Source organism: Haliotis rubra, unplaced genomic scaffold (genome assembly GCF_003918875.1).
Source record: "Haliotis rubra isolate DU_JTF1 unplaced genomic scaffold, ASM391887v1 Scf1037, whole genome shotgun sequence".
In the NCBI taxonomy this organism is placed as follows: domain Eukaryota; kingdom Metazoa; phylum Mollusca; class Gastropoda; order Lepetellida; family Haliotidae; genus Haliotis; species Haliotis rubra.
Window position 1 is genome coordinate 339 of NW_025764934.1, and position 144,179 is coordinate 144,517.

The 144,179-nt window shown below is 40.8% G+C and overlaps 2 protein-coding genes and 2 long non-coding RNA genes across 4 annotated transcripts; 2 read left to right on the plus strand and 2 right to left on the minus strand.

The window, feature by feature from the left end:
• Nucleotides 1-776: 776 nt before the first annotated feature.
• LOC124273795 (centriolin-like) lies at nt 777-74,533 on the minus strand (the record flags this gene model as incomplete). The annotated part of the gene is given in 36 exon segments (XM_046709107.1): nt 777-833; nt 835-958; nt 1,905-2,071; nt 2,532-2,600; nt 3,890-3,955; nt 7,858-7,976; nt 17,558-18,484; nt 19,547-19,700; nt 20,528-20,821; nt 21,971-22,167; nt 23,887-24,000; nt 26,711-26,858; nt 27,705-27,815; nt 29,398-29,523; nt 29,525-29,560; nt 29,562-29,582; nt 29,789-29,878; nt 29,880-29,890; nt 30,249-30,342; nt 32,136-32,264; nt 33,706-33,840; nt 35,206-35,340; nt 38,221-38,376; nt 40,615-40,835; nt 42,838-42,991; nt 44,209-44,269; nt 44,306-44,388; nt 44,750-44,916; nt 48,203-48,437; nt 49,144-49,272; nt 49,949-50,088; nt 50,091-50,150; nt 51,407-51,593; nt 52,191-52,463; nt 71,382-71,506; nt 74,275-74,533. Coding segments are annotated over 36 exon segments (5,553 nt in total), but the record flags the coding sequence as incomplete, so codon positions are not given.
• Nucleotides 74,534-79,212: 4,679 nt separating this feature from the next.
• LOC124273744 (haloacid dehalogenase-like hydrolase domain-containing protein 3) lies at nt 79,213-82,052 on the plus strand. Its single transcript, XM_046709049.1, has 2 exons — nt 79,213-79,374; nt 80,128-82,052. Exons 1-2 carry the CDS (start codon nt 79,341-79,343, stop codon nt 80,898-80,900), a joined length of 807 nt encoding a protein of 268 aa, XP_046565005.1. The 5' UTR covers nt 79,213-79,340; the 3' UTR covers nt 80,901-82,052.
• LOC124273755 lies at nt 81,866-88,685 on the minus strand. The gene is made up of 4 exons (XR_006897734.1): nt 88,664-88,685; nt 88,250-88,603; nt 83,803-83,807; nt 81,866-81,882 (listed from the first exon to the last, which is right to left on the minus strand). It is a non-coding gene; the product is annotated as an uncharacterized LOC124273755 (long non-coding RNA).
• Nucleotides 88,686-125,123: 36,438 nt separating this feature from the next.
• Nucleotides 125,124-126,649, plus strand: LOC124273814. Its single transcript, XR_006897747.1, has 3 exons — nt 125,124-125,205; nt 125,239-125,243; nt 126,637-126,649. It is a non-coding gene; the product is annotated as an uncharacterized LOC124273814 (long non-coding RNA).
• Nucleotides 126,650-144,179: the final 17,530 nt, after the last annotated feature.

A 144,179-nucleotide genomic window follows, 5' to 3' on the forward strand; every position in this document is an offset into this window, starting at 1 on the left:
TATTTCATAAAAAATCACTCATCCTATACTGACAGTACAACACTTGTCCTATACTAACAGTACAACTTGATAGCAATCGATGTCTTTTTCATTACGAAAGCGATTTATATAACTATATTCGGGTACGCATTTGTTTTAAACTTTTTGCGTATCTAACATTTTAAATGCGTAATTGGTACGCAGCAATTATTTTTCAGCGCGTAATTGGAAATTTTATATGCATATTTTACCCGGATACGCAGCTTATCTGGGCCTCTGTGGGAATAATTTGATATTATATTTATCACATTTTCAAAATCGTTGCCAATTCTGGGTGCCGTTGTACAAAACAACCTTAGTGCTAAGGTGATCATAACTCCCATGCCTTAACACAGACTTACGACAGTCTTAGCACTAAGGTTGTTTTGTAGAACGGCACCCTGGACACCAATCAGTTAATGATCTATAATACCTCTGTTAAAGAGAGCCACACATATACTGGCTCAAGCAATGAAGGGTCTTCATTCAATTTTAGGTCTCTTCAAATATTCTTTGATGATAGTCTTGGAATATATAAATAAAACAAAAGAGTTGAGATCCACAAAATGATCAACGATCTATGTCTGTTGTATCGCCATAAATTAATGTAGATAAAACGAAGGACAAAGAATTTTTCTTTTAGACAGTGTCTAACCAATAAACCTACCTTGAGCTAAACTGAAGTAGAGAGCGATATTTACTCCAACCATTTTAACTTTGTACAGCCATGACACAGGTAGAGAGTTATCTGCCCCTACCTGTTCGCGGGCATCCTTGAGGTCAGTGTTACACTCCTTCAACAGCTTGTCTGCCTCCCCGTAACTGCCCGGTCCTCTTGGCGAGAGTCTTCTCCAGACACGCGATCTCATCCTGCAGGAATGTCTGACGGCTGCGACACGCCGACTCATCCAAGCTGTCGTCTTCTTCGTACTTCCTCTGTCTAAGGGGCAAATAGTTCAAGTTACTTATTTGTGCAGGCTTTAACAACACTGGCAGAACCTAAATGATACATAGTCAGAAAGTGATCAGACCCGAGGTATATGATATCATACTGCTTCACAATAGGCAATAGAACTGTAGCCTTTGAAATAACTCTTGGAGATAACGTGAAATAACGGAGTCTGAAGCTGTGACACCGGTGGTTGAGATGATGATCAATCCATAAGTTGGTCAATCCATTGTCAAATATTAGTTATAATGAGTGAGTGTGGTTTTACACCACTTTTAGCAGTATTGCAGCAATATGACAGTAGGACACCAGAAATGGGCTTCACACATTGTACCCAGGTGAGGTGAGGTGAAATTGGGTTTAACGTCGTGCTGGAGAATATTTCGCTCATATGACGACGTGCATGCGTATGTATGTGTATGTGCTGCTGCTTGTACTAGCCCAGACTGAAGCTGGTTTTATAGTGCTAGCCCACTGAGATACCATGCCGCATTGAAGCATGAATACCCCACTCAGACACATTATACTGACTCCGAGCCGACCAGTCCTTGTTGTACCCATTAATGCCGAGCGCCAGACAGGGACCAACAAGTACCATATTTTAATGTCTTTTGGTATGACGCGGTCGGGGATCGAACCCGCGACCTTCCGCTCTCCGGGCGGACACTCTAACCACAACACCACGGAGGTGGTCTCATTGTACCCAGGCCTTCAGGGTGATGACTGAACAGTCTAACCCTAGGCTATACCATATTATTTATAATGTGTTCAAAATTAGAAAGAAAAGGTATTGTGACTGTTAACCTTCTCTTACAGAAAGCTTGGGTTGTATACTCCCCAAGGAGTTGAGAATGACTTTCAATCCTGTACATTATATGTTAGTAAGACAAGTCAGTCCCATCCTTCATCTCCCACACTAAAAACTAGAATCACTCACTTGTTCTTGATGGTGCTCCTCATGTTCCTCATGCGGAGGAACTCCAGCTCCTCCTTGGCTGACGACCTCTTCTCCCGGATGCTCTTCTCATTATACTTCAGTTTCTTGAGGTTCTTCTTCTGCCTCTCAATGGCAAGGTCAAGGCCTTCCAGCTCATCTCGACGATCCTGCAGAATGACATTTCTGAATTATTTGGGTGAAGTTGAATTAAATGAATGCTGTAGATACACAATCTGACCCAACTAAGTTGCCTAATCTGACTCAATTTCTCTACCCCAGGTCCCTTGGATATCATGGATTGAAGGTGTGCACGTGTTGACAAGGAAACACACGGGAACAAATCAGGGCGAGCAAGACATCAGGGCCTAGATTTTCGAAGCTGTCTTAGAGCTAAGATAGTCGTAAGTGCCATACATTAACACTAACTTACAACTATCTTAGCGCTAAGAGAGCTTCGAAAATCTAGGCCCTGGAAATTTGGAGGACTGGTTGTTTCGCTCTTGTAAAACCTGATTTCACATCATTTGTGGACATTACCATAATGCATGACATTTATTTATGTGGGCATGAATTCACATTAAAAATGCTCTCCTCCTTTCCACCCGAAAGACCACCTCTCCCTCTCACCTCCAGCTCGGTCTTGAGTCTGTGGATGAGCCTCTTCTCTTCATCCATAATTATCTCCTCATGAATGTCCTGTAACCATAGCAACACTCATTCTGAGCAGGTTCATCAGCAACCACTTGATTTACTTATATGTGAACTACGACAGACTTGCATTATTACCCTTTGACGCCATTAACTACTGACTATATGACAAGTAAACAAAATGGCGTCTGACCCTCGACTGGATTATTTTAATCAGTGAAACATATTCTGACAAGGTTAACACTGCTATAAAAATTCTTAATTATGTTTAAGTTGAGTGTGCAAACGATTCAATGTATATAATAGTTTAAATAAAGAAGTGAAAGTCGGTAAAATAAATCTGTACGTAGTGAACTCAAAAACACCTAATCGAACGGTTTTCGAACTCCAGACTCTGCATGCGTCATATTATGACGTCATACGATTGTTAGAGATACAGCTTCTCGGCGGAGAGTTTTGCGGGTTACCGTGGCAGCAGGTAATATTTTTTCCAGTTGTCACCCTCCTGGGAGGGGTGACACGGAATCTTGTTAAAGCGTCATTGACCAATGAAATTAAAGTATTTCACAAGTAAGATAACAAGCAGTGTCTGAAACCCAATACCATTTGAAATCCTTGTAATATAAAACCCATCTTCAGTACATTTACTGTTTGGAACATCCTCAGAAAATTAAAGGACATTACATTTTTACAGCTCTTCTTAATCTGAACTATTTCTTTGCACTTCCTGGATTAGCAAGGGTTCAATGTGACCTATGCTGTTGCACTCTCCTACCCAGAGCTCCATGCGGCAATCCAGCATAGTATCTCTGCCACAGGCCAGAAAAATGACGATTCATCGCATCTTACACAGTCCATTTAATATAATCTACATATTTCTTAACTCTTTTATTTTTGATGAGTCTACACATCTAACTAAACATCTTTGATAGAATGGTTAGTTTCACCGAGAAAATATCCTAAAACATGTAACACTATTTCAATTTGCGTAGCGATCCTTCGTTTACATATAGGTTGTACGTCTCCACGTGCTGTCCTGTCATAAAACTTACTGTCGCAGTTGTGGAAGAATATATATGTAACAATGTAAAACATTATGAAGAGCGCGCCGAAAAGCTTGCCTAAGACCAGCCTCTTCTTATTGTGAATATGCGCGCTTGTTTACAAACAAGAGAAAACTCCGGTCACGTGATATGCAAATTAGCCTGTGGCAGTGATGTTATGCTGAGTCATCACTGTGCCGCGGAGTGTGATGCCGTTGCTGGTGTCACACCAAGAACTTCATCACAAGAAGTTATCCATGTAATCTGTAGTAATGATGTGTCAATATCACAAACCTCTTGATGTGAAATCTTGATTTGAACTTTTCTCAGTTTCTCCTGCAGTTCAGCAATGTAGTCCTCCTGTAGAACACAACACAAGATTAAACTTCAATGCTAAAACAGCCATGAACCAGGAAAATGTGAACTTTCCAAATAATAAGTTGGAAGGAGTAAGAATATACTTTGAAACGTCGTGACCCGTCACAATAAAGAAGATGACATCCATAAAATTCTTGCCTGTATGTGCATCACTTCTAAATGCCCTTCAAAGAACCTAAGACTAATCAAATTAATAATCCAATCCTAAATATTTAACATTTATATTTAAATATTTGTGTTTACTTAACACATGCACAAATGTACATCCATAGTTAAGCTAGCTTATGTAGACAGCTTGGGTAGTTCTGGAGCTTTGAGGGTGATGGTTATTGTTACTGGGTCGGTGACTGGCTTGGCCTGTGATTAGGGTCTTATTGTTCTCTGGTTCTGTATGATCTCGTCAATCATGTCGATACCCTGGTCAGAATTGGAGTGGTCAGTTGGCATATTTCACTCTACATCTTCTAAGGGCAGTTCTCTTTACTGTGTCACAAAGGGTAAGTTCATTTGATTTATACTTTAATTTTCAAGAAACTTATGTCACTCATAGCTGAAGCACTTTTGTATTTAGCTAGCACTTATTCTATATCCTGTAATGTATTCTTAATTTAACTCTTTGTTTATTTACTATACTTCAGAAATAATTATTTCTAGGTCATCTGTAATAAGGAATCATTGGAAAGATTTCCCATAAACCTGCGCTTTTTAATCATGCTATGCCTAAGAATAGGCGCTTTTATATTCTAAAAACAAAATTAACCCTAACCGTAAAACCCTCAAAGGAAACCTAATTCAAATAGTATACATTTCAAGAGGGGGTTATGGGCGGAACTCTTACTGGATCATTTAGTTCGTATTTTTAAAGAAATAGAATTGTTTCATAAATTCTAACTAACATGTGTTCTATACAATGCAATCCTTATGGTGCATTAACTTAGCTAAAGAAATTGATAGTGGCTTGGTCCTTGATGTGTCCGCATGGTCGCTTGCATGATGGCCTAAACATAATGGTTGCTGGCAATGCCTTGTTGGGTGTAGTGATGTCATTTTATCTTAGACCATTAGAGTAATGACAACCAGCCCTTAACGTTTACAACTGATATACAAAGGTCATTACAGATATGAAAGCCCAAACCCCTGTTCCAACATAATCTTAATGCCAATGATAAGCCTAATCTAAACAGTAGAGTTATAATCATCATAGCGCTAAGATCGCTCGTTGACAACTGAGCCCCAGAACTGTTAACCTTTAGTCTGGAGAATTAATTTCAGCGTAAGGCGCTGTAAACAGGGTGAGTTCAACATTTGGGGCGTCATTTAATATGGAACAACTTAACCAATAATTTGCACCTTTATACTAAATAGAAAAATGAACATAATTATCCAAAAATATGTGGGGGGATGTCATTATGCAACTCTCCTGTTGAACGGGTTTGATAGCAGCATTCACAAGATAAAAGAAAGTATTTTTAGCACTTTGATTGTACTTCCCATACTTTTACACATTTAGGACAGAAATAGTGTTCAAATCACTTTCTGAAACACATGCCAAGGAACTGATAAACTCTCATGCTTCACAGACTTAGGACAGAAATAGTGCTAACAAAGTAACATGGCTTTGTGAAATGGGGCCCAATAAAATCAATAACAAAACACTCACCCTGACAAAGTCCCACATCCAGTCTATCATATCTCCATTGATTTATTATCACTTGTGTTCTATGAAAGCCAATATCCTTCAATAACGCACATGCAAGTTAGAGTGGCCCCACAGTGGGAGATATTTACAACCCCACTACTGTGGTAGGACACTACAGGCAGGTTCAATCTCAGGGTTAAGAGTGTGCTAATGTCCTTTCTGTGTTGACTGTTGAGGAGACAATTCCACACTGAACAGATAAGAGTTATTAAACACAAACAACAGCCATGTCTGTTGACATACTACGACTGTTGACTTTACATGATTTGGGTTGACAGTTTACTGTGATTATACTGATAGCGATGTTTTAAAGATTTATGAATGGTAATTCTAACAGTGATACAGGTGTTAAATGACAATGTGTCCCAGTAAGATAGAGGTGTTATGACATAGTGTCTCAGTAAGATAGAGGTAGTATGACATGTGTCTCAGTAGGATAATGTATTATGACATGTGTCTCAGTAAGATATAGGTATTATGACATGTGTCTCAGTAAGATACAGGTATTATGGCATGTGTCTCAGTAAGATACAGGTATTATGACATAGTGTCTCAGTAAGATTGAGGTGTTATGACAATGTGTCCCAGTAAGATACAGGTATTATGACAATGTGTCTCAGTAAGATAGAGGTGTTATTGACAATGTGTCTCAGTAAGATATAGGTGTAATGACAATGTGTCTCAGTAAGATAGAGGTGTTATGACATAGTGTCTCAGTAAGATACAGGTGTTTATGTGGTGACGTGTGGTCCTGTGCACAGAGCTCAGGTCACAAATCAGTTGAAGTTAAGCAACGTCGAGCTCGGACAGTCCTTGGATGGGTGACAGTGTTTGGCAGCTTGACTCCTGAGAGTTTCTAGGACTTCAGTCCTTCCCCACAATGAAGCACATGTGATACATGTGGTCCCACCTTAGGCAAGTGAGTTTGTTCCAAATTGCCTCTGTTCACCCAGCAGAAAATGGGTACCCTGGTTGGATAAAGTCATGTGACTATAACCTTCTAGCGCCTAACAGGCAGTTTGGGTTATCCGGGGTAATAAGAATCAGATTCTGATTAAGCGCCACGAGCAATCGATTGGTTTTTGGAAACTGTGAGCTGTAGAAGATGACTTAATATTTTATTATTATGACAGTGTGTCAGTTAGATACAGGTGTTATGACATAGTGTCTCATTGAGATACAGGTGTTATGACATAGTGTCTCAGTAAGATACAGGTGTTATGACATATTGTCTCAGTAAGATACAGGTGTTATGACATTGTGTCTCAGTAAGATACAGGTGTTATGACATAGTGTCTCAGTAAGATACATGTAGTATGACATAGTGTCTCAGTATGATACAGGTGTTATGACATATTGTCTCAGTACGATACAGGTGTTATGACATTGTGTCTCAGTAAGATACATGTAGTATGACATAGTGTCTCAGTATGATACAGGTGTTATGACATTGTGTCTCAGTAAGATACAGGTGTTATGACATAGTGTCTCAGTAAGATACATGTAGTATGACATAGTGTCTCAGTATGATACAGGTGTTATGACATTGTGTCTCAGTAAGATACAGGTGTTATGACATAGTGTCTCAGTAAGATACATGTAGTATGACATAGTGTCTCAGTATGATACAGGTGTTATGACATTGTGTCTCAGTAAGATACAGGTGTTATGACATAGTGTCTCAGTAAGATACATGTAGTATGACATTGTGTCTCAGTACGATACAGGTGTTATGACATAGTGTCTCAGTAAGATACATGTAGTATGACATAGTGTCTCAGTATGATACAGGTGTTATGACATTGTGTCTCAGTAAGATACAGGTGTTATGACATAGTGTCTCAGTAAGATACATGTAGTATGACATAGTGTCTCAGTATGATACAGGTGTTATGACATTGTGTCTCAGTAAGATACATGTAGTATGATATAGTGTCTCAGTAAGATACAGGAATTATGACATTGTGTCTCAATAATTGCAATTAATCATCAAAGCATAACAAATGCCAATTTATGACCTTGTGGTACCTTTGTTGATAACTATCATAGTCAACAATGCCTAAAACAGAACAGACATACAATGACATACAAAACAGAACATATAAAGTCACATACAGAAAGAGAACAGACATACTCACACACACAGAGCTGCCTCGCATACAGAACGGACCAAAACAGCACCTACCAGGTCATGATGCTCTGGGACGTTACAGAACAGATAGCTGTCATCATCCACAGCAACTCCGTCTCCTCCATTCTTCAGAATTCCCCTGGGAGCTACCGGAGACTCCATGGCAACAGATCCTGTTGGATAGCAACACAATATATTCAGTACACCACCAGCACAAAACACAAACTGTCCAACACTATGCTTCCTCACAAAGCCTGAGAAACTCAGGCCATCTTGTATCCACAGACGCTTCTGCTACTCCATGTTGACAGAAGTTTGAATTTATTCACACCTCAAATTCAGTTATCTCCCTTATGGTCATACCAGAATGAGAATCCTTTCTCCCAGCTGGGTCTTGTTAGCCCGCGTTGTTCAGGTCGGACTGATTATAGAATTACAGCAAGACGAGATCATGTGACTTGTCATGCCCGGGCAAGTATAAATGAGGCATTAGAAGTGTGTCAGGTTTTGCCGCCAGTCAGACAACTGTGGTGACCAGAATTAGAGGGGAGGATTTGTTGGGGATAATCTTATGGGAGCCACCGTAAGAAGAGATCACAGCGAGATTAAATTTCGGATAAAAGCATTGCCATGAATGAATTTTTCAACCAATTACAATTTTTAGATTCTTTCGTAATACAGGGATTTAAGTCTTCTAATTTGCTAAACTAATTAATATTGTGGTTTAATTAATTAATTGGTTAATGAGGTATAGTCTTACTTGAACCTAATTAGCAATTGTCAAATAGAACTACTGCAATTCAGTTCAAAGATTAACATCTAATAATAATCGTATAGAGTCGTTAGTGACCTTTAAATATCCATTAATACCGTCTTATCAACATATCTTTAATTAATCACTTCATAACTCTTTATTTCATGTGTAGATATTGACCTGTGACCTTATTCTGAAATGACCAATGTTTAGAACAATTATCACAAAGCATAACATTTAAAAAGCCTGTCTAGGAAATAGACAACCTCACACTGAACATATTCAAAATGATCTTAAAAAAAAAATAATACAATTTGAACAGATTCAATCCCACAATAAATTGTAAACACACATCCATGACATTTTATATCTTTGAATTGGAATCCCATCATGACCTAAATTTGTACTCAAAATTGTAAATAAACAAATCTCAAACACACAATCCCCCTCCCCCTCAAACATTTAAGTTGACACATTCAGTACAATTTGATATTTTAATTGTGAAATTAATCACTTTTTTTATAAGATAACCAAAGTGAAAATACAATGAAACCCATAAAGCCTGAGGGTGAAGCTATACCATTGACTTCTTGATACAAGCACCTGTCTATTAAGCAAAGATCGGTGTTGTTTACACAAACACTGACCCTGCTTGACCTGGTCAGGATCAAACGTCCAGTGTGTCAGAACTCAGGTGCCATGTACAGAACCATACAGCAGATCCACTTATCTTCATAGATATCAGGGTTTTTGTCCTTTCATGGCCTGTGTATCACATACTGTTGTATCTATCTTCATATATATTCTTTCTAGTAGTCTACACAGGGTATTGTCCTGGTCTGTGTACCATATACTAGCGTAAGGACATGGGAAAATGCCATGATATTGAGAGTGATCTAGACTTGTTCTGAGACATGTATTCTGCCAAGTCTGCAGTCCTTCAAAATTTCAAAAGTAGAATGGAAAAATTGCCCATTTATTATCATTATAGTACTAATCTTACGTCATTTTCTTTTTCAATGACAAAAATGACAAATAAACTGGAAAGTTCATATGCTAAATTATATATCATTCATTTGATAAATCTCAAAATACAAATCTCCAAATTTTCAATGACATAATTATATTTTCCCAATCTACCAGCCAATGACATTGGGAAAATCTAGCGGGGGACACCAGAAATGGGCTTCACATATTGTACCCATTAGTGTTGGGAATTCGTTAAAATCTCATAATTGATGATTGGTTCATTAGCACCGATCAATCATCGAAAATAATTGGTTAGGGCCATTTATGAAATTTGTTAATACACAAAAAAATATGGAGAAAAACATGTAGTTCTGTGGGTTTTTTTGGGCAAAATTTCACATCTTTAAAGGATGACTAGTATGTTAGGAACATGAATTTCATAGAGTCTTTAAGATAAATTCAATCATGACTTGGAACGAGCTTGTAGTGCTTATGAAATGTAACAGACAAAACCAACCTAGTGAAAAATACTGTTAATGAAAACAAGTGTTCCAGAATTGTTTGTGTTCGATCATGAGAAAACATGATCGATTGCTTGGTCGTTTAGTCACAACGACCAATCGTCGATTATTTCAATTAATCGGACCACCACTAGTACCCATGTGGGGACTTGAACCTGGGTTTTCGGAGTGATGAGCCAACGCTTTAACCACTAGGCTACCCCACCGCCCCGTTTTGTGTAGAAGTAACACACCTATATCGAAATACAGAGAAGACATCTGTGTTGTGACACGTCTTGTTACTATTTCACATCCTTTTTTAATGTAACCCAGCTCATCTTCTCCGTAGGGTAGAACTCCGTGTATGTGACCATCTAGACACAAACTGTTTCACAAATTTTTCAGCAAGTATATTTGAGCATATTTGACAATGACATCAATGTCGTTTGTGGATATTTCCAAAATAAACATGGAAATTTAAGATGAGAACTGAACAAGGGTTGGAGTATAATGATTTTTATGTGTTTATTTGCCAAATCCACTCCCTACAGAAAGCTTAAAGTGCTACATTATGACCTCAAGCAATAACCAGAGTTCATTTTCAGTCCTTGTTTCATCCCTTAATCTGAGCAAAGACAGGGAAACAACAAGTACCATCAGTACACATATTTGGGTTTTGAGCCACCGAGACTTCTCAACTTCCCCTGGCTGACAGATAACAGGGTTCGAAATACCCCATATATTAATTAGCGTGCCACGGCACGGTAAATATCAAAATGGCACAGATAAAAAATGTTCCCGTGCCCTTATGGCACGTCTAATTTTTTAGAGACATAACACACCTTTGGACTCTTAATAACCAAACAAAACACTTATGCAAATGACAACCAGGCAAAAACATTTATTGACTTTATCGCCAATAAAACTGGTTACATTTGTTGTTTTCTGACAATAAATTTCAAAAGATCATCATCCTTGCTACAGTCATTGATTCTAAAAACATGTGGGCACACTTGATTTCTGAAAGGCACACCTAAAATATTTACCTGGTGCCCTAAGGCACACTTAGAAAAAAAAGTATTTCTATGCCTGGATAAGATTAAAAACTGAAAGATCTTCGATTCAAACCTATGACCAAAGGAGCCTGACACAGCAAGGGGAGGCAACTCTAACCACAGCAGCTCACACAAATGGGCCTACTGTCTTGATTTGGATATAATATGCAGACAGTCAATGACATCAACTAACATGAAGTGATGTACACTAACATGTTTAGCCCAATAGTCCAAAAATGTTAACATGGAAAATTTCTACCACTCCTTAGGAAACCTTAACTAAAAAGCAGTTTGGCAAGGACTAATGCCAAGTTCTAATGCTGACATACTTACTTAAAGTCACATAACGTGTCTACATACAAGTGTTGGCGAAGTATTGTGACTACACAGGCGTAAGGTCCGTAGCACACCTCTCATACAACTGTAATCCCCATTGGCACCCTAGTCTTTCCATACACTGATTCCACGGCCGACCACAACTAGTTACAATGTAATTATGTGACTGGAGTTAACTCCTTCTGACCTACAGGTTCACTCAAGGACTATACACAGGTAACTCAGCTGTAATTGCTCTGCCAAGAAAAGGCCTTTCACTACAGGTTGAAAGGAGATTCTACAGATCCACCTAGCACCCTTGGCAGCACATACACCTTGATCACAGTCCAGTACAGAGCGTCAGGCACAAGGGACATACACCTTGATCACAGACCAGTACAGAGCGTCAGGCACAAGGGACATACTATAGGGACGTCGTCTGTGGCAGCTGGGTTTTTAAAAATAATTTCTTCTACTAGAATAATTCATTTTCTGTAAGTTTGACCCCCCAAAATATTTTCTGGGATGTCCTGAGAAAATGTGTTGTTAAAATGATTTACGTATCATGTTGATGGAGTGAAAGGAGATTACAGAAGTCCTACAAACAGGCACATCCACAATCATTAGTCAAACGTACTTGTTACATAACAGCCACTTTGACCCCTGATCCTTTTGAACTAAATTTCATGAAGCAACTGATTGACAGATGAGATTACTCTTCAGACTAGCCCAGGAATATCTGGGTTACTATGACAACCCATGCTTGGCGTAACACGTAGCTGAGGGAATTGGGTGTGGAGACTCAATAATTAGCAGACTGACGTCCTGTACTTGGAATATTGCTGAGTACAGCTATAAATAACAACAAAATTAAGACCATTTACCATTTGCAGAGATGACAACCCCAAAGTGTTGCAAATAGTAGTTTCAAGGATCAAAATTAGTAGTTTGACCATAAAATTAGTAGTCAACTAAATACTTAAAATCATGATAGATTCTGAGAAAGGGTGAGTGAGTAGTTTTATGCCGCTTTTAGCAATATTCCAGCAATAGCACGGCAGCGGACACCAGAAATGAGCTTTACACATTGTACCCATTAGGGTCTTCAGCATGACGAGCGAACACCTGAACCATTAGGCTACCCCGCCACCCCCTGAGAAAGATATGACATTAATCAAGAGTATGCTTCAATTTCACAACACCAGATTTCCAAATTACTCGTATCAGCATTACATTTCTTCTTCTTGTCTCTTTTTGGCGAAAATTTATTTAATCAACAAAAATATGTTTTTGTCTATATATACGAATTTTAATTAATTTTCTTCAAATTTCGAAGAATTTCTAGTGCAGTCGTATTGGCGTAGTTTGAGACTAAAAATCGTAGAGGTCGCCATCTCTGCATTTGACAGTGTTTGTTAATGTCTTAGATGCCAGGTACAAACAAACTTCCAGTTTCCTTACTGGCCCATAATTTTCCCACAGAAAAATTTAGTATACCCACAGTTTGTCAACAGAAACAGTCAGCATAACCATTGTTTGTCAACAGAAACAGTCAGCATAATCATTGTTTGTCAACAGAAACAGTCAGCATAATCATTGTTTGTCAACAGAAACATTGAGCATAACAATTGTTTGTCAACAGAAACATTGAGCATAACAATTGTTTGTCAACAGAAACATTGAGCATAACAATTGTTTGTCAACAGAAACAGTCAGCATAATCATTGTTTGTCAACAGAAACATTGAGCATAACAATTGTTTGTCAACAGAAACATTGAGCATAACAATTGTTTGTCAACAGAAACAGTCAGCATAATCATTGTTTGTCAACAGAAACATTGAGCATAACAATTGTTTGTCAACAGAAACATTGAGCATAACCAGTGTTTGTCAACAGACACAGTCAGCATAACCATTGTTTGTCAACAGAAACATTGAGCATAACCATTGTTTGTCAACAGAAACATTGAACATAACTACTGTTTGTCAACAGAAACAGTCAGCATAATCATTGTTTGTCAACAGAAACATTGAGCATAACAATTGTTTGTCAACAGAAACATTGAGCATAACAATTGTTTGTCAACAGAAACATTGAGCATAACAATTGTTTGTCAACAGAAACATTGAGCATAACCAGTGTTTGTCAACAGACACAGTCAGCATAACCATTGTTTGTCAACAGAAACATTGAGCATAACAATTGTTTGTCAACAGAAACATTGAGCATAACAATTGTTTGTCAACAGAAACATTGAGCATAACCATTGTTTATCAACAGACACAGTCAGCATAACCATTGTTTGTCAACAGAAACATTGAGCATAACCATTGTTTGTCAACAGAAACATTCTGCATAACCATTGTTTGTCAACAGTAACATTGAGCATTACCATTGTTTGTCAACAGAAACATTGAGGATAACCATTGTTTGTCAACAGAAACATTGAGCATAACCATTGTTTGTCAACAGAAACATTCTGCATAACCATTGTTTGTCAACAGTAACATTGAGCATTACCATTGTTTGTCAACAGAAACATTGAGGATAACCATTGTTTGTCAACAGAAACATTGAACATAACCATTGTTTGTCAACAGAAACATTCTGCATAACCAGTGTTTGTCAACAGTAACATTGAGCATTACCATTGTTTGTCAACAGAAACATTGAGGATAACCATTGTTTGTCAACAGAAACATTGAACATAACCATTGTTTGTCAACAGAAACATTCTGCATAACCAGTGTTTGTCAACAGTAACATTGAGCATTACCATTGTTTGTCAACAGAAACATTGAGGATAACCATTGTTTGTCAACAGAAACATTGAACATAACCATTGTTTGTCAACAGAAACATTCTGCATAACCATTGTTTGTCAACAGAAACATTGAGCATTACCATTGTTTGTCAACAGAAACATTGAGGATAACCATTGTTTGTCAACAGAAACATTGAACATAACCATTGTTTGTCAACAGAAACATTCTGTAGTCATAACCATTGTTTGTCAACAGTAACATTGAGCATAACCATTGTTTGTCAACAGAAACATTGAGCATTACCATTGTTTGTCAACAGAAACATTGAGGATAACCATTGTTTGTCAACAGAAACATTGAGGATAACCATTGTTTGTCAACAGAAACATTGAGCACAACCACGGTTTGTCAACAGAAACATTCTGCATAACCAGTGTGTCAACAGAAACATTGAACATGTGTTGCTCACTGATATAATCAAGTGTTGTGTTACCTTGAAATGAGCACACCTGTAACAAGGCAAATGCTGACCGCCCACAGGTATTGTGAGATGGGATTACTGCTGCCCCTTGATCGAGGCAGGATACGCTTCAACAGTTGCCTCAACAAAGCAGCCACATGACTACAGCTGAGTTAATGGAGCTATTTGGGTCGACTGTTTTGAAAGATATTTATCTTGCGACAGTATCATTACTAGGGAATAGGTATAGTGCTTGTGTAGAAATTTGTTTGTTTTTTGTATTTGAATATAAATTGGCTTCATGAATATTTATAAAGAATTAAATCGCTTTCTGAAAAGTAATAAAAACTGTGAGAGAGTCTTAAACTTTTTAAGTTTTGATATCATAACAGTCGCAATTCAACGTCAAGGGCTGGACATTATGACAACCTGAAGTTAATGTGGATATATGGACAAAGTGACTTCCAAGTCAACACCTAAGTATTGAAAGCAGTAAGTCAAAGTTTGGAAGTTCACGTGGCAGTATATTAACCACTGTGTCAACATTAAAATATGGACATTATGACAAAATCAACAATACCATTGCACCACAGAACTGTGAACTCAGATAATAATAATAATTTATAACCTACCAGGGAGAATAAATTGGGGCTCATATTTTTCATACGATGCCCTAGGGCAAAATATCACTTTGTCATGGTGACGTGACGTCATGAACAATGCTATGACGTCACATTTCTTCTACGACATTGCTTTCTACATGCCGCGATGGCAGATAGCCAGCCTATGTTTGAAAGTAGATCTGGCTTTATATTCCTCATTATTATTTTCTTTTCCTCATTTTGACGATTTCGGTAATAAATAGAGGCTATTATATGAGTGCCCATACTTGTGCCTATACTCGAGTCGTAAACATTGTATGATATGGGCACTCATATAATATCCTCTATTTATTACTTGCCCGTGGAAGATACTGCAGTGTAATATTTTACGGCAATATTACACTAGTGTAATACCGCTAGACGTATGACGTCATAATGGTTTACGGTTATGACGTCACAATGCTTATACCTCTGTCACAATGGTACTAGACCCTGCTTGACTCGCGGAAAGCTGAGAGTCATCACACTGTAGGCAGTTTCTGTCCATATATGTTGGAGGGTAATAAGCAGAATACTAAACTCGCTTCCGTGAAATACCATTTTTATTTAACTCATGAAAGATTTAGCATACTACTGTAAACGTATTATATTTCGCGCAGGTTTTATTTTCGCGCAAAACATTTTAGCGCGAAAATTTATACACCGCGAATAAACCTGTCATTCATTCAGTCTAGCCACGCTCGCCCCTGAGTTGTTACCATAACACATCAAGTTTGAAGACAGAAATCTACGGGAATCTTAAAATGACTCGACTGAAAGTAGCATAAAGAATCATACTTAACTGTAAGCTGTAATGGATTTCCAAAACATAATTAAATAATGAGCCAAATCCATCGCCAGATTAGCTTGAAAACAGCAATGTGTGTTGTGGCCATGGAAATTGGTCACATGACAGATGGTTTGATACAAAACAGACTACCATGAAACCACTCGAAAGAAATAATACAGCAGTATTTTATTTATTCATTAAGATTTTATTTTACCAGTACATCATGGCGAATAGTCACTTTAACACTAATCATCTCATTCACAACAACCCGCTTGTTTGAAATCACAAAGAGCTTCATATACAGCAGAAGTTAATTCGCCAGATCGTCAGAATTCGGAACATAAGACTGATGTGTTTTTCGCTCTCTTCCGTGGAGTAAACGGATTACTGTGTACTAGTATATCGCACAGATAGGGATTTCCTGTGAGTAAGCAATAAACGCCGCCTGACAGGTTAAGCCACTCTGTTTGTTTTCACTGCTATTAGTGGCGGCCAAAGAGACAGCTGGCAGTTCCGGCAATTACTGATTGCGCGAATAATTGACCGCGCGATGTAGTCTAAACTGTCAATTCCGCGAAAATTGCACCACGCGAAAATAAGTACGTTTACAGTATACGAAATCATTAACTCGTTTCATAAAAGTGGTATTGCACGGAAGGCCGTCTAGTATCCTCTCTATTATATGCAAACAAGCCACCATATATATATATATATCAGATCAATCAGAAACAAGAGAACATGGACAAGATTATAAGGCATGAGAGAATTGCAATGTCTAACTATGTTTGTGTTATTTTTGATTACTTATGTCAACATATTTTACCAGAACAATCAGGTTTGTGGCAAGATGCAGTTAGGGAGAGGTGTATGTGAAATTGCAAACTGTATTTATGGGTTTTCATATGAAGGATACAACGTATAATCAATCATAATCTATCCCAAAGTCCCAACTCATGGTTTTTAATCGATTCAACTTTTAACTGTCATTCAAAATGTCCCCAACATGTATTCAAGTTCGGTAAAGATACAGAAAAATATATGTATAAAAAGATGGCACAACAAGAATGTCCTTGTGTCAATTTTGCTACTGAATCTGAATAGATCTCTCAATTGATCTATGTACCTTTCTTTTTAATAAACAATTTTCCTGTAAGAATTGACAACTGTATACCCATATTAAGTGTATGCAAGCTCTATTAAGTTTCCCAAGCATTTGCCATGTTGTATTTGGTAAAACAAGAATCATCAGATGACAAATCCATCCGGTCACCGCACATTTGAAAGAACACATCATCTGACAGTTACTTCCAGCTTGATGAGAGAATTTCTGTCTAATGAGACCATCTGTATACAAGAGGACCTATTGAGCTATAGAAAAAATAACATGGAACTGGGATTCGAAACTTGTACTTCTATGTCAGGTACACACCGATATTAAAGGACAAAATAAAATAGGTTTGACCGCCTTATATTCCAAGGGGATAAATAAAATACTACACTTACGTATCGGGCTTGGAGGTGTTATGAATGATCCATCAAAGTTGACAGTTGTCGAAAGTCTGGAATCCGAAATTGGAGTCCCCGTAGCAATAGGTGTCACTGGCATGGATCCTGGGCGAGGTCCAGGGGAGATAACTCCAACACTATGCATTCCCGGCGGAGGGGGTGGACCAGATGAAGGCATGGGGATTCTTCCATTTGTAGGGTAGTAGATCCTGACTGGTGTTTTCCCACCTGCTGAATAATAGACTCTTCCAGGCTTATACCCCACACTCTGTGCTGGCCCTGTCGGGATGTATACCTGCTGACCCACAGAATAACCCCCTTGGGGGACAGGTGAGCCCCCAGCGGGTAGGGGGTAGAACCCAGGTTGTACTCCTGGCTGTACCCCAGGTTGTAACCCTGGGTAACCAGGCTGGTATCCGGGGTAGTCTCCTTCAGGATAACCTACAGGGTAGGAATATTCAGTATTAACTGGACCAAAGGCAACTCTTGGATCTGTTTGGGATGCTACAGGAAGTCCCTGGGTGTGGCTGGGGTCTAAGGGAGCATATGTACCCTCAACGTGCCCCGGAGTATGTCCTGGGGTGGGGCCAGGCATTGGATGGCCACCACTAACTACATGGCCGTGGACGGGCACTCCGTGTGGTGGCCCGGCAATACCTGGCGAAGTTGGCACTCCCCAGGGCGCCACTCCTCCCTCTCCACCCACAGGCTGCGCTGGTGTCCCTCCAACGTACATGTTGGGGTCAGCTGGGGGGTAGCCTGGGGGTGGGGGAGAGTTGTACTGTGCGTGGTGAGGTTGAGGTCTGTACACAGGCTCAAAGGCTGAAGGTTGCGAAGCTTTCCTACGCATCTGAGGTCGGCTACGCCCAAAAATGCGACTTGTGGCACGCTCACTGCGCTGACTGAGACGATCTGCATCATCAACTGAAACAACAAGGATGCTGAATGTGGATGAAGGTGCTGAAATAAGCAATACCTGGATGATAGATGATGAAGATAGGCTGGGCTTGTGCTTTGTACTGAACAATGTCACCTTGTTCCTATTGTAAAATATTACTAATTAATAATTAACTATGCATTCTATTAGTGACATTTATAGGAAACGCCTTCAATCTGTTTTTGAACGTATAGAGTAAAACATCTGTACAGTTTGCGTAAATCAGCCACACTGTTTTACAGTGTTTACTATTTCTGTATTATATATTTCACGGCAAGTACAAAAACTTTGATACTGATTATCACCTTCAACACACAAAATGTACTCGCAAAACTGTGCATGACAAAATATGTCAACTTTATCTTCAGTGATAATCAAGGTTGCCTTGACTCATGGTGGCAACCTTCTAGCAGCTCAAAACGCACACAACAAATGCCACAAAATTGTAAGCTATAAAAGCATTCCACAAGTATTGACACACACAACCAACACTACAACTTACACAGAGACTTATACAATATTGGAAAACATTTGTTTGATTTGTAAATTTGACACACATTTTAACATGGCGCGATGTCTTTAATAACTGTCAAGTAATTTGTCTTAAATACATGTACATTCAAATACCAACAGCACAAAGTTGCAACAGGTTCCAGTGCAGTTTACAAACACAATTCAGAGTAATATACTGTTTTTTTTCAAATAAATAAATAATAAAGGATGAAATTTTTATCAGCCATGGAGAACAGAATGCTGGATCAAAGGGTTGTCTGAAACTTGTATATTCCGATGAAACCTGCGTTCAACAGTAAGACCTCATTATCAGACAGGCTCCAGGCTCACTTAAGTCTAAAAATTGCTTAAATCTGTCATTTTGATCTTAAGTAAAAAAATTGTCTTAAATCAAGGATCATGTACATTTTTTAGTCTTAAAAGTTAAGACTGAGATCATTTTTTGTCTGAAATCCTAAGACTGCTACCTACCAGTCTTAAGTCAATCAAATAGTAACTAATATGTCATGTGTTGAGATTATCAGAAACAACGTTACCTTCTGCCCCAGGTGGCGCTGACTGTCTGACTGGAGTTGACTCTGTTGGTCGCCCACTGCCAGGTTTGGCACCAGGAGGCGCCTTTGACTCCCGTCTCTGGGTGCCGAGGTGTTCCAGCATGTGAATCCGAGGAGGTGAGCTGAGGTGAGCACCCTGCCATCAAACATACACATTATGACTGACACACTAATAATAACCGCTTCCACACATTCAGTTAAAAATGTATATATGTTGAACTCTTTGAATGCAAGGTTAATGAAATACTGAACTTGTAATCAGGAAAACATAGAAGATCGCAATAGTGCCAAGATTTATAATTATGGTGAATCTGGGTTATTTTTATGCACTATTTTTATATATATACAACTTCTTTATTCTGTATAGGCTAAAGAAGTTGTGTATCCATAACAATAATCCTCATTCTTCATTTACCCAACTTCTAGAATAATAATAATAATAATAGTCCATTAATATTGCGCATTTATCCATGCACGCCGCATGCTCAAAGCGCCGACACATTACCCCTGGTCAACGAGTACAGAACACTCCCTGTGGAGAATACAACCGGTCGCCTGTCAGGTGCTCAAGGTTCAAATTCAGACTACCATCGTATCATACCAGGTACCCAAATTTACTGCTGGGTGGACAGAGGCAAGTTTGAACAAACTCACTTGCCTAAGGTGAGACCACATGTATCACATATGCTTCGTTGTGGGGCAGGACTGAAGTCCTAGATACTCTCAGGAGTCAAGCTGCCAAACACGGTCACCCATCCGAGGACTGTCCGCGACCACGTTGCTTAACTTCAACTGATTGTGACCTGAGCTCTACGCACAGGACTACACACCGCCACAGAATGCCAATCAAAGAACTCTTCTGAGATTGGTTTACATGTGACACTGAATTTGTTGAAAACCTAAAAACTAATGCATGTTATTAGAAGATTCAGGATTCTTTGAATATATGGTTACACAACTCACCAGATTGCCTCCCATGATGGGTACAGACATAGCGCTGGGTGGGGGGACGCTGCCGTTTCCTGAAGCTGCCTGACTGTGTCCTGGGGAGCTGTGGAGAAGGGGCGTGGCCGGTGAGGAGTGCAGCAGGGGGGCGGAGGTCCGTCCCGCGGGTGAGGAGTGGGGTGCTGGGGCCTGGGCTGGACTAGATGCAGGTCGTGTGGGATGCTGGGTGGGGCGGATGGAGGGTGGGGCTGACCCAACCTGAACTGACCCAGGGGGTGCATTCTGCTGCGCAAACATCGTTGGCTGTGGCACCTGGGAAAGAAACAAAATTGCATGGATCTTCACCTTATATGATCTCCACATGACAAGGATCTTCAGATGACATGATCCCCACATCATGAAGATCTTCACATGACAAGGATCTCCACATCATAAAGAGTGAGTGAGTGAGTGAGTATGGTTTTATGCCGCTTTTTAGCAATATTCCAGCAATATCACGGCTGGGGACACCAGAAATGGGCTTCACACATTGTACCCATGTGGGGAATCGAACCCGGGTCCTCGGCGTGACGAGCCAATGCTTTAACCACTAGACTACTCCACTGCCCCACATCATAAAGATCTTCACATGGGTCTCTGTCACATGGATTTCCTCGCTACATGGACCTTGATACTATCTGGACCTTACAATGTACACAAGGTTCAACGTATACTGTGTTTACAAGAGCAAGTAAATATCTCATTATGGTAGTCAGCTATAGAATCCCATGTTAGCGTCAACGAGATGTGCAACCTGCCACCAGAGTGGGACCACATAGACCAATGTAGCACCAACTGACAAGACTTGTGAGTAACCTATTCTGTGTGTGCAACCTGCCACCAGAGTGGGACCACATAGACCAATGTAGCACCAACTGACAAGACTTGTGAGTAACCTATTCTGTGTGTGCAACCTGCCACTCAGAGTGGGACCACACAGGCCAATGTAGCACCAACTGACAAGACTTGAAGTGAGTAACCTATTCTGTGTGTGCAACCTGCCACCAGAGTGGGACCACACTGACCAATGTAGCACCAACTGACAAGACTTGTGAGTAACCTATTCTGTGTGTGCAACCTGCCACCAGAGTGGGACCACATAGACCAATGTAGCACCAACTGACAAGACTTGTGAGTAACCTATTCTGTGTGTGCAACCTGCCACCAGAGAGGGACCACACAGGCCAATGTAGCACCAACTGACAAGACTTGTGAGTAACCTATTCTGTGTGTGCAACCTGCCACCAGAGTGGGACCACATAGACCAATGTAGCACTAACTGACAAGACTTGTGAGTAACCGATTCTGTGTGTGCAACCTGCCACCAGAGTGGGACCACATAGACCAATGTAGCACTAACTGACAAGACTTGTGAGTAACCTATTCTGCCCAAAGTTCCCAGGTGTGTTGTGTGGTACCTACCACAGGTGGTTGTCTGTAGGGGGGTGCAGCACCAACCCCAACGCCGACTCCTGCCTGTGCCGCCGCGGCCACCCCCGCTGCCCCGGCATGGTCAGGAGGCATGGTCTGGACATAGGCTGACTGCATGGCAAGTGTCTCCTTCAAGTTGTTCACCTCTTGTCTGATACGCCACAACTCGTCGTCAAACCCAGGGCCAACTGAAATGGAGATGGCAAAAACACTGGGAGATGTACAACTGTGATGAATGGACGTGGACTGACACCAGGCTGATAAGTTCCATCCCTAATACTCTTGTCTTTATACAATCTAGAACATCAGCTGAGATATAGAGACCTACCTCGCTCGGGTCCCTGCTGGGCCAGGTTCCCCATCTCAGATACGTTCCATCTAGTGGTAAACTACAATCTAGAACACTAGAACATCAGCTGAGATATAGAGACCTACCTCCCTCGGGTCCCTGCTGGGCCAGGTTCCCCATCTCAGATACGTTCCATCTAGTGGTTAACTACAATCTAGAACACTAGAACATCAGCTGAGATATAGAGACCTACCTCTCTCGGGACCCTGCTGGGCCAGGTTCCCCATCTCAGATACGTTCCATCTAGTGGTTTACTACAATCTAGAACATCAGCAGAGGAGAGACCTACCTCCCTCGGGTCCCTGCTGGGCCAGGTTCTCCATCTCAGATACGTTCCATCTAGTGGTTAACTACAATCTAGAACATCAGCTGAGAGAGACCTACCTCCCTCGGGTCCCTGCTGGTTCAGGTTCTCCATCTCAGATAATGCTCCATCTAGTGGTTAACTACAATCTAGGAACATCAGCTGAGGAGAGACCTACCTCCCACGGGTCCCTGCTGGGCCAGGTTCTCCATCTCAGATACGTTCCATCTAGTGGTTAACTACAATCTAGAACACTAGAACATCAGCTGAGATATAGAGACCTACCTCTCTCGGGACCTTGCTGGGCCAGGTTCCCATCTCAGATAATGCTTCATCTAGTGGTTTACTACAATCTAGAACATCAGCAGAGGAGAGAGACCTCCCTCCCTCGGGTCCCTGCTGGGCCAGGTTCTCCATCTCAGATACATGCTCCATCTAGTGGTTAACTACAATCTAGAACATCAGCTGAGGAGAGACCTACTCCCTCGGGTCCCTGCTGGGCCAGGGTTCTCCATATCAGATAATGCTCCATCTAGTGGTTAACTACAATCTAGAACATCAGCTGAGAGAGACCTACCTCCCTCGGGTCCCTGCTGGTTCAGGTTCCCATCTCAGATACGTTCCATCTAGTGGTTAACTACAATCTAAAAACATCAGCAGAGGAGAGACCTACCTCCTCGGGTCCCTGCTGGGCCAGGTTCTCCATCTCAGATAATGCTCCATCTCAAGTGGTTAACTACAATCTAGAACATCAGCAGAGGAGAGACCTACCTCTCCTCGGGTCCCTCAAGGCCAGGTTCTCCATCTCAGATAACGCTCCATCTCAAGTGGTTAACTACAATCTAGAACATCAGCTGAGGAGAGACCTACCTCCTCGGGTCCCTGCTGGGCCAGGTTCTCCATCTCAGATAATGCTCCATCTAGTGGTTAACTACAATCTAGAACATCAGCTGAGGAGAGACCTACCTCCCTCGGGTCCCCTGCTGGGCCAGGTTCTCCATCTCAGATACGTTCCATCTAGTGGTTAACTACAATCTAGAACATCAGCTGAGAGAGACCTACCTCCCTCGGGTCCCTGCTGGTTCAGGTTCTCCATCTCAGATACGTTCCATCTAGTGGTTTACTACAATCTAGAACATCAGCTGAGGAGAGACCTACCTCCCTCGGGTCCCTGCTGGTTCAGGTTCTCCATCTCAGATACGTTCCATCTAGTGGTTAACTACAATCTAGAACATCAGCTGAGGAGAGACCTACCTCCCTCGGGTCCCTGCTGGGCCAGGTAGTCCAGCATCTGGTTCAGGTTCTCCATCTCCTCCTTCTGAGCATCCAGAATGTCATACAGACGGGTCAACTCCTCCTCCTGGGCAGCTGCAGGACAGAGGGTACAGTCAATACAGTAGGTACAGTTAGTACCTTGGGTACAGGGAGTACAGTAGCTTACTAAATACATTAAGTGTAGTCAGTAGTGTTGGGAATTGGTTGAAATCTCACAATTGATGATTGTTTCATTACCAACGAACAATCATCAAAAAAACTTGGTTAGCATCATTTTTCAGATTTTCCTATCCAGGTTGTTATTGCAGATATTTATAACATGATGCAACTTGCTACTTTAAAGGGATGACTAATATATCATGAACATAAACTTCCCGGAGTCTTCAAGAAATATTCAGTCATGGCTTTTCAGTTAGTGAAGTGAGTTTTTTAAGAAGTAAACACGTTTTAATGCCCTGACAACTTCTAACATATGTTCCATTGTCAAGTTTTTCAAGGACTAAAACAGTAGTTCCAAAATCGTTTATTTAAGGATTGACTGTGTATTTCTTTCGTTGCATTGAGTATGAAACTAAAAACCAATGTGCAAACTGTATGAATCAGCGTAGCGATTCTTACAAAAGTTTGCACATTGGTTTTAGTTTCATACCTCAATGCAACGAAAGAAATACACAGTCAATCCTTATAATTAAATTCAACAACAAATACTATAGGCTTTCACCAATATTTTATTTAAACACAATCAAATTCATCGAAACAGATATCTTTGTTACCACCGATTTACGCATTAACATTTTCGATTGTAAGAATTCGGTAATGGCATTGACATGACTAAGGTGACTCATTTACATAAAATGACACGCTACCAAAACCATTAGCCAATCAGCATAGAGCACCCCAAACAGCTGTCAATCAACCAAGCTAACATCGGGGGTTGCGAATCAGAGCGGAACAACACAGCGTGGACGCATGCCGGTAACGGCAAGTTTCAAGTTCAAACATTTGAATTATTACCAGCGAACTGAAAGACACAGTTTGAAAAGTGAGAATTGGAAATGAAGCCTCCGATGACATGAAGTTAGTGGAACTGAGATTGTTAGTGGCAAGCAGTATTTGCATGCAAGCGGAAAGGGGCGAGGATGTGACTGGGATTAGCGTATGCCATGAACTGATGTTCCAACATCGCGTATGCTCTTGTCGAGGCGTTACAATGGCGGAAAGTGTCTCGCTAATTCTTAGTTTTTGAGTAGTCGTTGTGTGGCGACTATAACTACGCACGGAACTTTCATTCCTATGGCCACTCATAAACATTATGTGACGAAGTTCAAAGCCAGCGTCACTCATGGCTTGTATTGCTGTGGCGCGAAGGCAATGAGCAGTCTCATGACTGACTACATTGGGCATTGCGACATATGTCAGACATGAAACGAGTGAACTGGTATTTTTGACTTGGGTTGCTGTAACTTTATAGCAAATCATTTTTCTCGGTTAGATCTACATAATTTAATCTCATTCTGATAATTGTTCCATTTTTAAAAATACAACTTTGTGCTGATGAACTGTGTTTCGTTTTGAGAAAATATACGTAGGATGGAATTTGAAAATAATATTTATATGAATTGTGTATATCTACCTTGGAATAGTTTAACACCCCATTTTGTGTTTCTTTTTGTGGATGTTGATTGTCTGTAGTCGTCCATTCGAAGTAAATCATTATTTGATAAACGCGTTGAAAGCGATGTGTTTGGAATGGCTTATCATCGCACTTGGCATTGCACCGTCATCTCGTGATTTTGCCGATGTTTTTTGTAGATCTGGTTGATGCTGTTATCTCTAACAAACTTTCAATTTCTTCCAGGTCTAAATCATCGGAAAATCAATGTTATCCGCGTGGGCTAAGAGTTGCAACGCGTTTCCGGTAGATTGATCTTCGAAAATCGACTCAAAATTCCCCAGATCAAAACTTCCGTACTTGAATCGGCCATCTTGTTGGAATGTAAAAACAAGACAAGTTGCAGACGACTGTTAAGCTGACTGCGCGTGGTAACCACAGTAACCAGTCAAATAATGTATTATGACAAACACTTTTTATTAAATAAACACTTTATTAACGTTCACGGATAATTTTGAGTTGTTTGTTTATGTTAACCACAATGTATCACTTCAATGTTTATCCAAAGTTCATTAAGGTACCCGAGTGCAAGGGAATTCCCTCGCTGTGTAAAGGTATTCCCCGACATTCCTCAGGTCCGAAAGTAGTCCGGTTCGGTGGTGGCTTATTTTTTTAGATTCATTGGGAAATGAAATCAAAAGAAATGTTCCCAGTTAACCAATCAGATTGCCAGAATTTTAATGAACACAATAAAAATTTAATTATGTTCGATCATGAGAAAATGTGATCGATTGCTTGGTCATTTGGTCACTGCGATCAATCTTCGATTATTTCAATTAATCGTAACACCACTAGTAGTCAGAGCACAGTGAGTCAGCAAGCGTGTGTGTGTGTGTGTGTGTGTGTGTGTGGTGGGTAGATCAGTGGTGCGAATGAATGAGCGGAACACTTGAGACCTTAATTTTCTGACTGATAATTGTAGACTTTGCTGTAGGCTATAAAGTAAGCATCAAGTTGGATACTATGATTTTATTCAGCTTATCAGAAAACATGGTATATTTTCTCACATAAGGTGATATTTTTATACTTTACAGACAAAGGATACTGAACATTCCAGTGGCTGTTCTTCAACCTTGGTTGGAATAATCATAATCAAAATGGAAACATGTTGCGTCCTATTCTTCCACCTACCCATCATCTGGTTGGACATGTCAGCCTCCTGTATGTCGTCCTGCATCTGTCCGTCCCGCGTCTCCAGCAGGCCCTGCAGGTGGTCCGCAGCCTGCTGAGCCAGGTCAAGGTCATCTGCTATCACTTGGATGCGGGCTTCCTGCTTCTCCTACAGCAGTGAGAGGACACTTAATGTCACCTCAGTCTCATTAAAATGTTCAAAATATATGATATATCTCTGCATGAGGTGAGGTGAAATTGGGTTTAACGTTGTACTTGAGAATATTTCGCTCATATGACTCGATCGCATGCGTGTGTATGTGTATGTGTATGTGCAGCTGCTTGTACTAGCCCAGACTTAAGCTGGTTTTATAGTGCTAGGCCCACTGAGATACCATGCCGCAGTGAAGCATGAATACCCCACTCAGACACACATTATACTGACTCGAGGCGATGACCAGTCCTTGTTGTAACATTAAAGCCGAAGCCAGGCAAGGGACCAACAAGTACCATATTTTAACGTCTTTTTGGTATGACGCGATCGGGATCGAACCCCGACCTTCAGCTCTCCTCGGGCGGACGCTTACCACCACTACACCACGGAGATGGGCCTCTGCATGAGGGACCTTTATGTTCAACAAAGATTCAGGGCTGACCTGGAGTCAAACACCCTGAGGAGAGGACCCTTCACTTTGTACTCTCATATATATGCCACTGTCAGAGTAATGTTCATGAGGAATCTGCTACTACTTTACGGTATCCGTCACGTTATGGTAGGATTCAAACCCACAACCAGTACCTCCTTGTTGGGCAGGGAGTCAAAGACATCTGAGTCCATTGTGCCACTGTGCCCAACAACATTAGAAAACAAGTATGAAGCTCCCTAACAACACAGTGTGAATTATACCCGTTCAGGGGACTGATACAAACAGCTACGGATAAGGGAGGCAACTCTGCAGCACCTGTACCGCGACCCTGTCAAGAATGCCTCTCACAATGAGATCCATCTCCTCACCCTGATCAGCTCCGCCTCCTGCCTCTGTTTCTCCAGCTCCTTCTCAAACTCCTCCTCCCTCTGCTGCATCTCCTCTGTCAGCAGCGCGATCTCATTCTCTGCATCCAGCACCTTCGGGGAGGAGGACAGGTGAACATTACAACCGATCAGCCTATGTATTACGTCATCAATACTCATGGAACTATATTCCTGTTTCTTAGCTCCACCATAACAACACTTATGTAGCAACTATATGATGCATCACCTAAACAAAGAAGTTGTTCATCCATAAAGTTGGTCCTTATCTGACTCTTCAACTTCAAAAAAGGCCACTCAAAACCATAAAAAGTCCATACATCAGAGGCAGTCCTATTTTATCTTCTCTCCAACTCATACACTCCAGCCAATATTGTTTAAAACACAACTTCAAAGGATCTGGGTTGAAATATAAAACCGCAAGCTGGAATAAGCTGAGCTGCAGGTTTTGCATTTTTGGACAAAAAAATTGGATTGCTTAATTACTGGACAACGTCACTGCAATACATTAGAATGACTGACTGACTGAGTTTGGTTTTACGCCGCTTTTAGCAACATTCCAGCAACATCACGGCGGGGGACACCAGAAATGGGCTTCAACATTAGAATGAAACAATACACCAGTCGTTGTACAGATCAAATTCAGTGACAGCTTAAGGAAAAGCCTACATGCAGCATGTAGACAAAAGAATTCATGCCGTGTGGTCCTGTGTATAGAGACCAGGTAACAAATCTGTTGAAGTTAAAGAACGCTGGTCGCAGACAGTCCTTGGATGGGTGACCGTGTTTGGCAGCTGGATTATGTGAGTTATGACTTATGTCCAGCCCCACAACAAAGCACATGTGACACAAGTGGTCTCACCTTCGGCGAGTGAGTTTGTTCATGAATTGCCTCTGTTCACTCAGCAGTGAATGGGTCCCTGGTGGGATAATTCATTTGACTGTTAACCATCTAGCGCCCCACTGTCTGCTTGGGTTATCTATGGTAATAATTTGTTAGCGCTTTGAGCATGCACAAGTGCTTGGAAACAGGCACGCCATGAATAGCCATTATTATTATTATGTGAGACTGAATACCTGTAAGTGAGTGAGTTTAGTTTTACGCCGCACTCAGCAATATTCCAGCTATGTGATGGAGGTCTGTAAATAATCGAGTCTGGACCAGACAATCCAGGGATCAACAGCATGAGCATCGATCTACGCAATTGGGAACCGATGACATGTGTCAACTAAGTCAGTCAGCCTGACCACCCAATCCCGTTAGTCACCTCTTACGACAAGCATGGGTTACTGAAGGCCAGTATTCTAACCCGGCCGACCCTTGAACCGACCTTGGTAGATCATGGCCCTGTCAGCCGTGTTTGTTGAATTTCCACTATGTAAGGAAACCTTAAGACTACGATGACGTAACCCTACACCCTGTTACCGCCAGTCATTCTGTACACCTACCCTTCTCTCACTCTCCTCCATCAGTCATGATGTACACCTACCCTTCTCTCACTCTCCTCCATCATTCATGATGTACACCTACCCTTCTCTCACTCTCCTCCATCAGTCATGATGTACACCTACCTTCTCTTTCTTCATGCTGTCACTCTCCTCCATCATTCATGATGTACACACCTACTCCTTTCTCTCATGATGTACACTCTCTCCATCAGTCATGCTGTACACCTACCCTTCTCTCACTCTCCTCCTCCTGGTGCCTCGTGGTTCCTCCGCTCCATAAGAGCTCCATCAGTTCACGCTGGAGTTCATCATACACCTAAGCTTCTCTCTACTCTCCTCCTGAGTTGAGGGACGAGGCTCACTCGGTCGGAGTCGGAGCTTGGTGCATATGTCAACACGGGTCCTTGGACGCTCCTGAAAAAAGAAATAAAATGCTAAATAATAATGCTGTGTTGGGGAGATTGGCAAAAAACCATGACAAATGGTTTTCATCCTTGGGAAGGCTCATGACAAACAATGACAAGCATCAGGAGATTGCACAAAGAAATCTACCCTGTAGACACCCTGTGTGAAAATTCCTGCACCAGTCAGCCCAGAACACCATGTCGAAATTCCCCTACCTGTCGTGCTCTGTTTTCAGCATCCTGCAAAGCCTTGTTCAGCCTTCGAATTTCATCCTCAAGTCTACTGATCTCTGCACTCTCATTCCGACTGTCGGGCCTCTGGAACATGGAACACACAAATCACTAAGCACTTCACCTAGTTCCGTGTTGACGTAGGGATTCCTCAAGACACAAGTTGAGGTAGTTCTACCAGCTGTTTAATATCAAACTAACATGTTCACAAATTCTGAAAACTATTCTGAGTATGAAATCTCTATTAAATTTCAACATCTTGTTTCAATAGATATCTGTCAACTCTGGATGTTACTTTGATAAAAAATAAGATTACACCAATGAACACATATCAGGGCATTACAAAGTTCATTTTCCTCAAGTTGAGATTAATTCAAAGACATGATTTGTTCAGTCTCTCAGTGCCACTGACAGTAGGTGTTTATGTTAGGAAAAGTGTTGGCACCATCTTCTCTGGGTCTGTCTTCTCCCCCTCTCTTGGCAAGGTCGGCTTCTGCCTTCTTCAGGTTTTCCTTGAGAGTCTGCACCTCCACAGATGCCTGGAACATGGACACCATTGTTACACCTGCCACTGACACCCACCACACACACCCGCCACAGACACCTTCTACACACACCTGTAGCATGCTTCTTGCAACGGATTCTGACAACTCCTGACACAGAAGCTTGTTTCAGCACTGCCTACTGGCACCAACTCCTGCTGTAGACACCTGCTACTACTACGACCCATTAACACCTGCTAGACACCTGCTACTAGTACAAACCATTAACACCTGCTACTAGTACAAACCATTAACACCTGGTACAGACACCTGCTACTAGTACAAACCATTAACACCTGCTACAGACACCTGCTACTATGAAGACCCATTAACACCTGCTAGACACCTGCTACTAACGACCATTAAGACCTGTTACTACTACTGACTCCATTAACACCTGCTACAGACACCTGCTACTACTACCACGACCCATTAACACCTGCTACAGACACCTGCTACTAGTACAAACCATTAACACCTGCTACAGACACCTGCTACTACTAAGACTCCATTAACACCTGCTACAGACACCTGCTACTACGAAGACCCATTAACACCTGCTACAGACACCTGCTACTACGAAGACCCATTAACTCCTGCTACAGACACCTGCTACTACGAAGACCCATTAACTCCTACTGCAGACACCTGCTACTACGACCCATTAACACCTGCTACTACTACGACCCATTAACACCTGCTACTACTACCACGACCCATTAACACCTGCTACAGACACCTGCTACTACGAGACCCATTAACACCTGCTACAGACACCTGCTACTACTAAGACCCATTAACACCTGCTACTACTACCATTGACACCATTAACACCTGCTACTACTAAGACCCATTAACACCTGCTACAGACTACTAAGACCCATTAACACCTGCTGCAGACACCTGCTACTACTATGACCCATTAACACCTGCTACTACTATGACCCATTAACACCTGCTACTACCACTTATGACCCATTAACACCTGCTACAGACACCTGCTACTACTACAGACCCATTAACACCTGCTACTACTATGACCCATTAACACCTGCTACAGACACCTGCTACTACTAAGACCCATTAACACCTGCTACTACTATGACCCATTAACACCTGCTACAGACACCTGCTACTACTACAGACTATGACATTAACACCTGCTACTACTAAGACCCATTAACACCTGCCACACACCTGCTGCTACTAAGACCCTGCTGCAGACACCTGCTACTACAGACCCATTAACACCTGCTACTACTACCAGACCCATTAACACCTGCTACAGACACCTGCTACTACTAACAACCCATTAACACCTGCCTGCTACTACTAAGACCCATTAACACCTGCTACAGACACCTGCTACTAAGACCCATTAACACCTGCTGTAGACACCTCTACTACTAAGACCCATTAACACCTGCTACAGACACCTGCTCCTGAATGCTTTTAGTTCATAAGACATTAATACTGATGACCAATAGTCATGACTACAAAGCATATTTACATACACATTTACAGGATCCTATCGAAATACGGCCTCTTCAAGATCAAAACCGATGTGCACTAGAGGTATGCAGCTTGAATTGTCAGGGACACAGTGAATATCAAGTCAAACAGCCACTTCACTTCACATACCAAGAATTGGATTCTTCAATAACTGACTATTGTCCACACATTTGAAATAAAAACATCAGACTGTTCTAAAAGGTAACTGCCACAACAAATCTCAAAGAACTTGTCACTAGATCTGTTATTCAAGTAACAATACACCCAAGCCTGCTGACCTTGTGGTTATGCTTTCTGGCCTCCTCCACCTCTCGGTTGCTCTTGTTCAGTTTGTCCTGGACGTAGTGGTGGAGGTCGTGGAAGGTCTTCCCTAGGACGTCGTCACTGCTCTGTGGGGGGAGGGGACCCTGCCAGGACAGAGGAAATAGGGAAGTCACTGAATGTTTTAAGCCATATCTGCATAGTCCAGTCATTTCAAACCCTCTTCGACCACTAAATACTGTCAAAGACGATTGTACGAGTCTGAATGTGACTGAGTGAGTATTGTTTTACGCCGCTTTGAGCAATATTCCAGCAATATCACAGGGGGGACTCCAGAAATAGGCTTCACACATTGTACCCACATGGGGAATCGAACCCCGGGTCTTCGGTGTGACGAGTGAACGCCTTAACCACTAGGCTACCCCACTGTCCCTGCAGCTGAATGCAACAGTCGGGCCAGCACAGAGGTACTGTAAAGGTTGTACGACAGATAGGATTACTTTCACAATGGACCGCCTCCGCGGTGTAGTGGTTAGAGCGTCTGCCCGGATGGTTTGATCCCCGACCGCGTCATACCAAAAGACGTTAAAATATGGTACTTGTTGGTCCCTGCCTGGCGCTCGGCATTAACGGGTACAACAAGGACTGGTCGGCTCGGAGTCAGTATAATGTGTCTGAGTGGAGTATTCATGCTTCACTGCGGCATGGTATCTCAGTGGGCTAGCACTATAAAACCAGCTTCAGTCTGGGCTAGTACAAGCAGCCGCACATACACATATGAGCGAAATATTCTCAAGCACGACATTAAACCCAATTTCACCTTACCTCACTTTCACAATGAGGGGTGACTATAGATGGCATGTTGCGATTGTGATAGTATTGCTATAGTTAACATTAGTGGTCACTATTGAGGGGGGAAACAACATAACAATAATCTACTGCAGCATGCTATCGTGACAGCGATAGTCTATTGCGACCAACTATTGCAATACTCTTGCAATGTTTTTTTCATTCTTGAATGGTCTCATTTGAAGTCATTTCCCTAATGAATGTATAGTTTATATGAGGTGAGGTGAGGTGAAATTGGGTTTAACGTCGTGCTTGAGAATATTTTGCTCATATGACGACGTGCATGCGTGTGTATGTGTGAATGTGCGGCTGCTTGTACTAGCCCAGACTGAAGCTGGTTTTATACGACAAGGGCCTGCAAATGATCTAGAATCATCCAGACAGATGAACATTGTTGGTGTTCAATGAAATCACAAGATACACAGCAGAATACTCCATTCATTTCATTCTCCTCCGATGATTGGTATCACTTGCTGGAGATCACTATAGAAACAGACATTCATACATATTGGGCACATTATTCATAACTGCTACTGTTTCTGTAGGTTGTCTTCAAACTCTTTTATTTTTTTCCGGAGTAGGTTTGAAATAGCTTGTGAGAAACGTCATGGTGATACAAACATCATTGTTGGTTGGCTGTGTGCACTGCACTGTCAATCTACTGGAATGAAGTAAGTTTGAAAGGGGATTTTATTATTGGGTGTGGTTACACAGCTAGCTAAATAACTACATACAAACCTTGCCAGCTCTGAAGTTGTGAGTGAGGTCCTTTAGCCTCTTCTTGAGGTCACTGGGTCTGAAGGTGTCCTTGGTGTCAGAAGCACTCTGCTTCCTCGTCTCCGATAACTGTTCCCGCAGGGAGGCATTCAGACCCTGGACACACAGACCCATGTAAGTAACACTTATCTAATTGATTTGGAGTTGCATGTAGGGCTGCAACGTTTCGGTTCGATTCATTGAAAATCGTATCTGACACCTTAGTTTTGATTTTGATAACCATTTTCACTATTTCGATTTGATATTTGAATACCTATTTAAATTATTTCCACGCAGCCAGAATGTAATTTTCACTCCAACTTGAGCAGTATAGGCGAAACAGGATTGGTTGACGCCGGGCAACTTATCCAATGAGAATTGTTGTTAGCAGACATCGCCAAGTTGACGATGGATGTTTTAACTTGTATGAAGAATCGAATCGAAAATGATCGAATCAAGGGTCCAATATCGAATCAAATCGAGGTGTGGGTGAATCGTTGCAGCCCTGACTGCATGCACACGAACTTGTACTTGAGTGTCCCATTGTTTTTGCATGAGGTCCCGAGTATAACTTTTGATAGTGGGTTTGAAATTACTGTACAGGATTAGCAGTGGAGATAAGGGCTTGTCAAGAGTTGCCTTAGCTGCAGCATCGGCCTTTGTGTTACCTGCTATGCCGACGTGACCCGGCAACCAGCAGAAGATGATGTCACGTTTTCCAGTATAAAGGTTGTTGTAAAGTTCTAAAATGTCTAGGATGATAGGGTGACTTGAAGTAACATTTTGAAGTGCTTGAAGGCAAGATAATGAGTCTGTTAAAACGATGAAGTTTTTGGAAATGTTCTGGTGTTTAATATAGATCAGAGTTGTGAAGATAGCTTTTGCCTCAGCAGTGAAAATTGAACTGTTGTCAGGAATTCTAGAGGAGACAGACTTGGATCCAATGACTGTAGCACTGGCAACTTGGCCATCGTCCTTGGATCCGTCTGTGAAAATGGATCTATGGGTGTTACACTTGGAAAGTAACTGGTTTTGTTTCTGACTTTTTGAGTTTTGTGAGGGTAAGATTGACCTGTGGTTTCACCATCTGCCACGGTGGGGAAGACAGAAGCCGGTAAGGTGCTATGATATTGAGGTCAATTTTAGCTGCAGATATGTGTGGTTGGATTCTGATTCCAAATGGTGGAAACAGGCTTGGCAGATTAGGAAACAGGTTTTCATAGAGAGAGTTGAAAACACAGTTGTATGCAGGATTGGACTCATTTGAACGTAATTTAGTGATATACTGCAGTGAAAGTTTAATGCGGTGTTGTTAAAGGGAGGGTTGGCCCCCTTCCAACCCCTTCCCATGTGGTCCCCACCCCTTCCCTTGTGGTCCCACAGCCTCGTCCCTGGTGATGGTGATCCCCACCCTCCCTTTGTGGTCCCCTGGCTGATCCCAACCCCCTCCCCTTGTGGTCCCCACCCCCCATCCCTACTTACCTTGGCAGCCTCCAGCTGGGATTCCATCTTCCTCAGCTGCTCCAGGGATCTGCCTCCATCCTTCTGTTGCCGTGCTAGCTGCTCCGCTCTTCCTCTCTCCACCTGCAGCTGCTTCTCCATGTTCTTCCTCTCCATCTGAGGGTAAACCTTAGTACAGTCTTCACTGCCACACCGACTTACATACAAACCTTAGTACAGTCTTACATACAAACCTTAGTACAGTCTTCACTGCCACACCGACTTACATACAAACCTTAGTACAGTCTTACATACAAACCTTAGTACAGTCTTCACTGCCTCACAGTCTTACATACAAACCTTAGTACAGTCTTCACTGCCTCACAGTCTTACATACAAACCTTAGTACAGTCTTCACTGCCTCACAGTCTTACATACAAACCTTAGTACAGTCTTACATACAAACCTTAGTACAGTCTTCACTGCCTCACAGTCTTACATACAAACCTTAGTACAGTCTTCACTGCCACACCGACTTACATACAAACCTTAGTACAGTCTTCACTGCCTCACAGTCTTACATACAAACCTTAGTACAGTCTTACATACAAACCTTAGTACAGTCTTACATACAAACCTTAGTACAGTCTTCACTGCCACACCGACTTACATACAAACCTTAGTACAGTCTTCACTGCCTCACAGTCTTACATACAAACCTTAGTACAGTCTTACATACAAACCTTAGTACAGTCTTCACTGCCTCACAGACTTACATACAAACCTTAGTACAGTCTTCACTGCCTCACAGACTTACATACAAACCTTAGTACAGTCTTCACTGCCTCACAGACTTACATACAAACCTTAGTACAGTCTTACATACAAACCTTAGTACAGTCTTACATACAAACCTTAGTACAGTCTTACATACAAACCTTAGTACAGTCTTCACTGCCACACCGACTTACATACAAACCTTAGTACAGTCTTACATACAAACCTTAGTACAGTCTTCACTGCCACACAGACTTACATACAAACCTTAGTACAGTCTTACATACAAACCTTAGTACAGTCTTCACTGCCTCACAGACTTACATACAAACCTTAGTACAGTCTTCACTGCCTCACCGACTTACATACAAACCTTAGTACAGTCTTCACTGCCTCACAGACTTACATACAAACCTTAGTACAGTCTTCACTGCCTCACAGACTTACATACAAACCTTAGTACAGTCTTCACTGCCTCACAGACTTACATACAAACCTTAGTACAGTCTTCACTGCCTCACCGACTTACATACAAACCTTAGTACAGTCTTACATACAAACCTTAGTACAGTCTTCACTGCCACACCGACTTACATACAAACCTTAGTACAGTCTTCACTGCCTCACAGTCTTACATACAAACCTTAGTACAGTCTTACATACAAACCTTAGTACAGTCTTCACTGCCTCACAGACTTACATACAAACCTTAGTACAGTCTTCACTGCCTCACAGACTACATACAAACCTTAGTACAGTCTTCACTGCCTCACAGACTTACATACAAACCTTAGTACAGTCTTCACTGCCTTCACAGACTTACATACAAACCTTAGTACAGTCTTCACTGCCACACAGACTTACATACAAACCTTAGTACAGTCTTCACTGCCTCACAGACTTACATACAAACCTTAGTACAGTCTTCACTGCCTCACAGACTTACATACAAACCTTAGTACAGTCTTCACTGCCACACAGACTTACATACAAACCTTAGTACAGTCTTCACTGCCTCACAGACTTACATACAAACCTTAGTACAGTCTTCACTGCCTCACAGACTTACATACAAACCTTAGTACAGGTGTCTTCACTGCCTCACAGACTTACATACAAACCTTAGTACAGTCTTCACTGCCTCACAGACTTACATACAAACCTTAGTACAGTCTTCACTGCCTCACAGACTTACATACAAACCTTAGTACAGTCTTCACTGCCTCACAGACTTACATACAAACCTTAGTACAGTCTTCACTGCCTCACAGACTTACATACAAACCTTAGTACAGTCTTCACTGCCTCACAGACTTACATACAAACCTTAGTACAGTCTTCACTGCCTCACAGACTTACATACAAACCTTAGTACAGTCTTACATACAAACCTTAGTACAGTCTTCACTGCCTCACAGACTTACATACAAACCTTAGTACAGTCTTCACTGCCACACAGACTTACATACAAACCTTAGTACAGTCTTCACTGCCTCACAGACTTACATACAAACCTTAGTACAGTCTTACATACAAACCTTAGTACAGTCTTCACTGCCTCACAGACTTACATACAAACCTTAGTACAGTCTTCACTGCCTCACAGACTTACATACAAACCTTAGTACAGTCTTACATACAAACCTTAGTACAGTCTTCACTGCCTCACAGACTTACATACAAACCTTAGTACAGTCTTCACTGCCACACAGACTTACATACAAACCTTAGTACAGTCTTCACTGCCACACAGACTTACATACAAACCTTAGTACAGTCTTCACTGCCTCACAGACTTACATACAAACCTTAGTACAGTCTTCACTGCCTCACAGACTTACATACAAACCTTAGTACAGTCTTCACTGCCACACAGACTTACATACAATCTTAATTACAAAAATATACTGGACAAAAATATGTAAATTTTGAAATTATGAATAATGATCTATTTATTCATTGACACTGATAAAATATCAATCATAAAAATACCAATATCTCAAACTTATTTTGTCCAGTATACAAACCTAATTACAAACATATTGACTTACAAACTTACATTGATACAGAGTTAATACAAACATACAGACTAAAATATTTTCATACAACAGTTTCCATATTTATCTTCCAGTGCCATTAAGATAGATTAGTGCCATGGCTGCTGAAACTCCCTTACATGAACATGTTTACATACAGATCTGCAGATGACTGATTTCTGAAATGAATAGGTTCAACTTTATATGTATCCTCTGATCCAAATACAGTTTTTCATCAAAGTACCTGGGACCGTTTCTCAGTGTCGTTCAGACTTCTGCGTAGGTTGTGCGCCTCCATCTCGGCATGTTCCAGCCGGTCCTGCAGCTCGGGATCCAGCTGCCGGCTGCGGTGCAGCTGGTCGTTCAGGGACTTGTTGAGGTCCTGGGCCTGGTGCTCCTGCTGCAGAGTGAGTGAGTGAGTGAATGAATGAGTTAGCTGAGTTGGCTGAGTGAGTGAATGAGTTGCTGAGTGAGAGGGAATGAATGAGTTGGCTGAGTGAGTGAGTGAGTGAATGAGTGAATGAGTTAGCTGAGTTGGCTGAGTGAGTGAATGAGCTGCTGAGTGAGGGAATGAATGAGTTGGCTGAGTGAGTGAGTGAATGAATGAGTGAATGAGTTGCTGCTGAGTGGGAATGAATGAGTTGGCTGAGTGAGTGAGTGAGTGAATGAGTTGGCTGAGTGAGTGAGTTGCTGAGTGAGTGAGGGAATGAATGAGTTGGCTGAGTGAGTGAGTGAGTGAATGAATGAGTTGGCTGAGTGAGTGAGTGAGTGAGTGAGTAAATGAATGAGTTGGCTGAGTGAGTGAGTGAGAGAGTAAATGAATGAGTTGGCTGAGTTGGCTGAGTGAATGAGTGAGTGAGTGAGTGAGTTAGTGACAAGTCATACCGTATACTGTCCAAGGTAAATGCCAGATGACAACCACGATGCTATACTCCCTACAGTTCTAGCTTCCTGTTACAACACCGTTCTGACCATCGTGTGGCAATGTCCTGGTACGTAATACCAGGACTAACAACAGCATAGTTAGGTTAGCCCCACACTGTACATCTGGTGTCAAACATAGCAGGCTAGCCATGAAGCATACATTCAGCTTATCAGAGGTTATCTGCCCCTTTGTACACCTCTCTTGACAAAGAGGTTGATAAATACCGAAAGGTCAAGGTCAAATGATAACATTATGGTTGGTCTGCAGTAAATGCTATACAATTACATGGCCACGGACTCTGGATTGACATTCAATGATTTGGCATTCAATGAGTGAGGGCGTGGGAGTCATGTTTGATAGTTTGATGTTGGGAACACCTACCCTCAAACAAAGACTGACTGACTGACTGACTGAGTTTGGTTTTACGCCGCTTTTAGCAATATTCCAGCAACATCACGACGGGGGACACCAGAAATGGGCTTCACACATTGTACCCATGTTGGGATTCGACCCCGGGTTTTCGGTGTGACGAGACAACGCTTTAACCACTAGGCTACCCCAACGCCCCTCAAACAAAGAACAATCAACAATGACAATGTTGTTTTAGAGAATAATTTCAAATGGCATAAATGATGAGCAGTTTGTAGTGGTCAGTGCCACAGTGACCAGTATTCCAGCTGTATCACAGCAGAGACCATACATCTTGTTCTGACGTCTTTTGTGGAAAACGTAAATTTGCTAAATTAATCTAATCTACCAAACGTGATAACACTTATTTTCTAAAATGTAAGACTGAGGAACTAAACGTGATAACAATTATTTCTAATGAGGAACTGAAGAAGTAATATGATAACACTTATGGGTAAAAACCAATGTGAAGAACTAACTAAATGTATAACTTTAACTTTGTAACAAAACCCCACTGAATTTAACTAATTTTACATAACCCCTCATATCTAAACTAACCCTACATATCTAAATATCTAACTCTATTAACTGCTTTTAATGTTCTAATTGCTCAAAAGCTTCTAATACTAAGCCACTTTATAATCAGGCAGAATGAATAGGAACCTCTAACTTTCTTTACTAACTAAACCCCACTGATTGTCTAAGCTAATTTATGAATATCTAACAACTGACTGACTTTCTAACCTAACTCTAAATTTACGTCTGGTGTCAGTGATGTTGAAAACCTAATTGAATTAAAATTCAAACATATGAAAACTGGGAGCGTGCCTAGTTCACTTGCAGGCAAATCTCATGCAGTCAGTGTCTATGGAGATTTTACTCTGCGAAGTAGGTGTGTTTCCAGTTTTTTAAATTCCATAAACACTAACTGAACGAGATGCCTTTGAGTGAACTCTCCCAAACATATCTATTATATGGTGTCTATTATAGGGTCTCTGAGTGAGGGAGTGAGTGAGTGAGTGAGTGAGGAACTGAGCAACCTGTCCCTGATTTCCAGAAACAGACTCTGATAACATTATGTCTAAATTGTTATTATCCTCAAACGACGTAGACTAATTTTGTTTGGTAGCTAGGCTATACAATTGTATCTCAAACTCATTTGGCTAGATCAATGAGGCTTTCAGGGATAAAAATCTCACAGTTAACAGTCTAACACGTCTTACGGACATCTGGTTAATTAAATTCTCTACAGTATACATCCACCATGCAGAAGTTCTGCATCTCAAGTTTGTACTTTCAACTGACCCTCTGCCAAGTCTGGCCCTCTTCAGCCTCCCTGTTGATGATCTTGAGTTCCGTATCCAGACGTCGCACCCGCTCCTCCAGACTCTCCTTCTCCTTCACCACCTGCTCGAAGTCCTCCTTCTGACGGGCGCTCTGGTCCTTGACGTTCTGCAGGTAACCCTGGAGACCGTCCACCACGTCGTCCAGCTCCTGACGCAGCTCCTCGTTGGCCTCAATACGCTCTGGAGGAATCATGGAGTAGGTTTGAGTGGACAGGATTTAGTTGAAAGGGAATGATTTCTACTTTGGGGAGACCAACGAGCAATGTAAAAACTAAGATCATATGATCCTTGTGTGCCTAAGGGACATAACTCTGCACATCAAATTGTGGCACCCTGGATGACTAAGGCACCGGTGGAAGCTAGTGAACATGAATTTGTCTTGGAGGAAGGATCACTAGGACGCAGGTTATCAACTTTACAACCGGTGAAACTTGTGACTGACTGACTGACTGAGTTTGGTTTCGCATCGCCGCTTTTAGCAATATTCCAGCAACATCACGGGGGGACACCAGAAATGGGCTTCACACATTGTACCCATGTGGGGATTCGAACCTGGGTCTTCGGCGTGACGAGCCAACGCTTTAACCACTAGGCTTCCCCACCGCCCCTGGTGAAACTTGTGAACACAGGTAAGCCCAACAGTTCAACATGCAGGTAGCATAACATAGCATAGCATATTTTGTTACGAGCATATATCCATGCTAAAGCATGCTCAAAGCGCACAAGATAAAGATGAGATTAATGGTAAAGAGCTACAGTTCAAAGGCTATCTTGAACATGTGTATTTTTAGATTGGATCTAAAAGAATTAAAGTCACAACAGTCTCTGAGGCTCTGCGGGCGACTGTTCCAGGCTATAGATCCTGCATGGACAAAGGACTCTTTCCATACGGGTCTTCGGTAGTGGGTAGACCACAGACCACAGTAATGGATCTGTTGGTAGCACTGGTATGTGTGACACATGCGGGTAAGGGCTGGACCATGGATCATAGTCATCAATCCATTGGTATAATCAGTAGATGTGACAGGCAGGGATTTATGGGACGCGGATTCCTGCGTCCTATCCGCACAAAAATTGACAAACTGACGTAACAAAATTTATTAGCCTGTCCACAGGGACGCAGAAAAAGTCCAAATACTTCTTGTAAAAATTTCGATCAAGTAACAGTAAGTTATCACTGAGTCTGCTACTAGCCGGGTTCTGGTATCATTTGCAATTTAATTACTGTAACAATGTGATGATCATGACACACAATACAATAACAGTAACTGAATTACAACAATATTACTATTACATAGTATTAATAATAATATTTGAGTGTCTGGGACCCCATCTTGTAGTCCTGGGGCTCCTTTCACGAAGCAACCTTTACTAGGTTAACCTTAACACTCATTCTTTAACACTGCACTAAGGCTATCTTAGTGACTTACGATCACCTTAGTGTTTGGTGAAAGGAGCCCCAGAACTAGTGGTGTTCCGATTAATTGAAATAATCGAAGATTGGTCGCAGTGACCAAACGACCAAGCAATCGATCACAATTTCTCATAATCGAACATAAACGATTTAGGAACTACTGTTTTAGTCTTTGAAAAACTTGACAATGGAACATATCGTTGAAGTGTCAGGGCCGGAAAACATGTTTAATTCTTAGAAAACTCACTTCACTAACTGAAAAGTCATGACTGAATATTTCTCTAAGACTCAAGGAAGTTTATGTTCATGATATATTAGTCATCACTTTAAAGTAGCAAGTTGCATCATGTTATACATATCTGCAATAACAACCTGGATAGGAAAATCTGAAAAATGACGCTAACCAATTTTTTCGATGATAGTTCGTTGGTAAGGAAGCAATCATCAATTGTGAGATTTCAACCAATTCCCAACACTACCCATGACCCCTGAAAATTAAGAGTATGAGTCCCAGGGAGCCTCAAATACAGGACTCAAGGTAAATCCCTGACATGCAGGTAAGGTCCTGGTGGACCATGGATCAAGGTCATGGATCATTGGTGTCACTATTCACAGAGTCAGACCACTCATCAAGTTGAGTGAAACAAACATGGATGACAATGGATCAGTCCTGCCCTGGGATCTACATGGACAAGGATAGAACGAGGTAGAACTGACCGCTAGGACACATGGCTGATAGTCTGGACAGTAGACTTGACCTGAACTCACCTTCATTGAGCTGCTGCTCCAGCTTCTTGATGTCAGACGTTTCCCTGGCAACCGTCTGCAACATGTCTTGAAGCTGGTTCTGCAGCTCGCTGTACACCTGGTTGTCCTCCGAGATCTGCTGCTCCTTGTCAACCATCTCAGCCTTCTTCTTTGGCTGCCATGGCAACAATCGAATCAGTCAGGGATTGATGGATGGAGTTTGATGATGGAGTTTTGTTTTATGTCGTTTTTGGAAATATTCCAGCAATGTGCCTCACAAATTGTACCCATGTGGGGAATTGAACATGGATCTTCAGTGTGACTAGCAAACACTTTAACTACTAGGCTATCTCACTGAATTTCAGGTTCAGGAAAGAGGTTTTAATTCACAACAAGTGTTTGCCACTAATATGGCAATGTCCCCCGCCGCTAAAGAATGGAAAATCTATATTTACTACTTTTTATTTTCTGGTCACATACAAGATGCCTGAAATGACTGGTGTCAACATACTTGAAACATTGGGTGCAATGTTTTATGAGATAATGCCTTTAAAAAGCGGTCAAAATATCGTGGTGACCTTGAAAATAAGGTCAAGGTCACCCAAATTGACTGATGTCTGCATAATCCCCTAATGTAGGCTGTCACCAAATTTCAAGACATTGGGTACAACAGTTCATGAGATATCACGCTAACAAGAGTTTGAAAAAGCGGTCAAAGTGAAGTGGTGACCTTGAAATTAAGGTCAAGGTCACCCAAATCCAACTGGTGTCTGTGTAATCCCCAATGTAGGCTGTCACCAAATTTGAAGACATTGGGTACATTTCATGAGATATTGCGTTAACAGGAGTTTGAAAAGTGGTCAGTGTTCGTGGTGACCTTGAAAATAAGGTCAAGGTCACCCAAATCTGGTGTCTGCGTAATCCCCAATGTAGGCTGTCACTAAATTTGAAGACATTGGGTACAACAGTTCATCAGATATTCGCGTTAACAATAACAACGATGCCTCTGATTGAATAAAAAGTGGGCTAAATGGATGCAACCTCTGATTGAAAAGTACTTGGAAGTTAATGGATGCAGCACTGGGGAAGTTGTCTGTACAAAAGTCAAAAGTCAATGTAAGTAGGCATTTTTAAATCAACCTGTAAACAATTAAACTATGGTCACAAAATAAGGAGAGGCAGTCACTAGAGTATTCAAAATACATGTGGCAATACAACAATGCAACACAGCTGGTTGTCATCAAGGGTCAACTCTGAAACCTTCAATACTGACGTCTCAGTTTGGGCTCTTTCCTTGGCACATACACAGATCATATGGCTACCTTGCAGAGATGTGCGATCTGCTCCTTGAGGCGGCGAGCGTGTTTGAAATAAGTCAGTAAGGCTACTTACAACGCCTGGGTTCCTGGCGCCAAGATGTGCGATCTGCTCCTTGGAGGCGCAATGTAGCAGGCTATACAAGAGCTAACATAGAGATCAGATAACAAGCTTGCCCTTGTTCTCCTGGACCTTCTGTTGGCGGCGGTCGATCTCAGTCTCCATCTGGGTTGCACTGTCACGCATTTCATTTACCTACACAAACCACAATGTGTCATGACATGATGCTAACAACAGATCTAGCAATGTAGCAAGCTCCACAGACGGGATGCTATGTGTCTCATGTGTACAAATGGCTCCACTACTCGTAATGTTCAGGAATTTGCCATAAGGTGTCTACCGGTAACTGTTCCAACAAAAACTTTGGAGCCATATCTTCGATTTCAGTGAATGTCATCATGTGATTTACTGAGACTGATAAAGGCTTTGTCTGTTTCAAAATCTCCAAGACTATTATTATGCCGTCCATTACAAATATATCCACATGGCTGTTTCCTAAGGAAGAGGTTCTATTTTAAGCACGCTGGTAAGATCAGCAACTCCAGGAAGAGCTCACCGACTTCATCTTCTTGGCCAGCTTCTGCCTCATCTTGTATTTGTTGTCCTCACTGAACGGCTCCGGAGTCTTGCGCTCCGACATCTTCTTCAGCTCCTGCGTTGCTTGGACCAGTTTATCCTCTGTGGCGCTAAGATTGGACTGGAGACTTCGCAGCCGATCCTCAGCTGAACAAGATGGTGATGAATCTTACATTAAATGCTCGTATATAGAACTTTTCACAATTACCTAACAACAGACATTTTTTGTCTGTGCCAAAAAGGTTTAATGTGACCATGGCTACCAGCCAAGAACTTGTCTCTTAGCAATCATTTTTAATCAGTATTAGTTTCATTCTATGGAGGAATATTTTCTGAGTTTATGAGACCAAATAGAGGCAGAGAAACACTGACTAGAATAGTAGACAGCCACCAAGGCATGAAGTAGATTTGTGTTCAGCAGATGGTGGTGAGGTTTCCGCTAAGTTTCAATCATGCTTCATCCAGACTATGTTGCCTAGCTACGAAGGTATATCTGATCGCTCCATATATCTCGACTAATACAAGGAGGTATGCACATTAAATGAAACCCCGAGAACAAGAAGGGTTGGTTTCTACGGTAGTCTAAGTTAACGCTCATCACGCACCACACGTGCATTTGTTTCACTGTTCCAACTACTGCGCGTACCCCCTTGTAATACAAACCAATAATAGCGATTTGAAACTATGCTCGTTTGTTAAACAACTTTTATCATAAGTTGAATAAAATTCTGAGATTTAAAAGTTCAGTTGGCAAGGCAAAATCATGAGGATTCGCAATCTTAATTTCACTTTATTTAATTTACTTTTTTGTTTAAAGTGAAATTCATCGGTACGTTTTCACTGCAAACAGACTATAAGTGAGATTATACTACTTTTGGTCTGCTCCTATTTGTGTCATGATGCATATCAAATGAAAGCTCTCTTCCTACTTCTGTTCAGAAATATATAATTTACAAATGTCAGATATCTACATAAATGGTCAGTCTAGAAATAGTGGTAATTACCATTATAAAGAGAAACATTTTGATGTATTTTCACAAAGTTCTAAAAGTGTTGTGACTATCATACTCTACCAAACATCGTCTGCTTATGGCTGTGTTTTGTTATTTTAAAATACACAGTATATATCCACTTAATGTTCATGAGTATGTCAATGTTTCAGTACCATGATTACTTGAAAATATTCATCCATGTTAAATCAGATCTAACATATGACAGTGTCCTTTGAGTAAAACCAGGCCCTCCATTACTGTAGGATTAGTGGAAGTTGTCGCTCTGCAGGCTTGAAGGGAAGAATTTCAGAGCGGTGTACTATTCCTGGGCCCATAAATCAGAGAGGATAAGTTGGATATCATAGAGAGGATATGTCGGATAACGCAGAGAGGATGTGTCGGATAACACAGAGAGGATATGTCGGATAACACAGAGAGGATGTGTTGGATAACACAGAGAGAATATGTCGGATAACACAGAGAGGATGTGTTGGATAACACAGAGGATGTTGGATAACACAGAGAGAGGATGGTGGATAACATTGGTGAGAGGATGTGTCGGATAACACAGAGAGGATATGTCGGATAACACAGAGAGGATGTGTTGGATAACACAGAGAGGATATGTCGGATAACACAGAGAGGATGTGTTGGATAACACAGAGAGGATATGTCGGATAACACAGAGAGGATGTGTTGGATAACACAGAGAGGATATGTCGGATAACACAGAGAGGATGTGTTGGATAACACAGAGAGGATATGTCGGATAACACAGAGAGGATGTGTCGGATAACACAGAGAGGATGTGTTGGATAACACAGAGAGGATATGTCGGATAACACAGAGAGGATATGTCGGATAACACAGAGAGGATGTGTTGGATAACACAGAGAGGATATGTCGGATAACACAGAGAGGATGTGTTGGATAACACAGAGAGGATGTGTTGGATAACACTAGAGAGGATATGTCGGATAACACAGAGAGGATATGTCCGGGATAACACAGAGAGGATGTGTCCGGATAACACGGATATGTCGGATAACACAGAGAGGATGTGTTGGATAACACAGAGAGGATATGTCGGATAACACAGAGAGAGGATGTGTGAGGATAACACAGAGAGGATATGTCAGGATAACACAGAGGGATGTGTCGGATAACACAGAGAGATATGTCGGATAACACAGAGAGGATGTGTGGGATAACACAGAGAGGATATGTAGGATAACACAGAGAGGATGTGTTGGATAACAGAGAGGATGTGTTGGATAACACAGAGAGGATGTGTCGGATAACACAGAGAGGATATGTCCGGATAACACAGAGAGGATGTGTTGGATAACACAGAGAGGATATGTCGGATAACACAGAGGATGATGTTGGATAACACAGAGAGAGGATATGTCAGGATAACACAGAGAGGATGTGTTGGATAACACAGAGAGGATAACACAGAGAGGATGTGTGTAGGATAACACAGAGAGGATGTGTTGGATAACACAGAGAGGATATGTCGGATAACACAGAGGAACACCGGATAACACAGAGAGGATGTGTTGGATAACACAGAGAGGATATGTCCCGGATAACAGAGAGGATGTGTTGGATAACACAGAGAGGATGTGTTGGATAACACAGAGAGGATATGTCAGGATAACACAGAGAGGATATGTCGGATAACACAGAGAGGATGTGTTGGATAACACAGAGGAGGGATATGTCGGATAACACAGAGGATGTGTCAGGATAACACAGAGAGGATATGTCGGATAACACAGAGAGGATGTGTTGGATAACACAGAGAGGATATGTCGGATAACACAGAGAGGATGTGTTGGATAACACAGAGAGGATGTGTTGGATAACACAGAGAGGATATGTCGGATAACACAGAGAGGATATGTCGGATAACACAGAGAGGATGTGTCCGGATACACAGAGAGGATATGTTGGATAACACAGAGAGGATGTGTAGGATAACACAGAGAGAGGATATGTCAGGATAACACAGAGAGGATGTGTTGGATAACACAGAGAGGATATGTCCAGGATAACACAGAGATGATAATAGGATAACACAGAGAGGATATGTACGGATAACACAGAGGAGGATGTGTCGGATAACACAGAGAGGATATGTCGGATAACACAGAGAGGATGTGTTGGATAACTTACAGAGAGGATATGTCGATAATCCAGGGATAACCTACAGAGAGGATGTGTTGGATAACACAGAGAGGATGTGTTGGATAACGCAGAGAGGATGTGTTGGATAACACAGAGAGGATGTGTTGGATAACACAGAGAGGATATGTCGGATAACACAGAGAGGATGTGTTGGATACCACACAGAGGATGTGTTGGATAACGCAGAGAGGATGTGTCGGATAACACAGAGAGGATGTGTTGGATAATACAGAGACGAAAACACCCACCTAGCTGTATCTCCCGCTGTTTGTCTGCAACCTGCGCTGTGATTGCCTGGTGGTACTGCCCCAGCACCTCAGGCCGCTCTGCGGGCGTGGCAGGGGAAGATGCTATAGAGTGTATCTGTATCTTCTGGGGCGTGGCCAGCAGTGACCCCTCCTGGGAATACTGGTTGGCCTTGTAGCGGGCTCGGCCAATGTAGGGGCTCTCACCCAGGAGACCGCTGTCATCCTCATCATCGTCCTGAACAATTTAACATGGAAATGTGAATCATATTGTACAGTTTATTTAATAAAAGTGTATTCACATACGTCAACATGCTCAATACTTCAACATTTTGAAGTGCCTCTGACCATGATCATCCCTGAGCACCTTGTTGATCACCATGAATGCCCTTCCAGATGGAAAAGTTGCAGAAGGGTAATCGGGTAATGGTATGTGTATATAAATAGCAATAGGTCATTACACTGTACCTAATGTGCCAAAAATAGTCATTTGCACTTGTTTATAATTAAAATTGGATTATAGTTTTAAAACTTGCTTGATAAAATTGTAGGATCTACACGGAAATGTTGCATCCATTGCAATAGAGAAGTTGTCTATCCATAAATAATTATAACTTTAAAAGTTGTTCCATACAAGTTATATTTGGATATATGCTGGTAAAAAACTTCTACATCAAATATAAGAGCAATGAAACAGTTAAAAGTCTGCACCCCTGGACGTTTGGGCAGAGGCCTGTGTAATGTACAGGGTGACAAGGTGTCTATTTCCAACATTCACAGCCAAATCTTAACAGGGCAACTGCTGTGAAGAGACATTGGGCATTGGTGACAATAGGAACCACTAGATTGTCTGACAGAGACATACAGGGTACCAGACCATCACTAGAATGGGGAACTCCAAACAGACATCTTACAAAGATATGTGTGACTTTGTAAACACCTACCAAGACCTGAGGGCGAGGGACTTCCCTGAGACTGTCAAACTTGGAGTCTATCTTGTAGAAGGCCAGCTCCTGCTCCAGCTGGTAGTGCTTCTCACACGCCTTGTTTAGCTCTAACATCTTCTTCTTCAGCTGCAAACAGAAAACACACAGGTGAGGTGAGGTGAGGTGAGGTGAGGTGAGGTGAGGTGAGGTGAGGTGAGGTGAGGTGAGGTGAGGTGAAATTGGGTTTTAACGTCGTGCTTAAGAATATTTCGCTCATATGACGACGTGCATGCGTGTGTATGTGTATGTGCGGCCGCTTGTACTAGCCCAGACTTAAGCTGGTTTTATAGTGCTAGCCCACTGAGATACCATGCCGCAGTGAAGCATGAATACCCCACTCAGACACATGATACTGACTCTGAGCCGACCAGTCCTTGATGTACTCATTAATGCCGAGAGCCAGGCAGGGACCAACAAGTACCATATTTTAACGTCTTTTGGTATGACGCGGTCAGGGATCAAACCTGCAACGTTCCGCTCTCCGGGTGGAAGCTCTAACCACTACACCACGGAGGCGGTCAAAAACACACAGAGAACATCAGACTTCTACAGGGCCTATGGAGTAAGCGATTTTACTGCCTCTTTGTACAGAATCACTACATAACTGTAGCTCAAATACAGTGATTCACCTAGCTTAATAACATCTAAAAACATCTTCATGTTATTTGATTGCAGAAAATAACCATGTCATGTTTTGTGGGAAAACCTGAAGTAAGCAGAGTCATATCGATGATCACCCACTGAAGAGGAAGGACATGCTCACCAGGTCATTCTTGACCTGTAGTTCTCTCTGCAGCTCTGACACCTGATCTTGGCGTTCCTTGTCCTTGACCTTCATCTGGTTGGTGGTGACCTCCTGCAGGGACTTCTCCTGTAGCGACTTGTTGTGGCTCTCCTCCAGCAGCGGTTCTTCACCTCCTCCTGCTCCAGCTGCTCTCCTCCACTGTACATGTTCTCCAACTCTCCTGGAAACAGTCACTGTACATGTAGTCGGGAGGGAGGGAGGATGGAGATGAAGGGGGGGAGGAGGGTTTCTCCAACTCTCCTGGAAACAGTCACTGCCAGGTGGGGGAGGGAGGGAGAGGAGGAAGGAAGAGCGGGCTGAAGGAGGGGAGGAACTCCCTTACACCCCCTTACCCGGTTTCTACCTAAACGGTTTCTTACCAGCGGGATGAAGGAGGGGAGGAACTCCCAACTCTTCTGGAAACAGTCACTGTACATGTAGTCAGGAGGGGGGAGGGAGGATGGAGGTGGGGAGTAAACGGTTTCTCCAACTCTCCCTGGAAACAGTCACCAGGGGAGGGGAGGAGGAGGGAGGAAGGAAGACAGGCTGAAGGAGGGGGAGGAACTCTTACACCCCCTTACCTAACGGGCTGGAAGGAGGGGGAGGTTTCTACAGCTTCTCCAACTCCTGGAAACAGTCACTGTACCTGGAAACAGTCACGGGATGAAGGAGGGGAGGTACACTTACCTGTAGTCAGTACAGAGTCAGGGAGCATGGAGGTGGGGAGTGGTGTAGTATTCAGAGGACAAGAGGATGGTGGAGGAAGATGGAAAAGAAGAATGGAACAGCAAGGGAGGGAAGGAAGGAGGGGCAGTAACGTCCACCCTTTTCAGTTGTTTCTCCAGGTTGTAATCAGGAATGATGGAAAAGTAAAAGGAGCAACAAATGATGACCCAGGAGGGAAGGAACTTCTGTAGCAGGAAGTGCCAGTTCGCCTGGAACAGATGGTAGAGGGAAAGGGCGAGGATGGACATAGAAGGACAAGGGAAGGATGTGGACTTGTTTACACTTAATTCAGTCTACTGGATCCACTGACTGACTGAGTTTGGTTTTTACGCCGCTTTTAGCAATATTCCAGCAACATCACGGCGGGGGACACCAGAAATGGGTTTCACACATTGTACCCATGTGGGGATTCGAACCCGTGTCTTCGGATGGACGAGCCAACGCTTTTAACCATTAGGCTACCCCACCGCCCCTACTGGATCCACTCCTGCTCAGTTTCCGTGACCCTATGTAGCTCCTGATATGCAGACCGTATGGTAAAAGTTGTGATGGTCATGCACTGAGGTTGTTAGGGAAATAGGATACCACATAAACAACTGTTATATACTGGAATTGTATATGATCATGATTGTGCCCAAACCCTCATTCTAATAATAATTTTCACAGGAAGTAAAACATTGAGTAGGTCCAATGACAACGCTGGAACGTCACCTTGAGCAAACCTCTGCTGAGCCAGGTCCCGCTCTTGAGCTGTGACATGAACAGCGTCAAGAGTGGCTACAGTGCGCAGGTGGAAGACGATGTACAGCCGGGAGTGTGGCAGCTCTGACAGCGGAGTGCCACTCACGTCGAGCTGTGTGAGGTCAGGGATTGGCTTCAGCTTGGACAGCTCACTGAGCTGAAAGACAATCATAAGTGAGGTGAGCACATGAGAACAAGGAGGCAGATCCAGGGTGGCAGCCTGCAGCGAGCTGTTATCTGAGTGAGTGAGTTGTCTGAGTGAGTGAGTGAGTGAGTGAGTGAGTGAGTGATTGAGTGAGTGAGTGAGTAATCTGAATGAGTTATCTGAGTGAGTTGTTGGAGTGAGTTATCTGAGTGAATTGTTGGAGTGAGTTGTCTGAGTCAGTGAGTGAATTATATGAGTGAGTTACTGAATCGTCTGAGTGAGTTATCTGAGTGAGTGAATTGTCTGAGTGAGTGAGTGAATCGTCTGAGTGAATGAGTGTATTGTCTGAGTGAGTGAGTGAATCGTCTGAGTGAGTTATCTGAGTGAGTTGTCAGAGTGAGTGAGTGAGTGAATTGTCAGTGTGTTGTCTGAGTGGGTTGTCTGAATGAGTGAGTGAGTGAGTGAATTGTCTGAGTGAGTGAGTGAATTGTCTGATTGAGTTGTCTGAGAGAGTGCCTGTCTATGTTTTAGTGACTTGGTGCATGTGAACGCCTGGCATCTGCTTGCTGACATTCTGTAGCCAGCGTTCTCACCACTGATTCAACCTACCGATGCAAGCTGATTATGACCTAGATTAAAGTTGCGAAGAGCTTTGAGTTTCTTGCCGATCCATGGCGGAATGTGCTCAATCTTATTCCAGCTGAGGTTGAGTGTCTGCAGAAAGACCAGGTTTTCGATGCCCTCTATTTTCACTATGGAATTATGTGACAGGTTGAGATCTCGGAGACGCAGCAGCTTGTCCAGTTTCTCCATCTTCTCAATCATGTTGTTGCTGAGGTTGAGGGTGTGAAGCTTCTTCAGCCTCTCCAGGTTCTCAATGTACTGCAACAGTGAATAGTGAACAGTAATGACCAGTACTGCAACAGTGAATAGTGAACAGTAATGACCAGTACTGCAACAGTGAATAGTGAACAGTAATGACCGGTACTGCAACAGTGAATAGTGAACAGTAAATGACATCTGCGGTACTGCAACAGTGAATAGTAAACAGTAATGACCAGTACTGCAACAGTGAATAGTGAACAGTAATGACCAGTACTGCAACAGTGAATAGTGAACAGTAATGACCAGTACTGCAACAGTGAATAGTGAACAGTAATGACCAGTACTGCAACAGTGAATAGTGAACAGTAATGACCAGTACTGCAACAGTGAATAGTGAACAGTAATGACCGGTACTGCAACAGTGAATAGTGAACAGTAATGACCAGTACTGCAACAGTGAATAGTGAACGGTAATGACCAGTACTGCAACAGTGAACAGTAATGACCAGTACTAGAACAGTGAATAGTGAACAGTTATGACCAGTACTGCAACAGTGAATAGTGAACAGTAATGACCAGTACTGCAACAGTGAATAGTGAACAGTAATGACCAGTACTGCAACAGTGAATAGTGAACAGTAATGACCAGTACTAGAACAGTGAATAGTGAACAGTAATGACCAGTACTGCAACAGTGAATAGTGAACAGTAATGACCAGTACTGCAACAGTTAATAGTGAACAGTAATGACCAGTACTGCAACAGTGAATAGTGAACAGTAATGACCAGTACTGCAACAGTGAATAGTGAACAGTAATGACCAGTACTGCAACAGTTAATAGTGAACAGTAATGACCGGTACTGCAACAGTGAATAGTGAACAGTAATGACCAGTACTAGAACAGTGAATAGTGAACAGTAATGACCAGTACTGCAACAGTGAACAGTGAACAGTAATGACCAGTACTAGAACAGTGAATAGTGAACAGTAATGACCAGTACTGCAACAGTGAATAGTGAACAGTAATGACCAGTACTGCAACAGTTAATAGTGAACAGTAATGACCGGTACTGCAACTGTTAATAGTGAACAGTAATGACCAGTACTGCAACAGTGAATAGTGAACAGTAATGACTGGTACTGCAACAGTGAATAGTGAACAGTAATGACCAGTACTGCAACAGTGAATAGTGAACAGTAATGACAGCTACTGAATAGAAGTGAACTTTACTTATCTGACAATACTGAACTGTAATGGACAACACTGAACAGTACCGACCAGTACTGGACAGTTAAAGGGATGCCCTCAGATAATGTCATATAACATATGGTCAGTATAGTATTGAATGACTTCCCATCATAATCAACATTCAAAGATTTGGATAGCTTGAATTATATTTAGATGGAGGCTGTTTTTTAAGGACACTCCCATTTATATCTTTCAAAAACATTGTGTCCAGATATTCAAGCTGGCACTGTTTACAAAATATTGTGAGCTGACACTTGTGTGACCATTCAGTATTTAGTTTAAACCCTTGACATCATGTATGAATAAGTGAAAACATTAGAATAAATTATGTCCTTTTGAATACGTCATCTGAAAGGAGGCAGGTAGTGTCTACAAAACAAGCTCTTTCAGTAAACATCTAGGGGGAGTCACTTTAACAAGCAATTGTACTTTAATATCTAAGTTTGATACTAGCGGACTTCTGCCTATCTCAAACATACAAAATGTTTCTTGCATATTTTGTATCACTAAGTTTGTGATGCATTTATTGCAGATTTGCGTTTTGGGTACCAAGATAAAAAGTAAAACAAAATGGGGATCGTGATGCTGGAACATAGCAAAACCAATTTGCTTGAGGTTGACAGATAATATGTAGAAAAATAAAACATAAAAACAGCTGAATTTGTATAATTTTCTAGGTGACGCTGACTACAGTTTGAACGCAACTCGTAGCAATATTCCAGCAATAACACGGTAGCGGACACCAGAAATGGGCTTCACACATTGTGCCCATGTGGGGAATCGAACTCAGGTCTTCGGCGTGACGAGCGAACACATTAACCATGAGGCTACCCCACCGTCCCAATGTTATGATAAAGTCCAGGAGTAGGCAGCTGAAAAATTTCAAATCGTAGCCTCCCCAGTACTGATTTTGTTTGACACTATTTTCAGTTAGTATGATGTCTTGGGCTCATGAAAAGGCCTGTAATACTCCCAGATTGTGGTATCAGGTTTTTTTTACAGGCAATTATATGTGGTGGGGGTCTGGGGGCATTTTCGTCACATTTGGTTTGCTGCCCGACGACACCTCAAAGTTAATCATTAATAGTTTTACTACTATCAATCTGATCACTTTCATTTTGACTTCTGTGTACTGCTAAAGGATGTAGAAATTATTTGACATAATTTTGTTTTGAAAAACAAATCAAAATGGCCGCCATTATGGCCGCCATTTTGTTTTGTCGTGTTTTGCCTTCTCAGCACTTAAATCTACATAAAAATGAACACCGAATGTTTCCATTTACATCCAAAGTCGATACTTTTGATGTGTTTTGACACTTATTTCTCCTAGAGTGATGGCTTGGGCACAAAACAAGTCACTTGGTTGGTCATATCGTGGTAATTTAATGTTTTACAGCTTATTCTTTGAGACAGGGGTATTTTAGCGATTCTCCGACTTTTCATGGAAATGTGTGAGGGTGATTTATTTAATGGCAGTTAACATTATTTTTGTTACTAAAACAAGTTGTTTTTGGTTTCTCTTTACTTCTAGAGTGACGGCATGTTATTAAGAATGTGTACATATTACCAAGAATTCAAAATGGCCGCCAAAATGGCCGCCATTGTAGTTTAACTACATATACTTAGTGGAGGAGTAAATTTGTACTGATATGAAATCCAAACAAATCATTTGGTGTCTAATGTTTAATACAGTATAGGAATAGAGCTAAATTTCAATGATAGGGTCAATCAAAGCTTCACATTTGATGAAATAACATTGTCCAAAACTATGCTTCATGGCCGATAACTACGTCAAAGCTTTGGTTGTAGGCATTCAAATTGTTCTATCAGATAACTCTTAATAACTCTTGATACATCCATAAGCTTGCAATTAACCCTCCTTTTCACTTTCTTTCATTTCATATCTTACTTCATGTCACAATCGGACCTGTGAAGATCCGGGTTAGAATGGACCTTCAATAACCCATGCTTGTCGTAAGAGGCAACTAACGGGATCGGGTTGTCAGGCTCGCTGACTGGGTTGACACATGTCATCGTATCCCAATTGCACAGATTGATGTTCATGCTGTTGATCCCTGGGTTGTCTGGTCCAGACTCGATTATTTACAGACTGTCGCCATATTGCTGGAATATTACAGAGAGCGTGAAAGTCAAATGTGTTCGGGCAACATTCATCTGCCATACAAATAGACATGCCTCTGTGCACACTATATCATTCTTTCTGCTGGCATGCTGACTTTTTGCATTTACACGATGTCAGTTCAACCAATCCACGGGGAGCAGGATCTCTTGTCATCAGAATAGCTGACCATCACAAATGCTCCAACCATGTCAACTGGTGAAAGAATATTCATGATTGGTTGCAGAGACTGTTTCCAAACATGGACTTTGTAGTTTACTCGTTCAATGTGATGTTTTAGACTGTTGGATGTTGGTGGGAGGTTTTCATTCAATATCTTGTGTCATCTACAGACATCACTGGATTATTTGGTACCTACATAGAACGCACAAACTGGCCACAAGATGTAATGAGTGTTTCTTGAACATCCAAATTGTCACCCAATTGTGTCAATGTTTGTTGGTGATTTTCAGAGGACTTCTGTAAGTCAATTCCCCAAAATGGGACGGAGTAATAACGTACTTAAAATGAGATTGCCATACTAAGAACGGAATTGCCATACTACGAACAGAATCGCGGCGCTTCAATCTTACTGGGTATGTGTGCGGACGTAGTGCAGTCCGGCATCAATTGCAATACGTTTGTACACAGTTTCCACCTGGTCCATCCCGTTTGCAGAACTCTACTGAACTCTAGTTAGTCGCTATTCCAAGCAAATATGTTCAAAACAAAATGAATCGTTCTGAAGAAACTTGTAGTACACGGTTTTAACAGTTTGCAATGGGTTCTCATCACGTTCTACTCGTTGTTAGTATGTTTATGTAGTTCTCATGCAGTTCTTACTATGACAACTCTGTGTGCATTACGATATGACAAGGTAGGGTATATATACATCGTTTTTAACATGGTCGTCATTTGGGATAGAGTTTCTATGAACAAGTTTGCAGCTGTCAGAATATTGAATGCTGGTTTCCTGCAATTTTTATCGGAAGCAGAGCAAGAGTACAATGAGTTGGTAGAGCAAGAAAGAAGGAAAACACAAGAACGTGTTGGGTGAGGAACTGGCTTAAACCTGAGAGGTGAATAGCTGGGGGACATTATCATCAACTGATGGAGGAGCTCCGCCTTGATGATCATGAGTCCTTCTACAATTTCTTGAGAATCACCCCTCCCATGTTTGATGAACTTCTTGAACGCATTGACCCCTTTATAAATTAGATGTTCACCCTTCTTCTTCCTTGGAGGCATGGTGATGTCAATGTTTCCACCTTGAAACTGAGAACGGAATAAGAATGGGCATATAAATCGAACCAGGAAGTGATTGCTATTACGATTGCACGCACTAGAAACGGAGTGAGAAAGTAGTGAGAATGGGAAGAAGTGTCTGAAAATGAGTTTGTTTAGAAGAATGAGTTAGAACGGGGTTGTGCGCATTAAAAACGAGATAGGTTTAGTTCAGAAGGGATATAAAGTGACTATGGACAGGATTGGACTGCTTGAAAATGTTGTCCACACGGGGTGAACGGGCAACTTTACCCACTCTAAACGTAACACCAACTGTCTGAGGACAGGGTAAAGACGAGACAGACGTACTGAGAACTGTTTATGATCAAACTAGCATTGTAATTTATACAAAAGTTACACGTTCTATCCCCGTTCGAGGTCACTTTACAGTTATTGTTTCGACAGGGCAGGACGTCCTAAGAACTACATTGGTGTGACTCAGGCTTTACTAACAGGTAGCATGGCTGGACCAACAGAACACCATCGTTCGTTCATACATGCTACAAGACTAGACTTGTTGACAGGACTGCTGATGTTTTTTTCCCCATTGTCTTGGCAGTGGTTTGTTTTTGCCAACAATCTTGACTTCTAGCGCCGTTGGCGATCCTCTTTTGATTTGCTCCCCTGCTTTGATTGACTCTTGTCTGGCATACCTGTCCCAAACAACATCAACTCTAATGCAGTCTGTTCGATTCAGAATTGAAGTGAAGTTGTCCCAATGCATATCAGCCAAGTGTCCAAATGTGGAAGCAGCTCCCTTTCTAAACATTTGCAATTTTGCCATTCCATCACCTATATGAACTGGCAACATTCTCTCCTCTGCTAGTATAAGCAGCGAAGGACCAAAAGCTTCCCTTAAAAGTTCATTTAACAAACCGCTTTTGATGTTCTTTCTTAATGTTCCATCTGAATGAGCCACTAGAAATGTCCATGTTCACATAAAGGTAAATGACAAATCCATTCAATCTTCCAAATGAATGATGTCTGCATCTTGTGAACATTGGAAGTGGAGTTGTTGTCCCAAAGGATATGATTCACAGCCTCTTGCATGTTAAACAGATTGGGGCAGAGCAGAGGGATAACTTCATAAGTAGTCGATTGAACTCTTCCAGGACAAACTTGTGGTCACCTTTACATCGACTGAACCTGAAAACCTTTTCTACATTGATTCCCAAAAAGGCTGTAAAGCCCAGGGATGAGAAGCTTCACACAACAAATGGATGACAAGTTGGATGTTCAACACTCATTATATCTTGTGGCCAGATTGTGAGTTCTATGTAGGTACCAAATAATCCAGTGATGTCTGTAGATGACACAAGATATTGAATGAAAACCTCCCACCAACATCCAACAGTCTAAAACATCATATTGAACGAGTAAACTACAAAGTCCATGTTTGGAAACAGTCTCTGCAACCAATCATGAACATTCCTTCACCAGTTGACCATGCTTGGAGCATTTGTGATGGTCAGCTTATCCCTATGCTGATGTCGAGAGATCCTGCTCCCCGTGGATTGGTTGAACTGACATCGTGTAAATGCAAAAAGTCAGCATGCCAGCAGAAAGAATGATATAGTGTGCGCATAGGCATGTCTATTTGTATGGCAGATGAATGTTGCCCGAACACATTTGACTTGTTGCCAGTAGATGACTCCTATTCTGACATGAGTGAGTGAGTGAGTTTAGTTTTACACCGCATTCAGCAATATTCCAGCTATATGGTGACAGTCTGTAAATAATCGTGTCTGGACCAGACAATCCATTTTGGCGGCCATTTTGAATTCTGGGTAATATATAAAAATCCCTAATAATATGCCGTCACTCTAGAAGTAAAGAGAAAACAAAAACAACTTGTTTTAGTAACAAAAATAATGTTATCTGCCATTAAATAAATCACCCTCACACATTTCCATGAAAAGTCGGAGAATCGCTAAAATACCCCTGTCTCAAAGAATAAGCTGTAAAACATTAAATTACCACGATATGACCAACCAAATGACTTGTTTTGTGCCCAAGCCATCACTCTAGGAGAAATAAGTGTCAAAACACATCAAAAGTATCAACTTTGGATGTAAGTGGAAACATTCGGTGTTCATTTTTATGTAGATTTAAGTGCTGAGAAGGCGAAACACGACAAAACAAAATGGCGGCCATTTTGATTTGTTTTTCAAAACAAAATTATGTCAAATAATTTCTACATCCTTTAGCAGCACACAGAAGTCAAAATGAAAGTGATCAGATTGATAGTAGTAAAACTATTAATGATTAACTTTGAGGTGTTGTCGGGCAGCAAACCAAATGTGATGAAAATTATCGCAGACCCCCACCACATATAATGGCCTGTAAAAAAAACCTGATACCACAATCTGAGAGTATTACAGGCCTTTTCATGAGCCCAAGACATCATACTAACTGAAAATAATGTCAAACAAAATCAGTACTGGGGAGGCTACGAAATCCTATTTCTAGGCCCCTTTTGAGATTCTCCTCCTGGACTAATAACAATGAATGCTTTGAGAGTTCATCACCACTTGCACTTCCCGGGTGGTCCTGTAAGTTAGACCTTAGTAAGTTAGTAAGTTGACTTTAAGCAGCGTTGGTCATAGAGAATCTCTGTATCACGCTGAGACAACCTACCCATTACATTATAAAAAACCTGTGAAGATTCCGGTGAGAATCGATCTTCAGTAACCCATGCTTGTCGTAAGAGGCGACTAACGGGATCGGGTGGTCAGGCTCGCTGACTTAGTTGACACATGTCATCGTATCCCAATTGCGCAGATTGATGCTCATGCAGTTGATCACTGGATTGTCTGGTCCAGACTCAATTATTTACAGACCGCTGCCACACAGCTGGAATATTGCTGAGTGTGACTAACTCACTCACTTGTATGATACAAATCACTTCTACACTTCCGCTGAAGTTGAAAAATACAAGTAGGAACAAAGCATGCTGCATTTGTTTGCCCTTAATAACCAAAACACAGAAAAAAATATCACAATACACATCATTAGAAAATGTTGTATTGTGCAAGCTACACAGTTTATATGGACTGACTGAGTTTGGTTTTACGCTGCTTTTAGCGATATTCCAGCAACATCACGGCGGGGGACACCAGAAATGGTTTATACGGAACTTTCTCAGCTCATGACTGTTGTCAACTACAACTAAAAGTTGTGGACAGGCAAAGTTTTCAACCATCATACTTTGAGTTCTTGTGCACTGACTGACATTCAAGGTTTTTCATTCAATTATTACCAATGTTTAACAGAATATGCTTTGGGTTTTCACTGAATTTTTTCATTTCTTGGCATACTTCTCAAGTTTCTGACCGGCTAGCTCCAATACAGGAATACACAGAAATATGAAACTTCCACACTGTGTGACGAGAATGTCCGGTTAGAACACTATCCCTCTTGCCAACCTGATTAAAATCTGAAAATAATCCCGGCATTTAGACGGTAAAAGAAGAATGAGAAGCATGTAAGGGAATACTGTAACAAGATTAATGTCAAATAAACTGGAGAAGCACTCTTGCAGAAGATTCAGTTACATGTTGTTTTGCTGTTGCTAAATGCTACAGTCAGCAACATTCCAGCTGTATTGAGACGGTCTGTGAGTTAATGAATCTGGACGAAATAGATCATGTGACTGACATCAACATTGGGAGACAATGACATGTGTCAATCAAGTCAGCGAGCCTGAGCAAGTGTTAGTCAAGCCTTACGTGAGTGAGTGAGTTTAGTTTTACACCGCACTCAGCAATATTCCGGTCTGTAAATAATCGAGCCCGGACCAGGCAATCCAGTGATTAACAGCATGAGTATCAATCTCGGCAATTGGGATCCGATGACATGTGTAAACCAAATCAGCGAGCCTATCACTCGATTCCGTTGGTCGCCTCTTATGACAAGCATGGGTTACTGAAGATCAATTCTAACACAGATCTTCACGGGTCGTCAAGCCTGACGACAAGCATGGGTTGCTGCAGACCAATTCTAACCCGGACCTTGATTCTTCATGAGTCTTCATGTTCACTACTTTATTATAAAACTTCAGGCTTAAAAAGACTAAGTTTTTAAACAATCATGGAAGTTATGTCCATTATGAAATATGATTTTACTGATACCATCCGTGAAATTTTGACTGCATTTTCTAATTGAAATTTTCTAATTAAAAGGGTAACACAGAGCATTCCCAGTGTGTTATAGGCTCTACGACAGATTCCATTAAAGGAATCATCCATCTTTTGCCTCTACAAATTACGGTCAACATCTGAAACAGAAGTCGTTTCATAGCCTGTGAAGAGTACTGTTGTACCATGTTGAACATCTATAAGTAGTATAAGATTTCAATCTTGAATCAAGAACTTCATCAAAATATTTTCCAGTCTGGAACTGAACTAACCGTTTTGAAACCCTGCCATAATGCTCTAGAAAAAATGCTCTCTAATTGGCTAATGTCAACTTCATGTTAATTTTGGAATGGTTGGTCAAAGTTTGCAAAAGAACATTTCAACATGACCTGTAATCTGGTAACAGGCTATCCATAGGTAGCTACGAGGATTATCAAGCACTAATATACAAAATCTGATTTTTATGAGCGAGTAAATGAGTATGGTTTTACGCCGTTTTTAGCAATATTCCAGCAATATAAAGGCGGAGGACACCAGAAATGGGCTTCACAAATTGTACCTATGTGGGGAATCAAACCCGGGTCTTCTGAGTGACGAGCGAACGCTTTAACCATCAGGCTACCCTACAGCCCCTGATTGTTTAGAGATCACAATGGTTATGAGTCTGCACAAGGGAGACAATCATAACATACCTGGAAGTTTCGGAAAAGAAGACCATTGATAATAAAACACCCTAATTTTGAACCAAATTTCACCAATTTGCCTGACCCGAGCACTTCATTAAAAATCCTATATAAATTCCTGAAGTTACAAGGTTGGTTGGCTTGTTGTTTAACGCTGCACTCAGCAAAATTCCAGCTATATGGTGAAGGTCTGAAAATAATCAAGCCTGGACCAGACAATCCAGTGATCAACAGCATGAGCATCGATCTACACAATTGGCTATGATATCATGTGTCAACCAAGTCAGCAAGCCTGACCACCTGATCCCGTTAGTTGCCTTTATGACAAGCATGGGTTGCTGAAGATCAATTCTAACCCGGATCTTCACGGGGAGACAAGCATGGGTTGCTGAAAACCAATTCTAACCCGAATCTTCACGGCTATAGTCAGGGCAGATGCATGATGTAGCAGAGCTCCAAATAAGCTGCGTATTTGCGTATAATACGCTACAGAAAAGTTGAAATACGCAAGAAACATAAATGCCAGCATATGAAAAAACACTAAATATTTACGTTTACGCTATGTCAAAATCAGAATGCGTATTTATCCAATACATCAAAATTATGTTGGCATCGTATCAATTCGAGCCAATCGAAACAAATTTTTCCATCTCCAAATATTCGTGATTAAAATATTCTTGAATAATTCTAAACGCAATTAAGATGCGCAACGCAGATAGAATACCAGTCATAGTTTGTTAACCTTAACTGATTGGCCAACCTATAAATAGCGACCAATCAAATAGCTTTTTCCAGCGTACATATCCTGTAAACGAAACAAGCATGGTCGAAAGCTTCCACACGCTAAAAGTATCTAGTTTTTTTATGCTACAAACAGAAAACAACTTCATTAGAGGACTGCTAGATGAATGAATATTGCTGTGTTTCACAATCAGAATCAGTTGCTGGTGATATCTTAAATGAACTTGTAACATTCGCTATTCGCGGCGCGGAAGTGAAACAACATGATGGGAATTGTAAATTTTAACTATAAATTGTATATTTATATACTTATCCTATCTCACGCGATAAAGTCCCACCCTACCTCCCCACTACCTAGATTACCACCGTTCCGGTTTTGTCCTTTTATGGCTCCAAGATCGAGAATGAGTATGTGAGGTGATCACGTGGGTGAGGACCTCGCATGCCTCGTGCTGTCACGGCCTAGTGAGCATGGCTGAGGCAGGAAGGCACGCACAGCACGGGGACAGGGACAAGGTAGGCCTGGAGCAAAGTTTTAATTCGTTTCCACTCATGGTCGAATGAAGAGAGAGAGGTGCAAGTCGTGAGATAGGATAAGTATATAAATATACAATTTATAGTTAAAATTTACAAATTTTTAAACTTACCCTATCTCACGACTTGCACTTATCCCACGGTAGGAAGGTGGGTCATAGATTACCCGAAGTTCAAGCAATAACAGCTAGGCGTTATGCTAAAACAACCGTAGGAAGCAACTACAAGGCAGGCCAATAACTACCAAAGTTACTACGTGTGAGGGTGAGTTCGAACCCATTGACTTACTAAGCACAAGTGCTCCCAGGGACCGGGATTCCCGAGCAATGTGGTGTTCAGTCACTACCTTCACAAAGTGAAAGGACGCAGCTTAGCGAGTGTAATCAGTCGCATCGCCACGATTTCCAAGGTACCCCCGTAATAAACTAGTATCGGGCCAGCCTCTGCTTCGAAACAACCCCCACAGACACGGCCCCGAGGAGGGTGAAAGGGTAATTGAATCGGAAAACTCACAATTTTAACGTTCAGTACCACAACATCATCTTATGACTTCCACTACTTACCACAGTAAGATCACATAGATGTGTATAGGTACTTAGGAGCAGGAACGCTACGAAGTGTAACACTTTTCGGGAATGACTCACTTCACTGACTTAATTACTCCGTGGAGCAGAGGACAGTAAGTGAGGTGGCGACTCTCCAGAGTCTCAAAACAAATGAGAGGAGAAATCTAAATCCCAGAAGAAACAAAGACGCAAATCAGAAATAAGTTTCAGATTTATTCAGATTGTACACAAGCAGAAACGATCGCGACTTGGGATCAACTGCACAAATGGGATCCATATAGCATCGTAGCACAAGGAAGTTCATTATCTGCGATGTTGTGCCGCTGACAACTGCTGGGCAAGGATGAGTGGTCCAAACTGATGAAGGCCTTGAATATCCGTCACCGACACATCTCTGAGGTAATGAGACGAAAATACAGTGTCAGATCGCCAAAAACAACCCTCCATTATGGCAGTTAACGAGCAGTTGCTATGCAACGCCATAGTAGAAGCCAATGCCCTGGTTTCATGAGGGTTGGATGCCGTAGGTGGTGGCAAACCGGCAAAAGTGTAGGCTCGTAGTATTGTAGCTCGTAGCCAATATGAGAGTGTTGTGCGAGAGACTTCCGCCTTGGAAGCAGTAGACAAGGGTATAAACAGTCTCTTACGCAAACGGCGGCGCTCTTGCGATGCTTTAAGGAAAATGTGAAGTGCTCTAACTGGACAGAGAGACAGATCTTCGACATCTTCTGGACCCAATATAGTAGACAAAGGCGGGATTGTAAAAAGACGATCAGGTTGACCCGGCAACTGTTTTTTTGCGACAAAATCCCAGCGCAATCCCAAAAATACTTTGCCATGTCTACCCTGTTCAAAACGGACACGGTTGACATCTAGAGCATGAAGTTCTGATATTCGTGCCGCCGTGGCCAAGGCAATCAGAAAAAAGGTCTTGAACGAAACCTGTTCAAAATCCTTGTCCTGTAAGGGTTCATAATGCTCGGACACTAAGTGGCGAAGGACCACGGATAAGTCCCAAGCTGGTGGACGAAATTTCCTGGATTGGTCGGCTAGCTTAAAAGATCGAAGCAAGTACTGCAGTTCCGGTACCGTCGAAACCTTCGTACCAGAAGTCGTGGCTAAGACCGAATTAATAGCCGCCAAGTAGGTGGCTAAAGTGGAACCCTTGAGTTTCCTTGTAGCCCGTAAGTGTTGTAAATATTCCGCAACAACCTGGGGCGAAGCAGTAGTAGGGGAAGCGATCCCTCTGACCCGACAATAACATTCAAATTTCTTCCACTTATCGTCATACAAAGAACGTGTAGACGTATGATGAGCTGCAGTGATAGCTGAGGCCACTCTGTGAGAATAACCTTTGGCTATTAGTGATTTCTGCAAATGTGCCATACGTGAAGATTGAACGTCTGTGGTGACTCGTGATACACGCCCGAGTGCGGATGAACTAGTAGGTCGTCCCGCACGGGAAGAGGAATGCTGACTAGACTTTTTAGGCTGACGAACCAGCTTCTCGCCGGCCAAAAGGGCGCTACCAAAAGCAGTTGTACTTTGTTGGTTAACAGAACTTTCTGAATGACCTTGTGAAGTAGAGCCGGAGGCGGAAATGCATATGCGTTGAGACCTTCCCAGGGAATGGCCAAGGCGTCGTGATCCCAAGCTAGTGGATCTGGAATTGGAGACACAAATCTCGGCAGTTGGGAGTTGAACAAAGTGGCAAACAGGTCGACACTTGGTCGAGAGAGTGGGTAAATTATCGTCCGAAAAATCTTGGGCAGGAGTTGCCACTCTGTGGGCGACGGGCGACTGGAACGAGACAGAGCGTCGGCAATCACGTTCTTTGCTCCGGGGATGTGCCTGGCTCTTGCTACGATGTTGAGAGAATCTATCAGAAGATAAAATCGAAACGTCCACTGTAGAAGTGCTGCTGAACCCGTCGACCCTAGGTGATTGATGTACCACACTACCGTCGAGTTGTCGGACTGTATCAGCAAGTGAGACATCTTGAGAAGAGACGCCCAGTGCTGAATTGCCAGTAATACTGCTTTGAACTCCAGAATGTTTATGTGGAGTGACTTGTCTTCGGACGACCACTGCCCTGCCACTTGATGCTGAAAGAAGTGGGCGCCCCAACCTTCGAGAGAAGCGTCCACAAACAACTGATGGGTTGGACTGAAGGGCACCAAAGAGACGCCGGCACAAACATTCTGTACGTTGAGCCACCAACGCAGAATTGGACGTAGTTCCCTGGGTAACCGAATCAACTCCTGAGGGTTGTTGGTTTGAAGATGAGGTCGCAGAAATAACTGAAGCGGGCGAAGCTGCAGCTGACTTCTGTAAGTCAGAGCCTGAGCTGACGCTAACACGCCCAGCAACTCTTGCCACTGGCGTAGAGTTCTGGGGTGATCCCAAGGCTAGCGGAACCAGACGCTGAATTTTGGTCCACCTGTCCTGGGGAACAAACAACATGGCTTGTTCTGATTCGAAGACTGCTCCTATGAACTGAAGTCTGCGAGTTAACTCCGACTTCTCGTAATTGAGGAGCCACCCTAACTGTTTGAGCAGCTTGATGGTGAACTCCCGATGGATTTGAAGAACGATTGGATCCTGTTGTGCCTGGATACAATCGTCGATATAGCTTTCGAAGGTCACTCCCCGAGAGTGAAGGAAACTGCTGATGGGTTTGGTCACCCGAGTAAAAAGCCACGGGGCCGTAGAGATTCCAAATGGAAGGACTTTCCATTGGAAGTGATGGCCCTCGAAAGTGAACCTCAGATACTTCCGATGATCTGGGTGAATCGGAATGTGAAGGTATGCGTCTTGAAGATCGAGGGATATGATGAAATCCCCTTTCTTCAGAATTGAGCATAGAAGACTGACTGATACCATTCGAAAGTGAGGTGGCTGTTGAAGGAAACGAGCGTTGAATGTCTTCATATTGAAGATGAGACGCAACTTGCTGGAGTTTTTCTTTGGCACAAGAAAAATCAGGGAGTAAAACCCTGGAGTTATGCACACTGGATCGAGGCGTTCTACCGCATGTTTCTCCAGTAGAGTTGAGATTGTGGACGAAAGGACTGCAGCTTGATCCTGAGGATACATTCGCTGCAAAGGTTGAATGGTGAGGGGTGGTTCCCCGACAACAGGCATTCGATAGCCGTGAATGAGAGTCATTGTGACAAATGGATCTCCTAGAAACTCCCAGTTGGGAGCAAACAGACCTAACCTCCCGCCTACAGGGGAATCGAACACCGGAACCGCCGGAACCGGCAGAACCAATCCGAGCTCTGATTTCCGTGAGTCACTGTTTGGAATTTTTATTTCCAGTTCCAGCGTCGGGTCGAAAGGGGCGACGTGATGCGGAACCACGAAAAGGCTTCCTGCCCCTGCCTCGTGCTTGAGAAGGGGCCTTGCCTTTCATACAGTCACGAAGGTCTGGGTTGGAAGGGGTAAAGTGTGGGGTTCGACGATGCCGCATAGAGTCTTGAAGTTGAATTTTTTGCAACTCCAACAAATCTACAGATACTTGAAATTGGTTAAGACGGTCCACCTTGGATGCGACTTCTGCAATAGACCCACTGAACACCGTATCCCCCGACCATGGTTGACGAAACAAATCAGCCTTGAATCTATCTTCCCATGAGGATAAATTCAAAGGGCCCCGACGTCGTATGGCAAGTAGATAGCCAAAGAAATGAGACAGTTGCCCCAAGACCACCTGGAATTGGTCTAAAATCAGAGCCATACTTCCCCTAATGTCCGCGTCCTGGTCCGTATAGGCATGATTGACAGCTGCCGCCACAGCGTCAACAGCTGAAATGATGCAACTAATGGAAGGGATAGAATGCCGAACCGTAGTATCTAAGTGAGCCAATTCCCTGTCTTCCACAAAAAACGGCGAACTGGAACGCTTGCCACAGACCATGGAAATGTCATCATCAACTGAAGGTGCCGCTGACCAAAGTTGAACACCATGAGTATGTGCCGTCGATGGTCGGAACCTTGGAGCAGACAAACCATCCTTCGTCCTTCTAAGCTTATTGAAAGCCGCATCAAGAGAAGAAGGTAATTGTTGAAGACATGGACGCAAAGGAAGTGTGATACTGGAAATATCTCTATTAGTCACGGCATAAGACGTGGCCAAATCATCTGGAGATTTACTAAGAGGTAGCTGAAGTTTTTCAACTATCCAGGCTAGCACGTGAGCCGGTTCAACAACATCAAAACTGCCATCAGGAGTGGAGATGTCCGACTGCCCAGGTGAAGGTAAAGGAGTCTGAGACCGAGTCCGATCCCTCGAATCCACAGAACGATTATTGCTAGGTATGGCAGACGATTGTTGAACATGTGAGGACGAACGACACTGATTCCAAGCCCATGTAACGGCACGAAGCATGGTGTCTAAATCTGGCGCTGGAGTGGAATCAAGTGCAGGATTCCAAGCCTCAGCAATAACCTGTGACCGAGGCAAAGTAGAAGTGGTATGGCGGGAAGGTGAACGCTGATCCACTGAAGCATAACGCTGCCAAGCAGGTGAAACCACCCGCACAGAACGACGTTGATGAGGGGTACTATCATGTAAAGGCACTGACCGCAAGTGCTCACTAGCCCTAGACTGACTAGATGGGATATTCTGATTCACCTGAGGTGAATGAGACCGACTTCTAGAATCCCTATGACGAAAAGACACCATACGGATAGGTGAACCGGATCGAAAAGGCGAACCACTTCGACTAGGTGAGACTGAACGACTATGGTAATCAAATTGCTGTGGTGATTTGATTCGACTATGAGATGGTGAGTCGAACTGAAACACATGTTGAGGTGAATTGAGTCGGGAATATGAACCGGTTCGTCCTGGTGAACCCATTCGATTACGTGAATCAGTTCGGTCAGGTGAACCCATTCGAGTACGTGAAACAGTTCGGTCAGGTGAACCAATGCGATTACGTGAATCAGTTCTGTCAGGTGAACCAATCTTCACGATGAATCACGGTCAGGTGAATCAGTTCGAGTAACGGAATCAGGGTGAACCCATGCGATTACGTGAATCAGTTCGGTTAGGTGAACCCATTCGATTACGTGAATCAGTTCGGTCAGGTGAACCCATTCGATTACGGTCTGGTGAGCTCGGCAGGGTGAACCGGCTCGGCAGAGTGAGCCGGCTCGGGAATGTGAACCGGTTCGTCCTGGTGAACCCATTCGATCACGTGAATCAGTTAGGTCAGGTGAGCCGGTTCGGCTGAGTGAACTCGTTCGATCTTTGACTGCACGGTTAGGTGGTGAAACGAATCGCAGTGGTGAATCGGTTGGGACTGGTACATTGGAAGGACGACAAGAGCTCGAGCGTGAACGAGATCTAGAACGACTCCTCCCAGCAGTAGAAGAACGCATTCGAACCTTCGCACCAGATGGTGACTGAACTCGTGTGGGTGAATTGTTTCGGTGGGATGAAACCGTAGGAATAGGAGAACGGTTACGTTCCAACCGCGCCGATCCCCGCTTCGATGATGAATGCTTGGACTTAGAAGTTCTCGAAGTCTGTGAACGTTCCGAAGAAACGGATCTACGAGATAAGGTAGATCGCAGGTCTTGCGTAGAGGAAATATCAGTCATTACCACCCTGGCATGCCCATGAGAACTTAAACTAGGTGAGGGAAGCGCCCCAAAAAGCCTTTTAACGTTCTCAGACAAATAGGAATCTGACGAAGCGTCCATAAAATCCTCGTCAAGAGAGACGGGCGATTAAGAACGGTGAGCAGGGAGGGTGGGGCGATCTAAACATTGTTTCTTAGCGGGAGATGGACCAAACCCCGCAGAAGCATTCCTAGCCCTATCTGCCAAACGTCTGGCACAAACACGTTTGTAAGATTTAAAAGCCTCATTAGACAGTCCTGAACATTTAGGACAACGTGTGTCCCAATCACAACAACCCACACAATCAACACACGACGTGTGTGGGTCCCAAGCTGAAAAGACTTTATTACAACGGGCGCAAAACTTTCGTTTACTGGCCTGAACAGGCTTATCCATTTTGAGCAATTCTCAGATGAAAAAATTTTCACGTCCACTCTGTGGAGCGACAAGAAAGAGAATGAGTATGTGAGGTGATCACGTGGGTGAGGACCTCGCATGCTGTGCTGTCACGGACTAGTGAGCATGGCTGAGGCAGGAAGGCACGCACAGCACGGGGACAGGGACAAGGTAGGCCTGGAGCAAAGTTTTAATTCGTTTCCACTCATGGTCGAATGAAGAGAGAGAGGTGCAAGTCGTGAGATAGGATAAGTTTAAAAATAAGGTTTTGAAAAAAAACAGTTGCTATGTGGAAAAATTGAAAATATCCATGGTTAATTTTGCATAAAATAAGGTCTTATGAGGTCATGTTGTAGTGTGTGTCAGGCACGCCTCTTGCACTTGTTATTTGAAATGAATACCAGGATCTTAAAGATCATCCTCGATAATCTCCAGGGTAACGCTACGATAACCCTCCATTATACCCTGGATGCATCCACGGCTTGGGGCGATGATTTTATTACCTCCCTTGGCTGGCTCCGCATTCTCACAGTAGCTAATCAGCTAAGCCGCCGTTACAGCCGAGCTTGCCAGTGTCAACAAAGATAGCAGTCGCAGTCGCGAAAGTTTGTTCGCAGTGTCACACAGATTTTCTGGGAAATAATAAAGACAAATTCACAGATGTGAAACTTTAAAAACTATATGAAAGAACTCCTTCTACTTCTTTCAGAGTACCTCTGCATCAATTGTGTTGCCAAGTTTAAACGGTTAGATAATTTGAGTAGCGAAAGTGAGTTGTGATTAGTTCGCTCAACATCCCAGCGTAGGCACTTGATTGGATAAAAAGCCAGCCAAGGGAGGTAATAAAATCATCGTCCCCAAGCTGTGGATGCACCCAGGGTATAGTGGAGAGTGATCGTAACGTATACCCTGGAGATTATTGAGGATGCTTAAAGATATGGTGGGTATCAAATGCATAGATACCCACTTAAAATTGGAAATACCCACTTAGTTTAAAAAGTGTGGGTATCATACCCACATGGCCAAAGGCCTATCTGGAGCTCTGGTGTAGTACACAAAATTTGACTAATACATCTGTCTTAATATGATGTAAATATGATACACACGACAGCCATAGATGCATTAAATGCTTCTTTTTCTAGCTTTGATACTTCAGTTGTCAACAGCAATAGGCCCTATGTTAATTTTAAACAGGAGTCATCAAGAGACGATAAATCCCCCCATTTTCCACAAATCTGACCGAGGTAATCATCAAGTCCTACAAGAGTCAAATAGCAACTTCATGAGGGAATATGTATCCATCTGTCTATATATACAGGTTGGTCAGCTATTGAAACAAAGGAATAGGGATAATGTACTTGGATAAGGATAATCATAGATGGCTAATATTTTGCGAAGCTCCTGGTAACTGGAGAAATCATCTGAAAATCACTAAATATCAAAAGGCACCAGTTGACAACCTGATCAACATGTGTGTAGAGTTTTGTGAATGAAGACTTATTAGTTTTAGAGATACAATCTGGACAAAAAATTATTACAGACGGACAGACAGACAAGCTGGTTGCTATATCCCCCCATATTGTTATACAGGGGGATGATAAAGGAGAGAGGCAGTAGACTGCAGGACGACCTTACCTTGATTTTCTTGCCTCCTTCCCGACCAAGCGTCAGGTTGAGGCTTGTTATCATGTCATAGTTATCTTCCTTCGCCATCTTCTTGATCATATCCTCCGTGATGTAGCGGACACCAGCCTGAGATGCTGCAACAGAAGAAACATAACTTGTACAGTACCCCAACACTGAATCCTCTCTCTGTCTGTAGCTACATAGCTACATAGCTACATAGCTACATAGTGAGTGAGTGCGTGCGTGCGTCGCGTCGCGTCGCGTGGAGCGTCGCGTCGCGTATGCGTCGCGCGTCGTCGTCGCGTGGTTTTACGCTGCTTTTAGCAATATTCCAATGATATCAGGGCCGGGGACACCAGAAATGGGCTTCACACATTGTACCCATGTGGGGAATCGAACCCGGGTATTCGGCATGGCGAGCGAACACTTTAACCACTAGGCTACCCCACCACCCCTACGTAGTGAGTGAGTGAGCGGAGTTGAGTTTTACGCCGCACTCAGCAATATTCCAGCTATATATTATAATCGAGTGACAATCCAGTGATCCTCAACATGAGCATCAATCTATACATATGATTGGTATGTGTCAACCAAGTCAGCGAGCCTGACCACCTGATCCCGCTAGTCGCCTCAACAACAAGCATGGGTTACTGAAGATTCTAATTCTAACCTGGACCTTCACGGATCGTATTAACAAAGTAACTCCTACATCGATACCAACATCTGATACACAATGGTCCATACTTCAGGGATTTCGTTCCACAATACTATTCATCTGATACAGTATTATTTTTCATATGTCAAAGATTGTGATGTTCTTTTTTTCAAAGTGAATGACAACCCTGTGTCATATTTGATGGGATATTGTAGATGTGGCAGTCACTGGCAGGGCAGAAACATAAGGAATTTAAGATCCCCTACTAGTAATATACTAATATTATCTTGACAAGAGGAGTGACGATACAATAAGGCCTATTATCATGCAAGCATATTTTTCCGGCTACCTGATTGGTCTAAAGGCGGTCACGTGACCATTGACAGAAAAGCATATCGACTCCAACCCAGGTCCGACCAAAAGTCATATTGACCATATTATGACGTCATTCACGTCAAGCTATCACGTCAAGCTATGACGTCATTCTATTGTTTACATGTCACAGTATTGTTGACATAACGTTATTGGTTTGTAGTGAAAATATAATTACTTTTCTTGACTAAATGGACATGTTTTGGATTTTAGAAGCTTTTTTGGGGTAATTACTCTGACTTTGTCCTCGGTCAATATTGCTTTTCGCGGGTCCATAAAAACAGGTATTGACCGAATTCGCCAGTCTATAATTGTATAATATGATACATTTATAACTCGCCCATGGAAGATACTGCAGTGTAATATTTTTACGGTAATATGTAAAAATAATATTTTTACGGCAATATTACGCTAGTGTAATACCGCTAGACGTATGACGTCATAATGGTTTACGGTTATGACGTCACAATGCTAATACCTCTGTCACAATGGCATTAGGCCTTGCTTGACTTGCGGAAAGCTGAGAGTCATCACACTGCAGGCACTTTCTATCAATTTTTTTTGGAGAGTAATAAACAGAATATTAAACTCGCTTCCGTGAAATACCATTTTTATTAAACTTGTTAATGGTTGGTCAGTATCCTCTATATATTAGTAATATGGGCTACCAGGGTACAATGTGATACATTACTCTATTAAGTAAGTTCAAATCATCTCCCTTTCCGTAGGTAAATCACAACCCTGAACAAACTGAACATATTTAACTGAATTACAAGAAGTAAAATTGTCCAGGCTTATCAATAACACTGTATCCCATCACTGGTGAATGAATACTGATTACACATTTACCCTTTGTTAATTTCACCATGCATGTAAACATTAGGGGTGGGTATTGCAGTGAAGTTTCATATTGCGATATATTGCGATGCGAAAGCATATATTGTGATATGTATTGCAATATATTGCAAGATTTGTTTTTAAACAAAAAAACTACTTATACTCGAGTTGAAACAAGGAAAAGAACAATTTAACATCAACACAGTGGTTATTAGTTTGAACTAGTTTCTCCACTCTCAAAAAAAGACCTGAGATTTTAGAGAGAAACTTGACCTGGTCAGGCAGAGATCACTGGTCATTAATGAGTAAATATTTAAAACATTCAGATCCAAAACATTGCAAAACATTTGAACAAAAATTTAGAAGACAACTTCAAACCGAACTTAACTTGACTTCCGGTGTGAAAAACGGAAATATCCGAACATTTCCGAGTGTTACAAAGTTTTCCGAATGTATGTCGAAATACCGGTTTTCGATCAGCGTATCGCAATACGTATCGATTTCATGTCTGAACCGGTAAATACCGGTAAACCGGTTATATTGCGCAGCCCTAGTAACCATGGTTATAACAACAGAGGCTCTGTCCTGATGTTGAAGATAACCAAAACGTTTGCACAGAGTATTCGTAAGAATAAAAAAGTAAATTATGTGATTATCAGACTTGATGGATAAGCAGTTAAAAAAATATTTGAGTATATCTCATGTTGTCAGTAACATGACATGGAAGCATCTCGTAAACATGGCAAAGGACGCCTGGCAGGCAAACTTATTTAAAGTCTTTTATATGTTAAGATTAGAGATGTACGTACATTAGGTGAGCTAAACAGAAAGATGAATCTTTTATACTTTAAACAAATTAATGAGCACCTTAAAACACTGAAACAAAGACGCTGACCATAGTTATGTTTTGGGTTGTTTTTTTATTTGTGACAAGCTTACATACATTGAACATATGTTAAAGAACAAGCACAAAATGAGATCTTCTTATTTCTTGAAAGATCCTCAAAAACTGGGATATGAATTGTCACAACAACTTACTTGGTGTCCGAACTGGCGATAAGCCTTTCCTCTGATCACTGCCAGGAGAGACGGCCCTTCTGGCCGAGGTACCCTGACCTCCACCAACACTGAGGTTGACTTGACGGGGGATGTCTTCAGCTGACCGGGCAATGTTGCCCCTTCCCCTGGCTAGGTGCGATGTGGCCGTGGAAGGGCTGCCCTTGGATGCCTTTGGGACCGGCAGGTTGGACATACCTCGTCCTGTACTCCTCTTCATCGTGGAGGATGCTGGTGATACCTTTCTGTAACAATAAAAATATACTAGCGTTGGCTATCGCACACAACATGCAGATGGATAACCGATGTTCAATAATCAATCAATAATTGACTAATTGTAAACCCAGGGCTCGAATTAGTGCTTTGTTACTTGCACCGGTGCAACCCAATACTACAAAGTGCAACCTAGTTATTAGTCTAACTTGCACCAGGTGCAAGTCAAGTTTTGAGACTTCAGCTGGAAAACAGAATGATGAGGAACTGACTTGGAAGAGTGACTCTGATGACTGTATGAGCAGTGACTGAAGGATTTACTGTTCATGAAATTTAAAGATAACTAATCTTATCAGTCCCAAATTTCTTTTGTTACAATGTTCTAAACTATCATTACCAAAACTCAAGCATTATATTTTATACCAGATTTTATATTGAGCAGCAGGTGCAACCTGTTTTTATCTGATGCAACAAGGTTTCTACCTAAGGTTGCACTGGGTGCAAGTAGGTTTCATTTCTTTAAGTCGGGCCGTGAAACCCCACCACCAAACTCCCGTGGCCAATAACAGGACACATTCACGTTACAGTGCAAACAAAACCGGCTCTGACTAAAACTACAACTGAGACGATCAATGATACTTCCTGTTATGTTGTTTTCATTGTAACATTGTTACATCCAGTATATATACTTCCCCCTTCTTCATGTCCAATTATGCTTGACAACGGTACAAGAATCTGTATCGAAACGTCGCACTCACGAATAAAAAGAAGTTGTTATCCATAAAGTTAGTTCTATATGATACTTCCTGTTGTTACAAGAACACAAGTATGTTGTTTACATACTGGAAAACTGGAAACTGCATAAGTTGCATACACCTTGATGTAACAAACAAACCAAGAAAAATCATACTCTCACGTTTTATTTCATGTTTCATGTTTTTATGAATATCAATTTCTCTACCAAGCTCATAAAAAAATCACTCATGCAAGCGAGATCGATCGATAGACTGATTATTGAATCACTTGCACCAGCACTAAAAACTACTCCTAGCATCATGAACTGGTGGGTAAGCCTTGCTTAATGCGTCATTCGATACTATTAAGCCATGTCTGTTGTCGTCTTAAAGGCAGGCAAGATCCTGAGATGTAAAGATAAGAAGCCATGGATTCACCAGATGCTAAATTCCACATCCTGTACACTGACTGAGTATGGTTTTACGCCGCTTTTAGCAATATTCCAGCAATATCACGGCAGGGGACACCAGAAATGGGCTTCACACATTGTACCCATGTGGGGATTCGAACCCGGGTCTTCGGCGTGACGAGCCAACACTTTAACCACTAGGCTACCCCACCGCCCCCATCCTGTACAAACAACATTAGAAAATGACCACATGGAAAATAGGGATCCGTCAATACATCCATACATCGATACTTTTTATGAGATGATACAATTGTCGATACATTCAAAACTGTATTGATAGTTAGGAGACTGTACTGTGTTTGACGAATTGGGGACGGATACCAGTGGCTATATAGCCACAAATTTAGTTATATCGGCGACGCCTAAGAATTATCACCATTCTAATTCAACTCTTTCTACGCTGTTTTTTTCGTGAAAGAAATTCATTATTTAAACCAGGTCAAAGGTCCTCTAGGTCAAAGGTTAATCATATCACTCCTTGAACTTACACCATCGCCAGAAAAAGTAGTTCCCTTTTCATACATTTGTTACATACACACTGACTAAATCTGATAATGATGAATAAATTATAGTGTTATAGCAAAAATGGATGGAATTATCATTAAACCACCCTCTAGTTATCAGAAATGAGCGGGCCGCTGCAAAATATAATGGCCCGCTGATTCCATAACGACGGGCCATTAACAGGTCTGTTGTCAAATGCTCCATTATGACGTCATAAATCTTGTTCCATAATCTAACTGTGTTGGGTCAACAGCCCATTGCGGTTGTTTGAAGTAAACTTGCAATTAAGTTATGATACTGTTTTGACATTTTTAGCACAAATTCCATCCATTTTGCTAAAAAAGGGGAATGAATTGAAGACCTAGGCCTTCAGCAAATGATAATGTCCTGAAAACAGCATTACCCCTATAGTGTAGGGATACATTCAAAGGTTTTGGTGAATCAGTTTTCAAATTGCGACCGTATATGCTGATCATACGGTCGGAAATTTAAAGCACTGACCAGTCAGAACTCGTGTTACATCCTGAGTTGAATCGGTTTAAATATGTTTATGTATCATTTACATTTTGCAATTGTATCATGTTTTTTTGATGTTATGAGAGTTATAAATGATTATTTTTCATGCAGAAAGATGGGAAATTAGAACTTCCAAAATGTTGATCTCTTCATGGACAATTATAAAATATGAAATATTAATGTTCAAAATGTAACTAAATTTACACAGCAATGCTGCGAAAATAGGTATCGTAATAACTAATACATATCGAATTGTGAAACTTATGTATCGTGATATCCCTAATGGAAAATATAGAATACATCCACAGACATTTACAGGTCTGTTTAGAAATATATGCTTCTATTTTCAACATTTGTACCACCTAAACAAACTTTGATACTTAATCATTTACCATGTTTACACATACAATATATCCTCATGTTATCGGTTTTAGGATAAACCATTGCAAAACATGTCCCTAACTTCTTAATGACAACTCTCTCTTAAACATAAGAGTTTTACAACAGTGGGTTACACAGGTGACTTTGGCAATTAGGTGCCTGACTCTGAGGGTGTGGGTTCAAATCCCAGATGGGATTCAACCCAACAACAGTACCAGAATCTGTACTTTACTGAGAAAGTGTAATCCCAAGTATTACATATGTTACATCTCATTATTGCAAGAATAAACTCTGCCGTCAAAAATATATTTTCCAACATATGTCCAATGATTCCATTGTAAATAATGTCAGATGATTCAAAATCTTGAAGATTATATCAATTTTAACTCATTGCCTTTGAGCAAGAACCACACTAGATCTAGCCTCTATGATTATCCCGGTGTCAGTGGTTTTCATTATTTCAACGATGCAATAATATCATTTTAAGTTTCTAATTTACAAAACTTGAGTGATAGAGGATTTAACATCCAAAACTGTGTTCCACAGGAGATATCGCTTGTGTGAGATCAAACGATATCTCCTAGATATCATTTTGACAGTAGATTTTGTACAATGCCCTGACAATGCTATGACATCGCTGCACTGCAAGTGTAATGGCAGTACCGTGTTGAGAGATGTACATATTTCATTGAAAATTAATGAAAAGTGATTTTGGATGATAAATAGAATCTCACCCTCGTGTCTTCTGATATCAAATATATCAACACTCGTTGATAAAAGTTAAAATATCCTCGGCAAGCCTCAGATATTTGTAACTTTATCAACTCGTGTTGATATAATTGATATCAGAAGACACTTGGGTGAGATTCTATATATATGCATCTATTTCATGCAAAAATATCAAGTGTTTATTACAAAAATAGCATTGATGACATTGTACCAGCGAAACTGTTGCCACTCTCCACATCAAGGGATTTTTTGATGATGAGCCACACTTTTCGCCCTGCTCTAGTGACTACAAGGAAGTGTTGTGTTTCTATTTATATATTGTCTGTCACTAGCACACGACTGATCTTACTGAAGTTTCGCTTGCTATTTTTTATTATATAGGTAATTGATTTTGCACCAGAAGTGGTATTAAGGATCTCAGGCAAATCATATTGATGTTTGTTTGCTTTTTATATAACTTAACTTCCAGATTTCCATTGTCAATAACAATTCTAACAACAGTGCCTGGGTATCAGCCCTACCGATGAAACAGGCCCGATGAAACAGGCCCGATGAAACTGCTGTGCACTCTGATTCTGCACATACTTCCCCGATACTATTAGCGCGAGCAATGCAATCATCAAAATCTCAAGAACGTCAAATTCAGCTCGTTTTGGGAAATATATTTTGAGTATCCTGAACCCTAAAATTAAGTAACCAAAGTCACTGAACCCATTAAATCTACGTTGACAGACCATACATTAATTTCAAAAACATTCAAATGCACAATTGGCAGATCGTGACAGGTTCTTCTGTAGCAATCCTGGATAAAACAAGTGTACCCAGATTTCTTTCAGAAAGTAGAATTTAACAAAACAGGTTTAACAAGTTTCTCGACAGCGGAACCGATCACCTGTCAGGGTGAGAGCCACGCAGTACCACGTAAACTTTGACAACTTTGGAGACTGAACAGAAATGATAAAACTGATAAACGAATTCCTCAATTGACTATACGTAATCGCATAGTGGGTAATTTATCATCAGTGATTATGCATATGCAGTAAATCATGGTCTAAACATGACTCGAATTCTACGTAAAATTTCGTCTACTTTGTGAAGTTGGTTTGTTAAGTGTCCGAAGTTGTAATTTAAACTTTAAGCAAAGGAGGGGGTAATTTTTATCATCTTCATGCAAATACCTTCTTACCTATGAGTTCAAACTGCAACAATTTAATCCACCAGCCACAAAACACGAAAATATATCATTTTCGAGTATCGAACGACGCCATGTTGTTTACCCGCCAGTTTCTGCGAGTCTGTGACAACAACGGGATATAACGTTCAATAAACAAATATTCCTAATTGTTTTATGACACAACACAGGTATTCTGGAAACAGAAAAATATATATAAACATGAATCAAAAGTTCAACGTATTTAGTACGTGGACGATAATCTATTTCCACAAATTGTTTTCGAGACTTCTAGGAAGTGCGACGTAATCCGGATGTAAACACTGGCACATGCTTGAACACGACTTTGTTGACATTTGTGAAGGTGACAGTAGATGTAAACATAAATCTTGAACCGGCATTCGGTTCGTGTATCAATACCGATTCACTGAAGTGTAAACGCGATCAATACGTTGGTACACTTAACTGGAAACATTAAATTTGGACCCCCACTTGTGATGAAAAAATTGACCAAAATATTGCCATGTGAATTTGTACAAGTTCATGTGCATCTTACATATTAAACACTAACCAAGCTTGTACTACAAGCTTGGGTAGTGTTTGATATGTAAGATGCACATGTATGTGGGAAATATATGAAGAGTAGGTCGATTTATACAGCATTATATATATACTTTATTTTAACATATTCATTTTTAACAGATGAAAACGGCAAAACAATATTGTGGTGAGGGATGTGACACAAACTTAACACGTATCTTACAACGAAATTTTACTTGAAAAGTGTTGTTAAAATTTAAAAGCCATGTTTTCGTTATTCTAATAAATTTGAAACTAATACAATATCTCTTTAAATAACATAAATAAATATATATGTATATGTACCAAACGTTCCTGCTTTATATAATGAAATATGTGTACATTATAAACAGATGGTTAACTAGAGATATAAAAATATCTATAAACATTATAATGAAATGTTTAATGCAGACAATCTGACAATTTTGGAAGATTTTATCAAAGTTTTTTTTTTTTTTAAACACCAGGTTTAAAATTCTTATAATTATGTCATTGTGGCCCTATGTTTGCTGAGATTTGGTTGTCATCTTGCCCCCAGGCTGGACCATGTCTAGATTTCGCCTGGTGACCTTGGATGTCACCAACACCCTCCTCAAGATAACTGGAAGTCCAGGGCACCAGTATGCTGCAGTGGCCGGTATCTATGGGGTCAAGGCCAAAGTCAGCGACATCAATACATCGTTCAAGTACAGATATCGGCAATACAGTGAGAGGTATCCCAACTTTGGTACAGCAGTTGGAATGTCTTCTTACAAATGGTGGACTGATTTGGTGAAAGACTGTTTCAAGTCAGTAGCCGATGCCAATGTTAATTCTCAAGTGCTGCCAGCAACCAATCAAGATGAAACACTGACTCAGATAGCCAATCATCTGTATCTCCACTTCTCCACAGCAAAAGCATGGGAGATTCTACCAGGAGCAGAAGCTCTTCTCCAGAGTCTTAAAGCTGATGGAGTCATGATTGGTGCTATTTCAAACTTCGATGGACGATTGGAAAAAATATTGTCCTGTCTTGCACTGAGGCACTACTTTGATTTTGTCACTCCATCGGCAAAAGTTGGGTACGAGAAACCAGACAGACGTATCTTCGAACATGCTTTGGCGTTGTCAAAGATTCCTGCGTCTGAATCTGTACATATTGGTGACAGCTATGAGAAAGATTATTTAGGTGCTGTTAATGTTGGTATGACAGGTTATCTTGTACATAAAGGAAGTGAGCCTTTTAAGAATATAGATCCTAAGTTTGTTGTTCAAGAGTTGGGTGATCTACCTGAGTGCCTTCGCGTTCGTACTATGTCCACTGAATTGTGATGAGTTTTCTCAGGTTTTTTGTTGAAGTGTGGAGTGTAGATGTTGTGTTGTAGCATTGACCTTCACCTTTGGAGGTAGATTTAAAACAAAACTGGAAGGTAGACTCCAAGGAGTACAAAATATTATGCTCATATTTTCAGCCCAGATTCATATTTTTGTCCTAATGTTTAGTTTGATGGAAGGGGGACAAAAGAAAGAAAATTGCTATGATGTCTTGTATCTTTCTGTCCCAACTTCTGTATTTATAGTCACTCACGACTCGTATTAAAAATTCATGACTCTTGCAAAGGCAAAAGACATTTAACTGAAAAATAGACTTGAATAAAGATTATTACATGTGCATTTTAAATTCTTACATGGTGAGTAATGTTAAATGACAATGAATATTAAATGCATGAAGTAACGTAATGTTCAAACAATATACATTTAACATTAATCTGGTGCTTCTGTCTGTTATTTACTTAATAATTTGACATGGAAGACATTCTCAGCTAACATATCAGTTTATATACATTTGAGATACTGAAATATTTATATACTTATTTGTGAACGTTCATGTTTTATTCGTCTAAGTAGTCATAATGTTGATAATATTGATTTTGTTATTGTTCAATTCCAATAGAAAAGACGTGTTCAGATTCACTCCCAATTTGTCTACAAATACACTGTGTCCTCCCATTTGGCACAAACTTGGAAATAGTAACCTGTATTTGCTGCAGCAGCTCTGTGTTTCCAAGGGAATGCTACACATGAAACAGCAATGCAATTTCTTCCCTTTCTAGCTCTTAGAAGTACTTCTCACTTCTACAGCTGGAGGGGTGGTGGGGTAGCCTAGTGGTTAAAGCGTTCGCTCGTCATACCGAAGACCCGGGTTTGATTCCCCATATGGGTACAATGTGTGAAGCTCATTTCTGGTGACCCCCGCCGTGATATTGCTGGAATATTGCTAAAAGCTGCATAAAAACAAACTCACTCACTCACTCTACCGCTGGAAAGTTGCTGATGCGACATAAAGCAATATTTATTACTTCTTTTGTTCCTACCAGTGACACGTTTAGCATTTGTAACTTATGACTGTGTTCATGTGATAATCAGGGTAATATTCTAATATATGTTTTCTCATGTTAGTGGTTATTAAAAAGTTATACGTATTGTTTCTGTTTTTCCTACTTTCTTAATATTTTTGGAAGGAGATACATGAAGCAAGAAATATTTAAAATCTCTCATGTTTGTGTTGAAGCAGTGGCAGAGTGAAAAGTGTGCATGTCAGTTGTAGTCAGAGTTACCTGGTTACAGTCCGTTTGAGACAAAATGATACCGATGAATTGCAATCTAACACAAAAACAAAGCGACATAAAAGAATCAAACCAACGCGGACTGCAATAAAAACAACAGACCAACTCTAGAAACAAATTGCATTATTTTTGTCACAAAAATAAAAATGTTGTTTAAGAAAGTGTCATCATTTATTTGTGCGTTTTCCCAGTTTGTTACAAGGGCGCAGTGGCAACTAAAGGAACAGCGCGAAAAGCGAGATGCACGTGCATTAGTGACGTCAGAGACATGTGATTACTGCTGATTGACAAAGTGAGAGAAAATGAAAGTCTATGATTTACAAAGTCTATGATTTTTTCAAGGATGAAAATGACAGGGGGTGACCCAAGTATGCAATTACGAAGTACATACAGCGCACTGCTTGTGCACCTGGGGTCTGTGTCATCTCGCCAGCTCAAAAAATTGTTGAGAACCCGTTAACGCACGTGCATCTCGCTTTCCGCACTGTTCCTTTAGTTGCAAATGCGCCCCTGTAACAAACTGGGAAAACGCACAAATAAATGATGACAGTTTTTTTAACAACTTTTTATTTTTGTGACACAAATTATGCAATTTTTTTCTAGAGTTGGTCTGTTGTTTTTATTGCAGTCCACGTTGGTTTGATTCTTTATGTCGATTTGTTTTTGTGTTAGATTGCAATTCATCGGTATCATTTTGCCTCAAATGGACTGTAAGTGGTTCCTTGAGGTTCACTTCCAGAATAGGATCCCATAATCCTTTAAAATTAAAAATTAGATTTGTCTGACTACTCTATTTTGAACACTGTTAGCAATTATGCAACTGTTTCGTGAAATGTCAAGATTTGATAAAATATATCGATAAGTTGAGTAGCTTGCATATCAACAGACAAAGTTCTTGAAAAACACTTAGAAGTTGGATGAACATGAATACATTTCAAGTTTTATGAATATCTTCTTTTTTCTTTACTTAACGTTTCAGACCTAATTCTTGTTCCTTTATCTGGTGAATGCTGAGAATGCACAGAGGTAGTATACTCTTAAATAAAAGTAGGGGTACATGAACTTTCAGTTTGGATAGGAAGTATAAGTGTTAACAAACTTTTCAAAGACAGACATCTTATGTAGCACCACCATTTCTCTTTATAACCACCCCTAAACACAACGCATGGGATGCACGTGCACAACACAGTAGTCCCATACACGTGCATGGAGTTTCATTCTTGATTTCGACTGTCAATAAATCAAAGTAGACCATTAATTTTGACGATCATTTTGCATCACACAGTTGTTAGTGTTTGTTTCTAGCCGTTTTTCCTTTGTTTGAAAATGAAAATTGTACACATGCAAATTTCACGTCATAAACTACTCATCTTTCAAGAGTGATTACTGTACAAACAACACCATGGTGATGAGGAAGTGTGGTTAGGTCCAGTAAGTCTGACCTTTGGATGGGTGTGAAAACAAACTGGTCAGTTTGCAAGAGTATTTCGTTAAGGGACTGTTCATAATTTATGGCTGCGGAGGTGATGATGATTTTTATGGAGAAGCATGTATAATGTGAGTGCCCCCCCCTCTCAAAAAAAATAATTATGTACATAGTAAGTGACCCCTCCTGCATGTAATGTATAAAATCAATTACCCCCCTTCCCCTTCCCATGTTTATTAAGCATAATTTATTATTATTTTTATGTACAAATTGATGACCCCCACCCCCAGAACAAAATGAGTGACACACACACACACCCACCCCCTTAAAATCATCATCATAATGCATGCACGCACACATGCACGCACCCCTGAAGAAGGATCATGCTGTAAAATGTCATTTTTATTTGTGCATTCATTGGGGCAGTAATTTCTAAAACATGATGCATACACAAAAAGCAACTTTTAATTAGACATTCTTGATAAATTTATCATGTTGTGAATGTGTAGCTGTCTTTAAATAACAGGGTGGTTGGGTAGTCTAGTGGTTAAGGGAGGGCGGTGGGGTAGCCTAGTGGTTAAAGCATTGGCTCGTCACGCCGAAGACCCGGGTTCGATTCCCCACATGGGCACAATGTGTTAAGCCCATTTCTGGTGTCCCCCGCCGTGATATTGCTGGAATATTGCTAAAAGCGGCGTAAAACTAAACTCAGTCAGTCAGTCAGTCAGTCAGTGGTTAAGGAGTTCGCTCTTCATTCCAAAGACCCGGGTTCCATTCCCCACATGGGTACAATGTGTGAAGCCCATTTCTGGTGTCCCCCGCCGTAATATTGATGGAATATTGCTAAAAGTGGCGTTAAACTAAACTCACTCACTTTCAATAACATGCCATACAATACATAATCTAACATTATTTACATATTAAGTTTATAGCACTACAAATAACCATTTTCTTTTGAACATCATTGATCATTTTACTTAATTTAAATAACTATGTAATATCTTCCCAGAGATTCTCGCAATTTACCTAACTTAGTTCTATTGTATATGCCATGCCTTGCTGATATCTTAACATCACAACAGCTACTAAATTTTAAACTGAGTTTATTTGCCTTCAACGATTCTTTGTAAATTGTCACACATTATATACAGTCTCAATAGATTTCCATTATGTTTTGTACCCAGTGCATGTGTACCTCACTATCTATGTACATATAATTGTATTATTGTTAGGGAGCTGCATTGATATAAACATCTTTATGCGTCTTTGCCAGTCCTATTTTGATTACTGTTTAAACCATGCATTAAAATATCCATTGTATTAATATATATATTAAAGTGATCTTTATATTAGGCTATGAGCAATACACAATATATTCAACATTGATTTGCATTTACAATTTTATCTTTTTAAAAATAATCATTATTTTGGTACTGTCGAAAAGATTTACCTTGACTTCGTACTACCATGTACAGGTCCGTGGTTGTGGTCTCCAGGTATTTTAGAAATTATGTCGTTCTCTGTTGAGACTGTTGATCTGAAGTCTTTCTGAATTCATCTCCACAAGATCCACCATTCTCCCATTTTCCTTTGCTCACAATGAAAACATAACCAATTACACAAAGGTATCTTCCACCACGAGAAGCAGGAAGACACTTGTAGTCTAATTGTACATGTGACATAACTGAAGTTCTGGAAATGATGATGAAAACTGTGAGTTCTAGGGGCGTAGTTACCATTATAAATAAAAGCCCAGGCTTACACAGGATTTTTGCTTTGAAAGTTGGACAAGCTCTCAATACTATCTAAATATAAAGCTTTGCAACCCATCTGGCTTACACGAAAAAACATGGCTTGCTACGCGCCTGAGTTCCAATATTCTTAAAGCACGTTTATGTACGAAGTTGAATAAGTCACTACTAATAAATTGAATTAATGTTCATGTTATTTATCAAAGTCATGGAGTGAACTCTCTCACTAGCATGGATTCTTCGAATCCCCACATGGGCACAATGTGTGAAGCCCATTTCTGGTGTTCCCCGCCGTGATGTTGCTGGAATATTGCTAAAAGCGGCGTAAAACCAAACTCAGTCAGTCAACATGGATTCACTCACATTCTGGTACACGCGTTTCATTTTTCGTTTCCAGAGTGGACACATTTAACATTTTGTAGAAAACCAGTGTCTTAATCACTTGAAACAACACTGTTGTCACAACATCTAATGTCAAAGGTTTTTACTTCAACCCAAAGGTCTAACTTACAGGATACCCGGAAGTGCAAGTGGTGATGCACTCTCAAAGCATTCAACGTTATCATAACATTGATTGACTCCGATATATCTCCCAATTGTTTCAATCGTAAATTGAAAATGAAGTACCCCTACTGTTTTTTAAGCGTATATACGGTAAAAATAATGTTAACACAAGACAAGGTGGGAGAATGTATAATGATAACAATTTAATTACAAAACTGGGGGGTGGGACTTTAATGTACTGGGATAAAACTGCAGAGATGAAGATGATGACAGTAGCCTTTATACAAAGTAAGACGAAACCATTGATTATAGCATAATGGAGTATACACTGGGAAGGCAGATGCCTTGGTCTCAGTTAATGGTGGGTTATATTAGTACATGTATTGAACAGAATATTATGGCCATGCACTTTTCTTTAAGTATCAAATGTTTGAGTGTCTTGTTAAAGGGCCACTGTCTTTATATCAAAGAGTGGTTGGGATTATATTTTACCAAAGTGATAGTTGTTTATTTATCAAGATTAGAAATGCATATATTGTGTAACTTAATCATATTTATTAATGTGGTTAAAGTTGAAATGATAAATGATCTTGATACTGAATGTGAGGTTATATTTGTTTCGTTGATGCTGGTACATGGCCAGTATGAAATAAGTTTATATTGAATTTACCAGTGTTTTACTGGCATTGTTTTCTTTTAGTTTCAAATTTTATATTGTCGACAGATCTGTGCACCAGTATTATTAGAACGTATGTCTTCAGTATTTATCGTTAAAAGCACTGCCGGAATAGCAGGTTAACTGTAAAAGATATGAAAGAATCGGGTTATCCTTGCGTTTTGAGTGATACGTTATCTCTTATCATTCATGTCACCCTCACTTGTCCAGGCTGTGCTGTCATCTTGTGTAGAGTTGTGTCCCTTGGGTACAACAGGACACTGTGATCTTACGATCAAATCCTGGTTTGCCTAAGTGTATGGCCTGAAGACTGTTTTGAATTACATTTTAGGTCAGAAATATCTTTTCCTTATTGTTCAGACAACTAAGGAAGGTATCTTTTCTGGTAGGCGTTCTTTTTTTTCAAATGTTGCACAAAAACAGAGTCATACACTCATGATGTTGCCATATTTTAGTTAAGTTGAGATTGTGGGTCTCTTTGTATTGACTCCAAATTGACTCCAAATGAAATTATTGTAGTGACTTAGTCTCTGGTATTTTCAAAATAGAACAGAGATATGAGTCTCATGATTACTGAGGATGTGTTTAGGTGAGGAATGGGAACATGGTATTCATTTTCTCTGCTTGTAATTAATCTCAGCTGAAGTTGTGCAATATTTTGTAGTGTTTTTTGTATGACATTTGTCTTGTATATTGTGAAAATATTTACTGTAATGCTGGTATATGTTATAGTAATATCATATTGTTTGCTTTTCTTAGTATGTTTTAAGAGCTGGAGGGACAGTGGGGTAGCCTAGTGGTTAAAGCGTTTGCTCGTCACGCCGAAGGTCAGGGTTCGATTCCCCACATGGGTACAATGTGTGAAGCCCATTTCTGGTGCCCCCCCCTGTGATATTGCTGGAATATTGCTAAAAGTAACATAAAACTAAAACTCTCTCATCTAACAGGTGGCCATGTTGATGCTATTTACCTGATGAGTTGCTTCCCTTGGTTTTGCCAGGATCAGGTGTATCGGTTGCCCCTAGTATGACAACAGTTTACCCACAGTCATACCAGTTTAGAGACACACATGAAATAGTGTTTAATCTGTAAAATTATGTAAGCTCTCAACTTGGGTCACTGCAAACACATAATGAGTTCATATTGATACGACCCGTGAAGATCCGGGTTAGAATATTGGCCTTCAGTAACCCATGCTTGTCGTAAGAGGTGACTAACGGGATCGGGTGGTCAGACTCGCTGACTTGGTTGACACATGTCATCGGTTCCCAATTGCGCAGATCGATGCTCATGCTGTTGATCACTGGATTGTCTGGTCCAGACTCGATTATTTACAGACTGCCGCCATATAACTAGAAAATTGCTGAGTGCGGCATAAAACTCAACTCACTCACTCACTCATATTGATACATATCATGAATATTTACAATAAGAAGTCTCCAGTTTATGTATTATTTATTATATTCAGTTTAGCAAAAACAAAATAAATTCTTTAAAATGTTTTGACCAATTTGACAGTGTTAATTTTTAAGGCAATGACCACTGACCACATTTCTGGCAAATTAAATATATGTGTGTTGAATATTATCAGCCTGACTTGATTATTCCAATTTACCTATTTTGCTTTGCTGAATACCCAAATTCAATTTAATGTTTTATGTACTTATGCCTGAGATGTTCGTAAGCTCCATGAATACACAAATAATGCATTATGGTGCAATTCATTTCTTGATATGGCCAAATATGCTCCGGAAAATCAATATTGATTATGTTCACCTAACATGTGTCTTGCATATTTGAATTTCTGACTGTATGGTATACATAGGGGGCCGAACCATCTGTGACGCCACAAAACACTGTACAGAGTAGCTCCCCTTAGTAGTGGTAGGATCCTGTTATCATGGGTTCAGATACCAATATGCTCTGATTATGACTTGACTTGTGTCTAGTTTGTGTCAGCAGCTAATCATGACTTTTGATTCTCAAAAGCGGAAGAGGTCTAAAACTTGTGTCACTCCCAGTTTCTACCTCAAGCTGACATGGTGTGAAACCTGTAAAATTAAAACTTGCGTCACTCCCAGTTTGTACCTCAAGCTGACTTGGTGTGAAACCAGTAAAATTATAAATTTGTGTCTATGCTTGAGACTCACTTGAGGCTTTTGTTCAGCATCAAGTTCTCAGGTTATTACACAACTGAAATTATGTTCAAATGTGCAACCCACCTCCCTCATTTAATTAAGTGAAGAGTTATTGGCCTTGCATTGAGCAGGATAATGTTGGTTATAGTGTACTGAAGGAATATAAAAGATGGGCCTGCCTTGGTGTTTGTACTGTTGATCATGTTCCAAATAGAAATAGCATAATATATTCATGTTCTCATGTGTATATAGTTTGTTATCTTTTAGACAATGTGTTCTGGTATATTCAAGCTATTAAAGTATATTTAGAAGTTACATATGATGTGTCTTTGTATTGTTCATGAAACCCGCCACTCACATCTTCCCAGGAAAGGAGTTTGACATACATTGTACTTGCAGAACTGGACTAAAATTTATGTGTTCTGTTTTAACTGGGCTAATAATTCTGTGCATACTCCAGTAGAACATTGTGTAACTAAATCTTGGTTGATAACCAGGCAGCCATGTAATAATCGGTTGAAGATCTGTGTTAGAGTTGGTCTCCAGCAATCCATGCTTGCCACAAAAGGCGACTATGCTTGTCGTAAGAGGCGACTAACGGGATCGGGTGGTCAGGCTCGCTGACTTGGTTGACACATGTCATCGGTTCCCAATTGCGCAGATCGATGCTCATGCTGTTGATCACTGGATTGTCTGGTCCAGACTCGATCATTTACAGACCGCCGCCATATAGCTGGAATATTGCTGAGTGCGGCGTAATACTTAACTCACTCACTCACTATGCTTGTGGTATAACGAGGTCGGTTGGTATAACGGGATCGGGTGGTCAGACATGGTCAAGGTGTCAACCAAGTTGTGTAGATCGATGATCATGTTGTCAACCACTGGGGATATGATTGATGCACACACACACACACACACACACACACACACACACACACACACACACACACACACACACACACACACACCTCCCTTTCTCAATAAGCTGTATCCGCCCCTGTAACCACAGTTGTGGATGATGATTAAGTAGCAAGTGACCCGTGAAGATCCCGGTTTGAATTGATCTTCAGCAACCCATGCTCGTCGTAAAAGGCAACTAACGGGATCGGGTGGTCAGGCTCGCTGACTTGGTTGACATAAATATCATCGTATCCCAATTGCGTAGATCGATGCTCATGCTGTTGATCACTGGATTGTCTGGCCCAGACTCGATTATTAAGAGATGGCCTCCATGTATAGACCATCCGCGGATACAGCGGATACTTTTGAGAAAGGGGTAGGGGTGCACACTTCATTTTCAACCGTTTTCAGTGGTCATTTAATAAACTTTTAGGACGAAAAGGGGGGTGCGCACCCCTGCAGCCCCCTCTAGATCCCCCTATGTAGACTGAATATTGCGTTGAGTGCGGCGTTAAACAACAAACACACTTTAAAACACGCGTAGAAGCTCTATGCTTTCAACAAACACACAAACATCGAAATTGTGCCCAGTGCATTAGCATCCACGTTCATTGTGAATAACGATGTTTTCTTGAATACCTATTGAAAGATTATTATTTAAATTTATCATAAGCTAAATTTTCAGTGAACTATATACAAACACAGTTTCATTTTTTTCATTAATGTATATCTTCATATAAAACTAATTGATTTGGATATTGACTTTCTATTTTCATTATTTGGCGGTGTTTTAGAGTAGTTAAACAAAGAAAACTGATTTAGTCTCGGTCATTAAATATTTATTTTCAGTTTCATTAAGATCATATGTTTCCTTTCACTACGGCTAAACAAAGATGAGTGGACTTCCGATGGCAAGTGACGTCAAAAGCTTTCTGGAGATTTGACGTCACTCCAATATCTTACCACCAATGTTCAAAATACATTGATAAGCCACATCAGCCCCAGAGGGTTTGATAGGAGCGTGATTATACCGCCATCTTACCGCCTCGGAGTTTCCAGAGTGTAATGATCATTACAATACAATGCTAGCCTTGTTGTAACTTGAGATGTAATGTGAGTTGAGAAGCAATAGCCCCCGGTAGTATACATAATGGGGATACGGGCTCAACCCCCATTAATAAACCATTTGGTATGCTATTAGCCTATAGCCATATGTGCCTTTCTTGCACTTTGCATCTCAAACAAACAGATTAACTATATCTGATTTTATGTAACACTGGCATACAACCTTGAAGTTTACTTTCTTCGACAAACATTGTGCCATTCTTGAACCGGGTTCTACCAGCCGGAGATAGAGTATATCTGATTTTATACAGCAGTTTTATTTAATATTGTATATCTGTACAGCCATAGAATTACTTCATTACACTTTCAATGTCCATCTCCTTGAACTTTGTTATGAAGCCTGTACAACAAGCTGATGACTGTCTATACCCATGTGATTGTACCTATTATGCTGGAATTAAAACAAAACAAAACAAAAAATAAACAAGCCCTTATATAGATAACAAAAAGATACGAGAAAATTATCCACGAAGGCAGATGATGCTGAATTCAGCTCCTTTAGCCCTTTCCAGATCATTCTATAATATTCTGTGGATCAGAACACGCCGGAAGCTTCTAGAACTCTGTCTAAATATATAGGAAGTCCAACTATACTTCCAATCAGAAGTTAATACTCAGTTAAAGCACTCGCTATATGTTATGTGCATATATATGGTTACATCGAAAAATAATTTCTCCACTAACTTGGGGGAACCAAATGCAAACCTTATGTAGATGAATTGCTGAAAGGCATATGCAAATATCGTGCATGTGAACAGCTGCGTTTTCGTGTAAAGTTTTGTTAAGAATTTGCCAATTTTCACTGAGTCTCATCATGAACTCATGACAACTATCTTTTCAACGTTACGAATTTGTTTTACACTACATCCCGTCATTTGTAAACTGCCTTTAAACAGTATTGAATATTTGCAAAATCTAGTTTAGAACAGTTGACTGAAGTACGTGGCTACATTTACACTAATGAGTCTAAACTTTTGATGGGTAGTATATATATAGCACAAGATTGCCCTTTACTGAATCCACAGGTACAATGTAACAGATGAAACAGGGTTAACACTGCCTCATAATAGCATTCACAATACATCAACATCATCATCATCATCATCGCTGTAGGTACATATGCACGCTAATTAAGATTGTTTGCAGTGAAAACGTACCGATGAATTCACTTTAAACAAAAATGTAAATCGAATACAGTGAAATTAAGATTGCGAATCCTCATTAAATCTTAGATTTTTATTTAACTTAGGAAGAAAGTTGTTTAACAAACGATCACTGTTTCAAATCGCTTATATTGGTTTGTATTACAAGGGTGTAAGCGCAGTAGTTGGAACAGTGAAACAAATGCACGTGATGAGCGTTAACTTAGACCAACCCTCCTTGTTCTCGGTGTTTCATTTAATGTGAATACCCCCCTTGTAATACAAACCAATAATATCGATTTGAAACTATGATCATTTGTTAAACAACTTTTATCCTAAATTGAATAAAAATCTGAGATTTAAATTTTGAAATGGTAAAATTATGAGGATTCGCAATCTTAATTTCTCTTTATTTGATTTACATTTTTGTTTAAAGTGAAATTCATCGGTACGTTTTCACCGCAAAAGACTATAGAGACTTAAAATGCGGCATTCAACTAGGGCTGGAACAGGATACCCGGGACGGGTGGGTAATGAGTTGGCCCCGGGTACCCATCTCAATACCCGGACCCATTATGATCATGTGACTAATAGATTAAACAATGTAATATGTTATTCTTACATGATCAAAAGGTTGTATTGTCTTTGAAGATTTAGACATAATTCACAGTTACTTCTTTTGAATATAACACATGGTTAAGGTATTGCAAAACTCGAAATTTTAGCCTCCAAATACATTGCCATTTCTTGCAAATTTGATGTCAGGTATCCGGGTAGGGTAATAGGGATGGGGTACTCGGGTAGAAAATTTGGACTCGTCCCAGCTCTACTTTCAACATTTGTCGGGTATACATCGCGTAGGAAGTGTCCGCTTTGAGTGGTAGGTCGATGTTGTTGATTCTGAAATCAGCTTCTTGTAGCCCCTTCCAGATCATTCTGTAATACTCTGTGGGTCAGAACAAGTGGAAGCCTCTTGAACTCTGTCTCAATATAGCACACCACGGCCTCTTGCTGATTCAACAGGTACAATGTGTAACATCGCACTCCTGTCAAAACCGTGTATCTGACTTTAAAAATGTTTTGAGATAATCGAGAAAAAGTTTCATTTTTTATGTGCAAACTTAACACAATGAGTTTTCAACCATAACTTTGCATCATTATTTGCAGTGAAACCAAACATGTTTGGCATCTTAATTCCAAGGGGGTTAGTCCTGGATGAAAAATATGAGGTTTTGCACCAAGTCTATTGTTAAATAGAATGTTTTGAAAAACAGGTAATTTCACTTAGATGTATTCAAATAACAATTTAACAGGAAGAAGAGATGGTCTGGTGTGTGTTCGACTAGCCAGAATCATTATTGCATTATCAAATACAATGTTTAAACAAGAAAAAAAGATCATTTTATGGCCCAAGGCCGATTTGCATGACATGTTCTATCGGTGTAAGAAAATACTAAATGGACCACTTATTCATGACTGCTGTACCGTGATTAGTTGTGGGCCCTATTCATAAATCCATCTCATTTACAGTATCGTCTCTAAAGACGTCTCACACAACGGGGCCCTGTACCAGATACTGACCATACAGTCAAACTCCTTAAAATGAGCAAACATTGTTACAAAACCGTTGTAACATAAATATGAAGAATGGAACGAACTGTAACACATGTTCTGTATCACCTCTGGGCACTATCTCAGCAAACTATTGGGCACAACCCTGTACGTGTATGTAGACACCTTCCCCAAAGTCTGTTGACTGATAGAACAAATAGGAATGAACTGTTAGGACATATGGTCCAGTCACCATATTTCAACAGTGATAAGCCTCTCATAATTATATCGGCCTCTGACAAACTACTTAACATGAATAAACACCCGTGACACGCCTTTGTAACTTAACTATTTGTAACATAAAACAGGTTCCCTCTTCCAGGGCTACATCCTGAAGTATGAACATATTACAATATCAACTTAGAGCATACAGTCTGACAGTACAGACATTGTCTGTAATACGTCATGTGTCTCGCTCTTACAGTTTTGTGATTTGTGTGAGATTGTTATTTCTCAAGAGTAGGAAGAGCAGCATTATAGAACAGATGCTAATCGGATGGCATAACAAATTTGAGTTCCTGAAGATGTTTGTACTTTGCTTCCTTCATGTTCAGTGGTTGTAAAACACCTTTGTGATTGTTCTCCCTGCTCCCCTGTCTGTGGTCTACGAGGTAGATCTTGCCAGTCATCAGTGTGATTCGGCATGAACAAAATCACGCCTTGACTTCAGTATTTGATGTCAGTGACTTGTGGATCTCCATCTTTGTTACTGGGTCTGATAGAAGTTTAAGTGAAACAAAGAGAGGAGTCTTTGACGAATTCATACATAGGAGACTAGTCTTCATAGGGCTTGCTATCACTTACCATTTTAAAAACATCAACATAATTAGCTGGGGTAGACCTGTGCGGCATAGCTTGCTCGATGACATTGTGAACTGAGTGCCACTCCATGTGAGTGTGATCTTCTCCAAGGTACTTCTGGGAGATAGTCACTTGCTTCTCAGATGCTGGGCTCAACAATGCGTTGGCCAGAGTTGCATTTCTGATAGTCACTTGCTTCTCAGATGCTGGGCTCAACAATGCGTTGGCCAGAGTTGCATTTCTGATAGTCACTTGCTTCTCAGATGCTGGGCTCAACAATGCGTTGGCCAGAGTTGCATTTCTGATAGTCACTTGCTTCTCAGATGCTGGGCTCAACAATGGCCAGAGTTGCATTTCTGATAGTCACTTGCTTCTCAGATGCTAGGCTCAACATTGGCCAGAGTTGCATTTCTGATGGTCACTTGCTTCTCAGATGCTGGGCTCAACATTGGCCAGAGTTGCATTTCTGATAGTCACTTGCTTCTCAGATGCTAGGCTCAACATTGGCCAGAGTTGCATTTCTGATAGTCACTTGCTTCTCAGATGCTTGGCTCAACATTGGCCAGAGTTGCATTTCTGATAGTCCCTTGCTTCTCAGATGCTTGGCTCAACATTGGCCAGAGTTGCATTTCTGATAGTCCCTTGCTTCTCAGATGCTGGGCTCAACATTGGCCAGAGTTGCATTTCTGATAGTCCCTTGCTTCTCAGATGCTAGGCTCAACATTGGCCAGAGTTGCATTTCTGATAGTCCCTTGCTTCTCAGATGCTGGGCTCAACATTGGCCAGAGTTGCATTTCTACTTTGATATGAATAATAACAACGAGGGTACTTTTACCGCGCAATACTCTACACCACAAAGGGGCATGCTCAAAGCGCGTACAAACACCACAACATTATTACCCCCGATAACCCAAGCTGCCTGTTAGGCGCTAGAAGGTTATAGTCATATGATATGTCCCACCGGGTACCCATTTTCTGCTGGGTGAACAGAGGCAGTTTTGAACAATCTCACTTGCCTAAGATGAGACCACATGTATCACATGTGTTTCGTTGTGGGAAACTCAAAATCAAAGATGGTAAAGTTGTGACAGGCCAACTTGGTTTTATGCTACAATACCCTGCCATTCAGTGATGGAGCAATCAACACAGCTGGTAGATCCATAGTGACACCTTCACCTTTGATTGCTTCCTGTTTGTAAGATTCCGTTTCAGTTCTGGCTCCTTCCTTGTGCTTCACATGACTTGTAAAACGTCATCAGATACACCGCCTGCTTTATGACCCCACACACATATAACTCATTGATCTTTTTGGGCCTGAAGAATTCAGTGTTTGTATTGCGACACTCATCTGCAATGCTAGTCGGCTCAAGGCTGTAGTTTCATGTCCTACTTGTGACTAACATCTGTCACTGACCGAATGCTGGATTCCAGAAACAGTTGATTTACCTGAATGTCTGCAATAACGGGAAGGCAGTTCCGGTTTTAGATACAACACAAGTATCAAGGATCAAATGTTATACCGTAGAGGTGCTAAAGACGTGGTCAGTTATCTAGATTCTTCAAATTCTTCAGATTCTTCTTGTTTTATATTTATTTTACAGTTTTTAATGAATTTCATAACATAGGTGGTATTTCGAGCACTATACCACTGTAGTAATGTGAATAAGCATCGAAACACATCCTTACACAATGGTAGCGCTGAAACTGACGAGGTTTTGCACGTCAATGTTTTCCTGAACCAGTTTAGAGATCGCTGTATATGTATTTTTCAACAAGAATGGCACTCGAGGCTAGAAGAAAGCTCCCGTTTTGATTGTTACAGACAGTTTAAGTCCCTTTTAGAACCAGAAAGATATTTATCCCTCGTGACTACAAAGAATCTGAGACTGCTACTTGTAAAATTTAGATTGGGGCTATTAGATTTAAAAGTAAATGAAGGAAGAAGACTATCCATTGATAGAAATTATAGATCATGTCCATTTTGTAACAAAGGCACTGAAGACGAATTACGTTTTCTTGTTGAATGTCCAGCCTATGATAAAATCCGTTCTGATTATTTCCGTAACTGTATTACAATCAGAAGTAATAATGCAGCATTTTACAAAATTGTTTCCTCATGCGATGTCTCCATTTTAAAAAGATTATCACTGTATATCCATCATGCTATTATGTTAAGAAAACAATTGTTATCGTCCGTCCATCCACCCTTCAGTCCATTAACCCATCCATCCATCCTTCAGTCCAGTCCGTCCAACCCTCCATCCTTCAGTCCATTCCTTCCGTCCATCCATCCCTCAGTCCATTAACCCATCCATCCTTCAGTCCATTAACCCTCATCCATCCGTCCATCCTTCAGTCCATTAACCCTCCATCCATCCATCCATCCTTCAGTCCATTAACCCCTCCGTCCATCCATCCTTCAGTCCATTAACCCCTTCTCCGTCCATCCATCCTTCAGTCCATTACCCCCTCCATCCATCCATCCATCCTTCAGTCCAAAAACCCTCATCCATCCATCCATCCATCCTTCAGTCCATTAACCCCTCCATCCATCCATCACCCATCCGTCCATCCATAAGTCCATCCATCCATCCGTCGTCTGTCCGTCCGTCCGTCCATCCCATCCATCCATCCATCCTTCCGTCCATTAATCCCTCCATCCATATAACCATCAGTCCAATAATGTTCCCCTCCCTCCATCCATCCACCTTGCACTCATCTATCCGATCACCCTTAAAACCTATTCTCCAGCACTAGTAATCACTTCAATAAAGGTATTGTCTTGACTAACCAACAACCTTTCTAGTCAACTTGATAACACAAAGGTCGTTTGAAATGCCGCTCTTCGCCATCTGAACACCGCCATGGCATCAATGACGTTTAGTCGTGTCAGGATAAGAATCATGACCTTTGATGCCTGTGCATTATTCATGGATTTTCATAATCCTAATACTGTGACCAGCTCTTCAAAATACCAACAACTGCTGGTGGGGGTGAGGACAGTTTATTGCGTAGGGTAGTCAGACATTCACAGAATCCATAATTTCACAGAAATATCACCCCATCTATGGAATGGAGTTTATAATTCTACCCCTTCTGTGGCAAGTAACAGTCCTGCTGCTGCTGCTGTGCTGTGCTGTGCAAGGCTGGATACTAAGTGTGTGTGTGTGTGTGTGTGTGTGTGTGTGTGTGTGTGTGTGTGTGTGTGTGTGTGTGTGTGTGTGTGTGTGTGTGTGTGTGTGTGTGTGTGTGTGTGTGTGTGTGTGTGTGTGTGTGTGTGTGTGTGTTTCCACTGAAATAGCTTCACGTCTTTTTATTCACAAAGGTGAGAATGTGAGTTTCGTTTTCGCCATGTGAGGAATCCAATCCGGGTCTTCGGCGTGATGAGCGAACGCTTTCACCACTAGGGTACCGCAACACACCTGATTCACGAAAGAGAACAGAAACATTTTCAATAAAAGTTTAAGAAAAATTCAAAATTTGAACAAAGAGTGTTATTAAAATGTTACTTTCAGGAATAATAATATTTTTAATTCATTGCAATAGGCGAAAAGCGATGTACGCACAAAGTATTCAAATTAGTAAGAGATATTGAGGCTTTGCGTTTTTTATAACCATGGTACCATTTTCTTTGATTCTTCAAAAATCAATTGTTTCTATTCGCAATCATTTTTGTGTCAGATTGACAATAGATGTTTTTAGGTTGCTAAGACAATGTGGTTGTCATGGGTACATTGTCACCATCATCATTTTCCATTGACATTAGCGTTTTATTAAATGCTTAATACCCAAAATAGCAACGATTAAAGGAACAGATATGGAGACATTAGACCTCGCCGTCTTCATCCTCTCAGCAACCTATGCTTGTCTTAAGAGGCGACTAACGGGATCGGGTTTTCTTGGTTGATGTTCATGTTGTTCATCGCTGGATTGTCAGATTATTTACAGACAGCCTGCATATACAGTCAAATCCCGATGAGTCGAATGCCGGTGTCTCGAACATAATGCATAACTCGAAGTACCTGTCAGTCCCGACCATTCCTTGTTATAGTTGTCATCATTTGAATACCGGTTACACGAATTCGTCTCATAAATACACACGATGACTTGAGAAGAAAATTTGGTCCCATGAGATTCAAACAACAGCAATCTTGTATACATAAGCCATAAGCTGGAATATTGCTGAATGCGACGTTAATAAACAATCTAACCAAAATCGTCCTCTATGAAACAAATAGTGAGTAAGTGAGTTTATTTTTACGCCGCACTCAGCAATATTCCAGCTATATGACGGCGGTCTGTAAATATTCGAGTCTGGACCAGACAATCCAGTGATCAACATCATGAGCATCGATCTAAGCAATTGGGAACCGATGACATGTGTGAACCAAGTCAGCGAGCCTGACCACCCCATCCCGTTTTATATATTCGACTCTCACGACAAGCATGGGTTACTGAAGATCAATTCTAACACAGATCTTCACGGGTCTGAAACAATAGAAAGATGGCAGTTTCTAATTACATGAATAATTATTAACTTTCCAATAATTTGGACAATTGTCCATTGTTTACATAAATTATTTTGTATACTAACCAATGCCAATGTTGTGTTGAGCGTGAGATACCGAACAGCGCGTTTATGTTGTTATTTGTGCATCATTCGGCAATACTGCCCCCTCTTGTTCTCCTCAAATGCAAAATCAAAATAGGTTTGTTATCAGTTTCATCTATAAATTTTATTATCTGTGTTAATTCAACATTTTGTTGCATATACGTTCCACAATTTCCCTTTTTGCATTCGACAACAGTGGCGTTTCAATAGCTTCGAACATATTGATGTCACACGTTCAATACCTCCTCCAAAAGTATGTGATTTCATATAAAACAGTATGTTATATCACAAACATCAGAATGGTAAAAACGTCTATTCAAAGATCTCAATAGAACAATATTAAAGTTCACTGCGCACACGTCTTAATTTGCAACAAATAATTTGATTTATTTCCCCCCATAAATACCATCTGTACAGTATTAACATTATTTTTGCATTTTAATGCTGAATTTGATTCTGTGTTACTGCGTTCGTGTGTTTTAAAATTTGAAAGGTGATACAAAATGACTTTAATAAATCAGTCAGTAACAAAGTGTTGAGGCGCCATCATATTAGTTCTCTGAGATATTCAACAGGGATCCTTTTGTGAAATAGACATATTTTGTAAACCACATATACTATGACCAACATAGTTGAGAACTTCGCAAATGGTTCTGCAAGCCTCAAAATGTAATTCGTCTACACAATTTTCAGCAATATTCTACATAAATTGCGAATAATGTCCCCATTTGGATCAGACAAACCCTTGATTTAAGTCCAACGTGCCACGCATCAGGTGTACAATGACACGCCATTAAGTCATAGCGCATAGCCATCCATCCATTACGTTTCCTCTCACGACACCCGTGAAGATTCGGGTTGGAATTGATCTTCAGTAACCTATGCTTGACGTAAGAGGCGACTAACGGGATCGGATGGTCAAGCTCGCTGACTTGGTTGGCACATGTCATCGTATCCCAACTGCGTAGATCGATTCTCATGCTGATGATCACTGATGATCACTTGTATTATACCAATTGTCGAGGATGAATTTCACTTTTGCCTCGTGTGCCAATTTTACCTTGATCTGCGATCCAATCTCATACCTCAATATTATCACATGTTCCCAACTCTCGAGAAAATGGTCTTGTTAGTTTGCTCCACGAATCTTGCAAAATATATATTTCTTGCTGCTAGGAAACGCGATTCCTTTTCCAAAGGGATAGCCGTGAAATAATATCTTAGGCCCTGTTCATATCCACACATTTACTCACGTGTGTATTGTTACTCAGGTGTGCACACGGGTGGAAATAACTTTAAAATTGCTAGTGTACTCCGGTACAGTGGCACATGTAATGTCACTTGCCCTGATAATGTTTCCACTATACGGGCCGTTTTCTTGTTGATTTTTTAAATAAACAACATAATTAATATTGGAAAGTCAACTGGACACCGGTACAGTGTGATATACAAATTTGCTTGCCCAACATAAAAAAACACTGGACTCGGACGTCGGGCAATGGGTTATTTCCACCCCTGGTGCAAAACACAAACGTGAGCAAAATGTGCATATGAACGCAAATGCTTACGTGAGCATATTGCACTGTATGCAAATATGCACCTAGTCAGGGGGTAGTGCAAAAGTATATTTACATATATGCATTTTTACATATGTGAATATTTTTGTCATATGAACGCATAGCAAAAACACAAAATTGTATTGCTTATCATCTTTGATGTTATTTATAGTAATAGGATATTGCATCATTGGTATTTTAAGACCACTGTCTAGACATAATGTCTGGTTTCTGTCAGTTTGTGAAATTTGGCAATCATTCAGTACTTACTTGGCAGTCAACATGCCGAGAAAGGAAACAAAGGTCGTCGTAGTCGTGGTCAGGGTTGGACAGATGATCAGACTAAAGCTTTGCTTAACTTATGGGCTGAGAGAAACAGAAGAACAACTTGATAATCCAAAAATCAACATACATGCTATCTATGAAGAGTTAAGGAAACTGAGCCAGATCAATGTCAGGATGAACCAGAAAGGGATACCAACAGATCTGAGGAAAGTGTTGTCAGTCAAGTACTACAGCCCAAACAAAGTCAATTGGCTAAGACTGACTGACTGAGTTTGGTTTTACGCCGCTTTTAGCAATATTCCAGCAACATCACGGCGGGGGACACCAGAAATGGGCTTCACACATTGTACCCATGTGGGGATTCGAACCCGGGTCTTCGGCGTGACGAGCAAACGCTTTAACCATTAGGCTACCCCACCGCCCCAAATTGGCTAAGAGGGGTTGCGATGTGAAACATGATGGCTACAAGAAGAGACCCCGAAGGTCACGTCTAGAGATAGCTCTGTCGTCTGTGATGGACAGTTTTACATCAAGTAATCAGAAAGATGAAGAGAAGCTGTTGTGTTGAGAACACCGCAAGCTTGATGTTGAAATGAAAAAGATGGAAATAGAGAAAATGAGGTTAGAGTTAGAAGAGCGTCTTAAGAGAGAGAGAAGCGTGATCATCTGTACACAATGATGAGCATGATCATGTCTCGTGTTGGAACAAACACCCAATTTGGATCCAAATCCTGGGACATCACAGAGTCGCCAGCAACAGTGACAATGCTCCTACAGCCCATCAGTCAGTGACCACAGCAACGTTTCCTATCAGAAAGCTGGTGAAACCTTTTATAATCTGTGACATTCCGAAATGGATGATGCATGTAGCTGTACAAGTTCATCTGCTGCGGGTTCCAACTGTTTGAACATTTAATTTTACTTGCTTTCGTTTCACGTAAGGAGTGACACTTAGTTAATTATTGTTTTCAAGATATCTTTAGTGAGAAATCACTTATCGTGAAGCTCTTTATGTTCTTTCAAATGTTCTTTTTAGATTGTCATAGATTATTCTACAACCAGAGTTAAACTGTGACATTTCATTTGGAAGTTATTCTGTTTATTCCACGATTTAAGTGTATGTGAATTGATGTAATTTTCCAATTAAAAGATTGTCAAACTACAACGCTTTATTCTTTTCTGCAATCAAATGAACCAAACATGAAATGAATATAAGTATAAGAAAGAGACTTCTATTTCATACAGCACAAGGGCGCATTAAGCCATCAAGGAGATGAAGGAGGAACTCAATGACCTGTAGTTGCAAGGTAGTTACAAACGGTATCTCTTATCGCCTTGGCTTTGTTGTCCGATATGTCACTATTGTCATAATCTTCAAAAGCCATATCATGAACAGGGTAACGCCATTCCTCTGGAAACTGTTCCTGTTTTATCTCACAAATATTGTGCAAGACAATGCAAGCTGCAATAACTGCTGGGGCAAATTCTACATCAACATCCAATCGTTTTTGCAAACGACGCCACCTTCCTTTCAAACGTCCAATTGCAAACTCAATCGTCATCCTGGCTCTGCTCAGATGATAATTAAAGTTCTTTTAGGACTGCGCCAGGTTTCCTCTATCTGGGAAAACCTTCATGAGCCAGACTTTCAAAGGATATGCGGGGTCCACAATAAGCACAATAGGTACCTCATCAAACCCGTCGTTGGTGTTGAGAGTCTTGCTCCATTGAGGGAACAGTCGTCCTGAAACTCCCCTGTGAAATATATCAGAATTTGCAAAAACTCTGGCATCGTGCACCCGTACTGGCCATTCAACGCAAATGTCTGTACAAATGTAACGATCATGATGTGGTGATATTATCGGAATGTGTGAACCATCGATGGCTCCTCCACAATTTGGGAATCCCCACCTTTCCTTGTAATCCTGAATTACATTTTTTAGATTATCTCCAGCTGGAAATGTTATGTACACAGGTGACAAGTGATCCGTTATTGCATTACAAACATTGTGAACACAGTCAAAAAGGGTTGATTTTCCAAGACCAAAAAGGTTTGAAACCCTTCTGTACTCGGACGAGGTAGCAAGCCAATATATAACTGCTCCAACCTGATGCTTGATCTCAAGAGGTTCCCACACTACGTGCTGTGTGCCAGGATAAGGAGCCAGCTGCTCACAGATGAAGTTGAAAGTCTTCTCTTTATTTCTCAAATTCTCAACCCACTGTGTATCATTAAAGGAATTCAAAACAATGTTCTGCCACCAGTATCTGCTTCTTTCAAGTCTATATAGGGCTCTCTCAAGGCTTAGTCTATATAGGGCTCTCTCAAGGCTTAGTCTATCATATAGGGCTCTCTCAAGGGCTATTCAAGGCTTAGTCTATATAGGGCTCTCTCCAACTGTTAACGCAGTGGATAAGATGTAGGAAAATATCTAAAATCAAGGCTTAGTCTATATCTTCTACGTTGAGAAAGGACTGCTTCCATCTTGCTGTATAGTAAAATGAAAAAAATTGCTTTGGAAATATATCAGTACCCTGTATGTGCAAATATACTATTTGTTATGTGAGCAAATATACTCATATGTATATTTGCTTGTGTATGCAAATCTTGTGCATGTGAACAGGGCCTAAGTTACACTAATGTTCTCAATGTACGTGTATTATATATAGCGGGGCAGAGGGGTAGCCTAATGGTTACAGCGTCCGCTCGTCACGCCAAAGACCCGGGTTCGAATCCACACATGGGTACAATGTGTGAAGCCCATTTCTGGTGTCCCCCGTCGTGATGTTGTTGGAATATTGCTGTAATATTGCTGGAATATTGCTAAAAGCGGCGTAAAACCAACCAAACAAACAAACAACCTTCTCACGAAATGCAAAGCTTATTGGGCATCATGCCAGCATTTAGTCGCTTATTACGACTGTGTTCGTGATCTTAGCGACGCTGTCATTGGTCGGACGAAAGGTCGTTCTGACGTAACCAGATATATGATATCCGTTATCTCTGTTTGATCTCAACGGGAGCAAGCATCTGATTGTTTAAATAATGAGGTCGGTATAACCTAGAGAGTTGAATTTGACAAAGAGAAATTAATTACTAGCCTATTCCTTTTGTTTTAGAAACTTACATCCTAACATGACTTAAAGGTGATTATCTACAAACCCACTACACGCCAAACACAGGGAGTAGGTCTTGCTCGCCGCTGCTTGGAACATTATTGCCTTTATGAAAATTCATTTTCAGTTATGAGTGAGTGAGTTTAGTTTTACGCCGCACTCAGCAATATTCCAGCTATATTGCGGCGGTCTGTAAATAATCGAGTCTGGACCAGACAATCCAGTGATCAACAGCATGAACATCGATCTGCGCAATTGGGAACCGATGACATGTGTCAACCAAGTCAGCGAGCCTGACTACCCGATCCCGTTAGTCGCCTCTTACGACAAGCATAGTCGCCTTGTACGGCAAGCATGGGTTGCTGAAGACCTATTCTACCCCGGATTTCAGTTTTGCACGGGTGTGAGCTGAAAAAACCGAAGTGAGGCAAGTATGAAGAACGGGCAGCCTAGGAATATAGGTGTGGTGCAGATGAACCTTCGAACAACGGCGAACAGGGATTCGAACTCACACACGAAGGTTTCTTGCACGTCTGAAGTGGCTTAGGTTCACAGACAAACAGAATGATGTAAAATAAGTTCATTTCATCTTTCAGCGGTAAATTCCGAAGCTTGAGATTCCAAAGGAATATTTAATCATGATTTGGCAAAAACATTCAGTAATGATATTGTGAATGTATGGAATCCTGGAAGGGACATTGTCGGGGTTTTAAAATGTTGTTTTTACGATTGCGAATTCACTGAAGAACATATAATCTAGTGAAGCAACATTTGATTGCAAATTTCTTCAAATCTGAGAATCTGAGAAAACGCTTCTAATATTCAATAAATTTCTTTCTCAGTCTGGATGACTTTGAAGGTGTACAATTACCTTTAACTGATTTTAACTATCGTCGAGGAGGTGAACAGCGTGCAAAGTTTCGACCTTACATATCAGTAGCAATGACCGCCAGTCCGCCACAGGGGCGGTGGGAAGCTTAGTGGTTGAAGCGTTCGCTCGTCACACCGAAGTCCCGGGTTCGATTCCCATATGAAGTCCATTTCCGTGATATTGCTGGAATATTGCTAAAAGCGGCGTAAAACCATACTCACTCACTCTACATATCTATCATCTGATGAGGACCTGAATCTGGTAAGATCGACCAAACACTGCTTCAGCATATGATTCAGATATTACAGCTATGTGAGTTTGTTTTAAGGCCTTCCTTCATAATGTTCTGGATACATGACAGCGTCGTGATTATCATCGAGCTCTAGACAAACTAGTGATTGATATTATGAACACAAGGAACACTTGAATCGCCTCCTACGTTGTTGGTTGGCTGGTTGGTTGGTTAAGACTGCACTCAGCAGTATTCCAGCTATATGGAGGCGGTCTGTAAATAATCGAGTCTGGGCCTGACAATCCAGTGATCAATATCATGAGCATCGATCTACGCAATTGGGATACGATGACATGTATCAACCAAGTCAGCGATCCCGTTAGTCGCCTCTTACGACAAGCATGGGTTGCTGAAGATCAATTCTAACCGAGATCTTCACGGATCATCTTACTGGCAAACAAGGATAAGTTGAGCACCCACCTGACAACTGACCCGTATTAAGCATGTATGAGTGCCGCCCAGTGGTTCTTGCCATTGTTAGCGAAGGGGACCCAGGTTGTCCGCGATCAAGTGTAGTGCGACTTGCTTCACCGACGTGAGAGTCTTATGAGCAAGGCGTGTGCGGCTACACGCGGAAACAATTTACTCGTCATGTAATGCACGTGCACTAGCCAACATCTGCTCTACCTTTCACAAACCAAATGGGTTTGCTCATTGCCGTGCACCGCCTACTTCTCGTAAACGCGTTCTCTGCGCCAGTACAAGTACATCAGCATCAGCACATGAATGTTACTGCGCGGAAGCGTGGCAGTATATAAGTAATACAACATTATAGGGAGTTACAGCAAATTTTCCTTTCTAGAAATACACATAGACGCTTTTTCAAAAATGTGTAGGCTTTACTTAAAAATTTGAATGAAATCTACTTCGCCATATTTATTTCAAATTGAAGGTAATTTGATTCTTCATTTTAGAAATACGAGTATTATATGACAGAGGCTTATGCGTTTGGAAATAGCGTGATACAGAATATATTTTAGAACGTTGCATGTTCGAGTCACGTGTACTCTGCTGAATTCAGATGGCTACCAAGTCCATGGCTATAAGACCATAGCTACCAGATCCAGATTTAAGTTGGGTACCAAGTCCAGAGTTAACGTGGCTACCAAGTCCAGAGTTAATGTGGCTACCAAGTCCAGAGTAAAGATGGCTACCAAGTTCAGAGTAAAGATGCCTACCAAGCCCAGAGTTAAGATGGGTACCAAGCCCAGAGTTAAGATGGGTACCAAGTCCAGAGTAAAGAAGGCTACAAAGTTCAGAGTTAAGATGTGTACCAAGTCCAGAGTAAAGATGGCTACCAAGTCCAGAGTAAAGAAGGCTACAAAGTTCAGATTTAAGATGGGTACCAAGTCCAGAGTTAACATGGGTACCAAGTCAAGAGTTAATATGGCTACCAAGTCCAGAGTTATTAAGATGGGTACCAAGTCCAGAGTTAAGATGGCTACCAAGTCCAGAGTTAAGATGCCTACCAAGTTCAGAGTTAAGATGCCTACCAAGTCCAGAGTTAAGATGGCCACCAAGATCAGAGTTAATATGGCTACCAAGTCCAGAGTTAAGATGCCTACCAAGTTCAGAGTTAAGATGCCTACCAAGTCCAGAGTTAAGATGGCCACCAAGTTCAGAGTTAAGATGGCTACCAAGTCCAGAGTTAAGATGCCTACCAAGTCCAGAGTAAAAATGGCTACCAAGTTCAGATTTAAGATGGGTTCCAAGTCCAGAGTTAAGATGGCTACCAAGTCCAGAGTTAAGATGGCTACCAAGCCCAAGGCTTGTATTTTGGCGACCCCCCTGTCAATAACATCAGGTTTACGGCAGGTTCTTAGATTTTTCAGTTTGTTTTTTAGTAGATTTTGTTGGCTTTAGAATTAGAATTTTTGTACTTACTTTGCCACTTTTGAAAGATTATTTATTTTGAAAGGCTTTTGATTTTGATAAGTATCTAAGCTAAGTTGTGAGAGTTTATGTGCCGCTTTGGCTGCTTGGGACTCTACCATTTTGTCTTAGACGTGTGGATCCTACGTGCTTTTTAGCATTTCGTTTATTGGTTTAGGTTGGTTGGTTGGTTTTGGGCGTTATGTTTTTATCTCTAGTGCGTCTGTAGTGAAATCATGCAGCAAACAATCAACATGATTAAAAGTTCAACATGATTGTTTGCCATAAGAATACATATACCAGCACGTGCTGCATTAAAGGTGACATTGGAACCAGCAATGTGTTACTGAACAAATTTGACCAGAAATCACACAAGTAAAGGGTTAAATGTCCGGTGAATAAAAACTGAAATAACATAAACAATATTGCAGTTTGTCAACATTTTAAGGTGACAGATAAAATATATAGCCCAATTCTTGTTTGGAAAATGAGTATCACAAAAGCACAAAACGTTGCAATCGCAAACAAATCAACCAGTTACAAATATAAACAACGAGTCATCTGATGATGTCATGCTCACAAAATGTAATAAAATACTTGAATTAGAAAATATAAAACAAATCTAAACTCTCTTGTGTTCTTCTCAATATAATAAACAAGTAAACAGCATTTCAAAAACTACAATAAGAAAATAGCTTTGCCTATTCAGCGTTTGATTTTATATATACTAGTAATACTGATATCATGTTTTACAGGTTGAAAATTGTCAGTGCTTGATTTATCTGCAGATATGACATTCCTAGCATTTATTGGCAACTGTATCTGGCAACTGGTAAAGGCACAAACAAAAAGGCACAACATAACAAGTCTAATAGTATGCTGAAGTACTTGATTTAGAAATAAATCAACAATTTTGTCGTTTCAAGAGAAAAAAGAAAAATAAACAACTATTGCAAAAACAGCAATATACATTAGCTTTGCCCATGCAGTGTAACAATTCGGGTATTTATTGGCATATTTTCAATTTTTTAAACATGTTAGCGCTTGAATAATAGAACACCGGCACATTGGACATTCCTTGCATTTAATTGCACAACTATTGTAGGCTACCATGTGGCCGCAAGGTACAAAAATAGTGTCAGTCAGGGATTCATCTTCCATGCAAATATTACATTCATTTTCTGTAGTATTCCCTAAAAGGACAAATACAAATAATTGTGAAAGTGAATAAAGATTCCATCTTAAGTCTAATGCCATACTGACAGCCTAAGATATGCAATAATTGGGAAGGTTTGGGTAATTAACATGCCAAAGACAATTGATATATTTCAAATAACCGTTTAAAAACATGGTGTAATAGAACTAAAATGATGCATTGGTAAATTCTAAAATAGATAAATATATATGCAATATTGTTTTATCTTCAGAATCACATAATCCCACTCGTTCAACAAAGCGATAAAGTAAACAAAGGATTTAGAAGGGTTTATCCTCAGTTAGCTCAAAAGGAGTCAGGCTGGGAAAGCCACATTTCAAAAAAATGACTATTGCCAGGAAAGCCACATTTCAAAAATGACTTTTGCTGGGAAAGCCACATTTCGAAAATGACTATTGCCGGGAAGGCCACATTTCAAAAATGACTTTTGCTGGGAAAGCCACATTTCGAAAATGACTATTGCCGGGAAGGCCACATTTCAAAAATGACTATTGCTGGGAAAGCCACATTTCAAAAATGACTTTTGCCGGGAAGGCCACATTTCAAAAATGACTATTGCCGGGAAGGCCACATTTTAAAATGACTTTTGTCGGGAAGGCCACATTTCAAAAATGACTTTTGCCGGGAAGGCCACATCAATTTTGGCTATCTGTTTCGGACATGTGGCTCTCCCGGACTGTAACCGCCAAAAAAGGTCATTCTTTGCACAATCAATCAAGCATAACTGTTAATCCCCCTAAGCTGCTGGGTGAACGAGAAGACCCCGCTCAAAAATGGTTCACTGGATCTCAAAATCAGTCGTGGGTAACGATGCGGTAAGTTGCCATTTCTATAGCCAATTAAGCTATAGTGCGTATCAGACTTCGGGTCTCCGGTATCGCAGAATTGTGACCCTCGCATAAGGAAATAAAGTCAATAAAGACTAAAGTGATTTTTAAAATAAAAAAAATAAAAAAATAGATTCATACATGTCAAGACATAAAATCACTATATCATAAATTCTTTGTCAATCAGCACTCTTTCAAGCGTCAGCACAACACACATGTACATAGAAATACAATCTAGATAGCATAATACATCAAAATGAAAAATCTATCATATGAGACGCTGCATCAACATACGACATTAAACATCTTGCGTTGCTTACAAATTCTGTCTTGTACGTCTCAAGTCTTTCATTTAGTTGCCTGTACTTCCTCTTTCTTGGTCCCATAACACCATATACATTCAACTTAACAATTCTTGCTCTACTTAGGCTTGTTCTCTCTGCAAAATAGACAAAAGTTTGTTCAAATGAGTGTAGGGATGGCTAACAATCTTATTCAGCCTACTGTGCCACCCTTCAACATGGTTTGTGGTGCGTGGACCCACAGTCTCGTAATGATTACATAGTCAGCAAACCTTCTGACAGAGTCTTTATGTGTTGGCGCGTCGTTCAGGGATTCGAACCAAACGTCTTCAACTAAATCGGTCGGAGCAAGCGGCAGCAACAGCTCTCCTGACGAACATGTGGACATCGGCGTTATTCATCAAAATCAAAGTGAACACAGTTCACAAAATCAAACTTTATTTACCCGGTGAACTCGGTTCAGTTATTTGAACGAGCTTTCACTAAAGGAACACAGTTCAGATACAGACTATAATCCCCCAGCCCTAATCCAATTAATTCCCTTGAATTTCAATTTTGAGCTAGCTGAAAACACCCCTTCAGAAGTGACGATGAATGGTGAGTAAGTGCATGTTTTTGAGGATGTGGGTTTGAACCTTGCATGAGGGTATAAACACAAAAGAACAATAATCTGTACTAATGGAAGTAGTCTCATCTCAAATACTGCATATCATAATACATTAACTATTAATCAACAGTATAAAGTCTTGACACATTCATTTCTCTCTTGCTTTTCCCCCAAAACATTTAAACATTCCCCGAAGAGCCCTTTTCTCTCTTTGTGCATGGCTTCCTGTCTTTCTTCATCTTCATCTCTTCCTGCTGTGGAATGTATATAGGTCTGCATCAATCCCGCTACTTTAGAATCATCACTCTTTACCCGTCTTTGCTTCGGGGTACTACAGCAAGTATCAATACCTGTGTCAGCATCTGTGTCAGCTGGAAGGGTGTCCTCTCTCTGTGTGCACCTGTGGCTTTACTACCCGCAATGTACACAAGGTTCATGTTCGGCCTTTCCTCCAGGAAATGTGGGATTTCTTACCATTACCGGATTTCTTGTTATGGTCAGAAACATTTTTCATGCCCCTCACTAGCGTCTTCCATCTCCCTTCACATTGTGCCGCAGTCATTTCATGTCCCTTGTCTTTCAACAGGTTGGCGATCTTGGACCACATAATTTTTTTTCTCAACTTTTCCTCGGTCACCAGGTTTTCGTCACTGCGGTAGAAGTCTATTAGACAAAGTGTGGCAGGCCGTGCCCAGATAGTCGGAGGTCAAGGAGGTCCAGAAGGTCCAGGAGGCCCAAGAGGTCAGGAGGTCCAGAAGGTCCAGGAGGTCCAGGAGGCCCAAGAGGTCAGGAGGTTCAGGAGGTCCAGAAGGTCCAGGAGGCCCAGGAGGTCCAGAAGGTCCAGGAGGCCCAAGAGGTCCAGAAGGTCCAGGAGGTCCAGGAGGAGGTCAGGAGGTCCAGAAGGTCCAGGAGGCCCAAGAGATCAGGAGGTCCAGAAGGTCCAGGAGGTCCAAGAGGTCAGGAGGTCCAGGAGGTCCAGGAGGCCCAAGAGGTCCAGGAGGTCCAGGAGTTCCAGAGGTCCCGAAGGTCCCGAAGGTCCAGGAGGTCCAGAAGGTCCAGGAGGTCCAGGAGGCCCAAGAGGTCAGGAGGTCCAGAAGGTCCAGGAGAAGCAGTGGAAGTGGATGCTTGACTGTCGGTGTCAGTGCGCGCGGGTCACAGAGCCAGAACATCTTCCTCTTCGAACAAAGATTTCGCATCAATCAGTACACTGATACATATGTTAAGACACGTTAATACATAAACCTGTCAAGATATTACTTAAATTTGAAAATGACCGCAAATTAGAAGATAAAGCGACAGCGTGAGGTTTTAAATTAAACATTTAGCGGTCTTAAATCAACGATAAAGGACCGCACAATTGAAAACAGAGTAGCTTTATCTTCATTCTAGCACGACTGATAAGCGTTTTAAAACCGATCTGTTTGGTGCGCAAGAACACAAGGCGTGAAGGGGTCTTTTTCCTGGAAATCGCTTGGAATCGTCCCATTGAGGGACAGGTTGTGTAATGAACAAAATAAGACATTTTCAAGAACATAAATGCTTTATTTCAGGAACCAGTATGCTTGTATTTGTAACAAGTAGCATACATAAATCAAGAAACAACAGTTTATACTGTGAGCAAGTACAATTATTTGATTTTTCTCAAGCGAATTATTGATCTCCCCTAATGCATGACAATCGACTCGTCCCAATTCAAGCCGTAAAGTCGCCGCTAACTTTATTCACGGAAATTTTAATTATTGTTGATAACCACCCTACTATTCCCAACTGAACACAGCCAAAGCAGCAAACTTCCATATCGCTAACATCGGCAAACTTCGAAAGTACCTTGATAAGGAAACTTGCAAAATTCTGATTCAGTCTCAAGTAACAAGAAAAACTTAAAAAACATGAAAGATGCTGCCGAGGTAGAAATCGCCGATATCGACATGTTTGTTTACAAACAAAACGGTCAACGAGTTCGTTGTTTTCATATATGCGGTGAATCGGTCACTTTAATTAGCGGTCTTTACCCGCCATTTAAAGTACAGTTTTGATGGGCTCTCAGCCAATCAGAATCGAATATCACACAATGTCGTGCTAGAATATGATTTAAATAAGTTGAATATAACATGTGCTTGAAAGCATGCTCACACATCTATTCTAAACTTACATGTTGAAAAATGTAAGTATCGGTTGCCCATCTGTTACCCTAATATTGACACTAAATGATATTTTAATTTCATATATATAATTTAGAATTTTCTTCAGAGAAAGATGGAAAACAAAGTCTTATTTGTTTTCAACCAAACGAACCTCAAACATATCCTTGGTAATGTACAGTATGCAGGAAAAGTTTTCGAGTTTATGTTGCCATTAAACCTTATATGAATATCACACATTACAGTAGTTGCCCCTGTATGTTCTTTACCTGATCATCTCTGGAGTAAAATATGCATGATTTTGTTACAACAAAGTTTTAAACGATTTTCAATAAATTTTTCAAAATCGCTCAAACTGTTACAATGTAAGTTCGCGTTGACCACGTGAATCAAACATTGGTGAAAAAAGACTAATATGTTCTTTTAGAGCCAAAAAAGCAATGTCATTGGAACAAAATCCTTGTTTAGAGTAACGGTGTAATGCTTACCAATGTCACTACATTTGTGAAGATTAAAAGCTGATCAATCGTTGAAAAGTCGTTGACAGATTTCGCACTAAAACAGTTTTGCGCTGAGACGCCATGTTGGATTTTATCTGCACCACCTCAAAATCGCGCGCAGACGTGACAGCGCGAGAACAGGAAAAGGAAAATTGCATGGATTGCATATTGATAATTTTCTCAAATAAAGTCTCAAAGTGGACAGTTTCAAGGCAATGATAAAGGTATTTATGTCAATCATTCTCAAACCCCCATGTATATAATCTTTTTTCAAAGTACTTTTCTTAATTTTGTTTTTTTTGTCATTCCAAATGAATTTGAAAAATATTTTATCACGGGAGGTAACAAAATCTTGGGGTGGGTTTGGTAAAGTATTGAAAATGTGAACTAACTTTGAAATAGCCAGTGTTTTGATAACAGTGATTTTGCCGATTAGTGTTAAATGTCTTTTTCTCCACACAGCCAATAATCTGTTAATTTCCTCTAGTTCTTTCTTTGTATTGATGATCCATAAATCCTTCAGTTCGGCGTTAACTATAATTCCCAGAACATCAAATTCATTTTTTTCGCCATTCAATATGCAAAACCTGACATAGTTTATCTCCACAGCCTGTTTTTGAACCAATCTAGATTGCTTTAGTCTTATCAATATTTATATTTAGTCCTGACATCTTATAGAAGGTATTAATTGTATCAACAGCTGAATAAAGACAATTTTCTGTACCATCTAAAAACAACTCAGTATCATCTGCATATTGCCCTAATTTATACTCCGTATCATCAATTACTATACCTTTGATATTTTCATTTTGTCTAATCATGCATCCAAGGATTTCAGCTACAAAAAAGAAAAGATACGGTGATAACGGATCCCCTTGTCTCATCCCCGTTCATTTGAAAAGAATTCTGAGAGATGTCCATTTTGAATAACACAAGAAGTTGTATTATAGGTTAGGATATTTATCCAGTTAATAATTTGGGGACCAAAACCAAACTTTTTTAATACCAAATTGATAAAATCTTTAGAGACAGTATCAAATGCCTTTTCAAAATCGATCAAAATTAATAGACCTGGGATGTCTCTTCTTTTTGTCTCAAACATAATCTCATACAGTAATCTTGTGTTTTCGCTTATATTTCAACCAGGTATAAATCCAGTCTGATTTTCATGAATCAGAGAGTACAAGGTTGTTTTTAATCGATAAGAAATGCAAGTGCTTACTATTTTATACAGTGAATTCAATAAAGTTATTGGTCTCCAGTTTTTTAAAAGGGTTCTGTTTTTTTGGCTTGGATATACATGTAATGACACCTCTTTTCATTGTAAAAGACATTTGATTCTTATTAAGAATATCTTTAATAAATCTATAGATCCAATATTTAAGGTCTTTCCAGAAAGATTTAAAGAAATCTATTGGAAATCCATCTACTCCAGGACTTTTGTTATTTTTCATATTTTTAACAGCCAATGTTATTTCTTCCATGTCCAGATCTTTTTCTAATTTGTTTCTAAGATGGTCACTTAAAGTGGGTGTTACCACATCTTGTAAACAAGTATCATCCTCGTATTTTCCGCCAGAAGAGTAAAGTTTTTTGTAAAATGTTTTTACTTCATTAAAGATAGAATAGCTGTCAGTAATTTCGTCATTGTTATCCGTGACAATCTTATTAATTGATTTGCTGACATAATTTCTATTTTCTAGGTTGCAAAATATATGGTTGGTTTTCCCTCCTCTTCATACCATACAATTATGTTTCTTAGCTGTATACCCCTTATTTCATCTTCTTTAATTTGTTGTAGTTCAAATTTATGTTTTGCAAGTTCAGATAATAAATTTTCCTCAATAGTTTGAAAGTCCTTTCTTATTGATTCTTCATAGTCTTTAATTTTAGTTTCTAATTCTGAGGTTTTATCAATGGTTTTCTTTTTTAGAAAGGTTGAAAATGAAATTGATTTTTCTCTAACTTTCATAAGGAAGGTTTCTCAAAATAAACTATCATCAATCTTAAGTTTCATATTAAGGTCATTAGCATTTTTTCATATACATCAATATCTGAGTATTCCTCAACTGTGTCCTTTAATATGGATCTAACAAGTTCACTATAATCATGTTGTAACAATAAAGAAGTATTAAATTTCCAATACCCCCACCCTCTTTCTTGGTTAATAGTATTTGAAAAAGAGTAGGTAATAGCTCAGCGGTCCGTTTTATAGCCTGGTAGAATATCGGAATCAAGTGTAAGGTACAGCAAATCTTGTGAGATTAAAAAAAAGTCCAGTCTGCCTTGGATGTTTTTTCCACCATGTAATTTTTTTCAGATTATCATTTGAATCCCGCCAAACATCCACAAGATCATCAGCTGCAATTGTGTCTAAAACTACTTTTCTGGATTCTGCTATCTTACCAGGCTATAAAACCGACCATTCAGCTATATCATTAACCCTCTCAAACACTGTTAATCAGAAAAGAGGCAGGGGCTATTGGAAATATAATATTTCTTTACTCCTTTCATCCTGAATACAGTATTTTGATTAAGACAATTTTAAAAGAAACAATTTAAGAATATTCTGAAATGATAAATTTGAGATCAACAATATTCATCAGAATTGTGATAAGGTTAAATAGGTGATAGTTTATTCATGGGGTCATTTCTTATGAAAGTTAGAGGCAAAACTATCTCTTTTGCATCTTTATTGAAAAGCATAAAAATAATAAGATTACTGAATTGGAAATAAAAATAAAAGACTGTGAAGACAATGTAAGGAAAGATTTCCAAAATTTAGAGGAGGCCATACTGTCAGAACTATCTAAACATAAGATGTTATTAGAACAGATAAAGGAAGAGGAATTAAGAGCTATTAATTCAGTTTAGAAATAGAATTTTATTGTATGAAGGAGAAAAACCAATTAAATACTTTTGTGATCTAGAAAAATAACTTTTGTCAGCAAATCTATAAATAAAATTGTTACTGACAATAATGAGGAGATTACAGATAGCATCTCAATCTTAAAGCAGCTGAGAACATTTTATAAGACTCTCTATTCATCAAAGAGCAACTTGGACGAAAATGTTAATCTACAGAATGTTGAAACACCTACTCTGAATGATGAATTAAGAGAAGAACTCGAAAAAGATATTGATATGGATGAAATCACCTTTGCAGTGAAAAGTATGAAACACAATAAAAGTCCTTGTATTGATGGATTTCCCTGTTGATTTCTTTAAATTTTTCTGGAATGACCTTAAAATATGGATTTCCGATTTATTAATGATGTTTCTGTAAAGAATGCATTATCTTTGACAATGAAGAGAGAGGGTTATAACATGCATACCCAAAGCAAATAAAGATATACTATTCCAAAAATAAAGAAACGCATAACCCAGAAATCTGTTGCGAAAATGTTGTATTTTTAAACATGTATAATTCGTCCACGAATAGACTTTAGTATATGGATTTTTACATCGGTTTAGAAGAAGGTAATGTCTATAAAACCAAGTGGATCATTTTAGATAACGGAGAGGTTGAGCGCGATGGTGACGACGTAGCATGGTCCCGACGTCGGGTCTCCTGGCTCTCAGTCCTATCTCCCTCAACCTGTTCCGTACAGTTTGACCGGATATCCTCCGAAGTCAAGACACCCTGGCTGCTGTGCTCTCACCCGTGGCACTACGATCACGCAAATGTAGTACCCGGATGTACCGATCTTGGGCTGCAGTGGTGACTCGAGGTCTGCCGGTTCGGGGACGGTCATTTGTTATACCTGTTTGGTTGTAACGAGCTGCAAGCAGTGATATCGTGCTCAGGCTAACATTCAGACGCCTGGCAATGGAAAATTGCATTGGCGGATCCAGAGGGGTGTATGGGGATGTGTGTGGGGTGGGGGTGGGGGGAGAACACAATTGGTAATTAATAGATCTTTACACATACAAAACGCCTATGCGTTTCTTTTTTGGGATAGTATAGAACTCAGTTAAAAAATTGGAGACAAATCACTCTTTTGAATGCTCTGTATAACATACTTAGAGCATGTATAACAAACCGTGTAAAAAGGCTTTAGATTTACTTCTACATGAAATCCAAACAGGTTTTGTTCCAGGTAGAACTATTAGTGAAAATACAAGATTATTATATGACATCATGTTTGAAACAACAACAACAACAACAACAAAGAAATATGCCAGGATTACTTATTCTTATTGATTTTGAAAAGGCTTTTGACATACTAGTTTCAAAGGATTTCATCAATTCAGTCCTTAACAAATTTGGTTTCGCTCCACAAATAATACGCTGGATTAATCTACTAACATATCACACAACATCTTGCGTGATACAAAATGGCCACTTATCTGACTTCTTTGAAAATGAAAGGGGTTGAAGACAGGGAGATCCCTTATCACCATATTTATTCCTCTTTGTAGCTGAAATCTTGGGATGTATGATAAGAAATAAGGAAAAAAAGTAAAAGGCATTGTTATTGATGATAAAGAATACAAGTTAGGCCAATATGCTGATAGTACCGAACTATTTCTTGATGGTATAGATGAGAGACTTTATGCAGCTATTGAAACAATCAATACTTTTTATAAGATGCCAGGTCTGAAAATAAATATAGATAAGATTAAAACAATCTGGATTGGCTCAAAGGCAGGTAGAGAAGAAATATTATGTAAAAGTTTGAAAATTGAATGGTATAATGGAGAGTTTGAAGTTCTGGGAATCAAATTTACCCCAAACCTTGCTGATCTATGGGCGATTGATACAAGAAAAAGACTGGAAGAAATAAACAGATTATTAGCAGTATGGAGAAAAAAGACATTTGACATTGATAGGAAAAATCACTGTCATGAAAACATTAGCCCTTTCAAATTTAGTACATATTTTCAGTTCATTGCCAAATCCTCCAGATGGCTTTATTAAATCCCTTGAAAAGATATTTTCAAATTCCTTTGGAATGATAAAAATAATAAAATAAGAAGAATCACAATGAAAAGATTAAAGACTGAAGGGGGACTGGGTATGGTTGACATAAAAATATTTATTGAAGCTCTAAAATTATCCACTCTTAGACTCTACTGTAAAAATCATCCGATAATTATCCTTGTAATATACCTTTTAATGGTATCTTCAAGTGTGGAGCAAATGTTGACAAAATACTCAACACTGAAAACCCTTATTGGAAAGATGTTTTAAAAGCATGGAACAATTATGGCAAAAAGTTCAATGCTGATTCTGACAATATTGATTACATTCTTGCAGAACCATTATGGCTCATCATAATTATAAACATCCTTGCCATGTTATTATACACGAGTTTATAAGGGTTTATTGAGAGTAAAGGATTTATGTGATGAACATGGATTTATGCCTTTTGATAAGTTAAAGACAAAATAGATAGGAGGGACACTATTAGACTATAACTATCTACTTCACATCTTACCTGATATTTGGAAAAATGTTTTTAAAAGGACAAGAATCATACCTTCCTACAATTTATACATCAATGTTTACCAAAGCAATATGTTAAAGCTTTCCAAAGGTTCAAGAATATTTTATGACAAGCTGATAAAAATGATAAACTTGAAATTTGTACTAAATGGGAAATGATATTCAATGATTGTGAATTTGATTTGTACAAACAACTTAACTTTCATAGACATGGGTTGAAAGACGTTAAACAGATTTTTGCAAAGAGTTATTTATACTAAAAAGAATTGTCGAAAATGAACCTGATTGACAAAGATTTGTGTAGATTTTGCAATGATGTTTCTGAAAGCATTTGTCCTGTTTATTGGGAATGTTGTGAAAGCATGAAATTCTGGAATGATTAAGAACTCTGGATTAATAACTATTTACCACGAAAAATAAACATTACAAAATATTTGATTTGGTTTGGTACATTGCATGATGATGTATTACTAAATCAAATCATTATATCTGCCAAAAACATATCAATTTATGTAATATATCTGTTGAAAAATGTATTTAAAAAAAGAGAAACAATGAATTTGAAAAATTCAATCCTAAATGGAATTCTCTCATCACAATATTCAGCAACTAATTATTATTACATCTTTACAGCAATGTATCTTCACCTTTTCTGTGTCTGTTGCTATACCTTTGTTGTTGACTTTGTAAGCATGGGAACAAATAAAAACAAAAACAAACAAAAAACTGTCATATCTCGAGAATTCAGATCATATCTGAGGTACGTTTTAACCTGCGTTGGAACAAGGCGTGACTTGCGAGGAGTCAAAAAGCTGAATATTTGCTGCAAGAAGCTGTAGCTGTGATATTTGATTGACACAAGGAATAGATATCCATTTCAAGACTGCTATCACCAATACACCCTGACATCGTGTGACCTTGTTTGTGCAATTCTCCGAACGGAACTTTCAACACTTATATTCTTGGGGCAGAAGTCAACCCATTAGCCAAGCATGTAAATTGAAAAAACTGTCCGTTCCAATATAACCTCATGAATTGCCTGTAATCTGTGTGTATTGGGATCGTGTAATATGCGTCTTGTAGATCCACGCTAGCAAAGAAACAATCTGGCTTTATTAAATTTATAGCTGTTTTATTGTGTCCATTTTAAATTTCACTTTGTCCACTTTCTTATTTAGCCTGTTAGGTCCAGAATAATGCGGATACCTCCATCCTTTTTATCTCTGCTGAAAATGTTTGCGATAAATTGACCTACATACGGTTCTGCGTGTTCAATAACACCGGTCATCGGCATAATGACAACCTGTTGGGTAATTGGCACTTGTTCATTTTCACTAAACTGACTCGGCCTTGATGAGTGATCTCGTGAAGGTAGCTGATCAAATTCGATTTTATAGCCATCACTGACAGTGCCCAAATCAAGTGTATCAGAAGTTAGTTTATGTCACTGATTACAACAGGAAGTTGTATTGCCAGCTTTAAAATTATCCGGTGTATGCGTTAAGGTGCCACACAGATCTCTCACCTCTTCAGTTCAGGCAGATAGAGTGCACTCTGCTGCTTTTTCTACTGTTGGTAGCCGAATCTCCTTTTAAAGTTGTTCAGTCGGTCTGGCCTAAAACACTCCGATCTCGGTCGCTCCGGCCCTGATGCTGGTGAGTGTCACGTCTTACGTAACCCGACTTTCCACCCCGGGTTTCTTTTTCATGGTGACTGACCTGACCTGTCCCCGCTACCGCTTAATTTGGCAGAGAGGGTTTGAGCTTCAGTACGGTCCTTTATTTGTTTCGCAAGATCATCGCCGAAAAGCCGGTCAGTAACAGGATTATTATGTGCATAGAGTTCATTGTAAGCTTCTTTGAGGTCAGACCGCCTCCGTGGTGTAGTGGTTAGAGCATCCGCCTGGAGAGCGGAAGGTCGCAGGTTCGATCCCCGACCGCGTCATACCAAAAGACGTTAAAATATGGTACTTGTTGGTCACTGCCTGGCGCTCGGCATTCATGGGTACAGCAAAGTCTGGTCGGCTCGGAGTCAGTATAATGTGTCTGAGTGGGGTATTCATGCTTCGCTGCCGCATGGTATCTCAGTGGGCTAGCACTATAAAACCAGCTTCAGTCTGGGCTAGTACAAGCAGCCGCACATACACATACACACGCATGCACGTCGTCATATGAGCGAAATATTCTCAAGCACGACGTTAAACCCAATTTCACCTCACCTCACCGCTTTGAGGTCAGGCTTAAATGTGTCCTTCCTGTGATTTGTTAGTTCCACAAACACAGCTGACAAAAGGCGCAGGTGAATCCCAAGACTTCTTCGCCAAAGTTTTCAAATTGATCTGTTGCTTCTTGTCTAAAGAAGTATTCATTTCTTCATCAGTCAGCTCCAGAATAGGACAAAAAGCCTTAGCCAAGAGGTTTTGAACATTTTGTAGCTTGGAAATCTATGGATCTGGTTTGAGGTTTGACTTGATTCCACACGTGATTGCTCACTCTCAGAACAGTCAGATTAGTTTTGGAATTCCTCGACTTTTCTGCCAACCCATTGCATGCAGCTCAGTTCTAATTGTCATTAACAGACAGCCACAGTTCCTCTGTCACTCATATCCAGCCTTAAGTTTTCTAAACTCCTTCGTTTGTTTTTAGAAACAAGAATACCAAGCCGCCTCCTGTCACCGACAGTCAATTTTCTGGGCCTACCTGCGCCTCCCTGGTGCTCAATGCCATATCCATTAGCAATATTTTTGAAAACACGATAAACAGTGGACAAAGGGATGCCTGTTCTACTTGAAATCACATTAGCTGATCTGATGTCCTGGTTATGATACTCTAAAATCAACTTCCTCTTCTCTAAATCATCCATACTGAGGATCACTGAAAATGTCGTCTTCTAGCAAGTAAACAAAGGGGGATAACTCTTCACAAACTAATGAAAAAGGATTAACGGAGTTGTCTCTCTTGAATGAAACCAAGCACTTGATAGCTGGTCAAGGATGTTTATACTAGAAATCCAATTAAACATATTCCTAAAATTCTCAATAATTTCTGGTCATACTATAACTCTCTTTTAAACTTCAAAACATTATTTAGAGAGATACATTGCGAAATAAATCACGAACATCCGAGGATAATTACGTTAGAATGTGTTTTCAAAAATATCATCATCATTGTAGTTGTATATCAAACAGGTTTAATTCGTTTATGAAATACATTGGTTGGTTGGTTGGTTGGTTGTTATTTTACGCCGCATTCAGCAATATTCCAGCTATATGGCGGCGGTCTGTAAATAATCGAGTCAACCACATGAGCATCTAACATAAGTTATATTTGGGATTACACTTTCTTAGTAAAGTATAGATTCTAGTACTATTGTTGGGTTGAGTTCCATTTGACCACTTTCTAAATGGCATTGTGTAATCATTGCTTTGTGCCGTGGGAACCGTGCCAATTTACACTTATCAGAGGGGTACACAAAGTCCGCAGTCCAGGCTACCAGATGTCCGACTTCCATTTTTGTGGAAGTCGCGGTGGCTGAGTAGGTTTGGCGGCTGACTTTGTGTGCTGGCGATTAGGTGCCTGACTCTGAGGGTGTGGGTTCGCATCTCGGATTAGAATATTAAATTGGGGCGGTGGGGTAGCCTAATGGCTAAAGCGTTGGCTCGTCACGCCGAAGCGTTGAATATTGCTCGTCACGTCAGAAGATCCACATGGGTACAATGTGCGAAGCCCATTTCTGGTGTCCCCCGCCATGATTATATTCATGTTATTAATTATGTCATACTTCCCCGTTTTAAAGAGGAAGTCTAACCCAGCTCTTTCTATGCAGCCATACATTAAATTATCGCCAAGTGGAAGTCGCATAGGCTGAGCGGGTTTGGCGGCTGACTTTGTGTGCTGGCGATTAGATGCCTGACTCTGGGGGCGTGGGTTCGGATGGGACCCAACCCAACAATAGTACAAGAATCTGTACTTTACTAAGAAAGTGTAATCCCAAATATAACATATGTTATAAGTATTGTGTTCATTGTAAAAATGTTTTTGGTTTTGTTACGCACAGTTTCTTTTACCCTCGAACGTATACCCTGGGCCTTTGAGGCGCATAGATCACACGTTATTTCACAAATTTCTGCCAGTTTGCAGGTTTAGATCTCCATCTAGGAATTCAATGTGCAGGTGTTCGTAGAGGTTTAAACGATATTTCCGCGAACACTGGAAAGTGTTCACTTCCCAAACTGTCGTATTGATAAACGCCCCATTGATATTTGTGTTAAACAAGGGTAAGATCTAATCCTGAGAAAGTAAAGTTATCAGTATTATATACGGGTCATTTGGCCAGAGTTTAGCAATATTTAACCTGTGTCATCCAAAAGATTTCCTTCAACTTGACCAGCATGATTTGTATGCCTGCTTCCTCACAGTGCATTTTGACTATTAAAACCACAACATATCAAAACTGATGTATCTACAAAATCTTTCAGCGTTTTATAAAGATGGCATACCATTACTGTATATTTTAACAATGGCGAGGAATTGTTTCTCCTCTGAGACAATGTCGACCGCATTTGCCACAAAATTAAGTTTCGGTAAGGCATGACTTCTATATGTTAAATCCGATTTGACAAAAATAGCACAACCACCGGTCTTGGATTTTTGGTCGTTGGGTCAAACTCAACGCGACCTTTTGGCATTCCATTAATTTTAAAACCATTAATTTTAAACTGATACTCAGGCCAGAGGAATGTTTCTTGAGTGCATATTACATCCGGTTTGAATTCTAGTCTTCTGAGAAACGCCTTAAGATGAGGACCATGTGCGACTTAACTCTGTCATTATTTATTCCAAGCGAACTTCATAGAGTTATGTCCCTTGGAGCGCTCTTTACGAATATCCTACGCACAGCTTGTGTTTGAAACCAGTTCGGCAAACACCGACAACACCGCGTGCGACAGTTTTCGATGTACGGAGGAATTGTTTACATTCCATATATGGCAAGTGTTCTCTGTTTGAAAGCTGTTCGCCTCGAAGTTTGAGTTATCGATTTCAGGCGAGTCGTAAGGGATAATAAGTCTTTTATTGCATCCATAGGAAGCTAAAGTGAGTGCATATGTCCTAATTTATATATTATAGACCAAAATATTGCCCAAAATGTTTGAAATCGTGCCTTTAACAGTTGTTATTTAGAATAAGACCACTATATGAATATTTCATGCAGTGAATTTCTATCAAGGGAAACACAGAAAGGTTGTAGCATCAGAGTGAGTGAGTGAGTTTGGTTTTACGCCGCTTTTAGCAATATTCCAGCAGCATCACAGCGGGGACACCAGAATGGGCTTCACACATTGTACCCATTTGGGGAATCGAACCCGGGTGTTCGGCGTGACGGGCCAACGCTTTAACCACTAGGCTACCCCACCGCCCCTGTATAATATAACGTGGAAGGTAACGAATAAATACAAATCTAATCTTCATTAGTGTCATCAGAATATTTGAAACTAGTATTGATTTAGGTGATTGAGAGGGCAATAGCAATGGAAATGATATCTTAATAAGTGGAAATGTTTCTTAATTTGGACGCATTGATGTGAAGGTAGACGTGATAAGTATTTTTTCAAAATAGTTTCATGATGAAAGTGAGTGAGTGAATTTGGTTTTACGCTGCTTTTAGCAATATTCCAACAATCTCAAGACGGGGACTTCAGAAAAAAGCTTCACACATTGTACCCATGTGGGGAATCGAACCGGTTCTTCGGCGTGACGAGCGAACGCTTTAACCACTAGGCCACACCACCACCCCTCACGTAGCTTTAATTGCTGTGCATAGCTTCTACGACTATCAAAACAACAACAACTATGGATATTATCACTCTATCTACGTCCGCCAATCCTGCTACTACAACTACGGCGACGACTCGTATTACCACTACAACAACTACTATTATCACTAGAAGCAAGAATCACTTGAATAAGAAATGAGATGGGGAGGGGGTGGGAAAAGATGGAGAGAAGAGGGGAGGGGTGTATTCATGTCTTTATTTATTCATTGAATTATTTATGTTGCGTAAATCCTCTTGTAGGGTCATGCATGAGAAGTCTTATTACTTTTGTTATAATAAAGATTTCAATATATCACATGTATATCTGTGAGGTGAGGTGAAATTGGGTTTTACGTCGTGCTTGAGAATATTTCGCTCATATGACTACGTGCATGCGTGTGTATGTGTATGTGCGGCTGCTTGTACTAGCCCAGATTGAAGCTGGTTTTATAGTGCTAGCCCACTGAGATACCATGCCGCAGTGAAGCATGAATACCCCACTCAGACACAGTATACTGACTCCGAGCCGACCAGTCCTTGTTGTACCCATTAATGCCGAGCGCCAGGCAGTGACCAACAAGTACCATATTTTAACGTCTTTTGGTATGACGCAGTCGGGGATCGAACCCACGACCTTCCGCTCTCCAGGTGGACGCTCTAACCACTACACCACGGATGCGGTCCACATGTATATCTGTAACTACAATAGATCCCAAGTAGCGTGTAGGCCCGTTCTTATATACAGTTAAAGCACGTTCTTATATACAGTTAAAGCACATGCTGGGGAGATATACCAGTGTATACGTGATGAAAGAATCAAAGCTAAAAGTAAACATGTGAACAGCAGAAACAATACACTGATTCAAAAGCAGAGTTTGAATGTTAATATGCAAGAATTGGATTGATGGTACATTAAACACCACCAAACAGAAAGAAGTTCAATTTTATGAATAACCCACTCCTGATTTATTACATGCAAGTTTTCGACGTGGTCTCTAACAAGCTGCATCCAACCGAAACGTATTGATAAAAGTAATTGGAAAGTAGTTTCTTTGTCAACTGCCACTTTATGAAACAATTTAACAAACGTGAATTATTCTACAACATAGATCATCGGAATACAACCAACAAGAATTAAAATAATGTTAAGGAATTTATATGATTTATTTCGTTTCGTTTCCATTTCTGTCTGTTCAGGCGGCGAGATTTTCACAGTTACTGTAATCTAAGTTTTCGCTGCGAGTTGAAAGCTTGGCCTTAATACCTCACTGCCTGAATAGCACACGATGCCGCGCGAAAGTAGTACGTAATAGAGCGCGCTCAAGTACTGACTCCACATACAGTTTCACATATTACGAGGAATGTCTAACTGACATTAAAGAACATATGGCCTAACGGCAAGAATTTTATGGATGTCAACTTCTTTATTGTGATGAACACGACGTTTCGGAGTATATTCCCACTCCTTCATCAGGTTGACTAGTACAATATGACTGAAAACGTGCAGATGAAGTGACTCTTTTCATTTTATACTCCAAGTTTTCGACAAATCAAAATGGCGCTACCATAAGTGACCCGCAACATAACCAAATACCTTTCTAAGAAGAATTCATATCTAGTAGACAGTGGGTGTACATCAAATTTGGAAACACAGAAGCTGTATCTTTTTTTTGATCACGTCTCTTCCACAACTGATAATGCTAATAACCTACATTCGGTCTTTGTTGCCCGGTTTTATAGCACCGGGTGTCGTATTTTGATCATGTGCTGGCTACCACGCAGCTTTTTGGGAAGTTTTCAAACTACTTTTCAATAATATTGAGGCTACACTGACTGACTGCCTGAGTTTGGTTTTACGCCGCTTTTAGCAATATTCCAGCAACATCACGGCGGGGGACACCAGAAATGGGCTTCACACATTGTACCCATGTGGATCTTCGGCGTGACGAGCCAACGCTTTAACCATTAGGCTACCCCACCGCCCCTGAGGCTACATGTTTAAATGTTCACACGGAAATCAGTGTCGCAACGCCTCATATTTGTCTTAGTATCAATATTTTACCATAAGCCATTGTAAAGTTACTTATCCAAACCTCAATTTAACTTATTATTAGGATAAATTAACCCTCAAGGAAAACATTGAATGGCAAATCTAAAAGCAAAATAACGAAAAACTGTCGTTCATTCATAGAAACAAACATAGCAAACAAAATGCGAAGTTTTGTAGTGCTGATGACTGTGGTTGTACGACGTTAACCAGTGCGGTAAGTTTTAAGATTCTCGCTTACTATCCTCAAGATAACACATTAGTATCAATATTTGAACACAATACCTATATCTGGTGTAGCCTCCGCCAACTGCAATAACATCCCTGACCCTCCTCCTCGTTGTTCCAATCCACTATGACTAGTTGGTCGTTTTAAAATATTCAATCAATATCGAAACTTTCATCTTAATCGCCACATTGTTCATCATGCTGTAGTCGACTTGAGTCGCCCGGATCTACTTACCGACTGGGGCCAAAACAACATCTGGATCAGTATGTCGGGAGAATCCAGTATCAATATTATCCCTAACACTGTACCCAGCGCCAAAAATAATAATTTAGAATCTAATTCTCATTGTTATTCGTTTATAAACTAGCATTATTGTATTGACAGTAAGACAGTGCCGCCTTATTGAGTGAAAGCCATTCTTTAAAACAATTCGTGAAAAGTTCCAAAGATGAATAAACTGTGTCGTAACGGATACTTGAACGAAGTCTCGAAAATATATATGACATTATTGGAAGCAAATGAAATAAGAAAGGCAAAGCAACCTAAATAAAACCCCGCCTCCGCACGCTCGCCCGTCCATACATGGGTATATAAGATGGCGGATGTCCACGGTATTCATTCACCAGCAGTGAAGAAGGCAGAGGAATTTGTCCAGTCTACTGCAAGATGGTCACGTGGTACAACTTCGCTCTTGGACTCGTGGTAAGACCTGACTAAATTCATATCCAGTTTATGTTCTCTTAACTCACATTACCGTTCCACTGAAACCCGCCTTATACTATATATGTATTGTTACTATATATTCTGAACTGTTATTTCCCGACTTCGCCCCGGGTACGACCTATGTCTCAATGGAATCCGATTAGTTTCAAGTCATTGTATGCCATTCTTAGCGCAATGAATGTCGGGTTCATTTTAAATCGAAATTTGGCTTTCCATACTGTTGGTTACTGAAGAAGAACCCTTCATCATATTTAATTTAGCTCTGTAACACGTTTTGGTTGGACAGGGCCTGTGTTTGGGTAGAAGATGTTTTGCGAGCGCAATCTTTACAAACCATAGCTAATTATACCATACAATGGACTACGGTTATAACGAACTCAAAGCGACGACTAATTTTACTTCGTAATAACCGAAGTTCGTTATACGCATTACAACTAAAACATGCAACAAGTGCTCGAGAAACAAAATCTCGTTATAGCCGAAGTTCGTTATAAACGTAATGTTGAATACCGAAGTAGCTGTCTTCCTGCAGTATTCGGGTTGATAATGGGATAATGTCTTGGATACGAATAATAATTAGCTTCGACAAGGGATTGGGAGTAGCTGTATCTTTCAGGATTTCTTAAAATTGAAGTTATGTAACATTTGTCAGATGTTGTTATAAATGTAAATGCTGCTATATTTTGTGCGATATAGAGAGTTCATATTCCGACAAACAAATTCAAAACTGACGATTTGCCATTGTGCGATGAATATTTGGTCTTTTTTAAATATTCCATCAGTATCGGAATTGTGTCCTAAAACAACTGATTTCATCTTTAATACAAATTGGAAGAAGTTAAAATCAAATATCTAAATTAAGACTAAAAATGTAGTATATTCCTACAAAGTAAGAATCTATATATTTGGGAGTGGCGTACTATGTTGAAAAGTCTCAGAAACATATGCTAATGATATAGTCCGAATTGTACAATGAATTGCCATCTTAATATGAACAGCGTCTGTTGCTTCTCTTTGTGTAATTCATGATTCTTCAGGTTGCATGTTGTGTTTTCTAATTCTGACTACTTAATGAAATTCATTCAGTAAATAGTTCTACAGACAAACAAATTTCATATCGTTAGAATAATATGTATTACATTTCTAAACTATTACACATTTTCACTATGACATATGGCAGCGCTAGTGAATCACCAGGTATTTTCAAACCAATAAATGCAGTCTTTGATCTTTATACATGTAACCAATAACGATCCTATTGAGAATATTATGTCTGTTTTAAGACATATTGATTCCTGGCACCATCAAAAGACGCTGTCTCCCTTCAGATACCAATTAATGTAATTATTAATTTCCTCCTTGGTATTTATGGGTAACAGTGAAACACGTCGTATTGTGATCAGATGTAAATAAGCGTACAGTGAGTTGTAACATTTGATAAACGCTACTCAACTGAAATATTGGTCAAAGAACGAGGGAACCCTATCGGGCAAGACTCCCAGATTCCATTACATTCAGACCAAGGTCATATAGTTGGAATACTGTTGAGTGCAGCGTTGAACATACAAACATACACAATAATCAAATCGAAGGTGAGTTCAGGGTCAGCGAATAAATATGCGGAAGTCAACATTATTGCTTCCACATAAACCGATTCTGTTACCAGAGCATGAAAGCGTGGACACGCCTGGCTACAAGGACGCGGAACAGCCATTAAGTCCGATTACCTGGCCATCTTTGATTGTCTCTCATGTCAAGCGCCGGACCTGGAGAACAATCGGTGCTGCCTCGGTCTCCCGTCGGTCCAGGATGCTTGGCTTAATTCTAGGAAATGATGATGAAGAATAAAATGATGAAAAGGGATGCCGAGTGAAACCAACTGAACTAATCTCGGGACCCGTGAACATCCGGGTTAGAATTGGTCTTCCGCAACCCATGCTTGTCACAAGAGGCGACTAACTTGACCTGGTTCTCAGACTCGCTTCTAAAAGAGTAAAATGTACAGAACCATTCAAAAGAGAATTATGAGAGACAAAAATTATAAACCTAACAAAATATCAGAACATTATTAAGCATAAAAAAGATTTACCTCCTGTTGAGGATTAAAAAGTAGATTTTTGCTAAACATAACAAAGATTACGATTGTTGAATATAAAGCATAATTTGTCGATATCAGGTTTACCTAAAACATCTGGACCGAAAATATTAATACAATCACTTAAAAGTAACACCCTTATGTCGTCATATAACACACAGTAAAACAATACATATAGTTCATCTTCAATATGTTGAAGATCACCTTACTGATCTCAGGAAGGAAGTCACCATTGGCTCAGATCAAGTGCCAACATCCAGACTTGGGAAAGACTTCGGAGTTTGGATTGAAGCAGACCTATCCCTGCAGGGGCTAGACAACAGAACATGCAAGTCATGTTGCTCTCATCTCCGATCATAGGCAACATCAGGAAGTACATCACAGCAGAACGTGCCCACATCCTAGTCAGATGCCTAGTGCTATCTGCACTAGACTACCTCAATTGACTGTTGATCGGTCTTAGCAAACACAATATCTCCAGACTACAGAAAGTACAGAATACAGCTGCAAGAATTATTTCTCTAAAGACTAAATCTCACCACATCTTTCCTGTTCTCAAATCTTTACATTGGCTACCTATTCAACAGAGAATCACCTTTAAACTTCTCTGCATCACTGTCCCACAATCAAGCACCAGAATATCTCACTGAACTCATCACAAGACCTCTCCGATCCCAGAATCAGCATCTACAACAAGTTCCCAAATTCCACCCAGTTTCGTATGGGAAAAGGGCTTTCTCCTATGTTGCACCAACTCTCTGGAACTCTTTACCTCTAGAAATCAAACTCTGTGAATCTCTCTCAACCTATAAGTCAAAAGTTAAAACCCACCTATTTTCACTGTTCTTATGACTGAGTCTTTTTACTCTATTCAGTGCACTGAGCATTCATAAGGGTGTGGACATTTGCGCTCTGCAAGTGACATTAGTATTATTATTGTCATATTATATCATTGAGACATTTAAAACATTTCTAATTTTCTGAAAGAATATTTTAGTGGATTTTTGTATTTCCTGTCTATTTTGACGTCTCATTTCCAGTGTCATCTGGCCATGATGATTAAAGGTGACAGAGATTGTGTAAGTATTGTTTTATCTTTAATATACCAACTTTTGCAATCATTTTTACATGACGTTGATATTTAGAATTTAGAGTAGATAAGAAACCAATAAAACATAAGCTGACCGTTGATTAATAAAGTTCAAATATGTGTCCTTATTGTTATCTGATCTTCGCTTGGAATGAAAACATGATCTTAGCCAGATTTTAATTCAAATATAGTAACGTGGCGTTTTCCTTTGTGGGAGTCAATGATTAGTTCAGTGACAGAGTGTATTGGTTTTCCAGTATGTATTATCAAATAGCAATAAAACGTGAATAGAATCTGATACGGTTCTCTCAAATTACATCTCTCGAGAGGTTAACCCCATTTCTTTGTCGTGTCATTGACCGACACACGCGCTATTACCGGCAACACAATTATTATCCAGGTGCTTGTACTTCTAGCAGAAACTTGTTTTGATTATATTTTAATTATTATGACTATCCACGAAATCTTTGTCAGCTGATGGAAAGTGAGTGATTGAGTGTGTTACGATTAACGCCGTTTTTACCTTTAAGCAATATTCCAGCAATATCAAGGCGGGGGAGGCCGCACATTGTACCTATGTGAAGAATTGACCCCGGGTTTTCGGCGTGACGAGCGAACGCTTTAATTAACAGCTTGGCTACTCCCGCCCCCTTAGATAGAGAATGTTTACCCGTGTTCTCTCTGCACCTGAATCTGAAAGATCCCACACAAATGATAGGAAATACATAGGAAAGATTAATACTGACTTGGTTTCATGGTGACCTCTACCGTAATAAACAGTATGACGTGATTTCTGAAGAATTCCGCCGCCACGGCGCTCGAATATTGCTGAATGCAGCGTAAAACTACACTCATTCACTCATTTTAAAGAAATCACAACGCTCTTTGCAGGAATTCGGATTAACTTCATTCATTAAAGAAGATTGACGAGGTTCAAAACTCTGGTTGTGTTTAGACAACACTAAATTATGTTTCCTGTGATTTTTTTGTAAATCTGTTATCGGAAACTAATATGTGCAGAACAGATTATTTTAGTTTTAATTTTCAAGTTGTAGACATGTCTCGTGAAGTTTTATTACGTCGGTAAGAACTCCTATATCCATAATATATTGTACGTTAAGCAGTTTAGAAATATTATCATAATAAAGAAAGAGATACGTTGTGGATTTCTTAGATCTTAAATCTTAATTTGTAGATTAAAAAATGGCACTCGGGTTTCACGTGCGCCAGTGACGTGCATTGTAGGGAACTGCTTCTCTTTCATATGCAGTAATATCGATTTGTATCACATCTTTTGTTGACTGCGTTGAAGCATGATACGCAAACCAACAGTGCAGACAGTGTAGACAGATGGCAATGCATCAATGTGAGTGAGTTGAGTTTTACGCCGCTTTTAGAAATATCCCAGCAGTAGCACGGCGGGGGAAACCAGGTACGGTCTTCATATGCAACACAAGAGAGATTTTTTTATCTTGCAGGCTCAAATCTGTCCTACCGGCACGCGTTGTGTACGTGCGCCCGCCACGTGCATCGAGGGAAACTGTACCAATAAGTTTATATGTGGTAAGTTTTGACATTATGTCGTGAAGATATCCAGACTTGATGCCAGGGAAGTAACACATTCACTAACCCTCAAAATTTACCCCCTGAAAATGATGATCGATGTTTTATTCGAAACAGGACAATAATGGACACGTGAAGACAATGGTACCATCTGGGGTCAAATGCGGGTGGGGGACACCCGGGGTGTTACTGAATGTTAATCCACTAGACATGTAGTTTACAAGCTGCTGAAGTGACTTCCTTTCAGGATGGTGGTGCCGTACGCAGCAATCCAATTGATCCGTGTCCTACATTGAGTTCCGTGGGAGGCTCTGTTGGATTTAGCGTGGGAGACTACCGCACACATCATTGCGCTGTCACATCTGTCTACCTGCCGTATAACGTTGCGGGGTAGAGTAACTGTGATTCTTACAAAGTGTTGTAAACGTTGAAGCTAATTTTCAATAATCCAAGGCATTCCGATTTTAAGGTTACACAAAAATGTTTTTGAGCACCTCATGCCTAAACAAACAATGTGTAATGATACACGTATGAACACCATGTGGGCTGCAAACGCGAAAATATCCACATTGCGAGGCGTACGCTGTAAACGACGACCTTCTGTCGAGGGGATGTCTTCATGAATATAAAATATTAAAAAAAATTCACAGTTCATGTTTATGAATAAAAATATGAATTGTTATAGTAGACAGTTTTCGGGTGTCATAATATTAATCCCCAAGTATCGACTCAAAACAAAAAAGTCAACACGGCACATTTAAATCCATCCAAACATCGTGCACCCTACAATAGTGCCTAAACGTGTTTTTCACGTGCCACTGGTCACGTGATCTTATCATTACACGTGCATTCGATCGCACATTCCCGCCAACTGTACAAAGTGAAAGCACTGTTAAGAAGAGACAAGTCTTCTGCCGCGCCTCTCAAATGTGCAGCGTGAACGTGCCGTCGGCATGCTGGAAGCGGCAACGTCAGTCAGTGACGTTGCAAGGACAATGGGGTGCAGCCGTCGGACTGTTTATGATTTACAGACTCGTTTGCAACAAACTGGCATTACTGCTGATCGCTCTAGACCAGGGAGACCACGTGTGACCTCACAGGAGGAGGACCGTAAAATTGTGTCACGTCACAGGAACCAGAAATGATCTGTTTAGGGGTCGATCGTCGGCACAAACCATCCGAAACCAGCTGCGAGCTGCTGACCTTCGTGTTCGACGACCATATCGCGGAACCATTTTGACGCCATTACATCGACGTCAGCGTTTGCTGCGGGGCCTACGACACCTCCGATGGACTCAGATACTTAAATCGAGTTGTCTTCAGTGATGAATCAAGATGTACCCTCAGATTCGCTGATGGGAGGGGTTGTTCTCTATTCGCCTACATCCCATTACGCCTCCAGTCTTAAAACAACATTTCATGGTCTGTTGACTGGTGATTACGCAATGATAAACTAGTGTTACCCCTATGATTTAAATGTGGACTCTTCTAGCTGAAGCAGTTGAAGGACAAAAAGTTTTTAAAGAATTTATTTATTTCTGTTACTTGTCATTTTCTGATCACAATGAAATGAAATTTATTTATCATATACAAATGAATCACATCCTATCACATCAGTATTGAGAATGTTCACTTGTGGGGATGACCACAGTAGGGAGAAGGCAACTGGAGACATCTGGTCCTGTACAAGGCAGTGCAAAACATACACTTGGGTCCAGAGACTCGGGCACACATAAAATGTTCCATCCATATACACTGTTTCGGCATCAGCAAGGATACCCATCGTCTCTGTGGTTATGAAGATTAGCATCCTGTTGTAAGCAATAAAAACCTTAAAGGTTATCTCTATGTGTCTCTATTGAGATCTTCAGTGTATGGCTACTTGTCTCACAACATACAGTCGGTACTTGTGGCCATCATGTAGTACCATGCCTCCTCTGCCCTCTCCAGGTTAGCCATTGTGACAATCAGTGCTTGGCGAACACTCTATTGTAGCAGAAAAGTGAGTATTTGACAGTGAGAAATTAACTATATCTTATCATTGCTTTTAAAATATAGCTTATGCACTAATCATTTCATTTTATTATAACCCAGTTGTAACTTCTTAGTGGATGCACTAATCGATTCTATTCAACTACAGGGGCCGGTGGGGTAGCCTAGGGGTTAAGGCGTTGGCTCGTCACGCCGAAGACCCGGGTTCGATTCCCCAAATGGGTACACTGTGTGAAGCCCATTTTTGGTGTACCCCGCCGTGATATTGCTCGAATATTGCTAAAAGCGGCGTAAAACCATGCTCACTCACTACTCAACTACATATCCCTATAACAACAGTCGAGCATGGGGGTGCATTTTCTAATTAGCCTACACTATTTTTGCATGCGATATGGGTTGAAGGCGAATTGAGATGTAGGCGAATAGAGGCTAAACCGATGGTAGCTAGGATGACAGTGTGGAGGCGACGCCGTGAACGTTATGCTCAGTGTTGTGTACAGGAAGTTGACAGATTTGGGGGCGGAAGTGTCATAGCTTGGGGTGTTTTCTGTGGGATTGCCCTCAGCGCTGCTTTGCAGGATCAATGGCGCCGACTCCTCAGTAATGTGTTAATACGTATCAGATGGTCCACGAGGAGGCGTTGCTTGGCTGTTGTGAATGCACGGGGTGGCCATACACGCTACTGGACGTTTGAAACATCAGATTTAATTTCTTGTGACATGACACTTTGTTTACGCCTTTTATTGATAAATTTTATAACCACATTCTATAACCGATTTTTGGCAAAGTAATTATTCTCAGTTCCTCCTATCGACGTCAACAAATACATCATATTCCCTATACCACATTCTTGTGTCCTTTCTTTTATATATTGTTTAATATATGATTGTGCCGTTTCTAACTTGACTCAGTATATTTTTGAAAGATGCGTTATCTTTTTAAGATGAAAATATTTTAAATATGTAAACATGTTTTAGTGTTCCATCCCATACAAGTCGATGCTCCAGTTACCCGTGGTGCTTCAGTTACTCGTGGTGCTTCCAGTTATTCGTGGTGCTTCAGTTATTCGGTGGTGCTGCTCCAGTTGCTTCAGTTACTCGTCGTGCTCCCTGGTGCTTCAGTTACCTGGTCGTGTTATTCGTGGTGCTTCAGTTCCAGTTAGTTTCGTGGTGCTTCAGTTATTCGTGGTGCTTCAGTTATTCGTGGTGCTTCAGTTACCCTGGTGCTCCAGTTATTCGTGGTGCTTCAGTTACCCTGGTGCTCCCTGGTGCTTCAGTTATTCGTGGTGCTTCAGTTACCCTGGTGCTCCAGTTACTGGTGTCGTATTCGTGGTGCTCCAGTGTGCTCCAGTTATTCAGTTATTCGTGGTGTGCTGGTGCTCAGTTATTCGTGGTGCTTCAGTTGGTGCTTCAGTTACCCTGGTGCTCCAGTTTTCGTGGTGCTTCAGTTACCCCTGGTGCTCCAGTTACTTCCCTGGTGCTCCAGTTATTCGTGGTGCTTCAGTTATTCGTGGTGCTTCAGTTATTCGTGGTGCTTCAGTTACTCCTGGTGCTCCAGTTATTCGTGGTGCTTCAGTTACCCCTGGTGCTCCAGTTATTCGTGGTGCTTCAGTTACCCCTGGTGCTTCAGTTATTCGTGGTGCTTCAGTTACTCGTGGTGCTCCAGTTATTTCGTGGTCAGCCTGGTGCTCCAGTTACCCCTGGTGCTCCCTGGTGCTCCAGTTACTCGTCGTGCTCCAGTTATTCGTGGTGCTTCAGTTCACCCCTGGTGCTCCAGTTATTCGTGGTGCTTCTGGTGCTCCAGTTACTCGTCGTGCTTCCAGTTATTCGTGGTGCAGTTACCCCTGGTGCTTCAGTTAGTTCCAGTTATTCGTGGTGCTTCAGTTACTCGTCGTGCTCCAGTTATTCGTCATGTTCCAGTTACTCGTAGTGCTTCAGTTACTCAGTTACTCGTGGTGCTTCAGTTACTCGTAGTGCTTCAGTTACTCGTGGTGCTTCAGTTACTCGTGGTGCTTCAGTTACTCGTGGTGCTTCAGTTACTCGTGGTGCTTCAGTTACTCGTGGTGCTTGTGTTCCATTTCCTCGTGGTGTTCCATTTACTCGTGGTGTTCCATTTCTTTGTGGTGTTCAAATTACTCGTGGTGTTTCAGTTACTTGTGTGTAACTCGTGGCTTTGACTCGGAGTTCGACATGTTAAGACTCAGATCATGCAGAGGACACCATTGAAAATGATACCTATTGAATTCCTTGGAACAGTCACGTATCCAGCCAAAAATTGTTTTTAACGTCTGTCATGAGTATCTGTGAACGCTCTGACACTAATGTAAACGTTTTGTCTTAATGGCAGCCCTCTTGATATTGTTCCAAGTTAATAATACCTTGGAGTATATCTTTCTAGCTCTGGTTCATGGTATAAATCTCAAAATATATTGTCTCAACAAGCTTGGAAAGTAATACTTTTGTTACAGTCAACAAAAAAAATGTGTACAATTTTCATAAACCCCCTCTTTGAATCGCTTGACAAACTATCTTCACTGTATTTTCATAAAACAGCTAAGTTATCCAATGAATCTGAAAACTATTTAAATGTTGTAAATATTGATGCATTTAGGATTACTCTTTCACAGTTTCGTACATCCAGTAGTGATCTCATGATACCGCAGGGTAGAAAATTAGGCATACCTAAAGGTGAAAGACTTTGCCCGTTTTCTATCATCCCAAATGTCGAAACAGAATACCATGTCTGTCTAGTGAAGAAATTCCCTGCCAAGTTATTATTACAAATGTCCATCAGAGTGTAAATGTAAAGTTTTATTTACCACCAAAAATACTTCTATGATTAATAATTTTGCCACGTTACTTTCTTTGCTCTTAAAATGAGGAGCAAGCAATTGTCCATTACATAACCTACCTAATATATATTCACATGTATAGTGTACCAGATATAACTTGTTGCACTCAAACATTGCTACATGTACAGGTGGCGCAACGTCAACATCTTTGTCAGTCGCATTGTAAAATGGGCCTGTGGCCTGATTTACCGACATGAAACTACTACTTATGTAATTGATGCAGTTCAGAAATTATCACACGCCTCCATCTCACGTTACAAGTTGTCCGCCTCCTGACTGTCCCACTTAGGTTTTGTACCTTCTGACCTCTTGACTGACACTGGCGGAGTACAAAGAACACGGCCCTTCTGACGCTCTGGTGTGTGTGTGTGTGGTGGGGGGTTGGGGTTTCAATGTTGGAGAGTCATCAAATTTTCAGACAAGGTATTTGTAGGTTCAACATGGAGGAAGCGCTGTTCGGTGTAAAGGGCTGGCGTAAAGGGACATGGGCCCTGAGCCTTACCCGTCTGATTGCCAGGATCAGCCGAACCTTCAGCTGGAGTTATATATTTTCATCTGTAAATAATAATGATAATTTCGATGGATGTCATTCTCTTCCCACAGAGGTTACTTGTCATATCTTCCTACGAACCTCTGTTCTAATACGGCCATATTTCCCGGTTCTCGTAAAATCCCCTAGCTGGAAAACATCGCAACACGAATTATCTCCCTTCTTTCTATCCAATCAGAACACGTGTTACATCGACTTAGATCCAGCTTGAATAATACAAGCAAATGTGGGGCCAGAAATATCCCTCCTCAGCCGGGGGACATGTGTTGACGTTGATGACTCACAAGATATTTAATGGCTAGCTTGTCCGTTGTCAACGAGGGCGATGGAGACGCCATTGATCCGCCATTACATGACTGAGTTCTGTCTAGAAGACACTTTGCGCATCGCGCAGGGGAAGAGGTTCTAGTTTTCCCGAAGCATACAGAAAGTACCGAGGCCTTGCGAATGATAACTTTTGAAACAGCGTCGCTGATTGCACAACTAAATCTGACTGCAACCAATCACGAATCCATAACACACATACCATGAAAGGGCCGTATTAGAACAGAGGTTCACGGGAAGATATGACAAGTAACCTCTGTGGGAAGAGAATGGATGGACGTTTGAATGATCGTATTTTTCAGGTCAGCGTACTAAGCCCGGCTCTTGTCCCTGGTATGCACGTGAGAGTCTGAATTGTGATGTCGAGTGCTTTCACGACAACGGCTGCCCGGGACGCACCAAGTGCTGTCAGACTACCTGTGGACAAATCTGCTCCGAGCCATGTTTCCAATGGCTGTCAACTCAATCTTCAAGAAACAGAGCGTGGCAAACCGCGCGACGGTGCGCAAGGCCCAGTTCATGAAGTCACGGGACAGTGTTTTACTAGGGACCATGGCCGCTTGGTTCGACCGAGTGCCATTTTACGGAAACAATTCGCCGTAATTCGTGATCAGTTTATTTTCATTTGCTACAAGACTGCTCTGCCTGAGCACCTGGGGAAACCTCAATCGGAGGAAGTGCAAGTTGCAGTCCGAGCGAAGACTGGGATCTTGACCCAGTCAGATGTCGGGTTCTTGAGCCACTCATTGGTCATCTCTTTGGCTTCATTTCGTTACTTCTATTCCGAAATTTCGATTTTGACCAAAAAATTAAAAACGCAGAGGATACTTTACTTCCGATTGGGTGATACCACAGACTACAGAACTCACAAACCTCAAGGATCTAAAATATCACAGTCTTCATGCAGATTCAGAAAGTACATTATGATTGTTTTCGACATACAAAATGAAATGCAAATACCGCTATGCAAACATACTGTTATTTCGAAGTAAACGCTTGGTCGCTTCTTATTCTTTTATTTTCAATACGGTTGTGTCGAACTTCGGATTACTCGAATTACGAGAACGCATCACCTTCGACACATCGGTGTTTGACTGTATGTTGGTCTGCTGACTGTGGCCTTGGGCTTGATCAAGAACACAGTAAAGTCACTTGTCCAGAGACAAGATCTGCTTGTCCAGATAGCTTACTATATATCACGTTGATAGCAAAATACAAGATTTAAATGAACTGAAATATTGTCTGTTGTTTGTAGTATGTTTAACTGCTTTCACATCCATGCAATTACTTGGGCTTGATCAGTTTGGGCTTGATCAGTTTATATTCATTTTTCCGGAGACAAGATCTCAACTCAACCACTGGGCTTGATCAGTTTATATTCATTTGTCCGGAGACAAGATCTCAACTCAACCACAACATCTTCACGCGTTTACAACTTTATGAAAATATTTACATCACACGTCAAAGAGTTGGAATTATTTGGAGATCTTATGGCTTTGTCTCAAAAGCTAAATCACAGCTTGTCGGGGGATTAACTCGCTTTGCAGAAGAACCAATGGTCACAATCAGCCCCTACAACACCAGACCTGAGAGAATGAACACTGAGGGTTTTAGTCAGTCACAAAGTCACTTACATCATTAGTCCAGGAAAAGAGTGAGTGAGTTTGGTTTTACGCCGCTTTTAGCAATATTCCAGCAATATCATGGCGGGGACACCAGAAATGAGCTTCACACATTGTACCCACGTGGGGAATCGAACCCGGGTCTTCGGCGTGTCGAGCCAACGCTTTAACCACTGGGCTACCCCACCGCCCCTCCAGGAAAAGAAGCTTGCAATCAGTTACCAGAGTATGTGTACATGCAGTTTTAGAAGTACATGGCTGGAAAACTGCCGAGTGCGGGGTAAAGAAAAACGGGGAAAAAAAGTACACGGAGAACATCAGATGAGGATTCTATGTTGGTCACAATAGATGGCCCACGGCACGTAAACAATACGCACTTGGGATACGATGACTTATGTCAAACAAATCGGTGAGTCTGACCATCGGGTCCCGTTAGTCGCCCCTACGACAAGCATGGGTTACTGAAGATTAATTCTGTCCTGAGATTCACTGGTAAAGGGACACTGCCGCTCCTCACCATCTGAACACCGCCATAACGTTTAGTCGTGTCAAGTTAGGAAGCATGCCATTTGATGCCTGTGAATTCTTCATGAGTTTTCTAGAGAGGATTCGTGATCATGATCATGGGACACATGAGTGCAATACATTCACACACGGTACTGTGTTAGTTTTATACACATTCAATTGTAAGCACATTTATAAAACATTCAGAACTCACGCACATTGGAGTCATTTTCACTTCTTGATATCACCCCATTTTTTACTGTACATTACCGAAGTTATTAACATGGAAAAAAAGGTCAAAGTTTCACAGTTAATTGACCACTTTGCATGGTGTAATATGCCAGTATCTCGTCAAACCTTCTACTTGACATTTCATGGGCACTTGTCTTCGTTATATCATTTTCACAAAATACAAAAGAAAATGTTGCAAATAAAGCGGCCTTAGAACAATTTGAAGTTGTCTAGAGAAAGTAAAAAAACGTAATGAAGGCAACATCTCATGCTGGAGTCGGAATCGAAGAACGTTCTGTGCATTCAGTTGAGGTTTCATATCATTCTGGAAAAAAAGAGCTTCCTCGCAGAAATTAGAGTTATCTGTCCTTGTTTTGCACATGAATATGGCCTAGTTGGAAGCACTGACAACAATCTAGTTACCATTACTTCATTGAAGGATGGTTTGCTGCCAACACAAGAATCCAGATGGGGAATCAGCTATAGTTTCTGGACAGAGAAGACATTTTGAAATTTTCATGCCATCCTTGATGTTCAGTGAACCTTTCATATAACATTCTCAACCATTTTACCCTTTGCGCCCAGGGGGCGGTGGGGTAGCCTAGTGGTTAAGGCGTTCGATCGTCACGCCGAAGACCCGGGTTCGATTCCTCACATGGGTACAATGTGTGAAGCCCATTTCTGGTGTCCCCCGCCATGATATTGCTGGAATATTGCTAAAAGCGGTGTAAAGCTATGTACATTCACTCACTCACTCACTTTACGGACCGCCTCCGTGGTGTAGTGGTTAGTGCGTCCGCCCGGAGAGCGAAAGGTCGCGGGTTCGATCCCCGACCGCGTCATACCAAAAGACTTTAAAATATGGTACTTGTTGGTCCCTGCCTGGCGCTCGGCATTCATGGGTACAACAAGGACTGGTCGGCTCGGAGTCAGTATAATGTGTCTGAGTGGGGTATTCATGCTTCACTGCGGCATGGTATCACAGTGGGCTAGCACTATAAAACCAGCTTCAGTCTGGGCTAGTACAAGCAGCCGCACATACACATACACACACATGCACGTCGTCATATGAGCGAAATATTCTCAACCCAATTTCATCTCACTTCACCTCACTCACTTTACGCCCAATGGAATCTGATGTTGGTTGTTCTCTGGTGTTTAAGTTCCACATATCAGGAACAATACTCATTTAATCAACATGGACAACAAACCTGCTATTTGCATATTCCATGTGTGTAACACGTTGTCAAGGGAGACACATTCCGGTAACTGACACACGTCAATACGAGTCGCAACCCATGGCGCATTAATCGGCAAGAGTGAAGGGAAATGCCACAAAGATGTACATGACCGAATATGGCCGATTCAATTTCAGCACGGTGATAGTTGATGATGTGTGCCCTTTCATTCTGGTATTTAAAAGATAATTTGTTTATTTTTCTAAAGCATTACCACGGTTTTGCATTAGAATATATTCAAAAAAATAAGGTAAGACAATTTGACCCAAACTGATTAAAGTAATCTTTGTAACAATTAATGACGTAAGTATACTTTCTCAAGAAAGTTCTTTGCGCTCCTTGTGTTTGAATTGGATTGCTGGTGGGTAGGTATTATATCTAAAGTTGAAAAATGAAACGTTTTGACAAAATAGTGGAGTTGAGGGTGGTGCAGAAGGGCGGCGGTCCCAGATGGAGATCAACATGAGATGGAGAGTGAGTGAGTGAGTGAGTGAGTGGGTTTAGACAATCCAGTGATCAACAGCATGAGCATCGATCTGCACAATTGGGAACCGATGCCATGTGTCAACCAAGTCAGAGAGCCTGAACACCCGATCCTGTTAGTCGCCTCTTACGACAAGCATGGGTTACTGAAGGCTCATTCTAACCCGGACCTTCACGGTTCACATGAGATGGAGAAGATGTTATGGCGACTGGGTGTGTGTGGGTAATTGTTGAGGTTAAGGAGGGTGTGACGGAGGTACTGGATCTCCATTTGGGGCCAGGAGAGAAACGATTGATAGCATGTTTGGTGATTGTGAATATTGTGCCAGTACAGTCAGGAGCTGAAGTGTATTCTTGTGTAATTATTGTATAACGCCTGCAGTCAGCAATACTCCAGCTATATGGCTGCAGTCTGTAAAGAATCGAAACTGGACCCGACAATCCAGTGATTGACACAATGAGAATCGTCCTTTACAATTGGAATTTGAGGACATGTGTCAACCTCAGCGCGCCTGACCACGCTATCACTTTAGACGCCTCTTACGCATGGGTTGTTGAAGACCAGTCATAACCCGGATCTTCACGGGGAGACAAGCATGGGTTGCTGAAGATCAATTCTAACCCGGATCTTCACGGGTTGATAATGCTGGCATACCTTCAGTAAACATTGTTATGGATTCTCTTGGTGGGGATGGGGAGAGAAGATCATCTAGCACAGCTGGTTTTCTCTTTTGCTTCAGGGGTACATATTCTTGGGGGTTATTTTTTTCAGATATTGTACGTGAAGATTAAAATTACAAAAAAATATGTGTTGTCGACGTTTCTGTTCCAGCAGTCGGGTAAGACGGACGATATGGTGAAAGCGTGGTCGGAGACTTCAGTTATCATAGAGTGGGGATCTCATGGATGAATCTGTTCGTAAGTGAACAGAGTCTGGTATTTTAGGCAGCCTTAAAGGAGACAGTTCCTCCAGAAACACATGATGACATCCCTAAGGAGGGTCCATGTGCATCATCTCCTAACTCACTGGGTCTGCCTACTTCTCTTGCTGAGAAGACTCGAACACGGAATCCTTTCCAGGAAAACACACGGGGGCCGGAAAATGGCTGAATGAGTAAATGTGATAAAATCTGTTGTAATACTGACACACATATATATTCAGGACATAAATGTCAAATAAGAAAATAAATTAATTTATTGTCGACCCGAACGTATAACAGTTACATTTGCAGTTCTCTCCGCAAGTACTCCAACCCTGACACTCGGTTCGCACAATCAGTATCATACACGTGCTCGGACAATAATCTATATGTGTTTTACGGGAAGGTACGTATCAAATATATATACTGTGTAACACAACAAAACATCTCATTTTGATGAGACTGGTAAAGATTACTATCCAGGAATAGTGTATTCCACGACATTTACTTCAGTATGGCTTTTGGTTAAACCAAGAAGCCATCGTCCCCTGTTGATCCTCTGTGAAGTCAAGACATCGTCTCCTGCCCGGAAGTCGGCCTCGTGCACCTGCGCGAGAGTTCCCACAATCTGCCGTTTGAAGATCGGCGTGACAGCCAGTGGAAACATGGCTCGGAGCAGACGCTTCCGCAGGTCGTCTGGCAGCACTTGGTGCGTCCCGGGCACCCGTGGTCGTTAAGGCACTGGACATCACAGGTTAGACTCTCGCGTGCATACCAGGGGCAGGAGCCGGGCTTAGTACGCTGACCTGAAAAATAAGACAATTTGAAACGTCGATAGAAAATTGTTATTATTGTTTTGATTTTCAGATTAACATGAAAATACACAAGAGAGAGGTTAAGTGGTCCTTGCACAGTCAGGCTGGTACATCTCATCATCAGCTCAGGTTCCCTTGCTCCTTCTACACGCAGCCCAGACAGCGAATGGGACTTCTCCCTGGGAGCGCTGCCTAGTCGAACTCAGAAAGGAACTTTCCGGAGAATATGGAGACTCCCAAAAAGATGCATCTTTCTGCATTACCCAGAGTGTCAGAAGGGAGCGCCAAGAGATCAGGAGGTACCAAACCAAGGGCACCGAAAACAATGGGGAGCCTGACGACAGTATACTTGGGATGCAAGCGAGTCATTTAAAAAGCAAGGTCCGCATACTTAGCATGCTTTTCTTGAATCTTGCCAATCACATTGCTGTCAAAAGTACAGAAAATTCAATAGGGTTTTTGGCAAGAATTTGCTTAATTCTGTATTTAGGCCAATTCCAAAGAAGTTTAAACGCATCATGTTCCATGATGCCCTGGACATGTTCAGGGTGGTACCATGGGTGGACCTCGGAGTCAAAGCCACAGTGAATTAATTGCACAATTCACATTTCATGATAATATTTTCTTTAAGAATGACATTTTGGCGATTGCGATTGGGACGTGACTGGTCTTTTAAGACAAACCGACTTCATCCAGGCGAAGGAGTCGGTTAGATTACTTTTCTGTTCCGTACACTGCATATATACACGATGCAGTGATTTCTCAGAAAGTTGCCCCACAAAAGATCGATTCTGGGCAGACTTGGTGGATGACTTCCCCTGGTCTACTCTCAATTCAATTTCGAAAATGCAACGGGGCGATGACTACAACAGCTTTCATCACGTGATGAACATAATGATCATAATTATCAACCATAGGATGAGACACAGTGTGCGAAATTTACGCTGGTCCTGTGGTCTCTGGCTAGTAAAAATTCAGTGGTCCTAGTGGACAGTGAATTTTGTATTGATAGTTAAGTAAATCTACGAATGTTATTTTGGACCAGTGAGGTACAGACAGGACCACTTATTGTTGTCCACTCACGGGTCCTGTGGTCTGGTGGGGAATTTGAAAGTTTCTTTCCCTGGAGACAATATACTTACGTCGTGTGTGAACTCGCCTGCACGTGTGG

Bases quoted from the DNA above. Each gene is read 5' to 3' on its own strand.
- LOC124273744 (XM_046709049.1), top strand. From the start codon at position 79,341: ATGCTTGAACACGACTTTGTTGACATTTGTGAAG. The intron at 79,375-80,127 runs GTGACAGTAGAT...TCTTGCCCCCAG, and splicing joins CTTTGTTGACATTTGTGAAG to GCTGGACCATGTCTAGATTT.